General features: G+C 41.1%; 1 protein-coding gene and 1 long non-coding RNA gene across 9 annotated transcripts; one reads left to right on the top strand and one right to left on the bottom strand.

Moving 5' to 3' along the window:
- Positions 1-1,971: 1,971 nt before the first annotated feature.
- On the top strand, positions 1,972-113,105 carry RBM47 (RNA binding motif protein 47). 8 transcript variants are annotated; one of them, XM_037897893.2, is made up of 6 exons: positions 1,972-2,023; positions 2,175-2,327; positions 100,492-101,657; positions 103,747-103,953; positions 107,080-107,288; positions 110,022-113,105. In XM_037897893.2, exons 2-6 carry the CDS (start codon positions 2,314-2,316, stop codon positions 110,274-110,276), a joined length of 1,851 nt encoding a protein of 616 aa, XP_037753821.1. In that variant the 5' UTR covers positions 1,972-2,023; positions 2,175-2,313; the 3' UTR covers positions 110,277-113,105. The 8 variants fall into 8 exon arrangements, with proteins under 8 accessions (XP_037753821.1, XP_037753827.1, XP_037753822.1 ...); XM_043544490.1 differs by lacking the exon at positions 1,972-2,023 and adding an exon at positions 3,181-3,366 and having other exon boundaries at positions 2,192-2,327; XM_037897894.2 differs by lacking the exon at positions 1,972-2,023 and having other exon boundaries at positions 2,180-2,327; positions 103,750-103,953.
- On the bottom strand, positions 11,190-19,402 carry LOC122465359. Its single transcript, XR_006290136.1, has 3 exons — positions 19,389-19,402; positions 13,102-13,103; positions 11,190-11,372 (listed from the first exon to the last, which is right to left on the bottom strand). It is a non-coding gene; the product is annotated as an uncharacterized LOC122465359 (long non-coding RNA).
- Positions 113,106-144,179: the final 31,074 nt, after the last annotated feature.

Genomic DNA, 144,179 nt, shown 5'->3' on the forward strand with positions numbered 1-144,179 from the left:
AAAATGTTCATGTGAAATGGTTATAAATACAGTTCAGTAACATTCACATTTTAATTAAAATAAATGCTTGTGGACAATTATTTTCTCCCATTATTTGCTCAATAATACTTGTGACTTTCAAAAACATTCACCACCTTTGAGGTCAAAATTTCCTATATTTGCTTTCTTCCTCAAGATGCATTTTAGGAAAATTTGAGCTAATCCCTTTATCCATTTTTGAGTTATGGTGCAGTGGAAAAAATACACTTCTCACTTAACAAAAATTCTAACATGAGTCTATTTGAGCAGAGCTACAGTAAGAAACAGCTGAAGTTTCAGCCTAACATTTGGCATAACTATAGACTTCTTTGAGGAATAGTGTATTTGATTGGTTGGGGCGGGGGATGGTTTTGATTACATAAAAATTAGGTTTCAGAGTAGCAGTCGTGTTAGTCTGTATTTGCAAAAAGAGAAGTGAGCTGTAGCTCTCGAAAGCTTATGCTCAAATAAATTGGTTAGTCTCTAAGGTGCCACTTGTACTCCTTTTCTTTTTATAAAAATTAGGAACATTGAAACTATGCACTGAGCAAGAGCATGAGATTCATTCATTAGGCACTCATACCAAGACTTCAAATTTTAGGCCATGTCTACACCTACAAGCTTACAGTGGCACAGCTGTACCAGTATAGCTGCGCTGCTGTAAAAGTGCTCATGTAGCTGTGTTATGCCGACGGGAGAGAACTCTCCCGTTGACATAATAAAAACAGCTCAACGAGCGGTGGTAGCTGTGGCTGCAGGAGAGATTCTCCTACCGACAGTGCTGTGCACACGGGCGCTTATGCCCGCAAAACTTATGTCGCTATGGGGTGTTTTTCTCCACACCCCAGAGTGACAAAAGTTTTGCCAACCTAAGTGCTAGTGTAGGCATAGCCTCAGTATGTGGCTGTACGGTTTTATTATAGTAATATGGGCCCAATCCTGAAGTTCTTATTCAAGCAAAACTCAGTAAGAGTCATTATGCAAGGTAACCTATTTCCCCTTGTTTTTTCCTAACACCCCCCCCCCCCCTCAGACGTTCTTGTTAAACCCTGGATTTGTGCTGGAAATGGCCCACCTTGATTACCATACACATTGTAAGGGGAGTGATCACTTTAGATAAGCTATTACCAGCAGGAGAGTGGGTGGGAGGAGGTATTTTTTCATGCTTTGTGTGTATAAAAAGATCTTCTACACTTTCCACAGTATGCATCCGATGAAGTGAGCTGTAGCTCACGAAAGCTTATGCTCAAATAAATTGGTTAGTCTCTAAGGTGCCACAAGTACTCCTTTTCTTTTTGAGAATACAGACTAACACGGCTGTTACTCTGAAAAATGTAACTTTTGCTTACATAAAAATTTAACAGAGAAACTTAGTCTCAAGGGACAGGATGCTGCAAAACATTGTAGGTTTAGTATCTTCCCAGGTGATAAAGCTGGCAGCATTTTATAAGCATTTACAAATATGGTTGCAGAATATTGTCAACAGTAGCTTTAACCCTCAATACTATGTACCTTAAACATTTTAATTTTTATGACTCTTCATTATTCTCCTGTTTGAGTTCTTATTGTGTGCAAGTATTAAAGGTACCATGTACAACTCTCATAAGTTACAAAAAATAATTTGAAAATAAAACCTAGCTACAGAAACATGCCTTCCCCAAAGCAAGAAAAATAATGAAAAGGTTCCATAATATTCTGTACAAAAAGCAAATATTGTTCTAAGTGTTTGCATGCAAATGATTAAACATCAGAGTATTAAACTTTTCACACAAAAAAGTGAATTGCCATTGAACAAAAGACTCTAAAGAGAAGTAGAAACATTTTTCAGTTGCATGACAATGCAAGCAGGAATTAGTACTTTTTATAAATTCTCATGTGTGCTTCCTGTTCCAGTTTGTTTAGTCACAAGTACTGAATTAGATTTCTGTTGGCTGATTGCATTTACTATAAACAGGTTTTGTGCTTTGTTTAAATACATCAGGCTACTTAACCCTTGCATAGGCAGGTAAGGTAAAGGGGGTGGGAAGGGAAAGTTTACTCTCTGGCATGCTGTTTCTTTTGAGGTTAAAAAACAATTGTCAGAGAGATCACAGAGAGGTTAAAGGAGGGCTTGGCTGTTGTTTCTAAAACTAGTTTCTCTTTTGTTCCTTTTCTAGAAACTAGATGTAACTTCAGGTCAGAAGGGGTTGAAATGCGTCACTTCTTTGACAAGCACAACCCCTGTATTGATGAAACTAGATCAGAAAAGTTTGTGGGTTTCTCCTAGTGCAATACCTTTCTGTGCTAATTCAAGCCATGCTATGCCTCAGGTGAGTACTATTGATTTGTTTTCCTTTAAATCTACATCTATATATTGAAAGCCTACATTGTTTAATAGCAGGGGGAAAGAAACCCATGATTTAACATCTTGTTCCTTAAACACTTTGTGCAGAGATAAAGCAGGTGGCTCAGCAAATAGGTGGTTCCATTTTAGTGTGGAGGATATAGTCTCCCTCTCTGATATTCACATTGGAACTCCACCTTTAAAAAAAAAAATACAAGCATGGGGTGTCAAACAATACTTAAACTGTTTCCAAGTGTCTCTCTCATGCCAGCCTTTACATCTCTTCAGGTTATCTTTCCCCCCTGCTACCCCCGATTTTATTTTTTTTAAAAAGCAAAGGTATCTGCACTCCTAAAACAACAGGAATGCTGCGCTGGCCTTGAGCCAGCAAACGCTCAGTGAACAGGATAAAATTTCAGTTCAGATTTACGGGAAGTTGCTGGTGTTGGGAGTAAAAATCTGGTTTGGTGAGTTTAAGGGCAGGGAGTATACAAGAGACAACCTTGCTACTGTGAGCAGCGAGAACAAGAGAGGGGGAAGAAAAAAAGAACAGAGAGATGAGACACTTAACATTTTCCTCTCACAGTCACAGTGTGTGCTCCTGAGTCCTGAGATATCGCAGGCTTTACCAAGCCAGTAGGCAGAAACTGGGCTCTGGTAGGGCAATATCTTAGCTTAACTTTCATGCTTTATGTCTAGTCAGGAATTTAGTCTAAAAGAGTGCTTTCTGATTAGCACTCCTGTTTAGTACTTTGGAATGTGCAGCTTAGGTTAGTGAGAATCAAGGGTTTTAGCTTAGCTGGTATTACTAATTACAAGTTTCTCTGTATGCATTTCAGTGTTCAGAAGGTCTAAACAGGCAGGGAGTGAAAGGAGGGGGTTAAACAGCATTGGAGGGAGTTGCTCAACACTCCTCATTTAGCAGAACATTAGAAAAAGTAAGAAGATGCATTGCTGCCCAGAAACTCTTTCTTCTCTGTGAATGGTGCTTAAGTGTAGAGACTGTCTTCAGAAACACAATACAGGTAGGTAAATTTTTGTGATCACTGTGCTGTCCCTGTGTCCTTACTGCAGGGTTTATGCTCTTGTGATTGTTTTAAGAACATGGTGGGACGTAAGTTATTTTTGAAAAAGTGTTTTAAATAATTTCTGTAAAAAACAGAAACAAAACCACAAGCTGAACTAAGTTTTGATAAATCCTTTCAAGTGATTGAGCAATGGACTGGATTCTTTCTTTAAAAACTTGTAAGATTAGAGAGGAAACGAGAAATATCAACTAAGAGAAGACTGAAAAGTGATTTCTGGTACATACACTATTTCAGAAGTTAAGTTTAAAAGATTATGTACATCTTCATATCAAACAAATTATAACACACCAGTATCTTCTTATCTGATGTGTTAAATAGTGTTGAAGTAAATATGTTTGTGTTTTTTTTAGTTAAAATTATAGTCTGTGCAGAACATATAGTGGTGATATAATTCTAATGGATGACTAGTTGGGATCTCTGATTAGAGACATTAAAATGAAGAGAACAAGACTTTTCTAATGGATATTTAAAAATAAAATATATTATGGTAGATCTCACCTTTATATGCTTTTAGTTAGATTTTTGTGTGGTTAGACGAGGATTGTTGGGGCATGTCTCTCTCTCTATGCATGTAAAAAGAAACAGTTTGTTTTATAAATTAAAACTATACAGTTCATTTCCCATTGGGGCTTTAAAATAAAGATTGGAGCTAAAGTCACAGAATTTTAAAAGTTGGATATAGCAAAACAAAATATTAAAGTTTGAAATCTGCCTTAAGTTCTACCTATGCCACCCAGCTGAGGTCACAGTGCAGAACTTGGCCCCAGGGGCTAGTTTGAATGTAATAGTGGTGTCTTTATGAGCCTTCCAGATTTATGTAATAATAATTTTGGACAATCTTGCAATATTTCTTAACAAGTCTAATGCTGAGTTCACATGATGGTAAGGGGGAGAAAAGAAAAAAAAACATAATCAGGCTGTTGCAACAACTATTGCCTGAGAGATATGCAACATTATATACTAAACATCTCCAAGTACTGCAGGTGCCAGATCATAAAGGTGAAAGATCACTTGTGGTAATAAGCAGAGTCTGGTATAAAATTGGAAAACTGAAGACAATATGCACTCTTGAGAAAGGAAAATAAGATAACACCAGAAATATACTGCTATTTGGAGTTTATCTAACAGAGATTCCTGTTTAAATTACTAACAAGGCTAAAAATCAAACTATACAGTCAAAATAACATTAGAGTCTGAAAAATAAATTAGGGGAAAACATTTTGCTTGTATTCTCAGTTTCTCTCCCGCTCTTATATTCCGTCACTGGGCCAAGTTCTTCTTTCATTCATGTTTTACCCCAATGAAGTAACTTCATTGACTTCAATGTAGCTATTCCTGATTTACAATCTGTCTGAGATGGGAATTGAGCCCTCTCTCTTCCTCATATATCTTGAGATTTCAGACACACACAACAAGGTAGGCTAGCTTTGGGATGTAAATATGACTCCTAATAATATCTATACTTTAATGTTCCAGTCTAGTCTGAAAAATCAATGTTTGATTAAAAAAATTAAAGGAATGTGTTGTACATCAGCAAAGTATTTAAAAAAAAAAAAGCTAAACACTTTTGGATAAGAGTACTTATTTTAAGCAGCTAAGATGGCAAATGTTTACAGGAATATTGTTTCAAGAGAAATTTTATCTAAGGGCCTGAACCTGCCAGGAGGTCCACACATGGAGCCCTGTTGATTACTGTAAGACTTTTTTCATAGGTGCAGAAGTCCACCCGCATGGAGATTACTGCAGGATCAGGGTTTAAGTCTGTGGCCAATAGCCATCCATATCTCTAATGTTTGGTGTTATAATTTGCTATTCTACACATTGTACAGAAGTTGTATTATACTGATGTAGTCATCACTGTCATATGATAGAAGCCTGTCTGTGAAAGCTGTATAAGTGTCTGATATCAGGGAAATTCATATGACTGCGTTCATTAGGATTTTTTAAATGTCTGCTGTACTTTCTCTGTTAACTAAAAGCAGGTGCTCGGATCTAGTTTGAGCTGGTTGTCCATGTAAATATCTAATAACAAAATTTAGATGGCACACTATTTAGAGTTGAACACTATTAAGGCTATTCTGAACAAACATACGCGTGCTCATATTGGTTTAGAATAATGAGTTAAGTATGTATTTTCCTGGACTCTGGCAATTGTTATATTACGCTCCTCTGAATGTATAATTTCATCTCCCACTTTTCTAAAATTCAAACTGTTTTCTCTGAGTATGCATGACTGAGTTATCAAATTAAGAATGATCCAAATTACTAAGAAGTATACTAAAAGTATCTGTGTTACTACTGACAAACAATAGTAAAGACGTAAGGGCCAAATCCTGTTCCTACTGAACACAGTGGGAGTATTTCTATTGATTTCTATGGGACCGAGGAGAAGGATTTGGCCCTTAGTGAGGAAATACATCTGCCAGGCCTTTAGTAGTTAATTTTGTATACCGATAGTTATGCATGAAGATTGTCTTTCTCTCTTTAAGGACATTTACATCTCAATATTGGAGATGAGTATAAAGCAAAAGACCTAATCTGAACACCCCGCGACCTAAATTATACTCGGGTCACTTGGAACTGTGTTCCCATCTATCATTTTTCAATTTTCATGTTTCTAAAACTGACCAGTGCGTTCTACACACTAGTAAGGACACTGCTCGTTATCTTTCCCAGTAAGAGGCCGAAAAGAATATTTCTTTTTTGTTGTTGTTTTTTTTTAATAACATGGTTCTGGGTACACCTAGCTCCTGCCAAGATCAGGCACATCTTCTCAGTATCCTTGTCAAGACAATGTAGGCTTTGTATAGTTAAGACTTTCAAGGGTTTTGGTGACACAGTAAACTCAATAGAGCACAACAACTTCTTATTAACTGCAAAGTCAACAGACAGCCTCATGTTTGGGGGCTTTTTTGTTTGTTTTCTTTTTACATTTTGTCTGCTGAAAATCATAGAAGAACTCTCTCAGCAGAGAGGACATTTTTTTCGGATATACTTTTCACAAGTTAACATTAAGACTGTAAATTTTTTTTTTTTAACCTAGTTAAGTTGCAGAAGATTTGACTGGGGGTACAGGCAAAGGTGGGATATTTTGGAGAATGAAGGAGCGAAACAAACTACAAATGCATCAGACCTATTTCAAATAGAATATTAGAGCCATTCAGATAGTAGTAATAATTTTCAATCACTAAGGTGCCAACTTTCTAATCGCACAAAACTGAACGCCCCCAGCCCTGCCCCCTGCCCAGCCCCTTCCCCAAGGTCCCACTCCACCCTGCCCCTTCTCTGAGACTTTGCCCCTGTTCGCTCCATCCCCCCTCCCTCTGTCACTCGCTCTCCCCCACCCTCACTCACTTTCACCGGGCTGGGGCATGGGGTTAGGGTGCAGGAGAGGCTGAGGGCTCTTGCTGGAGGTGCGGGCTCTGGGGTGAGGCTGTGGATGAGGAGTTTGAGGTACAGGAGAGGGCTCTGAGAGGGGAAGGAGGTTGGAGTGCGGGGGGTTCTGGGCTGGGGGTGTGGGCTCTGGGTGGGGACAGAAATGAGGGGTTCAGGGTACGGGAGAGGGCTCTGGGCTGGGGCAGGGGATTGGGATGTGGGGCAGTGAGGGCTCTGGCTGGGGGTGTGGACTCTGGGGTGGAGCTGGGGATGAGGGGTTTGGGGTGCAGGAGAGGACTCCGGGCTGGGGCAGGGGTCCCGGTAGCCCTTACCGCGGCTGCCAGGTCCCTTCGGCCCCTAGGTGCAAGGGCAGCCAGCGAGGGTCTGCACAGTGCCCTTGTGCCTGCAGGCACCGCCCCCGAAGCTCCCACTGGTTGCGGTTCCTGACCATTGGGAGCTGCTTAGCCAGCACTTGGGGCACAGGCAGCGATCAGAGCCTTCCTGACCTAGGGATCACAGAGTCCTGGTGGCCACTTCTAGGAGCCGTGTGGAGGCAGGGCTGCGCTGCGGACTGGACTTTAACGGCCCAGCTAGCAGTGCCTACCAGAGCCGCCAGGGTCCCTTTTCACCCAGGCGTTCCAGCTGAAAACTGGACACCTGGCAACCCTATCACTAGCAAACTGGGCTGGATTTAACTAACAACCCAGAGGCAGAAAGCTCTGTATCCTATTTACCAAGCCCTGGAGTCATCTAGTCCCTCAACAGGATTTACTTTGTTGAAGCACCATCCCAATTGTAATGCATCTTACAGAATGAATGAGAAGAACTCCATGTACAGACCATAGAGCTAAACAAGTTAAGGATCAAGTTTAGCTCTTTCCCACCTGATGCAAACAATGTGGGCCTGATCACTCTCTCGTTTACACTGGTGTAAATTAGTAGTAACTCCACTGAAGTCAGTCTACTGTACTGGTGCAAAACCTGTGTAAATGAGGAGGAGTATAAGCACTAAGTAGGAAGCAGAATGACTTGCTTCATCCAAGGCAGGTTTAGGTTTGTCTGTGTGTAAACAGTAACAGCCAGCTTGGATAAGTCACTGTATAAATATCAAATTATCAGGGACAATCACAAAGCACTTCATAGAAATGTACTGAGCTACATAGGGATAATAGAATACAGCTACCTCTGGAGTGGAAAATATCACCCATTTTACACCATCAATTACTTTTTTTTTTTTAAGAGGGCAAATGAAACTGTAGGCAGACTCCAGTTACCCAAGCTCCGACTAGGCCCAGATGCCAGGGTTAATACATCCACTCTTGTGAAAAATGCCAAGGCATCTTTAATGACCACAAGATTTCCCCCCAACTAGCATTTTCTTGAAAAAGCCATTTCCATCTAGACCTGCAGTAAACCTTTATACATGCATGGACGAGTATGTTTAGTTAAAGACTGCAGAGTAGACCAACAATCTTGTGATTACTTATTAGCACTGTGTAAAACACTGAATTTCTAATTCAGAGAGGATTAGACGTATTTTGTTGTTCATGTCCTGTATCACTTTGAGTTCCAGATTCAAAGCAAAACTCAGCCAAAACCCTGGGATTTAAGATCTTTATTAGAGGTGAATCTGCACTGTGTAGAGTACAGTATGATTGCTGGCCGCTCTTGTCCCTTTGTTTGCTCCCCCATCTTTCTGTATGTATCCACCTATTGCCTCTTTTCTTATACTTAGTTTGTAAGCTCCTTGGACGGGAACCATCTTTTTATTCTGTGTTTGGACAGTTCTTAGTACACTGGGGTCTTGGTCTATGACTGGGGGTCCCAGGCATTACCTCAACACAAGTAATAATGGGCTGGGCTTTAATAAATGAGATGGGCTAAAGAGCCATTTTAATTTTTATTTTGATTAGAGGTGGTTCAGATCTGGGTTCTATTTTATCCAAAATGCCAAGATTTGGATGGAAGGGGGAAGTCTGATAAAAGGCTCTGATTTTTGGCCTTTCTCCAGTCCTGTGGGCCTGGGCTTCAGGCCTCCATATGCAATATGCACACATAAAGAATCTGAAAACAGGAACCATTTTTTTGTTCCTTCCAAATACTCTAAACCATCTCTCCGCTTTTAGTGCATATTTCCCTCCCATGTCTTATCCATTTGCCATGTTGTAGTTGCATGTGTAATGAGACAAACTACTTATGATGATGTTACGCTTCCCTATTTCCAGATCAAAGTATGATCTTTTGCAAAAATCTGGAAGCTAATTCTACCAGCACTTCATTTTTAAACCTGTCCTGTGTTATGTACTAACAATACACAAAGAACATTAATTTATTAACATTTATTTAGAATTTATTAACAATTTATATAGAATTAACAATTGTCTAGAAGGTAACTGCCAGCACACAATTGTTGTATTTTCAATCTTGGTATTTTTGAAGTTTTTCCCAACTCCAACCCCAGCTGAAAGGATTCCCTCTGAAGTCACACTCTAACTTTTCTGTATGTTATATATACACAATAGGTTTTAAATCAGTAACTGAATAAAAGAGAAGAGAGGAATGGATGGTCCAGTAGTTGGAGCACAAGCTTTAAACCTGGGAAACCTGGGCTCAAGTCCCTGCTCCACAACAGACTTCCCCTGTGATCTTAGACAAATCACTTGGGTATGTCTACACTGGAATTTAAAGATCTGCAACTTTCTCAGGCTAAGGGGCTTGGGCTAAGGGGCTGTTTAATTGCAATGTAGACTTTCGAGCTTGGGCTGGGTCCCAGAGCTTGGGCTGCAGCCTGAGCCAGAATGTCTACACTGCAATTAAACAGTCCTGCAGCCCGAGCCCCATGAGCCTGAGTCAGGTGGCATGGCCCAGACGTGGGTGTCTACTTGAAGTGTAGACATACCCTTATTGCCTCTGTGCCTCAGTTCCCCATTTGTAAAGTGGGGATCATAGAACTTCCATACTTCACAAGCATGTTGTGATGATAAATACATTAAAGATTGTGAGGTGCTCAGAAATTATGGTAATGAGGGCCATATAAGCATCTAAGATAGATAAAAAGCTCCACATAAACATTTATACCACAGGTGGTGGCGATACCCATGTGATAAACTGCATTTATCTTGTACCTTTCTGTGGCTCTTCAGCACTATATGCCCCCTCATCTCTCTCTGCCAAGACTACTTCTAACAGTCCAAATCTCAGAGCAACTTTCAGACAACTTTAAAAATGTTAATTTTAAAATGTTAATATTTAAAGATGGTTTCCTTCTTTCCCCAAAACATGGGATCCCTCCTTTTCCCCCAAATTACACTGCTCTGAGATTTAGGATGGGCAATGTTAAGTCCTAGACCAGTGACAGATAAAAGGTCCAACGTCTCCTGCACTGTGAAGTGACAAATGCGTGTTTTATACTAGTGGTTCTCAAAGTGTGGTGTTTGGATGACTAGTGGTCACCTGAACATTTGCCACCCAGTCTCCTCCTTGTTCCAATCTTCTCAGTTCCATTAAAAGAGAACTAAAAGACATTAAATAATTTTCCAATATTACTTTTCCATACAAGCACTTGTTGCTATTGCCAAATGCATGTTATGTCATTACAAACGAGGGTAAATGGTATAAACAGTTGAGAATGGGTTGGGTTGTCCTCCAGGAGGCAATGGTCTTGAATCTCCTCTACAGTTACACCTGCCTAAAGTGGGTGTTAAACACTACCACCTGGGGGGAGAGTGGAGAATTCTGATTTGGTAACTTTGAAAAACCTTGCATGGTGACAGGTTTCAGAGTGGTAGCCGTGTTAGTCTGTATCAGCAAAAACAACGAGGAGTCTTGTGGCACCTTAGAGACTAACAAAATGTATTTGGGCATAAGCTTTGGTGGGCTAAAACCCACTTCATCAAATGCAAGGAGTTAAAAATACAGTAAGCATATGCTCAGCGTTTAGCTGATTGCCATATTTGGTGTCGGGAAGGAATTTTCCTCTAGGGCAGATTGGAAGAGGCCCTGGAGATTTTTCGCCTTCCTCTGTAGCATGGGGCATGGGTCACTTGCTGGAGGATTCTCTGCTCCTTGAAGTCTTTAAACTACGATTTGAGGACTTCATTAGCACAGATATAGGTGTGAGGTTTTTTGCAGGAGTGGTGGGTGAAATTCTGTGGCCTGCGTTGTGCAGGAGGTCAGACTAGATGATCATAATGGTCCCTTCTGACCTAAATATCTATGAATCTATATATTACAGCACATGAAAAGATGGGAGTTGCCTTACCAAGTGGGGGCTCAGTGCTAACGAGGCTTGATAGAGATCCTGTCGGTGTTTGTCTCTGTCTGAGGGATTGGAGCAAATGCTCCACCCAAGAGATCCACTTCCTGGACACTACAGTGCAAATAAATGATGGTCACATAAACACCACCCTATACCGGAAACCTACTGACCACTATACTTACCTACATGCCTCCAGCTTTCATCCAGACCACATCACACGATCCATTGTCTACAGCCAAGCTTTAAGATACAACCGTGTTTGCTCCAGTCTCTCAGACAGAGACAAACATCTGCAGGATCTCTATCAAGCCTCGTTAGCACTGACCCCCCACTTGGTAAGGCAACTCCCATCTTTTCACGTTCTGTAATATATGTACTGCTTACTGTATTTTTCACTCCATGCATCTGATGAAGTGGGTTTTAGCCCACGAAAGCTTATGCCCAAATACATTTGTTAGTCTCTAAGGTGCCACAACGACTCCTTGTTGTTTTTGTAAAACCTGATGCCTACCTTTGGAGAGGATCTGGGAATCCCCATGTTACTTTACTTGTTTCTAGACCTGACAAATCATGGGACTTCAAAATTGTGTCATCATGACTTTTAGAAAAGTCGTTTTGAAATATATCACTTCCAGCTTTTTTCTGAGAGCTGTATAGTTTGCCCCTATAACTGAGGGTTGGTCTACACTAAAAACTTAGATCAACCCAGCTACATCCACATCACTGAGTGATGTAGTTCAGCTGATCTAACCCCCAATGTAGAGAGCTCTAGGTTGATGGAAGAATTCTTCCATAGACCTAGCTACTGCCTCTCGGGGAGGTGGATTTACTACAATGACAGGAGAACAACTACCATTGCCATAGTAAGTGTCTACACCAGAGGTGGGCAGACTTTTTGGCTTGAGGGCCACGTTGGGGTTGCAAAAGTGTATGGGTAGGGAAGGCTGTGCCTCCCCAAACAGCCTGGCCCTGCCCCCTATCCGACTCCTCCCACTTCCCACCCCCTGACTACCCCCCTCAGAACCCCCGACCCATCCAACCCCCCTGTTCCTTGTCCCCTGACCGCCCCGTCCCGGGACTCCCACGCCTTTCCAACCCCTCCTGTTCCCAGTCCCCTGACCACTGCCCCCCAGAACCTCTGCCCCCTGCTCCATGTTCCCTGACTACCCCCTGGACCTGGCCCCCTTACCATGCTGCTCAGAGCAACATGTCTGGCAGCCATGCTGCCCGGCCAGAGCTAGACACGCTGCTGTGCTGCCCGGCAGGAGCGTGCAGCCGCGCCACCCAGAACGCTGCCCGTGCGGTGGCGTGGCTATGGGGGAGGGGAGACAGCACGGGAGGGGCCAGGGCTAGCCTCCCTGGCTCGGAGCTCAAGGGCCAGGCAGGATGGTCCCACAGACCAGATGTGGCCTGCAGGCCGTAGTTTGCCCACCTCTGGTCTACACTGAAGCACTACAGCGGAGCAGCTGCAGTTATGCCACTGTAGCATTTTAAGGGTAGACATAGCCTAAGGCATCTGTCTCTAAAGACAGCTGGATATAAAAAATGCAATAAATGCATGAAAATCCACAATCCACTTCTAAAATAACTTGTGTGCAAAATAATTATAGCTGTGAGCAATATAGTCACGCCAAATGCAAAATCAGGTGTATATTTAAAACAGAGGGAGAAAATCTAGATGATATTATAAATGGAGCTGATAGCTTCACCTATTATTAAGGTTGCCTGACACTTCCTATTATAAAACCCTGTTCTCAGTTGCTTAGAACATTGCCAAACTTTTTAACTGCTTGGGATGAAATTTTCCATCCTGAGTGTCTGCCTCAGCCTGAATTTTTAACTTCAGACAAAATGTTTCAGCCACTTCTGAAAACGAGGCTAAAGAAGAATACATTCTTTTGCTCACGTTAAAAAATGTTTTATTTTTTTCCTTTGAAAAGCTCCAGTGCTCCCATGCTTTAGAGCAGGGATTTGAAATAGGGAGGGGGATATGGGGGGTGCTTTTGTGACTTTTGCCATCTCCACCAAAATCTGTCCACATCTGGCCCAGTAATAAGCCTTTAAAAGTCACACAGGCTCAGTAGAGACTTCTTTGACCGTAACAGCTCAAGTCCCTGAAGATTCTAGCCACGAGGAGCATGCTCCAGCCCAAGTCTGAGCAAGACCTTCCCCAACTGTGTTGCAGATCTAGGGTTAGGGTCCAGGCATCTTAACTGAGAGCAAGGAGAACAGTGTAGAGGTAGGAGTTGCCTGATTAAAATGCAGAGGAGAGAAAAGTTGGACATGCAGGGAGACTAGATTGGGACAAGGAACCTTTGGGGAGGGGAAGGCAAAAATTGGGACTTGAGGGTGATAGAGGAGAGAAAGGAACATAGGGACTGGGTTGGGAGAAGACTGGCTGACCGGACAAGGAGACTGGCTAGCACCTGGAGAGTGCAGGGGAGAGGACTACGATTGGTTGGAAAAGGAGACTGGGAGTGGGAGCCAGAAACCAGAAGGTTGGGGGAGGGTGGGGAGGAAGACTGAGATCAGATGAGGAGCAGGGGAACTAGGACGGGCTGGGAAACAGACTGGGACTGGGGAGACAGTTCTGATGAGGAGCTGAGGTACAGTGGAGAACTAAGACTAGCTGGGCAAAGTGAACGGGACCAGGAGCAAGGAGGAGGACACTGATGTGGGTTGAAGAACTTGGCAGGGGTGTGGGGGGTGGTGACTGGGACTGGGAATCAGTGGCAATGAAGGGGTGAATGGAGACTGGGATTGGGTAGGCAGGGAGAATGGGACTAGGAAAAAGAACCAAGGGTGCGGAAATGACAGGACTGGAACAGGCTGGCGGAAACAGGGCAGATAGGGTCACCCTTGTGGGGAATGGGCAGAAGAGTCTGTGTCCCTTAGAAGAAAAAACTCCTTCAGAGCCTGGAATGGAACCCAGGGTTCCTGAGTCTCACCATTCCTCTGCTCTCAACAAATATCTGTTAAACCCTCTGGGAAAGCATACCATCCTCCTCTAGAGCTGGTTCACATAGCAGATGACAACCTATAACTAGTGCTATCAGTTACTTAGCTCAAGTGGCAGAGATCTGTGTGGTGGATCTAATGTTTCAGACCCTTATGAGTGTCAATGTTATGCCACATGAGGGAATTTCTATTTGTTTCAGTTTGCTTTTTTAAAAATCTAGGAAATTATAACCTTACTGTAGTTTTTTTGTATATAAAGTCAAACGCTCAAAAGTTAGGAAATGTCAGAATTAAGGTTCCCTTAATTTAACCCCCATGTGCGTCGGCATTGTGATACAGTCTTCAATTACATGATTACATACTACTTTTCCCACGGGAGCCCTGCCTCATTCAGTGCATAGGCTGGACTTGCTCTTGGGATTAACTGGGGTTGTGTAGTGCAGGAGCAAGTGAAGGACCCCTGTAGTGAGTGAGACAGGGGACTCCGAAAAAGAGAAGGGATGGCCTCATGGTTAAGGCAGTTGAATTCTGCCCATGAGAAGTGGGTTTTATCCCTGCCTCTGCCACACAGTTTGTGTGTGATGCTAGTTAAGTCACTTAAACCAAACTTTTCACAGGTGGTTGCTGTGTTCCTCAGTTTCTGGATGCCCAACTTGATACCCTAAATCTGATTTGCCAAAGACCTGAGCATTCTCAGCTGCAACTGAAGTCACTAGTAGCTGTGCTTTGAACATACATAGTGCTGCATAATGCTGAGTACTCAGAAAAACCAGGTCCTCGACACCTCAAATAGGGCACCCAAAATGAGTGGACAGTTTAGACCTTAATCTCTATGTGCCTCGCTTCCTCAACTGTAAAAAGGGTTAACACCACCCCGCTCATCTCAGAGAAGTCATGTGAAAATAAATTAATTAATATTTGTAAAGCACTCGACACTTTACTGATGAGCACCATAGAAAAAAATCCCTGAGGAAGATGATAATTCTATCTTCAGAGCACGGTTTCAACATTAAATAAGGCCTAGGGTCACACACTGAACAGTGAGAAAACACAATATTGCATAGCTTCTCCTTAAGTGAGCACTGTCCACCCTATGCACTGAATGAGGCAAGGGTCCTGTGGAAAAAATAGTATGTGATCATGCAGTTACAGAGTGTATCATAGTACATACACCTAAGGGGGCTGAATTAAGGTTACGCAGGCAACCTTAATTGTGACATTTCCTAACTTCTAAGTGCTTGACTTTGCAATCTTAATAATGCGCGCTCTCTCTCTCTGTGAGAGAGAAAGATGTTATATAAAATTATTTTTTCCAGTGGAGGGATTCAGATCAGGATTGGGTCCCCACTGTGCTAAGCACTCTGGAGACATAGGTAAATGCCATCTGCACCCCGACAACACTCTGTTGTCAGTATGGTTAAGTTATAATGTTAGGGATATATTTACATTAACTGAGTGTGGGCTAGGGAGATGTCAGTAATTTGAAGGCTGATGCTTTATCCTCTTTTGTTTGAGGAAAATAAAAACGTTATTTTAGCCAGGATTTGTGCTAACCCTTGACTACTTACACTAAAGCACTCTTTTGGAAATCCCAGGGTCACACAAAGGGCCTGATCTTCACCATAAGTGACACCAAGGCTGAGATTCCAGACGTAGTTGCCCTGCTCAGGATTAGGGCCTTAAACACTATATGTGGGATTTTGAAAAGCACCTGAGGGAGTTGGGCAGCCAGCTCCCATTGCAAGTCAGTGGGAGTTGGATGCCAAACTCCTTTAGGTGCTTTTAGAAATTTTGCCCTGTATTAAATGATAATTTTAGACTATGGGTTCTGCATGGGCACAGGGGTCCGTGCACATGGACCATGGTAGGACTGGAAATTTGAACCCTAATCTAGAGAGGTGCTGAGCACCTGCAGAGATGTTGTAAATCCCAATAAAGTCGATAGGAATTGAAGAGTCTCAGCAAGGACACAGCATCTTTCAAGATCAGACTTTCACATTACCGCTCATATTGTATATTGCACACACACACACACACAAACATGACTGCTTTTTTAAACGTAGGAAATAGTAGTGTAGAAATCCACTGTAGAAATAGTAGTGTAGAAATCCACCTTTGTTCCACTGAGGGTTTTTTCTTCCCCCCCATTAGACAATTATTCATAAATTAAGTTGACATACCACACAGTTTACCTGAAATGAACCTGTGTTTTCATATTAGAAGGTAATGAATGGGATTTTGGAAATATGATCTCTACTCATTTATTCTCTAACATGGTATAAATATGGTACAGATTGCTTTGGACCTTAATTTTTTTTAAACATAACCAGCCTTACAGTATTGAGTGCTTTGGCGGCGAAGTGATTAAATCAGAATCAGCCATGTTCAAATTGCTCCTACAGTGAAGGATTTGCATATATGCTTGGCATGAACAAGCCAACTTAACAGAAGGGGGGAAATGTGAGTCTAAACTTGTTTAATTCTGAATAGTGAAGGAAAAGGCTTTTTAAATATTCTTTTACAGACAAGTTAAGAATACTGAGCAGGAATTGGACCTCCATCATTAGCTGTTAGAGATTATGTGATTGCAGGCTCAGATGTGTGTGTGTTGTTTAATACTCTCTCTCTGCTTTGCCGAATGGATATCGCAACTGGCATTTTGTTTATAATCAGACCCACTGATGAGGTACAAAATTTCAGAATGGATGTTTGTTCCTGAAAAAAGTCTGTTCCTGTTGAAGTCAGTGGCAAAACTCTCAATGATTTAAATGGTGCAGGTTCAAGCCCATAGTATGCTAAACATACTGGACAAAATCCTCAGCTATATAAATGGGCATAGCTCCATTGTTATTTGTGTTTTGTTGTAGTAGCATAGCACACCAATCAAAGATCCCCATTGTTCTAAGCACTGTGTGCACAATGAAATGAGTCCCTGCCTCAACTAACTTGAAACCAAGAATCAGAAACAAGTCACCTAGGTAACCATTCAAACATTATTCATACTAAACAGCTGAAGATAGAATCCAAGCAATTACTTCACAAATAAGATGAAATGCCACATACACCCCTAAAGTGTTCATTGAATAATTCTGAATAGTGAACACCATCCTAAAAACTACTGTGTGGATAATCCACAAACAGAAAAATGGGCAAAGTGGCCATGTAAATTATTCACTCGGAACAGTTTACCTAGCTCTAGTTGGGGAACAATTAGTAAATTCTTCTCATGGTAAAGCACTGAGTTAGTGACCTTGGTAGAAAGACAGAGTGATTTTTGTGAACCATAGTATCAGAGGGCCTTTATAACAAATTATCATAATTTTTCCAAGTTTTGAGGCTTGATCCTGCATTCTAGGCATACCCAAATTCCCATTCACTTATGAATGGAAGCTCACAAAGAACATGGGATAGCTCCCTTGGTATCTGAGACTTTGTCTAAATAGAGGGGTTAGCCCTGATTTCAACCAGCAGATTGCAACAATCACCATAGTTGCATGAGCACAACTCTCTAATGTAGACAATGAAAACCACAATCTACACTGGTTTGAAACTTACACACTATACTGATTCCTGGCCTCTGATGGCTGAAATCAGGGCTAAACCCCAGTGTACATGTATTCTGCAAGTCATCTTATATTTTTACAGTTAGGTGATCTCAGTACCTTTATATTATTTCTCTCTTTTTGGAATTTTTTTTATTTTTCGTATTCTAACAACTTTTGTTGTTGTTAGTTTATTTCTTAGTGCCTATAACTTTCCTGTACTTATATTAATTTTTTTATGAAGAATTGTGGGAATATTCAGAGCTATAAATTAGTGCCCTTTGTAGTTTTTTTAACAGAAGGAGTTAAATGAAACTACTTCTAATCTCTTTATCCTTGTCACACCACTCTGCTATGCAGTAATACACCAAAGAATTTCCAGAAAGCCAAGGTTGACGACTTAAAGTAGCTCCCTCCCTGGCTAAAAAAAAATTCATTGTGTAAATTCATGTTCTTTTCTATTCGGTGCTGAAAGTTTGTTATGCTTGTGGGTAAAGGAAACTTAAATGCGAAGGAGCTCGAGGCAGGAGAAAGAATGGAGCAGAAAAATGGAACTCATTCCTTTTTATTAAAAGTGAATCCAAACAAACTGTTCCCCTCTGAAAGTTAGATCAGGTTTTGAAATGCTGAAAATAAGGCATTTTATAGGACTTTATAATGGAAGATATCAATGGCACATTGCTAACCCCTGGTAGAGAGGTAAGCCTGCAAAACAAATAGTAGTATGTCCTTGAGTGCACCAGAGTTATGTGCTAGACAGGTTTTCACTTTTTTACCGTATTGCATACTATCAGCATACCCATAAGGACACATAGCATCTGAACGGCCCTTTTGTTATCGGACAAGATCCTGCTCCCATTCAAATCCAGGGCAGTATTCTCATGGACTTCAACAGGACCTGGCTCTTTTTCCACATTGGATTCTACCATAACCTGCTAAAAGCTGGACAGCAATTTTCTAGAATGTCATCCTTCTTCCACTCTGAGTCCAATTCTTCCCTGCTCGCCCCAGCCTCCTCCCTCCCCATACCCACTCACCCTTCCACACACACCACTACTGAAATCCCATAGCAATTGATGGTATTTGCAACCTGCCTGCCGCCCCCCCGCCCCTTTTTTTTTTTTTTTTTTTAACATAGGGGCCTAGCTATTACTTAACTTTGAGATATTCAAGGCAAAATGCATATTGATTTTCTGGGCACACAGTAGTTATCAATCTTACCAAAGTTGCATGTGTATGTGGTATTCTGATTAAAAACAAACATATAAAACCCTAAAATGTGGGGGGAGGTGCAAATGTGGCTGCTACTATTCAATGCATTTGTATCATCATAAATCTCTCTCTTCTATTATGCAACAAGCTAGAAATCTACAGATTACTTGAATCATCCTTTTGTCAACGGACCAAAAACTGTGTGGGTTAATGCTTATATCATATTAGCAAGATCCTTGAATACTGAATTTATATTTCATACCTAGAGCCAGCACCAGCCCACACTGATGTGATGAAATGTATCAGAGAAATATGTGTTTTTCCTAACACTACATAAAAATCAGTATCTCTCAGCTTCCCTTCTTCTGCTTCACCTCCCTGATGATCCTATTTAAATCCAGAGCAATATCACTGAATATAGTACAACACACTCTTTCAACAAAGTTTCCCTGGGTAACTCTGGCAAATGAAATGTCATAATAAAAGTGTACCTGCATAAATTCTTCAAAAGAATCAGTTTTTCTGAACATACTTTTTACTGGTGACTTGAGTTTCCATGGGACGATAATTTATTTCAGAGCCAGCTATATCGTATATAGGCAGAATTGGCAGACTCCTAAAACTGCAAAATATTAGAAGCAGCAAAATGTTTATGGACAGATTTTTAAATGAAGTCCATATCCAACACTTCCCATTTTAGGCACCAAAAAAAGTGGCCAGATTTTAAAAAATACTCAGCAATTCCAAATGTTCTCATCCTCCCTAAAGCAGTAGAACACTAGCACATATATAACATGCCCAGACCACCCAAAAACGCTAGCTATGGAACTCACACCATGATTCTAGGGCTTAAATATAATCCTGTTTCCATGGGGAGCAGTATTGCTGAATGAAGTAGAATAGAAATTTGTTATAATATTCCCATATATCTGATCATTCTCCTCTAAATTTCCACAGGTGATGGATAGGGTCAGTGAGCCTTGTCCACTAAAATTTTATTTTGGGTGGCGGGAGAAGGGTTTAGTTATCTATTTTTGTTCTCTGTTGTCTCTGTTTATTCCTTACTAGCACTAGAAATGCACTTCACTATTCCTCCTTCAAGGGCGCCAGTGTCAGATATGCATGCTTAATACACCCTGATTCAGATAAGAGTGTGACACATCATTTCAGGAATTATTACATAGGGTGACCAGACAGCAAGTGTGAAAAATCGGGACGGGGGTGTGGTGGTGGGGGGGTAATAGGAGCCCATATAAGAAAAAGACCCAAAAATCGGGACTGTCCCTATAAAATCAGGACACCTGGTCACCCTATTATTACCTAGACAGCAGAAGTAAATCTTTCTAAACTGGGGCTTGGACAGAACAAGAGAGAAACCTTGGGAGTTTTGGGATCTCTGCTCCACAAATCATCTGGAGCCCTGAAGGAGCAAGGCTGAGTAATAAGTGACAGCAGAGGACAATGCTGAGTGTTGCAGGATGCCTGCTGAGCTGGACTGCCTCACTTGGGAATTGGCTCATGAATTTATGAGTGGGAATAAGACACTGGTGTGTTGGGAGACCACGAAGTTCTATTTTTGTTATAGTTTTTTGCCAGGGTGGGAATGCTAAGTGGGTACAATAGGTTGGTGGAATTACATTCCATTTAGCTTGAAGCAATCCACTCGCAATGGAACCAAAAGGTTAGTTTGGTTCTGAGTCCCACACACCCCTAAAATAAACTGTTTTTTTTACAGCAGGGATCTAACTGGAAGTCAAAACACAATGTTGTTAAAAATCACAGACTTCATAGCTGGTAAACATAATATTAATGAGGCTTTATGGTATTTTTCCATCTGTTAACAATAGACGAATATTATGTAAACCATAATCGCCTGATATTTCAGGTATTATATGGGATCACGTACTGAAATGCCTGCTGAGCTTTGTGATGGTTAAATATTCTTTGCTTCAAATGTTACTGGAAAGTGAGGATGCTAAGAAAGGGTTGGAATGACACTGTCCTACCATTTTGATTAGTGCTCCTAGATGCTATGGTAATACATAAATAATAATAGGTTTGATATTAAAGATCAAACAACTTTAATCAAGGTTGCTGAAATATTCAAAACAAAGATCTCAGTATGCAAAATGAGTTATTCACTTCTTAGATGGAAGTGTTAAACTTTTAAAAGATTATCAAAGGTTTATCTGAGGAAGGCATTTTTTCCTAAGAAATATATCAGTTGATTTACTGTCTTCTTCTGGGTTCAATATCAGGATTTTTTTTTATTTGCCAGATTAATGCCATCATCCACCAACTTCACTGAAACCTGCTAAGGGTAACAAATTTTAAAATTAATAGCAACAACATTATTTCCTAGTTATATCTAGTTTAACTAACATGGAAACATCTAATCCTCTTAGTTTTTGTACTTTCACAAACAGGGATTTGTTTGATTAAAAACTTTGAATTAGTCCAATCACATGGAGTAAGTATTTAACAACTCCAAGGCAAACCTATTACAGACATCAGAGGTGCCTCTCACATCCAGTTTCTAGAGCTTAATTCTAGGACTCTTTAACCCTAGGCTGCAGAACTTGCATAGCAGGGAAGGTGAATGCTAACCCAGTTTTACTGGATAAGTGGGTAACATTCCTCAGATGTAGTCCCCCCCCACCCCAGCACCTCCAGAGATAATATTGGCATCTTTTGCTAGCCTCCATTATGTGCTCTTTAACTAAGGTAATATCTCACTTTGTATATTAAAAAACACAACTAAAGAAAGTAATAATCTTGTCACAGATTTTGTGGGATTGTAGAAGAGCTGAATGAGGTTCCTGAGGCAGCTGATCACATTAAAACACTGGGGTGCTGAATTTACTGAATTTTTGAGCACAGCAGGGTACGCCCAGAATCAGGACTCCACAGTGAGTATACAGGTCTTAACACAGAAAGTGTGGGGTCACCCTGACAGAAAAGAAGGCGAGGCTGGAAAAGGAATGCTAATCATCAAATGGCCATCGATTCTGTAGTGAGTGAAACCAGATAAGAAAGGAATGGTTGATATAAAAGGAAAAAAATTAGTTACAGTAAAAAGGCCCTGCGAATGTTTGCTAACTGGGCTAAATGAGTACATTTATTTGTGTCCCAATTAAATTCCAGAGGTGCCAGTCAATCAACAGACTGATTCACTTTTGTATTGCTTTTATAGGATTTTCACTTGCTCTGGAAATCAAAGATGTGAAAATGGGGTATAATTCAAATGCAAGTAAATTGGAAAGTCTGCAAACCTGAATCTGTAGAAATCATACACACAGTGAATACAGATTTGTGTCTAGTACAGTGCAAAGAACATCATTAGCAGTCAGTAATAATAATGGTGCTAAGGTATGACTTCAGCACATGCACTTCAGCCCTCACTCCAGGGATCCATCTCCCAAAAATTTAAAAGGCCTGATTCTCAAAGGGCAAAAACAAGCTGTAAAGCTGCCATGACACAGAGGAGTTCTGGGCTGACATACAGAGGATCTGCATGTATGGGAGGTGGCGGCCAGCCAATGGCTGTACAATAGCAAATATAGCTGTGCAGCCAGTAGTAATTCAGGGGTGATAAATAGCACTGGTATTCCTATGGATTTCTGTGAGAAGTGGCAGCCATGCTCCTTGAATATTCCTCTCTTCTACTAGCCCATCCATCAGCAAGAGTGGATGCAATAGAACATGAAGTATGCAAAGACCATAGCCTGCAGTGTTCCCTCTAATTTTTTACATCCATGTGCAGAATGAATTTTTTACCCCCCCCTCTGGCTGGGGGTACGAGCTCTGGGGTGGGACCTGGGATGAGGGGTTTGGGATGTGGGAGGGGGCTCAGGGCTGGGGCAGAGAGTTGGGGTGTGGAGGGGAGGGCTGCAGCTGGGGGTGTGGGCTCTGGGGTGGGGCCGGGGATGAGGGGGGTTGGGGTGCAGGCTCCCCAGTGCTGTGGTGGGGAGAGAGGACTCTTCCCAGCCCTCTCTCGCCGCAGCAGCCCAGGGCCGTGGGAGAGCGCCTCTCCCTGGTGGTGACAGCTCTGGGGCCGGGGGAGAGGTGCCTGTCCCCGCCTGTGCGGCCCTTGATAGCCTGCTGCGCAGCCACATGGCTTAGAGGGAACTTAGGCCATAGGTCTTCTCAGGTACATTTTCTTAAACATTTTTACAAGGAAAATGGAGAACAGGGACCTAGATATTTTGAAGGCTTGTAATGAAAGCTCCCTCAAGCTTCCCTGAAGGAGACAATCAGGGGAAAGGAGTCACTACAGAGAAGCCCATGTTTCCTAAGTATTTCATGTGCTTATGAACCTGTAAAAGAAAAAATGTGGGCCAGACTCTTGCCTGATGTAAATAGGCAAAATACCACTGACGCCAGTATAGCTGCACCCATTTACACCAGCAGAAAATTTGGTCCTGTATGCTTAGGGTCCAGTGTAACTTAGTGTGCTGTGCCCTGGCAGTGGAAAAATGTATCAGAGGCAGAGGTGCCATGGAGAAATCTGCCTGCAACTCCTCTCTGCCATGGCCTCAGGACCAAGCTAGTGCACCCCACACATTGACAGGTCCAGGTGATGCATTTCTCAGACAGTCTCTATTAGCAGGGACCTTAGGGAGCCCTAGCTAGAATTTAAAACTGCCCCTTCCTCAGGCAGAATCCCAAAGGGAGGGTGGCAATGGTATCAGTTTGTGTCCCTTCCCAGAGTGTATCCTCCTCTGCATAGACAATTAGCAATTGGAAACCCCTGTGCCTACAGGAGTGAATCTGACTGTTTTTGTGTAAGGATGTGACTTCTTATTAGCATGCATTTCTTCTCAACTGGAACTGCCATTAAAAATGGAATCTGACAAATCAACAGAAGGGGCTAGAGACCTTATAATTAAATAAGCCAGATTCTGAACTTATTTACCCTGGCATATATTCACTGATGTCACTCGTATTACTCTGGAGCTGTTTTGGACATACACTGATATAATTCATCTTGCCCAGTGTTTAATGTGCTTTGAGATGCTGAAAAATTAGTGAAAATACTGTATCAGTGGTAACAGTAATAATGAATAATAGCAACTTCCTTTCTGTATTTTTTAACATTTCATAGAGGTGAGAAGTATTAAACTCACTGCAGCCCAGTCCATCAGCAACTTTTACCCATGATTTTGTAACTTGCTAGGGTTGGATTTATACTAGACTTAACTTTGAGTTAATTGATTGCCAGTTAACTTGAGGCATTTGACATGTTTGTAAAGGCTCATGGGGACACTACCCACATATTTGTTCCTAGCTACAAATGCCTGTTCTTTAGGATGCATTCTCTCTGTGCATTCTGGGAAAATCTGGACAAATCTGAAAAACTATAACATACTGCCTCCACAGGTGATAGAGCTTATGGAAGACATGTACATAGAGTAGCAACATTTAGCATGCATTCTGTGATAACCTATCACACAGAGAGCTGGGAGGAATGACTGGCCAAACTGGTTACACAAATATAGTCTGGTATCCTGTCCATAGTGCAAAACAAAAGGCCCATCAGTGTACTGACCCCCTTTACATGGAGACAGCCATATGCCAAAGGCTTTGGGCAGGGATGAAACACTGATAGCGGATCATGGCCAGTAAGACAGTTTTTCAGCCATGTTTTTTATGTGACAAAACCACATTTAGAACCAACCATTCTAATAACTGGTTACGAATTCAGTTAAAAAGTTATAGTGTGGACAGAGCTTGAGAGGTCAGACTTTTAACCTGAATTTCCATTACCGATCACCTACAAGACAAGTAAATGCTGGTAAAATATTACTAAAAAATTGCTGCGTGATATCAGCACAATAGGCATTGGAAAGGTCTTGAGGTAGAGTTACATTCAATTACAGACCACTGCAGTAAGACCTTTCTGTTGTAGTAGCCAGGCAAGGTACTAACAAACTGCAACAGGACTTTATTTTTTAAAGTGGAAACCTCTTTTCCAAGCTGCTGCTGCACCCTCAGTAGCTCTCCCTCAGCCTCTTCAACTCCTCTCCCCTCCTTCCTGTTTCCTGTCCTTTCAGACTCCCAACAGCCAGTGCTCCCAATTGTAATAATTACAAGCAACATCTAAACACCACACTTTCTCATTTGCAGATAATAATATGCACCTGATCACAAACAATAAAGGTGAGCTGCAAAAAATAAATTAGAAGAACTCCACTTTCTGGCTGGCTTTCTTAGTTGAGTTGAAAGTGAACAGGAGTAAAATGAAAATCAGGCAGAATAACTTGACAGGAGAAAGAGAAATTATGATAGGGAGCATAACTGAAAAGCTAAATAATGCATCTAAATAATTTCTTCAATGGAACATTGAAGACATTGTAACTCACCAAGAAAAATGGACTAGAAACTTGCCACTATATAAAGAAGCAAGAAGAGAACAATTATGGGAATTTCATGATGAGGTTATCTATTAAATCAGTGAATACAAAGTCAGTTTAATATGTATCACAGGGAAGACTAAGTTGAACAAATAGGGACAGCGAGGATTCATGATAGTAGGACTGATACCAAAAGCAATCTCAGACCAGAGAGCAAAGCCTTAAAGCCACAATGGAGGTAAATTCAACATCCATTGAGTAGATAATGTATGGACTAGACTTGAATCAGGACCAACACATTTGGGGGAGAAATGTTCCCTCAAATTTTAAAAAGAAATTATTTTCATTCAAGTGACTGCTCTTAGAGTCATAGAATAGAATATCAGGGTTGGAAGGGACCTCAGGAGATCATCTAATCCAACCCCCTGCTCAAAGCAGGACCAATCCCCAATTTTTGCCCCAGATCCCTAAATGGCCCCCTCAAGGATTGAGCTCACAAACCTGGGTTGAGCAGGCTAATGCTCAAACCACTGAGCTATCCCTCTTCCCACATTTGCCCTCTGTGAATATTCATGTAACATAGTTCTGCTTACACTAACTCCCCTGGACAGCAAATGGTAGGCCTTCACACTTAAATAATTGCACCAGAAGCACTATGTTCTGTGTGGGATGAGACACTGCTTGACCCAGGTTCCCTAGAATTCTTTGCCAGGGTCCAGAGAGAAAGGCAGTCAAACGAGCCAAAGAAAGATCTAAACCTTCCCCTATGCAATTAGATCATGCACACACACTCAACTACTTTGTGTGAATGTGACCAAACAGCAGTGGCAATTTTAAAATCAAGATTGGATGTTTTTCTAAAACATATTCTTTAGGAATTATTTTGGGGATACTTTACAGTTTGTGTTATGCAGGAGATCAGACTATATGATCACAATGGTCCCTTCTGGACCTGGAATCTGTGAATCCCTACAGTAACCTAATTTTTATAGCAATGATGCTTTAGATCAGGGGTGGGCAAACTTTTTGGCCCAAGGGCCACATTGGGGTTGTGAAACTGTGTGGAGGGTTGGGTAGGGAAGGCTGTGCCTCCCCAAACAGCCTGGCCCCTGCACCCTATCCGCCCCCTTCCACTTCCCGCCCCCTGAGTGCCCCCCTCAGAACTCCTGACCCATCCAACCCCCCCCCCCAGTCCTTGTCCCCTGACAGCTCCCTCCAGGGACCCCCCGCCCCTGGGATCCCAGCCCCTATTCAACCCCCTCTGCTCCCTGTCCCCTGACTACCCTGACCCCATCCACACCCCGCCCCCCGCTCTCCAGCAGGCCCCCTGGGACTCCCACGCCTATCTGCCCCCCCAGAACCCCTGACCCATCCAACCATCCCCTGTTCCCCATCCCCTGACCATCCCCCAGGACCCCCTGCTCCTTATCCAACGCCCCTGCTCCCTGCCCCGTTACCATGTTGCTCAGAGCAGCAGGAGCTCGCAGCCTCGCCGCCCAGCTGGAGCCAGCCACGTGCTGCCCAGTAGGAGCAGTGGGGCCAGAGCACTGGCGGCGCAGCGCAGCAAACTGGGGCTGCCAGGGAGGGAGGATAGCTGGGGAGGGGCCAAGGGCTAGCCTCCCTGGCTGGGAGCTCAAGGGTCAGGCAGGATGGTCCCATGGGCCATAGTTTGCCCACCTTTGCTTTAGATAGTACAGCCCCAAAAGGACATTTAATATTTTCTAAATGTCCCCTAGTCGTCTTCTGGTGGCTGAAACCCTTCCCTGTGCAGAAGGCCAACACAAAATGTACGCACTAAAATGAGGAATAAGCTTTGTGCTGGCCCTCTGCACAGGGATGAATTTCACTTTGGGACATTTAAAGCCCAAGTGGCTTCATTAAACCCTCCTCCTGATTTAATAGTGATGCTCATCCAATCAGGGCACTGAAATAATACCATGTAACTTATGCAAGCAATCACGCCTAACCAATACACTTCAGATTTCAATAATAAATAGTTGTAGTGAACTGTACATGATCAATCCATACAGTAAAATATGGACCATATTCTTTATAAATCCACATTTAATATCCCTCAGTACACTATAGCATAACTGTAACTATTCTTTAGGCATAAATTTTTTATATGGTACAGCAATCAATTGTGAGCAGAAAAGTACTAACAAATTCAACCATGTAGGGGAGAGGTGGGAACACTTGGTGGATAGAAAATAATTTGACCAGGATAATGCTAAAAGATCATCGTCAGCAGAAATGGATATTTTAAGGGGGAATATTGTCCTAGGACTCAGGGACAAGTTTAAAAAAAAAAGATTTTTCCAAATCTATCACCTGTAGGATTTTTAAAAAAAAATTTAGAAGTAAAGGGAAGGTTTTTAAATGCTAAATAAGGAAGAGAGAGAGAGAGAAAAAGAATGTGACAAGAAAAGGAGGAATCTTTAAAACAAGCAGGTAAAGAAACTGGAAGGGAAAGAAAAAAGATGGAAAATTTTTTTTAAAAACTGATGGGAGAAAGAAGGGAAGGGATAGGGGATTAATCACAGGATAAGAAAGGCAAGATATCTGAAAATGATGGGACAGAAGCGTAGTGAGGAAAGGAAAGCAGTAGGGGACATAGAAAAGTAGTATGTTAAGGAATGGAGAAAGAAACAAGAGGGAAGGAAAGTAAAGAAAGTGAAGACGGATGAAAAACAAACTGAAGCTAAGCTAGAGGATGGATCTGGAGATTTTTAGGGTCGGGAACCCTTCACCTTCAGGCTGCCAGTTCAAAGCCAGCCCACATTAGCTGTTACAATCTGATGACTATTAGATGGCCTTTGTGGATTGATGGTCTGGCTTTACCTCACAAAATCCACCAATTAGCACTGTTTTACAGAATCAAAAAAGGTGGCAAATGCTCTGCCTAGAAGGTAAGCATCTCAGTATTGATGCAACAGAAATAAATCAGTAATAATCTCCATTTGTTTGCAGAAGTTCAGCCATTTCTACTTCTTAGAAAATATATGTAGCACTTCGCATACACACAACCTGCCACAGGTGGCACGTTACCAGGATTCATCACCGAATTTGGTCTGCTAGTTGGATCATTAGCTTCCCTGGCTCAGGCCGGGTACTGACGGGGATTGCGACATAAACACTGATCCATGCCCCTGTATATAGCACTGAGACTTGTGTTCATTCATTCATTCTCCTGCTTATGGAGAATAGAGTGCAAACTTTGGATAACCCGTTTCCAGAGAGCCTGGTCTCCTGCCAGTGTAGTGCTCTATATTAAGGCTGAGTCAGGCAAGGTCAGAAGCCACAACATCCCTCCAGTGTGTGTGAGGCTATCAGCAAAGTCTTTCCTTCCACCTTCTGTTGGTGGGCTGGTACGGACTCCTGCATGCAGATCAGAAAGCTAAGCCACCTGAGCCAGTGTTGAGTCACCTGGGGAAGACATTGGAGGCTGGGGTTAGTCTGATGCCTGACATCCTCGTTCGTAACATGATAAAACCACTATATGTCTTCAATAGGTCATTGCTGTTTCACATAGAAAACGTCCAACAGCCGCATGTGTGCCTCTGTGGTGGCCCAGGTTTCAGAACCATACAAAAGGACAGAAGCCACTGCTGCTTCAAAAGTATGCATCTTAGTTTGAATTATATGTGGTGCTGATTCTACAAAGACTCCCAAAAAGTGTGTGTAATACACATAGCCTTGTGTTGAGATGCTTATGTTGGACCATCAATAAGGCCTCTACAAATCATGCTGGTGAAGATATATAGATGACCTAATGATGACCTCACGCTGGTGTAAATCAGAAATAACTCCACTTAAGCCCGTGGAATTTCACTGGTATAGAACTAGTGAGATTAAAATTGTGTCTGTCTTGCTCACTTTATTATGATGAGACATGAACCTGAACATAAAATGAAATAGTTCATCAGCACAGCTTGCAATGACCTAATTTTATGAAACATTCAGTGTTTCAGGAAAGCTAAGAAAAAATGGAATAGCAGAAGTCTTGTATTACTCTGCTGACTGAATAGAGCTTTCCACTTGGGGATGCAAAACCCAACACCAGGAATGGTTTCAATATTGCCAACCTGCAACATTCAAGAGTCATAAGTCAGACCCCCAAAAAACATGGGGTTATCTTAAAAAGATCAGGAGTTTGGTTGTTTGGTTTTTTTAAAGTAAATTTGGAGTTCTTTTTATTTACCTTCTCGTTTTTGAGCCGTGGGGGTTCACAATTTCAACTTTTCCTCTACAACCAGAAGTGCTAGAAACTTACTTTTTTTAAATAAAAGCTAAGATTCTCATGTAACCACATGATTCCAGGAGATGGGACTTTAAGAGAAACACCAAATATTGTAAGACTGGCAATAAAATCATGAGAGGCGGCAACTCAAGAGTTTAAAACTCTTGCTAGGGTGGTCTACAAGACCCATTGGTTCTCACCACAGACTGCAGGTGTGGCCCTGCTCCACCCTGTCCGCTGCCTGGCCTGGGGTTATGGGGTTTTTATGTGTGTGCACCTGGTGGTCAGGGGGCCCTGTGCAAGTGTACTGAGTACACATTAGTTAATCCAGGTCTGCATCTGAGAATCTGGCCTGTCTAGGCTCAAGAGAATTATCAGGCAATGATTTGACGCATCCCAGTGACTTCTATGAACTTTGCTTAATAAACTCTTTTGTATGCCTCTGCGCATGTCTAGTTTTTTCTTTAGACTGCACAGCATTTGACTTGTATACTGCGCCTAATACTTCTTAGCAAGGAATCAGGTTTGGAGACATTTAGGATTCTTCATAAAATCTATAACTTTATGAAAGAGGAATACATGTTTTGTGAAATATTTTAGAACTGTTTTCACCACTCTTTCAAAGAGATAAAAACAACCTATCTCCCCCTGTCCCTTCCCAACTGGAATAAAATCTTCCAAAGTTTTGGATTCTAGACATGAAAATTTAAAAAGGATATAAGTTTTAGGTTCTCCTGTCTCTAGAAAGGAGGATTCCTGTATGGAAATGCAGCTTTTTACTCACCTTCCCTAGGATTTGTATTATTCTTGGTGTCCTTCCTAGGCTAAACTCTTTCACTTATGGGTGGGATTTTCAAGAGCAATCGGCAACGGCCTAACTGTACTTCAGATGAAGGGAGTTTTAGTGGTTTCATCGGGAGCAGTTAGGTCAACATAGAAAATCCCAACCTTCATCTCCAGTTTATTGTTTAATCGCAGTTGGTACAACAGCCCTGACTTTGGTGACAACTTCTGTGGAGACTTCTCTTTCTACTGAAGTGTGCCTAGTGCTTTCTCTCTGTCCTTTCATCCCCTTATGGCCCATTTCCCTCAAAGGGTTAAACATACACAGTCTGCTAATACTGATGTTTATAGTATCTTAGAATACATTATTATGGACTTCCTTTCCCCTGATAGCCGGCCTAGAGGTAGGTATGGTTTGAGAGAATGAAAACTGAGACAAAGTCAGGGTTGCATCACTTGTTGCCAGCTCCAGGGGAGGCAGTCACTGCTATGTGAAGGCTCTGGCTGCTTTAAAGCTTGTTGGATTTGTTGCTATTGTTGTCTCACCTCATTCATTCAGATACCCCTGATGCTACTTCAGTATGAAATAAATAACTGGACCCTATCATCAGTTAACTGGAAGCAGATCTTACAGTGCAGGATTTAGTTGTTTATCAAAGTCACTTACTTAGATTGTAATCTCTATGGGGCAGAGAACCATCCTTTTATTATAGGCATGTACAGTGTCTAGTACTGATCCCTGACTGGGGCCTCCAAGCAATACTGCAACACAAAATAATAAAAAGGAGTTCCATGCACAAGAGATCCAGGAGAAGTTTATATAATCAGATCCACGAGTCCTGTGCTTAACAGCTCCTTATACTACACCTAGTCTCCTTCCACCATGTTGAGGCCACATAGATCATAGGAGTTTCTGCAGTTCTTGGGCTGTGGTGATTTGCCCACATAGCCTATGTATGGAACAAATCAGGCTGGAGCAGGGATGCTATATATGTGTTCAGCCCTGACATGATAAAGCATGTTGTGCTCTGGCAGGTGAGCTACATCTACTGGTCAGTGCAGTTTGAGGGACTCTCCTTAGTCAGAGGTCTCCTATGCTACCTGATCACCAATTGTGCTGGGAAAAACGAGGAGTCCTTGTGGCGCCTTAGAGGCTAACAAATTTATTTGGGCGTAAGCTTTTGTGGGCTGGAATCTACTAAAGCTTATGCCCAAATAAATTTGTTAAAGCTTTAGTAGATTCCAGCCCACAAAAGCTTAAGCCCAAATAAATTTGTTAGTCTCTAAGGTGCCAAAAGGACTCCTTGTTGTTTCTGCTGATACAGACTAACACGGGTACCACTCAAACCTGTGCTGGGAAAGCAAGTGTTGCATGGTTCCCCTCCATTTACATAGCTGACAGCTCCATTTCAGAAATCCACTAAGAAGAGGTGACAGTACTTTACATTTCTTCTATGGATGAATTACAATCTATTAGTAAAAACCTGGGCAGACTCTGAGGACTCACTGAGCACAAGTCTCCTGTGTCTGCTTATCAGGCCTGAATAATAATACAGGAATAGCAATACAGTGGGGTGGAAAATTATTCCACCCCAGGGAATAAGTCAGTCTAGGATTGGTGTAGAGGCATTCTGCAGCTGTTGGTTAGCAATAAATACCATCAGAATTGGTTGCAACCTCAGAGTGCAGAATCTTGGAAACATGCTGAGTTTGAGGGCCAGCAGCATCAAAATTTGGGGATGGACAGGGTTCCAACCTAATAAGTGCCCATTTTTTGGTACAGTCCTGGAATCTTAAAACTGGCTCTCCCTCATTCTTCACCCTCAATGTAAGAGATGCATAAAAAACCTCCTCACTGACAACTCAGAGGCACAGTATATCACACGTGAAAGATCAGTACATTAAAGCAGTTGTGAGCAAGGAGCCTTAACTTGTTCCTTTTTTCCTTTGCTGATTATATTCTTCTATCATATAATGAGAATCTGAAGACACCCACAACTTTGACTAATAAAGTTTCAACAAGCATTAATCAATGTGCTACTTAAATTTTTTTTTTTTTTTTTTTGGGCAAAAGATCACTACAGACTATGCAAAATGGTCCATAGCAGGGGTAGGCAACCTATGGCATATTTCCAGCCGACCCCTGGTCCATAGGCTGACTCATATCCTGGAATTTCACACTAATGCACCATGTGATTCTACAAGGTTTGTATTCATAAATAAATGACTAGCATGCACATATTTTATCTAAAAGTACACACACAGAATACAAACCCACAAGAAAATTATACTTGGCATCAAAGATTGACAACTGCAAATAAGCAGAGGAATCTATCTAATCTATGTCTGTGAATTTTTAATGCGTCTATCAATTCAGTATCTAAGCACCAATTGCATAAGGAAAAAATAGCAACAAGACTAATGGACCAAATTCTCCACACTTTTTGAGTGTGGTATTCTCACTTGTTCGGATCACCTGAATGATGTTGCACAACACATTCCATTGGCTTCCTGGACGGAAGGCTTGTATGAAGGAGGTCTTATGTTGTGCCCTAACTGTGGGAAGACCAAAGCTCATGCTTATTTCTAGTAGTAGGGATTTCCACAGATGAGTGCCTGCCAGTGGGAATGTCCAGTCACCAGTTCCTGAGATTTTCACCCTGGAGTCTGTCAGACACAATATCCCCAAGATTGCAGTAGGTTACAGAGAGAGTGGTGACCTCTGACATAACTAAGCCCAAGTCTTTGAGGGCTTTAATAATTAATACCAGAACCTTGGGTAAATTTGGAATTGGATAGGGAATCATCCACAAGTTACGCTTTCTGTCATCTCTGGTTCACTACAAGACTCCATCCCATCTTGGCGGATGATGACCGGGCCTCAGTTATCCCTATCTTTGTCACCTCTCCTCTCAGCTTGTCTACAGCAATGCAATATATCTGGGCATGAGGCCTTCCACACTTAGGAAACCCCAACTAGCACAGAACTGTGCAGCGCATCTTCTCAGCAACACAGGCTACCACTTGCACATCAAACCTGTCCTCCACTCTCTACACTGGCTTCTCACAGAATTATGAATCAAGTTCATGGTCTCAGTCCTTATTTTCAAATCCCTCCATGGCCTGGGCCCCACAGAATCTAAAAGCCTAAAGCTCCCGAATGGAGACCATAGCCAATAATTCTGCTCCTCTGGCACAATAAATCTTTCTACTGTAAGGGTAAGTCTAGTATATGGAGGAGACGGAACTTTCTCAGGGGGCTGTCCAAGACTGTGGAATTAACTCCTGAAGAAACTAAGAACCATCAAACGTCACCACCTTCTGCTCCAAGTGCAAGGCATATGTCTTTGACCCTGCCTTCTCTAACATACATATCAACATGTATATTAAAACACCCAACTAAAACAAGGCACTCTATTGCACATGCTTCTCCTGGAGAGAGGCTGAAAGAACAAACACGTGACAGATGCGAGTCACATTGCTTAATGCACTACTGGAAGGCACTTAGTTACTATGCTGGTAAGTGCAGTATAATAATTTATACAAAATAGAACTGCGTAAAATACAGAGCACAGGTGTGATGCGTTCTTGTGCATTGAGCACTATGCTACCTAGCAGGCAGGGCACTGCAGGGTAACTATGTGCAACTGCTCTAGAAAAGATGTTGCAATTCCAGCTCTTTCCTGGGCTAAAACAGGCCCTGAATATGCCAGATAGCTAGCTGGAGAAAATTTACATTTTTAGTTGAAACAAAAAACAGGGAAAATAGGAGTTTAAAAATAGAAACATGCAAGACCCTGCACTGTAGCAGCACTATGAAAAAACACACACAAACTTGATAACAATGTATTCATCCCTGCTGCTTTTGTTGTATTGGGCTTATGAATCTTGAATTAATATTCTTCTCTTAACTTTAGCTAATGTTTCCCCCCCCCACTTATGCACAGTGGTAAATACAGCCAGCAGGACTGGTAAACAGAAATTCCTGAGTTCTAATTCCAGTTCTAGAAAGTGGATCCCCATTTATGGTCTTGGATAAGTCACTTACTCTCTTTGCCTATTGTTTCCACATAACACCACTCCAACTCACAGGGCTGTTGTGCAAATTGTTTGTGATGTACTTTGAGTATGAAAAATACAAATTATTAAGTATTTCTAGGGTTGTGCCTCTCATGGTGCTGGAGTACAGGAGTCGATGGGAGAGCGCTCGGGCGTCGATTTATTCCATATAGACTAGACGCGATAAATTGACCTCCCCCGCTGGATTGATCACTGCCCACTGATCCAGCGGGTAGTATTGACATACCCTGAGTTTGGATACCATGCTTCCAGGAGCGCAGGAAATGATGCTGCAAAAACAGGCAGGACACTATGCCCCCCAAGGGAAGGAAGGGAGAAGTCTTGCATCACTCTTTAGTGCTCCTTTAGGTCACTGCATGGAGTGGTGTTAACCGACTCCAATGACAGACAAATTCAGCCCTTCTCCAGTGGAGAGAAATAGGCTGTATGAAGGATTTTGGAGAGAGGCATAGTAAAAATAGGGGAGGATAAATTTCCTTAAGTGGATCAAAGGGCTCCTTAGGAAAATATATTTGTTTTACTGTTGTCACATCCTTACTGGGAACTGGAGCTGATTTTGGATCTCTTAAATATGTCACTTATGGGTAGAAATAACCTACCCATGACAAATATATAAGTGATCTAGAAAAGTTTTTGTTGTTGTTTTTTTTTTTTTAAGAGTGGCATGGCCTTTTAAGAAAGAAAATGACCTTTTCAAAGTGCTTTAACTAAATTTACAAATCATGCAAACCTTTACTCATATGAGTAGTCCCACTGAAACCAGAAATCACTAGATATATAGGAATAATTTCATACCCTACTGACATAGAGCCATCTCGAGTATCTATTGCTTTGTATTTAAGTACCTGTGCTTAGATCTCTGGAGTAGAATGTCAGTGTACACAAATATTATTCATCAGTTCAGGACTAGGAAGTGATAAAAATAGTATGTCTAATTTAAAGTGCAAGGAAAATTTTAGGTAATCAGAAAAAAAATCTAATTTACTCCATCTGGAATTTTTTAGAATGCACCGTTTTTATTTAAATGTCCAGAAATTAATTTTCAGAGTAATCTTTTTATGATGGTAGTGGAACACTTATCCCAAAGATTTGCCCAAAGATGACAAAACTACAGAGCACATCTCATCTCTGTATAAAGACATTCTGGCTTGCGGAGCCAAAGAGCTATGTTGTATTTTGCTTTTCATTGCTTTATTAAAGGAAAGAGGCAGCCAATTATCACTTCCAAGGGCTCTTAGCAGTAATTATGGCAAATTACTCTTTTTTTTTTTTTTATGGTGTCATTTTCTTTGTGATTATCTGTCAAACTTTTTAGACTTTACCTTAGGAAACAGAGTAACAGCCGTGTTAGTCTGTATTCGCAAAAAGAAAAGGAGTACTTGTGGCACCTTAGAGACTAACCAATTTATTTGAGTATGAGCGATGCTCAAATAAATTGGTTAATCTCTAAGGTGCCACAAGTACTCCTTTTCTTTTTACCTTAGGAAAGTGGTGTGCTCTTTTATAAAGAGTGGTGTGGCCTTATAAGAAGGAAAATTACATTTTAAAACTTATCAGGATGCTCAGCTCTTCAGGCACCAAAGCAATCCCTATGCCACCAGTACTTTTCATCTGAAAATTCGTGTAAAGACTTGTGTCTAATTCAGTAGATACATTCTGCTTACCCAGAAACCCACTGTGATTTCAATGAGATATGGTATTATTAATTTCCAACCTTAAATGTGCAGCACTGTGTTCCTCTCCAGTGATGGCTGCATTTCAAGAGTGGGTGAAGTAATGCATGTATGCTGCAGTTTATCAAGTGTGTTGAGATCCTTCTAGATGAAAGACACTGTGTAAATATAAGTCATCAATATAAATAATACAACAGTGCATAGATATGATATCAAATACTAACCATCACTTCACAATACTTTAAGGTTATTTCAAAACACCAATAAGGTTTATATTTAGAGTCATACAGTAGGTTTCAAAAGATAAAGGCAAGCAGAAATAATTACAGAGCATCCTGTTTTCCACTTTGCAAACTCATCACATATGTTGACATTACTAGTATGATAACATTTTGTTTGGGTTCAGAACTTGATCTTGTATTTAGGATTGAATGACTCAAACAGCTGTCCTGCAATCTGAACTTCCTGCTTTAACATCTTTATGACAATCCAATGTTAAAATGACCCTCCAGGGACCCCCCCAAATTTGATCTACTTCTCCCCTCCTCCAATAGCTATTTGCAGTGCCCATACAATTTTTAAATGTGCTTTATTTCAAAACTTGCTTCAGTGGTCTTCCCCCCACCCCACCCCAAAAAAAATTCAAGTAGCCTGTCACTTCTGATTAATCCTCCAACAATAAAGCAAGGGGGGAGGGATAGCTCAGTGGTTTGAGCATTGGCCTGCTAAACCCAGAGTTGTGAGCTCAGTCCTTGAGGGGGCCATTTAGGGATCTGGGGCAAAAATTGGGGATTGGTCCTGCTTTGAGCAGGGAGTTGGACTAGATGACCTGAGGTCCCTTCCAACCCTGATATTCTATGATTCTATATATGCATAATGGAGACAAAAATTCAGTTCCCCTTAAAGTTTTCTCCTCTTCGCATGGAACAAATGGGTGCATTTAGATCCCCAAATTACCTGATCCATCCATCCATTTTAGGGACTTAGATCATTTAGCTCTTAAGATTCAAAGTGGCCCCTAGAGCTTTGGTTCTTGTTCAGATCCTGCCCAAGTTTAACACAAACAGCTATTTTTCATGAGATTTTGCCCTAAAGTGGCAGAAGTCTTGCAGGAACATGCTACTCTCCTGACATTTCTGCCCTTTAGTGCCAAAAGTTAGTGAGAACAGCTCATGAGATTCCAGTGTCGCTCATGTAAAACAAATCCAAGCCTGAAACCTGAACGCTAGTCTAAACTTAATCGCAACTGAGATCTAAACACCAACAACCTGGCCCATCTCTACTTATACATACAAGCCCAAATCTACCCTCCAGTATCCATACACAGCACCTATCAATTTCAAGGGAAGATGTATTGGTTTACATGGGGGCAGAACTGGGTCCACATGTCAAGTATCTGGCATACGCCAAAATATTACAATTTCTTCCTTCAGATAATCAGAGAAGGAAAAGATTCTAGAAATGTGTATGACAACAAGATGTACCGTATAAAGGGAAGTTTTAATCAACACATTTCCACTAACAACAGCATGATCCTTGGGAGAGCCATAATGAAAAGAAATTCAGTGTGGTTGTTGCAGTTCACAGTTAGATGTTTCAAAATTCATTTCAAAGTGCCCTGCCATAGTATGTATCCCCGTGGTGTGGTGGTTTTTTTTTTTTTTTTTTTTGGTGTGGTTTTTTTTAAATTTTTTTATTTAAACCTCTCTTTGCATGGAAAAATATAGTGAGACAACTTGAGCTGTAATGGGGGATCTAGAAGACAGCAATACCACAAAATTACTGTGAGAAATTTATATACTGGATAAATGCAGCAGTTTTCTGGTACAGAACATTGTGGTGTTCATCCCTTGAGCTCTCATACAATAGAATAGAACACTACAAGCATGAAGTATTACTGGCTATGTGTGCGTAAGAGTAAGTGATATCTAGTTTTAGTTCTTGCATAGAAGAGGAACAAGTTTTGCCACATAGTTGATATGCACATGTGATACAGTTGCTGTAAGAGGGTATTATTGATTCTCCTTGGCTTCTTTTATATGAAGATTCTTAATAAGTAAAAAAAATCCATCTAGCGCTACTTTAATCAAGAACAATGAAAAAGATACATTGTTCTCAGAAAAATCACTACTATCCAAAGCCCCTTCATCTCCCACTCTCTCCATCTCCGGCACTAGCAGAATCCTGGATCCTGTCCCCACCTCCCAACACTGCCTCTGCAGCTGCTCGTTCTCTCAATGCCCCCCCCCCCCCACCCCACTCACTCTCAAACCCCTCATTTCAGATTGTCCCCACACGATTGTCAGGCTTTCCCGCTCCTGCTCCTCTCACTTGCAGCCACTTCCACCCTACATACTCTCCTTCTTCAAACACCTCTCATCTGACTTTACTCTCTTTTCCCACTCCCCAAAGCTACCATCAACCATCCTCAACCAGACTCCTCCTCAGCCACCTTCCACTCTGACTAGAACACCCAGCTCACCCTATTCCTTTCCTCACAATCCACAACCTTCATTCTCAGTGAAATCAACTTCATTTGATGTCCCACCCCACCCACTAGTTTTCCAGCTCCTTACCCTCGTTTCTGTATTTGATCTTCAACTCTGAATCATTTATCCCTCTCATGGAACAATGACCTAGTCTTCACTAAACACTGTCCCTTCTCTGATCTTTGAATATTTGCATTTCCACTCTCACGATCAACTCATCTCCTTCAGCATTCCCCAGCTGCCTGACATCACCCCTCCTCCCAGCCCTTCTGTGACCTCCAATACATCTGTGTTTATGACTTCCCTACCTCTCAGTCTTCTCCCTGCTCTCTCCTCCTCCTCTTCTGGTGACAACTGTCAGATCCCTCTGCTCCACTATGTCCTCAATTCGCTTCCCTGTCTTTCCCAGGGCAAAGTCCATTCTGCCAGCCCTTGAGCCTGGGTCACTTCCAACAGCCAATTAAGTGCTGCTGAATGTCTCTGGTGAAATCCTATGACCGTGCAGATTTTCCCTACTGAAAATTAGTTCTTTCCTTCTTCAGTTCTGCATATTTCTTAGCAAACAGCACTATTTTTCCAACCTCACTGGCTCCCAATACAAGCCACCCCCCATATCACTTATTTACAACTTTTGATTCTCTCCTAAATCCTCCCCTCCCCTCCACTGCATCCTCCTGCTTAGGATCTTGCTAACTTCTTCAAACAGAATATCAATAAGATCAGCCCTGATTTCCCTCCTCTCTCCCTTTTTTCACTCTCATTTCCTTCCTGCCCTTTGCTTTTCCCTCCTCCTCCATCAGACATCAAGGTTTCTAACCTGTTCTCCTCCAAAACACCTCCATCTGTCCCACATTTCCTCCTGCAGCATCTCACTTGCTCTCACTCTCACCATCTTCTGAGTCCTCTCCTCTGGCTCCTTTATCTCACAATAAAAGCATGATCGGATTTCTCCTATCCTCAGAATGCGGACCCTCCACCTGACTGCCCCACAAATATCACCCCACTTGCCTTTTCACCTTCATCAACAAATCTCATCCAAGGGGCAGTTTACAACCACTGCCTCAACTCCCTCTCCTCCAACTTTACCCTGGATCTCCTCCAGATCAGATTTTACTATCTTCACTTCACTGAAAATGCTCATAACCAAGTTTTCTATTGACCTTTTCCCAGCCATATCTCAGGACCTCTACACACCATCCTAATCCTCTGTGATCTCTACCATTGCCGCTGCTGCTGCTCAGTGTCCAGCTTATATTTGGCCCACACTTGGCTGCCACAACACTGTCCTCTCCTGAGGCTGTATTACCTTTTTGAAGCCTCACTCCATACTGGGGTTCCCTCTGAGAGAGGTTCTGGAAGGAGCATGATTCCTCTGGAGTAGGGAGAGAGGGTGTCACGAGGGACACAGAATAAAGGATCCACAGTGTTTGTGGCCAGCTCTGCAGCCCCTCCACCTCAGTGTAATGGTGAACCTTTAACAAACACTTCTCCTTTAACAAAATCAGTGACCATCTGGTCAAACACATGAGAACAGAAAGGATTTCATCCAAATATTTTACAAATAATATGGTCAAAGTTCACCATTTTGCTGGCAAGACTGATTCAGTCTGAGCTTTTCCACTGAGCTGTAAAATCTCCATATACACTATTTTCTTATGCTTTATTCTTTAAAGAGAAATTATGTTCATCTTTTGGGATTCACTTACAGCAGCAAGTGCACTTCCTGAGCCAGAGAAAGAGGCTGTATATAATCAAGTATTTAGGACAGAATATTAAAGTTATATAGCAAATATTTGTCAGTGTTTAACCCTTAGGGTGCTAAGGCGTTTTTGTAGTTTGCTGCTAACATGATCAAATGGCTGCAACCTAATCAGAGTTCATATTCTCCATCCTGGAACAGAAGAATTAATGCATTATAAATAAGTCTTTTTATAATTTCTTAGAAGGGCTTACATTTTACAGCCCTTTATATTCAGTGGTATCTCCCAAAGCACTTTTAAAACCTAACATATCTCCCCTATGTACCTATACATATAACTCAGATTGTAATACAAATACATCATTGTATAGAATAAACAGTTTCTTTACTGTTTCAGAGAACTACAGTAATTTATCAAAATTGTAATCAAAACCTTCTGCACTAAACAGTGGCATATAATTATATAACTCATAGGAATAATACACACATTTTACATTGTAATTGAAAATGTCTAAACTGAAAAAGATGAAATGGAAGATATCTTTCTTCCTAGTATTACTTTTTAAAGAAGAAAAACTATGAAAACCACTATGACATTTTGGGAAAGTAATTTTTTCAAATTTTTAGTTTTCTAAGCAACAGACAGTTATCTATGTATATTAAGCAATTACAAACATCCTTTTGCCTTAGAACACATAAATTAATCAATCCCTTATTTTTGTGGTATTTTCGCTGTCATCTGCATCCACTGATAAGGGAATATGGTTATGAGAGTCTTCATTGCTCAGGACAGTGTATGTGGTACTTACAATAAAAACCTCAGGTCCTGATTTTGAGCTACACCTCATGAGCAATGCTGTTCTGGAGTATTAGCCAACGGATGGGGACAAAGAGGGCTATACACTTTTGTGTTTCTAAAATTTGGGAGATGGCCTGGTTTGAGCCACAGTGTAATATATAGCTGCTGCCCCCAGCCCCCAATGGAGCAATATCAACCCCTAGTTGCTCCTTGAGTACAAAATCACAGGCTTATGGTCCTTCAAGTCCTCCTAATGTGGGCCATCCAGGAGCAGGCATAGAATCTAGTCATATTCTGGTCCTGTATTAGCATCACTCAGATTTTCAGCATTGCTCAGCACTCAGCAACTCCCATTGAGATGCTTATGGCAAAATTTTCCAAAAATTTCAGCATCCAGTGTGCTCGGCTCTTTTGAAAATCTGGTTACTTATTTTGGTGCTGATAATGGGAGCCAAGTTCTTGTGAAAATCTGGCCCAGTATCCTCTTTTATTCCACTATAAGGCTATTTTCTGGTAGAACTGGACTCATCCACAATCTTCTTGTTGGGAAAATTCTTATCTAGTTTATGTTGCTATCATTACCTCTGACATAAAGTGCCCTAAACATTGCTATAGAGATTGCCCATTTTGGTGCAGGCTGCAAAGGAATTGAATGATTATGGATGGATGGATTCTGAACTCTATTACCATAGCTACATGTCACAAGACTCTATCACCATTTCTTCCCATGAATACTTTGTGGTTAGTCCCTCTAAAATCAATGGCACTATTTGTGGAATCTGGCCCTTAATAATTGAGTGTTCCTCCATATTCCATAGTTACTGTATAAAAGTATAAAACTAAAAGCAACTGTGAGAAATTTAGACTAAAATCAATTACATATAAATTCTATGGGCCAGAAGCTGAGCTGGTGTAAATAAGCATAGCTTCATGGAAATCAATGAAGCAACACTGTTGTTTCCCCCCTCCCCCCCACCATGAAAAAGTGCTTGGTCCTATGACTAATTTTATAGTCATAGTATAGAGCACAGATACTGAATTTTAAAGTATGACACCCATCTCAGCATAAAACGGAGGAGGAGTTGGTGGTTATCTTATAACCTTTAGCCCAGTGTTTAGAGCACTCACAGGATGTGGGAGATTCAAATTCCCCCTCTGCCTGATGGGGAGCAGGGATACAAGTGGAACAGCTTCAACAGAAGAGACTGAGAGACACCTACCCCAGAATACCCTATAGCCCAATGGTTAGGACACTCACCTGAGAGGTACTGCTCCATATCAGGCAGAGAGTGGATTTAAACATAGGTGTCCCACATCCTGGGTGAGTGCCTACCTAAGCAGTGGGTTAAACTCTAGAAGGGACCACTGCCAACTCTGATCCAGCAGGAGTGTTCTGATCATACCTCCCGGATCAGACCCTACAGGGAACACTTAGTTTGAAGATCACACTGGGGCATAAGTGTGAGGTAGGTGCCCAGGCATCAGAACTCAGGTGGCTTTGCATATGTCCAGAGGTGCCTACAGTTAGGTAGCAACTGAGTGGTGGTTTTGAGCATCTACATTTTGGACTTAGGTGCCTAGTTTAAACTCCGCATAGATTTGCGAGGTGTGGGTATGTTTGTGGTTTGTTTGTTTTTTAAAGTAGCTTGCTTCCTGGTTGAACTTTTCTAATTCCTTACTGTTATAAATGTGACCCCATGTGGTATGGTGCAATACAGCAACACATGTAGAAGCAAGCTGAACAGCTACAAGGAAGTATTTTGAAATACTGTCTGCAGTCAGAGCTTGCTGAATCACCATCGTAGCACTTTCCCACAAAATGCAGATAAAATCTAGACATTTCAAGAAATCTTTGGATCTTCTAACTGAAATGTGTGTATCTTCTTTCTAAACTTTTTTGTAAAAAGCAACAAGTAAAGAAGTGAGCAGACAAATATTTTATCTGTTTTTTAAAATTCCTTCTTGTGTGGGATGTTCTTTAAGCTGTTATTGCAGGATTTTGTACTTTTACCCATCTTTTGCTAGTCAGCTTTTTAAGACAGAAAATCTTCCTGGAAACAGAATTGCAAATAGCAAGTATTTTCTTCCATCAGCATTCAGTTTTTCTATGGATCGTGGACAATTTTTTTCCAAGTTGCATGCTCTTCCAGCCACAGATGACAGAAACCCTGCCTGGTGAAAACACGAATGATGCCAGCCTGTGGATCGGCCACTAGAGGAGTTATGTGAACAGCTATGCTATTATCTCCTTCTCCAAAAGCACTCGCACTGCTTGTAGGAGCACTCATTCTCTGCTCTGGGGAGGACTAATTTTGCACTAGCTCTGGACCTAGAGTTCTTTGTTCTAAACCCTTAGAGAAAGGCACTGAAGCTATAACCAAAGTAAAGAATAGGCACAGCAGTTGCAGTGGCTGAATTGCTATGGTGGCAGTGTAGGGTATGTCTATACTGTAGCTGGGAGTGAGCCTGCCAGCCTGGATAGACAGACTTTGCCTGCAGGGCTCACACTTAAAATAGCTGCATAGACATTACTTAGACATTGCAGCCCAGGGTCTCAAGCTTAAGGGGTCAGATGGGCCGCAACATCTACACAGCTATTTTTAGTGTGCTAACACGAGCCTCACTAGCACAACTCGGTCTCCCTGAGCTGGGAGACTCACTCCCAGCTGCGGTGTAGATTTGTCTGTAAAATCTCAACAAGCACAAAGTACTATGTTACAAGCAGAATACATGCTACCCTGGTGAGCACCATCTTGCTAAGGAGCAAGTTGCCAATGAATGCTCTTGATGCTTGTTTTTGTTATTATTTCCCCCTGTGGTAGAGATGCTTAGGGTCCCACATGGAGCCTCAAGGATAGATGCCCATTATCCTTTCTCCTTCATACCAGTTCCCTTACAGCTTCGAAGGGTTGCCAGTCCTTCTGCTCAAGAGGGTGGCATGCAGTTCCCTTTGGCATTTGTCAACTCTGCTCTGATATTTATTGGAGGGGCCACTACAGAGAAGAACAAAACACTCTTTTCTCCTGGGAGGGGAGATGAGTCTGAGCACATTATCTCTGCAGGGCTCACTGTTCTAATACGGTAAGCTCTTTATTATGAACATAAAACTTTTAAAGCTTCTACAGCAGCCATAAGGACTTGCTCCTAGTTGCCATGCTAGATTTATCTGCGCTTGGCTGCACTGTTTATCAATCTGAATATTGCCAATAAGGATGAAACACAAACATACCCTGAATGAAGTGAGAACTATTTATCATTTACTAACTAGTGCAGAAACTCATGGCAAATAGAAATGCACCCAATCAGGTATTTTCTCTGAAACACTTTAATTTTGTTGTTGTTGAGGCTATTAATATTTCCTGAGTAACTGACATTTAACTGATAATGCTTCTTCCAAAAGACTATGTATTTTTAGGTGCTTTTTCCATTTCTGAAATGTACACCTATTCTTGCCTCCAAACCAATCTGAAGATATAAATTTTCTGTCCTAAGTTAACATTGACTTTACAGTCAGAATGCTGTATGACACAACATCTCTTCCATTTCCAGTAAGCAAATATTCAAGTGTTATAATTGCCCTTGAAAGCTATGCTCTGTGACAAAGGTTGGACTCCGAGAAGAGAGAGTGAAATGCCAAGTTTCTGTGGGTCACAGTTTCTTCTGTCACTGATATGTTAATCAAAAACTTGCCCTTGGTTATCTGTGTAAGCATGATATGAGGAACTTTGGAATAGATGATGCAGAGATTAGATGAATTTCATGAGAAGTGTTTGGGTCACTCTGAATGTTGCAGAGCTGTGAAAAACTTCTGTTTGGAAACAGAAAAAAGAGGAGAAATGAAACTCAGTCCAGGCTTATCAATCCTTATAAATGGTTTGGAGAGAATGTGATCCTGTTTATAGATTTGTGCCAAAACTGTGAGAAACAACGTTCATCTCAGGCACTGTCTTACCACATCAAATAACTTTACCTCAATGTTTTCATCATCTTCAAAATGAATGTATCTTCTGACAGTGCTTTGCAGTGTTACTTACCTCATAAGTTTATGGTTGTACCAAGCTTTGAAATATTTAAGTGCTAAGTACCCTTACTGTTTCATTCCAAAAGCAGGTGAAACTCAATTGTTTTGGTTGAGTTTTGCTGTGAGGTTTGGCGCTAATTCCTTGGAAATTTGAGAAAAAATTTGCACAAACCCAAATGAATGAAAAACACTGAGTTTCACAAAGCTGTAGCTCCACACAAATAGGAGAGATACTTTATCACTTGTGTATCAACTTAACTTATTAATTAACAATAAGTTATTTAGTTCACACTATATCTCCCCAAATCAAGTGTGAAAAAGTGGTTTGTGTTGTGTGGCATTATAGTGATATGACTAATAAGATGCAGTGTGTCACTTCTACCAATCATGATGACTGAACACAAATTTGGCCACTTGACAGGCTCAACATTATTTCAGAGAGTGTGGATGACCCACTGGGGAACATGAGGTTTTGGCCATTCTTTCTATAACAGCTGCTGAATACTGGCCGGATCTACAGGAGCACACAAACTAATGTCAACCTGGTCCTTTAGCTCAAGCAGCAGAGTCTCATACTTTTTACCTCAAGAGCAATCCCTGATTCTGACCCAGCCAGGGGTGTCTTTACATAAGAGATACTGAGATGGTCTAAAGGAGTAGAAAATTTAGATTTAATTGACGTTAATAAGGAGAACCCTGGTCAGAAATTTAAAAAAAAAAAACTTTTGGGGGGGTCGGGGGGTTGGGAAATGCTGATTCATCAAAACTGAACTATTCACAGAAATATTATCAGTTTTGACACAACTTTTCTTGAGACTGTCTCTCAGGTCCAGAATGGATTTCCTGGTCAAAACAGAAGACAAAGTCCATGCATCTCTCACATCCTAGGTGAATGCCCTAACCATTGGGCTATAAAATCAGTTTCTTTCTCTCTGGCCCAACGAATATTTAATTATTTATAGCAAGTGAAACAGCTCCAACAGGAGAGACTGAGAAACACACTCCAGAATAGCCAACAGCCTCGTGGTTAATCCTACACTTGGCTGTTGGCTAGTGTGGGGTGACTCTCTCTCATAATTTCAAAGAACAAGTTAAAAATTACTTAGACAAGTTATATGTCTTCAAGTCACCAGGGCCTGTTGAAATCCATCCTAGAATACTTAAGGTGCTGACTGAGGAGATATCTGAGCCATTAGTGATTATGTTCGAAAAGTCATGGAAGACGGGTGAGATTCCAGAGGACTGGAAAAGGTCAAATATAGTGCCAATCTATAAAAAGGGGGAAAAGAACAACCCAGGGAATTACAGACCAGTCAGCTTAATTTCAGTACCCGGAAAGATAATGGAGCAAATAATTAAGCAATCAGTTTGAAGAATATAGAATCTAGAATATAATAAGGTGATAAATAACATAGATTTGTCAAGAATAAATCATGTCAAACCAACCTAATAGTTTTTTTTGACCGGGTAACAAGCCTTGTAGATAGGGGGGAAGTGGCAGATGTGGTACATCTTGACTTTAGTAAGGCTTTTGATACTGTCTCACATGACTCTCTTAAACAAACGAGGGAAATACAACCTAGATGGAGCTACTTAAAGGTGGGTGCAAAACTGGTTGGAAAACTGTTCTCAGAGAGTAGTTATCAGTGGTTCACAGTAAAGCTGGAAGGGCATAACGAGTGGGGTCCCGCAGGTATCAGTTCTGGTTCTGTTAAATATCTTCATCAATGATTTAGATAATGGTAGAGACTGTACGCTTACAAAATTTATGGACAATACCAAGCTGGGAGGAAAGATTGAAAAAAATTGGGTTTTGTTTAGTCCGGAGAAGAGAAGACTGCGGGGAGACACGATAATAGTTTTCAAGTACATGAAAGGTTGTTACAAGGTGGAGTGAGAAAAATTATCCTCTTTAGCCTTTGAGGATAGGACAAGAAGCAATGGGCTTAAATTGCAGCAAGGGCAGTTTAGGTTGGACTTTAGGAAAAACTTGCTAACTGTCAGGGTGGTTAAGCACTGGAATAAATTGCTTAGGGAGGTTGTGGAATCTCCGTCATTGGAGATTTTTAAGAGCAGGTTAGACAAACACCTGTCAGAAATGGTCTAATATTTAGTCCTGCCATGAGTGCAGGGGACTGGACTAGATGACCTCTCAAGGTCCCTTCCAGTTCTACAATTCTATGATTCATCCCCATGTGGAATTGCGGGGACGAAGTAGGAAGACATCTTAAAAACTGTTTCCTGCCCAGCTTTATTAATAGGCCACAGACTCCAGAGTCAGTAGCATGTTTTAAAAGGAAAAATGTAGAATTGTGACAAACTCTGGCAAACTTGTGTGTCCTATCTGAACTTGCCACAAGTCCTGTACAGACTCCAAGTGGCTAAGACTACTTTGGTCATTGCCCGTGATCAAATAAGCTTTTCTGTAGAAGAATAATTTGCATGTACATAGCTCCTCCCTTAGGAGAGACCCAGTGCTCTCTATCTGTAATGAATTAAAATTCACAACACCTGTATGAGTTACAGATGGCAAAAATGAGACACAGAGAGGTTAATGCGATTTGTCCACCATTACACAGGAAGCCTGTTGCAGAGCTGGCAATCGACCCCAGGTCTCCTGACTCCCCATCCTATGCTTTAGTCAAAAGACCACGCTTCCTGACAGAAAGGAAAGCAAATGTTTTAAAGCAGCTGTGGAGTGCCTTGCTCTCAGGAGAAAGAAAAGGAGTACTTGTGGCACCTTAGAGACAAACAAATTTATTTGAGCATAAGCTTTCGTGAGCTACAGCTCACTTCATCGGATGCATTCAGTGGAAAATGCATCCAATTAAGTGAGCTGTAGCTCACAAAAGCTTATGCTCAAATAAATTTGTTAGTCTCTAAGGTGCCACAAGTACTCCTTTTCTTTTTGCGAATACAGACTAACACGGCTGTTACTCTGAAAGCTCTCAGGAGAGAATCCAAGATGATTGGGATTTAACAGCACCCACACACTAAGCACTGCACATTTTTGTAGAGTATCCCTTGGCATCACCACAATGACCAGTTGATATGAACTGAATTAAATATGAATTGTCTGCAGATGTCAAGGACCACATTAATACCAGACTCCCATCCTGTATGGACATGGGCTGCTGGAATGACATTCTTAAATACAAAATGCTGAGAGAAGCTCATCAGAATCCTCCCTCTTTCTCCAACTTCCAGGCAAAGGTCAGGTTATGTAATGGGAAGTCTTTTGGGAACATCAGGAGTGAGTGAAACTAATAAAATATAATTTCTACATTGTCCCTAGCAACTGCTACCACAATGACGGTTTCTGAGAACTATCTAGGCTCATTTACATATGGGCAGGGCTGTGCAAATAGTGCAGGGTTCAGTTACAAACCAAGCTCAGTTTGCGTTCAGGGATTGCCAGTGAACCAGCCCCTGTAGGTTCACATGCAGACTTAAGTTCTGTGACCACAAAAGGCAAACGGGAGCCCCAACTCTCATCTATTCCCAGGTCAACCCATGTTCTATCTTTGTGGCACACAGGAATGCCAGCAATAGGGCTGGGCAAATGACTTTTCAGTTCACTGATCATTTTAAAAAAAATTCATTTTGGGTCAGCTAATAAATGAAAATTTTCACCATTTCTGGCAAATCAAGAAGTCAAAAAAAATCATGTTAGGTCAAACAAAATATCTTGTGTTTTGATTTTGAGCATGTTTTTAATGTTTAAAATAAAATTAAAGGACATTTCTAAATGAAAAGTCATTTTGAATAAAAATAGTTACATGTTTCTATTTTTTCAAAATTTGTTATTGTTTGTTTTTTGATTAAAACAATTTGGCAAAATCAACACAAATTTTCTAAATTGTTTTACTGATGCCAAATCTGCATTTTCTCCAAAAAACATTGGTTGAAAAACTTCACCCAGCTCTAGCGAGCAACTGACCAATCCTCTCTCCTCCCAGCTGGCCTCTCAGTCCTTCTCCTTGTCTTCAGGGGCTGCCTAAAATTCTTTTGAGTATAAAACAAAGCATGAGGGTAGACTTTGAAGACTACAACAAAATTCCCTGGATGTTGTATTTTTAAACACATTTGGCCTGGAAACTGAAGAGGATATTCAAATTATAAACTGTCTTTACAAAAGTCTTTGCTTAAAACATGTAAAAATAAAATGTAATTTAACATCGAAATGTCAGTGACCTCCAGGTTTACATGTGTTTTCTGGGGTTGGAGGCAGTTGCATGTGCAAACTTCAGCATCAGCCCAGGTATGTAAACTGTTCACCTGCCCACGGCCCTTTTCTCATTACTCCACCCTGAACTGGGACTGGATTATCCAAAAAATAGCAATTTGCCTTTATATTAGCATAAGAATAGCATCCTGATGAAAAATTATCCGTACTCTATGTGTCAGGAAACCCCTTTGATGTATTGAGAACTAAGGTGTTGCCTGTGATTTACCATCTGCAACACGCTCAGTGAACCTCTTCATTGCTGCTGGTGATATTGCTACCACTTGCACAACTCAGTGTCTTATCTTCATATACGTATATAGAAAGCTTCCTAGGTTGTATATTTGCCCCTCTAATTTACAACTGAGAAGGACCAGGAAACTATTCTCCCTTTCTGTGACACAGCAGGATGAGTCTACTCAAAGTCTGGTTGCCGATTGGAATGCTAACAAATTCATATGCGATCATGTGTGTCAGATACTATTCTGTACATTAGTCATGCTCCTACTGAGCCATTGGCAGAACTTTCCAAATGCCAGTGGATTGAATTAAAGTAACTGTAGGAGGACCTAGTAGACAGAGAAAAATCAAAAGTAGAGTTGGGATTAATTTTTCATTAGAATTAACCTACCAACCTAACCTGATCCTTAGCTGGTCTAAATTAGCATAGCTCCATTGAAGGTAATGGACCTTCTCCAATTCACTCCAGCCGAGTATCTGACTTAGTGCAAAATCCACGCTATACATAAAATCCAGAACATTGGAATACTCATTACCGTCATGTATACATTATGAAAAACAAGCCACCAAACAGATTGTTATAGATAGCTTGGATGTATGTATCAAGTGATTGATTAGATTTAATATACATATATTGTGACAAAGTGCTGTCCTTGACTCCGTGGGTCCCGTGTTTCCTGGAGGATTTCGCTAGCCTCAGAGGCTCACTGTGACCCGCCATGTAACCCTTCTCTCTCTAGAGACAAGGGTCACAGTCTACTGAGCCATTTTCATCATAAGCCAGCGAGGGGTGAGGAGAAGTTATCGTTCCTTGCACAGTCTCTGTTGTCTCCCAGTTTCAGTGATTAATCAGGGGGCAAAGGTGTGGGGGGGAACCCGGGCCCACCCTCTACTCCGGGCTCCAGCCCATGGACCGCAATAGTATCAGCTATGGTAGCTGACCTTTTAGAAACATGACATGTACAATTTCCTGGGCTACTTCCCCCACAGCAGCCCTCACTTCCTCAAGCTCCACTTCACCCTTACCTCAGGGCCTCCTTCCTTTGTGCCTGATATGGTGTGTACTACTCAGTCTCTCCAACAGCGCAACTTCCTCCCACAGCTCCTGACATGCACACCCACCTGACTAACTGGGAGGCTTTTAACTAGTTTCAGCCAGCCCCTGATTGGCTTCAGATGTCCCAATCAACCTAGCGTTCTCCCTGCCTTCTGGAAAGTTGTTAATTGGCCCCAGGTGTCTTAATTGACCTGGAGCAGCTGCCATTTCACTTATCCTGGTACTAGGGATTTGTTTAGCCTGGAGCTAATATATCTGTCTCCCACTACTTTTCCATAGCCATCTGGCCTTGCCCCGTCACAATATATATATATTTGTACAATGTAGGGACCATAAAGAAATCAAATTAGACAAAATAAATCAAACTTACCCAAAACAAGATAGAACACAGCAGACAATGTACTGTCTCAAAAATACAACACTTACTGATGGGGGGGAAAAAAGATTTTTTTTGTTGGCTCGTGTGCATGTGTCTGTGTATCAGGAGTTAGTGAGGGTTCGTCTATGCTATTGCGCTGTTGTGTATGATTCAGTCATCTGTTTAAACCCTCGCTGTCATTTTCAAGTTAGTTCACTGACCTCTCCTCTTTTGTGACCAGTGGTGTTACTTTGTCAACTCAGATAGTTTCACGGTTTTAATGCCAGCTGGTTTCTGCTGTCCTCCATTTGTAATTGTTAACTTGAATGGAATGCAAAAACTCTGGTTTGGGACTAGTAGAATTTTAACTTTGGGTAACTTCAGGGAAGCTGAAAAGCGGGCAGGTTTTCTTATTAGGAAAGCACCTTGTTGAGAAGTTCCTTTTACATTCATTTTACTTGTCACTGTGATTTGGTTCTGTTCACATAATTTTACTGTGCGATTTCAGAGTACAGTAGGGCTGGTTATGGGGTTTTTTTTGGTTTCTTTTAAAGTTGTAACTGTCATTGGGATGACTGTTCCTATACTGAGGATTTATTTAGAAAAGATATGCTCCACTTTATTAACTGTTCATCAGTTTTCCTGTTAGATATGCCTAGGTTTGCTTGCAGATTAGAACAATAAAGAAAAAGGTTATCATGATTTACTCCTTGAAAAATATTTATTAATAGTCCTGCTGATGTAGTTTTCCCCCCAGCACGCTTCTCTCATATCCCCCTTTCATATTAGGGATTTTTTATTTCGGGGAAAGGGGGAGTCAAAACAGGGTTTCTTTGCTGCATTTACAGTGCTCTGTACTGCATATATGTTCCTTTGTGACCATGATACCGTGTTCTCGCAATGGTGTTTGCATGGAGGGTGGGACAGAAGGTTGCTTAGTGTCTCGTAAAACATTTACCAAAAGCAGTCAGCCATGGATTTGAAGGGCATTCCATTGCCAAGCTGCCTGTGGGAGGGGAGAGAGAGAGTGAGAGAGCACAAGAGCACACCAGGTACTTGCCAGGTACTGTTTCATACTTTAATTTTTCTTGAGTTAGAAATTCAAGAAGAGCAATGGTGTTTGACTGTAAAGGTTGCTAAAGGTTTACATGGCAGAACTCGAAAATAAAAACAGTAACTAGCATTTCTCTTTATAGTTTGTTTTTGTCAAATATAATTCAGTTACAAATTGTGATCTAAGCCATCGATTGATCAATGTCTATTTGCTTTTGGGTTTTTTTTTTAAATGCAGAAGTAAAATTCACAAGAATTATATAAGTATTGTTCTTCATATGGTTGAGGTTTTCTAATGAATTAAACCAACTGGACTCAGTTTGTCCTGTAACCAAAGGGTTAGAACAAGAGTCAAGGCTTCTAAAATAAAATGTGTAATCCAGTGATTGAAACAGGGATGTGGTTAGTGACTTGCTCTGTAAAGACATGCTAAATGTTGAATCTAGTTTTGCTAAAAGAGGCAACATGACAAACTTTTTCAGGATTTTTTCCTGTGCTGTCCAAGTTACGAGACATAGACAAATCAGAAATCAGATTTATAACTTTTTTCTAATATAATCCACATATAGAAAAGACAGAAGTGAAGCTGAGTAGTTTCAAAGAACTGCTCTAAGAATATTATAGATAAAAAAATATATCACAATGATACAAGCTGATTCAACCAAATGGTAATAAGTTCTCCTTCTGTAATGTTATAATTTGATAATTCTAACATGCCTTGAGATATAAGCCTTAATAATGACCGAACCACCCTACCCCCATGATTTCCCAGTTTGTTCTCAGGTAATCACAAGAGGTGAATTTTCAATAATAGCTTGATGTGTAATAAATATTAAATGTGTGATAGGTAAAATTCTGTGATTATCTACAATATGTTCTGAATCCAAAGAGGGGAGGTAAAATAGGGAAAATATATCACTAGAAAGGGAAAATCTGTTATTTCTTTAGAGGGGAAAACATGCTACAGCATCTGTTGTTTCAGATTTCCTCCTCCTAAGTCAAACTCAATGCAACATCCTATGCAGTTTTGCTTTAATACCTCTCTGATGTGAGGGAACACTCTCTAGATCTGGGTGTTGCTTACTGTACTCACATGGTAAAGAGTAGCCAGATTTAGTAGATAAACTTTAATAGCATCCAGCACCAATGGCTAACAGCCCTTGCAGTATATTAAAAGTTGCTTAAACCAAATGTGATGTTGATGTATCATGCTGCATGGGGCCACTAAAAAACTAGTACAGAGTGCAGTGGTCACAGCTCCTGCAAAATAGTGAGACAATTACTGGAAAAAAAGATATCTGAAATCCCACAACCCTGAGGTGTAAATAAATGAAACAGGCCTTCAGAAATGTAAAGTCTAGGTAAAACCAGCACCCTAGTCTTTCAGCTATTGCATAGAAAAGCAACCCTTGTATTAACAACAATCCAGGGGGCCACCAGTGACTTTCATTTCTAGATCTCATTGTAAATGTGAGTCTTGTATTTGCATCCAAATAATTTTCTGTCAATGTCAGAGTATAAATTGGGCTGATATAGTTTAAGAACTTTTGGTTACAGTCTTTAAAGATTACAGATTTTATCTCAGCGCTCAGGGACTGGATTAAAAAACGTAAAAATCTGAAACAAAAGAGAGCAACGTTATCTTGCCTATTGTCATGTGATGATAGAGTTCTAGCAGGTCACCATAAGGAAGAATTAATGGATTAAATAGAAGGGATAAGACTGTTGACAAAATTTGTTCAGTCTTTCAGTCCTGTTTACACTTCGAAAGACCTACTTTGGTGGGATTCCAAACACTGTATACCTATGAATCTTCTTTCCAAATGTCTGTGCAGGAATGCAAAGAAACACCACCAAATAGATATAAATTTCAATTGAAAGAGGCCATAATAGTTAAAAGGTCCATGAGCAAAAGCTGCTGTCCATAGTTTGCTGTCATACAGTGGTTGCTCGTAAACCTTTTCCAATTTTGCCTTGGATAAATAGAGAATGTTACTTCAGGATATGCAGTATTCCCTATATAACAATATCAAATTATTTTTAACTTTTCCCTGTACTTTCTTATCCTGTTTTAGGGATTACTGCAAATATGGTTGAGACACTTTTTAACTCAGGCATTTGAAAAAAAATAATTGTGATTTGCTGTATCAGAGGTAACACCAGTCAAATACCACTGCAAGCAGTGGAATTGCACAGGTATTATTGAGATCATAATTGGGCGTGCAAAACCTTTACTATGGGTGATAGTGTATGAATTCGAAACAATCCAGCTTTATTCTCAGAGCTTAGGTTGTTTGCAGGACTGGCAATTAGAAAAAAATTTTTAAACTGAACTCATGTGATACAGAAATCATTGATAGACCAAAAACCTTAAAATTAAATGGAGCCCACAATGCCATTTCTACAGCGTCACTTTTCTGAGCAGCAAGTATTGCACTTTAAGTTTCCATGGAAATTGATATTGAAAGAGGAAGATTTCTACTCATAATTGAATAGGACGTACTTGTAATCAATGGTCACATTCAAACTGGACCCAGTCTCTTGAGTTATTTTGGAAAATGGTGATATTCCCTTAGAACACACTTCTTAGGGACTGGATGATAATGGACAAAGTCCAAATTCTAATCACAGTTGCCAAATCCAAAAAACAGCAGCAATGACAAATCCCGCCCTCTCTCCCTCCTAAAAAAATATACTGGGCATGATCTTGCACCTACTGAAGTGATTACCAGAACTGCTATTGATTTCAACTGGAGCAGAAATGGACCCTTTAGTGTTTGCTATGGAATTAACATGTATTCTTTTCTTTCGTTGGTTTTGCTAATTTACTGTGTGTGTGTGTGTGTTTTACTGGCATAGGGCATTACAGTTTCTTTACAGGGAAAGGGGAAGTTTTCAAAGGTACAAGGAAAGAACAGTATTTATTTGGAAGTGTGTTGAGTTTGAATAAACTAACCACCAAGAAGCTACATTAGTATACAAACGTTTTAATGAATTAGATAAACACTGTATTTTTTAAAATAAAATTTTAATGTGATGCTATCAGCATCAAGACAAAATGGTGCCAATTAAAGATGTGCATGTTCACTTTTGTTCAGTGTTTGTGTGCATTGAAATTGGGACACAAGCATTCATGCATTTTAAAAAAAACCTTGCTTGCATGTGTCAGGGATTTGCATTCCTAAAGTGGCACGTGTATGTAAGTATGTCTTTGAACATTTGGGCCATATTTAAAGTATTAATAGTGGCCAATACAAAAACTAAAAAGAAATGCAAACAACTGAATCTTTACAGTGAATGGCAATTTGATAGGACATCTCACAGAGAAAAAAGAAAAAAATCAGCTATCGCTACTGTAAGAACAATATTGTAAACTGAAGACCCGGGACAAATTCTGCTCTAAGTTACACTAGTTAAAAGCCAAAGTAATTCTACTGAAGTCAATGGAGTTATTCTGGATTTATACTTACGTAAACTGAAATCAGAACCTGATCCACTCTTTGCTAAGCCTCCTAACTTCAGTGCAACTCACTATTGTGATAACATTACAATATAGTTTAATTTTATATAACGTCTTTCATACAAACTGTATCCCAGAGTGAGTTACAAAGTTCCTAATGAGAGAGGTCACAGTATAGTATAAATCATAAACCGCAATGTAGACTCTTGGCTCAGATCCTAAACCCTGTAGCAGCCATTTTGTATCAGTTCCTAGAAAATAATCCAGTCCTGTGTCTCGCACCCCATTTGCAATGTGGCTTGCTCTCCCAGAGGTCTCTGGAAGGTGCATTTTAATGAGTCAGACTGAATATTTGTGCCCCCATGTCCCGCAAATAACCAGACCTCCTAACTGGCTCAGGAACTGCAATTGTCTCTGCCCCTTGCACTTCTGTCAAGCACAATCTTTGTAAATTGTGTGTGTCCTTTGAGATTGTGGCAAATTGTCAATCTGCTCTCTGCTGGGCAAAGATTGCGTCTTCCAACATTCTGTTGCCATTCTACTGTTCATTCCAGTGCCTGTTATTCATTCTAGTATTCTTGCATTGCAATTGCTATGCAATCAAGAAGATAGTTATTATGTAGGATCAGGAAGAATAGACACAAAATGTAATCTACACTAAGATATTTAGTAGTAAATCTATTTGATATGACACAACTGCTCGCTCCCCACCCCTGTGTGTCTGTCTGTCTGTCTCTCCATACGATCTTTTTATTTAAGAACATATTCAGGGACGGTAAAACTTAACACTGCTGTTTTAATATTTATTAATTTTTTCACGTGTCTTGAAAGGGGAACTGCAAACACTTTGAGCCTAGGACTAAAAGAGGAGTTTCACTGCAGCTGTTGAAAGTACTCCTGCATGTTCTATTGAAATGTTGATTTTAGTATCTTCCCACACTTCTTAGTGAATCAAAACAGGTATCTCCATTTATATCACACTGAAAGGTCGGACACCATGCCAGACAATCAGTAGAAAAGGTCCCTGCTCCAAGAAGCTTACAGTCTGGAAGTCAGACAGGACACAAATGAGTATGATGAACATGGGTCTGGGTTGTGCTCAGACAGGGTTATGTGAACAAGGTTATGGGGTCACTCTGTTAATTCATGATGAACAATATAAAGTGTGTCTATATTTGTCAGGGGCCAGCCAGCAGTAGAGCCAGTCTCTGGGCAACCAGTGAGCCCTGATAGAAGTTGTCTGATTGATCACAGGGGTATCCAGGCTGATACATAAGCTCAGTAGCTGTCCAGTGGCTGCTCAATGCATTCTAGCCTGATGCTGTGCTTGGTCCTGTCCTGGCCTCCCCTATCTCCAGCCTTGCTCTTGCTTCAGCCCCAGGGTATACCAGCTCCCACCTCTAGCCCCAGCTCCTTCCTGATCTCTGACTTCTGGCTCAGACTCTCAGCTCCACCTTCTGCCTACAACTCCAGCTAGCCCTTCAGCTTATAGAATCATAGAATATCAGGGTTGGAAGGGACCTCAGGAGGTCATCTAGTCCAACCCCCTGCTCAAAGCAGGACCTAATCCCCAACTAAATCAAAATAGATATTGAACAAATATCAGCTTAGGCTATGGCCTCTCATTCCTGGCTATGACCCTTGGCTTCGCTCCTGGAACCCACCCCATTTGGATTCAGCTCAAACTGGTAGGCCTGATTCTTGCTCCAACTGCTAGGCTAGACTGCCCATGGCTCAATTGTTGACAATATTTTAATTAGTTCACTTCTTTAGACTTAACACAAAAAAACTTTTACTTGGGGGAGGGGAACTGTCTTTTCCTCTTATGGCAACAATACATTACTGAAGGGAATTTTTTCCCTTTCTCCTCTAGAACTGTAAGTATATTTGTGTCACAACAGGCTGTACCACAGTGGGATTTGCTCTCTACATTGAGGCTAATGGAGCTATTAAAGAGCAAACCTAAGAAAGTGATGATTTAAATAAACTACATAATTTAATACCTGCACATTTCCGAATGTGAACAAATACTTACGTCCTCCACCTCCACCTCCAATTTCACTTTTGCTAAAATAATAATCTGAACAAACTAAAGGAACTCTTAAATCACTGCTCAAAATGAAATGCAGTTTCTATTAAATGAAGCACTTTTAATTACCTACAATATTAATTGCCTACAATATTATGTGCAGTTCCCAATTATGTCAATGAGAATTGCTTGCATAGATGGAGGCAAGATATTCCTCTTATTTTTCTTCCTTTGTGTTCTTTGATTAGGAATATTTTCTGTGCACTTTACTATTATATAGATTTGACTGAAAGTCAAATGCTGCAATGAGCAGAGGACACCATATAAGCCGGATGGATATAATTGGCCACCTACTCAAGAAATAAAAATATGATTAAATATTACATTTAAATTACAAATGGACCCAACTGAAAGCCAAGATCTGAATACCTCTGAACTCTGGGGAGTTCTTATCTGAATTTGATGGCTCAGGACCTTCTCCAGCTTAAATGATGCAGAGCCTTGCAAATCCTCACTTTACTCAACCACCACATGTTCTGATTTACACACACATACATAAAATGCCTGGTTTCTCCGCACTTTTCAGCTAATAGACCATAGTGAGGTCTCATATTAATAAGACTTACAAAATAAACACCAGAAATTTGCTCACATACCATAGTATATAATATCAGTCATAATTAAAACTAACCTGAAACTGACCAAGTAAATAAAAACATTTTAGGATAAACCTTCCTGGCTTTTATATTTGTATATAAAATACATATTTGTATATATTTTATATATATTATATATTTGTTTTCTCACTCAATTGTAAAATTCAGTGAGTTGCAATGAGTCTCCCAGTCATTAATTTGTGAGGGGGGTGGGGGGGGGAAGAAGACACTGTTAGAAAGCTTCCATCTATGTTCCATGATTGGAATGAATAAAATCTGATACTTTGTAAGAACAGATATGAGAGAGGTCATCTGAGGAAGGCATGTCTTAGAAATGAAACTACATAACTCAAACCGAAACCTTTTCTGTTGCTTAATAGAGGAAGTCACATTCTGCAGATGCAAAGAATTAAGTGTTTTTTCATCCTTTTCAAAGGGCTTTAGAAAACATTCATTATCCCAGCCCTTCCTTCCCCACCTACAAAGAGTGTGCAAGGCAATGAGACAATAACAGCGGCATCATAGCAGTGAGGTCTTTTTTTTTATTGTCGCTGGTGAAAGCGTGTATCATGCTTGGATCCCCTTCCCTCAAAGTACTTTCTGTGCTCATAAGAAAATGATGAACAGCTCCAGAAGCATTACCTGTACTGGGATCATATTAAGCTTTTCTGAACTGATTAGTTTAAATTATATCCAAATTCTCAGCGTCAAGTTGTCATATAAACATTCTGTGATACATCGAGACTGTATTCTTTTTAACCTGATATTGACATATTTGTAAAAGCTTTCTCCTAGAATCACTCCCTGGCAGCTCCTGTACAGTGTAGCTCTCACCTTCTACAGCCCTCAAACAGTGCTCACACCACCCATATACTTAGCCATATGTACCCCAAAAATGGAAGGTGCTGCCCCAAAGAAATTTAAATACAAGCAGCCAATTTTGCAAGGACTTACACACATATTCATCTTTACATTGACTTCACTGGGACTACTCAAGAGTGTAAAGCATGTGTGCACATTTTTCTGGGCATAGAGCTTATTGCTGCAAGATACTCCTGGTATCATGAGTGCTTACTACAATGAGTTCAGTGGGACTACGCATAGTAATAAGCACCGTGCTTGGTAGTTAGGCATAACACAGCAAAGAAACACAACAAACAGAGTACTGTGGGAAAAACCAGGGTTATAATAGTGAAAGATTATGGAACATGTGTATGGTTCCATACATGTTTTAAAAATTATATCAAAATGTAGGTACAGTGGCTTGGATTGGTGCTCAGGTATTATGGTGATGGAGGCCACACAAGAGGATGGAGAGATGGATAGAAGGAGGGGTGGATAGATGAGTTGGAGGTCAGTGATGGAAGTAAATGACAGAGGCCAATTTTGTACATATAGCATAATATGAGTACACAAGTAGGGAGAGCCTTTGTCAAAGCAATCTTGTACCATTTATCCATAAACATACCTATGAGTGTAAATGTTATATAAAAGCACAATAAAGAAAGAAAAAGGAGATAGAGGGAAACTGGAAAGGAGTAGCTGAAGTACATCAGACTTTATAATACTGGTAGTTGAAAGAGATCTGCCTATGTCAAAGCTTATTCAAACAATGCCATTCAGATATAAAATCAAAGATGGTGACACCAAGGAGGAGTAAGCAGGGAGCAAAGAACAGAGTCTTCTTGAGGCACATTTTATCTCCTCTTAGGGTCTGACCCAAGTTTCAAATTCCAGGTAAGCCTCAAGCCTGTGAATGTTATGATCCTCGGCCAGAAACCGAAATATTAAAATTTGGTACAACCTGCGAGTGAGAGAGACAAGGACAGGAGCAGAGTAAATTCCACTCTCTTCAAAACCTTAGGGACAAGAGTGGGCAGTAAAACCCAGGAGAAAATTAATTTGACAGACTCAGTGGGCCAAACACATCCTTGATAAAAATTTCATTGGTATCACCTGGTTGCCTGAGGTCAGTGGAGTTACACTGGAGATGGATCTGGCCCATTCTGTTCTGGGGTGTCTTCCTCTTGTCTGCGAAAGCTTATCACATCAGTGCCTTACCCCCTTTGAATAAAGGCCCCAGAGAGGGAAAATATACAACAGGAACTGGGAGGTCAACCACAGAAGTCACAGACATCACTCTTTTCTGTTCTGAATATTCGACACGGCATTCAGACATATGACTATGACTGTGAAATTTCAAAACTGAACTAGACATTATTTTAAAGAAGCATAATGTTTTGTTTGATCAAAATGACAGACTTGGGTCCTAATTTAAAGAAAAATAAATTGGTTGCATATCAATGAGAAAAAGCACCAGTTCCACAGTAAGGGGAGCCTGTATTTCACTCCTGAATCGCAGGAGGAGGAAAAAAATCAGTGTACAACTGACTCTCTGCTTGACAGAGTTTAATTAGAGAATAATAAAATAAAAGATATTCCTAAATGAAAAAGTACTCTCCTCCTTTCTAGTATAAGGAATACATGTACAATCCCGTAAGGTTGAATAGAGGGACTCGTCATTTCTGCTCAGATAGGGCTTCAAAACAGCAAGAGATGCATTCTTGTACTAATTACATATTATCCATGCTATAACTATAGTCATTGGTACTGTGTAGAATTCTCATCCCTGTTTGATAAGATCATTAGCCTTAAATAGTAGAATATTTTATGCTGTGAAATGTTTTGACTCAGACAGCTGGTAGTGGATACTTAAAGTACTCTGTTAAATGCAAATAATACTGCGTCTACTAAGTGAAGTAATGTATACAATTTTTTGGACACCTTTCAAAGCAACTATATTCTGTCTAGATGTCAGAGTTTTGCTGGAGTCAGAATTGTTTCTTTTTAGGTTTTTTTGTTTTTTTTTTTTAATCATTTAAGGTAAATAGAATAATTTCTAATGTCAGCAGCTTTCTTACATAAGCAGAAGCAGAGGGATTCATATGCCTAGCGAAACTCTTTTTAAACTAACAAGGACCCAGTTGCACTGTGGAGGTACGAACTGGAGGTGGTGAAATTAGGTTAAGCAAGAAAACATGGAATCATCTTCACAAGTTAGGTTGTGGTGATGAACCGCTGTAGGCTCAAATTCTCTGATATTTGCATTTAATGCAAAGAAATTTTAATAAACAAACCCCTGAATTACCAAGGATGATCTTCAGGGCAGCCAAAGAGACCTAGCTGTGTACACTAGTTGAGCTCTTTCTGATATTTTTAATTGGTGTTGCTTGGAGGTTATTGTGATGTCAGTCTTCTGGGGTGTAATAAGCAGTTAGGCTTTGATCCAGCAAGGTATCGATGCACTTGAGTAACTTTAAACCCATGAGCTGTACCATTGAAGTCAATGTGACTAGTCACATGCTTATCTTGATGTTCATTAGGATCCTGTGTGTTTAAACAGAGACAACATTTAGTGGAAAACTGTAGAATTCTTAGGTTAAAAAAATTACATGTAGAAATTCTATCATAAGAAGTACCAAGGATTACTGCTCTCAAACAAATCTGATGTACAAGCCTAGAATTTTACAAGGACACTATCAAGGCTGGCAAACCCATATTTTATATTCCGGCCCCCAAATCTTGCCTATTTATCTACATTCTTTCTTAATAAAGATAAAATCCTAGTCTCAAAAATAAGGCATGGAGTACTCTAAAAATCCCAGATGATGAGTTGAGTGGACAATGTGATGAATTCCTAATGTAGCATTTATTAGGATTGCATTTTTCCAGGAGGGGTGTGTGTGTGTGCGCGCTTGCAGAGACACTCCAGCAACGCTGCCAAACATAGCATCCTGAGTTTGTTGTTGTTCTGCTTGCCAAATTAATTAATTGGGATTTAAGATGGTAAAAGCTCTAGTTGTTGAGGCCTGATAGATTTGTTCTACAATCTGTTGGCATGCAAAAAGTGTAATTATAAAAGTTTTGGAGGATTCAAATTTTGGTACTGTTCCTTTAAGTAAATGTAAAATTCTACTAACAAGCCAGACTAGAGAAGATAGGATCATTGTCTTCTATACATTGTTTGCCCAGTGGACTTCTGGAAAGTTTGAGACAGTACATTTAGTATTTTGTTAAAATTCATGTTCTTCCAGAATGTAGTTTATGAATTTTAGTTATGTGGCTCAGTTAGTGTTATATTTATTTGAATTTTGTGTCAAATCTAAGTCATGGGTTCCTTCAGCATATAGAGTAACCCAGTGATAAAGCTACAGCCAGTTCATTTTGAGATGAGAAGGAAAATGAAAGATTGTAAAAAGAATAAGATGTGAAAATGTCTATTCTAATCTCCAATTCTGGGGCACATATCTGTGCCTGCTTTAACTTAGAGACACCCAAAGTTTGTTTCACAGAGGGTTTCATTGGTAATTTGACAGGGGTTCAGAAGTATCTTGCATAAAATGGATGAGACTGTAGCCTCCCTTCTCATCTTTTATACAAAGGAACAAAGGTGTGACCCACCAGGGCTATTTAAGGTGGTGGTCTGCATACAGAGAGCTGTGGTCTATGCAGAAGGATCCTTTGTATTAGAGGTGATGGCAGAGGTGAGCCACTTTATAGAACTTCATGAATGTCATTGGCCATCACTGATCTAACATTCATTTTATTTCTGTCAAATTTTACATCACTAAATAATTTAATAGCTAGAACTTTTCTGGATGAATAATGAATAATGTGAACCTTTCTGAGTACATCTTGGGTACATGTATTACACTAGCAGTATATTATTTGTAAACAATTATGTTTTCCGCTTTGCTTATAAACAGTGTTTATACAATGACATTATTTTGTATTTGCAATAGTTTTTCTTGCATCCCTTTTGATCTTAATAGTTTTACCAATACAGGCGCACAACCATTAACGCTCACTGATTCAGTTCTCAGTGGATGGCTTCCCATTGACTTCAATGGGAATTACATAGGGCCAAATATTGCAATATATTAATTTGTGGTAGAATGAGGAAGCTGAAGGCCCTTTCAGAAAAGCTGTCATGGGAAACTGTTTGGGGCTGTACCAGCCTGGATCATGCACTTCAAGTTAGCCTTCAAAAACCTAATTCATTGAGAATATAAAGTCTAAACAGACTTGATATCTTGTTTATTTCTCATAAGCCATTAGCTCCTGGCTGGTCACAAGAAGAAAAGACACACACACACACACACAAAACAAAAAAAACAAAAACCAAATATCCCCAAACTATAGGGAGATATGCCCCCTCCTTGGGAATGAGAAAAGGAAAATGAGAGGAAAATATGAGAGGATGGGGTAAAACAAACAAAACATTTTACCAGCTTCAAGGAGGAAGGTGCAGCCTACAGCAATGAGATGGAAAATGGCCAAAAGAACACTGCAGTTGCTTGTTTTCCCCTGGTATAAAGGATTAACTATCAGAAGGACATTCAGGGAAACACTTCTATGGGAGGGTGAACTCACATCAGTGAGCTGAGTGGTAACTAGTCAATCACAGAGAGAACAGCCAATGGAAGGGTCTGAATTCCCACCTTTCTGAGGGCAACATATCAGGATGGAAAACACCCTGAGGTTTTCAGAGCTGAAGTTTGCTGCTTCCTGTGCTTAAAATTTACCATCAATGCATCACAAATGCAATATAGAGAAAGGTAACATGTTAAAGAACAATCACGAACTGCATTTCATCCCAAAGTGTGTTACAAATTTAAGCCCCAATCCTGCAATGAACTCTCATTCCCTGCACCTGTGTGAAGCCACACAGAAATCAGTGGTGCACAGAAATCTGTCTGCATGGATCCAGTTGCAGAATCAGGGCCTGGTGTTTCTGTACAGCGTTAAACAGTTGTGTTTCATCCCGAAGGTTGCTACATTTTAATAGCAGGTGAAGCAATCCTTGCACATTAATTTAAAATGACATCATTTTTCATTAACTTCCCTGTGCTTTTCCTGTGTACCTGGCTAGTGCATCTGAGTTGAAAGTGCTGTCCAGAATGGTCACAATGAAGCTCTCTGGGATAGCTCCTGGAGGCCAATACCGTCGAATTGTGTCCACACTACCCCAAATTCGACCTGGCGATGTCGATTTCAGCGCTAATCCCCTCGTCGGGGAGGAGTACAGAAATTGGTTTTAAGAGCCCTTTAAGTCGACAAAAATGGCTTCATTGTGTGGACGGGTGCAGGGTTAAATCGATCTAACGTTGCTAAATTCGACCTAAACTCGTAGTGTAGACGAGGGCTAAGAGCGTCTGTAACTCTTCCTCTTCCCTCTCCCTCTCCCAAAAAAGGTCAAGATTAGTTCTTCTATGAAACGAAAGCATCAAATAAAATTGAATTTAGCCACACCTTTAAGGGACACTTCTTCCTCATGTGAGTAATCCCTTCACATCAATGTTATTTCCCTTGTGGGGAAGGAAAATTAGATTTGGCCCTAAGGCCCTGATTTGTCAATGACTTCCATGCGGCTGGATCCCTACACCTGCATTATGCAGCACCACTGAAGCCAATAGGATTACACATATCTTAAACACGTGCTTCAGTGCTGTGCTGGTCCAGAGCCTCAGGTGCGTTGTTTAATTTTTAAAATATCTTTATTGCTAATTTTTAATAAACAATAATCAAGTTTTTTTATTAGTAGTACTGGGCCTGATTGTGCAAACCTTTATATGAGTAAGAATTACCCATGTGAACCAAGATTTGCAAAAATCAAGCACATTGTCTATACACATTTTCACATGTTGCAGAAACATTAAGAAATGTTATCCAAGTACTCCCAAATCATCTTAGCATTGACTGAGGTGCCAATCCTGCCAAACACTTTTGAATATTGGTAATTTTAGGCACTTGAAGTCAAACTTCAATGGGCCCACTCAGTGCTTAAAGTTAAACTCATGTGTAAGAGTTTGCAGGAATAGGGCTTAAATGATTATTTACCATATGTACTAGAGTATATTTGGCTACATGTGAAAAGTGTATATATGCAATCAGATGACAGGACACATTGAATTATTAAATATAGTACTGCCAGAATTCTTTCTTGGTGACGGCCAGTTTCTTTTTTGGGTCAAACTGCTAAATCAGTTCTTTCACTATAAATCTCTGTGTCAAACACACTGTGAAGAGGATCCCATGAACACAGCTGGGATGCCATCCACATCTGAGATGGTGCTCTTCTAGATAGAATACAGCATGCAGCTTACCTTTTAAAGACATATCACGTCAGTTCTACAGCCTTTCGGATGTAAAATATAACTCCCTCATTCAAATATAGCTATGAAATATGATTTTCTAGTTTCCTAGTTAACACCAGAATTTTTGCTATATTAGTTAAATATATCACATCACAATTAACTGACTGAATAACTGATTTTTTGATTGAGGAGCTGAGCCAAAAATAATGAAAAAAAATTCAGTTAAAAACCAAAACTGAATTTTTATATGTTTCTCGCAAAATAGATAGATAGATATAGATATTGTTTTGGAAACATCACTACATGGCAGGGCCATCCTTACCCATACACAAAGTACGCACCAAATTCCCTGGTGCCCTGCGGAGTTGCGTGCTGCTTCAACCCCTGCTCTGGCTCTTCCCGCCCTGCCCCTTCCCCGCCGCAGCTCCACCTCTGCCCTGCCTCCACCCCTGCCCTGCCTCTTCCTGCCCCTTCTCTGCCCCCGCCTCGCCCCCACTCCCCTGAGGAGTGCAGCAGGGCTGGGCCTGCACTTACCAATGGCGGGAAGTGCAGGCCCATCCCTGTTGCACTCCTCAGGGGAGTTCTCCCCTGCCCCCCAAGCCAGCCCCGCCCTGCCGCGGAGGCCTGGGGCCAGCCCCTCTGTTCCCCCCCAGCAGAGGCCTGCCCCCTCCCCCTGTGGGGGGGGGGGGGGCTGCATAGGGCCCCAGAATAGCTAGGGAACACCTATATGGTGTTCTGAAAATAAATTTTCTCACCAGGACTGGCACTTGCTGGAGAGTCAGCCTGTGAGTAATGGACTCAGGAAGCACTAGGGTTCCCAGCAGCCTGCCAGGAATCCAGGGTTCCCTTTAGATTTGCTCAAAGTTTGTTGAACCCAGATGTTTTGGGGAAAACATTTTGAGCTTGATGAATCCACATTTTCCAGTGAAATTTTATTTCATCGGAAAAATATTCTACCACTTCTAATCACAGTATTTCAATGACAGCAACATTAAAGGAGGGGCTGATAGTGCCACTTTTTATTAAGGTTGTCCAACACTTCCCATTGTAAGGCCCTCCTGATCTTGATTGTAAGAGGATGTTAATTTTTCTATAGTTAGAGTTGAAACCAGTTTCTTGCTGTTAGCCTGATTTTCAAATATTTGCTCCTTTGTATTATCAAAATCAAAGTGAAGTTTCTTATGTAAGATTTCAGCTCAGGGTAGATTTTTTCTGGAAAGTTTCAGGCAAATCATATGCATTTTGGAGCTATGGAAACCAAAAATTGTGGTTGTTTACTTTCAGAGATTGTTTGTTTTGCATGGATCACCATAACTTCTAAACTGTTTGAGCTGCAAACTCCTAAGTTGATTTAACCTGCTTGGCTTCACTAGAAGTACCATTGACTATTTTTGAAAGGGCATATAAGGCAAGCAGTTAGACAGTAAGAGTGGCAGCTTCCATTTAAGTACTACAGCACAAATGTTGTATTTGGGCGGGGGCAGGGTGGGAAGCATGTATCCTTAACCTATGATCCACATATATTACACACTGTTTGGCATACTTGCAACCAATTTGGACTTTATGAAGTCTGCAAGTTTATGTGGCTTAGTATGAACGGTATACGGTCCACATGGCTTGACTGAATTCTGCATGATCTGATGCAGACGCTAGAAAATCCATATGACCTGACACAGACTTAATACCTTCCACATAGTCCAGATGTAAATAGCTATGATTGGGGGAAATGGTAGGCACTGGGCTCCTGGGGCCTTGCTGCACAATTTACATGCAACTTGCCATAGAGTACGGCTCCTTCATTAGGGTTCAGGGTGTTCTAAGGCTACCTGAAGTTAAGCACACTGTTGCTGCCATTTCCTAGAGTTCTAATCTGCCTGACTTGTGCTGGCTGCACAAAGAAGTGTGAACAGAAAGAGAGTAGCGTAAATCCTCTCTACCATTTTGCTTACATATGAGAGATTCTTCCTTTGGGGACACAGAATCAGCTGATGCATATCTTATTTTTGAACTAATCAAGATTAGAAGGTAAAGAATATGTTGCCAGTCTAGCTTGTTGATTACCTGACCATCCCTTAGTGCATGACAAGTGCAATAACAATAACGTTAAAGGCACCTTCAGGATTAATCAGCAGCACTTAAATGCATTCGCTCAAGAGGTTTTGGTTTTCAAATCAGCTTCCCAAAATCATTTTGGAACTACCAGCCCAAACCTAGGCACAAAATTTGTTCAACCACCCTTTCGCATGATGATAAGAATGGTAAGGATATTCTTGCTCTCGAGAGAATTCTCATCCCGGGTGAGCAGATGAGTGGACGTTAGCAAGGCTGTTTTTGGTTATCTGAATCGGTGTACACAAGGAATTTTGGAAAATTATCATAGACCATGAAAGTTATCTCCTTCCTTCCATTTCTTTGTAGCATTAACGTTAACAATTTTAAGAAGTTCCCAGTTTTAGGTAAGGTGGTTATCCAGTGTGAAATAAAATCAATTGACATTTTGCTCAAATTAATTGCAGCATAAGGAAACTGGCATTTATAAAAAGGAGTTCACACTCTAAGTTATAAACCAGTCAGTTGAGAGTTCAAAACCTATATTTCCTGATCCATTGTGAAGGGTCTACATTCACATATGTTCTATCTGGAAGCTATTGCACTATTTGAAGTAGTTTCAATTTCTAATGCTGTGCTGGCTACACAAATAAAGTTTGTGAGTTAAAGGAGGAAAAGCTAACTAGTTTGCAGAAAAGTCCTAACAGAAAGGCAAATAAGGCAGCATGGCCCCTGTGCTGGAAAAACAGGATTGTTAAAATCGCCACAATGGATCGTATTATCGCTAGCAATTAATTGAGTTTGTTTAGGGAGAGTAAGCTACTGTTATTTAACATGGGAATAAAGTGCCATACTGTAGGTAAGCATGGTCTAGGTAGTCTATTTACTTACAGAGATAACCATTGTTAAAACAGGGAGCATAAGGAGCCAAAGTGTCTGCTTTTATATCTAGCGTTCATTGGAAACAGAAATCATGAGGGTACTGTATTTTCAATGTTTTTGACACCTTACCCCCACTCTATACTCACAGGGTAAAAAATAACAGGACCTCTCATCATCATTTGTGGAAAGCTTATGATTAAAGATAAGCGCTGAACAAACAGGCAACTTACCAAAGTGTTGAATGAAGAGAATCCTCTCTCTAACTGGTGACAGAGCACAGGACATTCACACACTCATTCTGCAGCCCGTAGTGCAGTCCATGGGCGGTAGAAATGGCTCCACACTCTATATGGTTTACAAACTCCCAATATCTCCCTCCACAGTCCTATAGAAAGAGACAATGGAGCAGTGTTCTAGAGCATGCAGAGGGTCTGGAGTGCCCCTGTGCCACTAGTACCACATAACTGGCTCAGCTGCATTTTGTGCCTTGTACCTTTGGGGATGGGGGACAGCATTTGGCCTGCTGAGAAGAAAAGCAATTTTATTGTATGTTTATTCATGAATGCAACATATCTGTATTCCCACAACAAGGAATGTCAGATCACAATTCTTCTCTTATTTTGATAGGAGAACATATATTGGAGGTTGTAAAACGGTGCATGCTTAACTTGGTAGGACATTTTTAGAAACTCTGGCAGGTACTGATGGGTTCTGTTTGCACTGTTGTAAATTATCCCTGCCTTCATTCAGTTCCCTGATTTCTTTGATAATTCTGGTCTAAACTTACCACAGCCATAGTCATAATTTATTAACAAGCTGAAAACCATTCTGAAATCTACTCCACCTGGACAGATCCACAAGCTATGGCTTCCTTATTCAGATGAGAAACAAGAACATGGTTCAATATTAAACACTAGTTTTTGGTACTTCAGCTTCCTTTGACCATGAAAACACAGGAAACAAAACCTTTAAAAAGATAATAAGCAAACTGATTTCTGCTGTCTGCAGAAAGCTGAAAAGAGGAGGATGCACAAAGCCACTACACAAGCCTTCATGGAAACCCAAACCTTCAAGCCGACATCAGGAGATAAATGTTGCCTTTTGCCATCCTCATTCATGAGTATAGTTGATTCTCTAGGTTGCCACATATCTGCTGATTTTTGTGGTTGCTTCTGGTTTTATTAGAGGGACCGATGAAGTGAGCTGTAGCTCACGAAAGCTTATGCTCAAATAAATTTGTTAGTCTCTAAGGTGCCACAAGTACTCCTTTTTTTTTTTGTCTGAAAATGTTTTCCTTGTTACTATTAAGTTAAAATTAACTGCTGTATATTGTACCGAGGAACACCAGAGATTAATATAAATGAAAGAGATTAGAGAGAAAAATATTTTTCTGGTTTTTCCCCGTTATGTTTACTATGTGCATTTGACAGCAATATAGGCCAGAGTTTCAAAAGAGCTCAGCATATTGGGGTTCAAATGTCACAACAGTCGCAGTTGGGTGCCGAGCATGTGAATACCTGGTGCTATGCGTATACTCAGTTTCGCTATTTCCCCCTAAATAGTCACTTGGTCAGTTTTCCCTGTTTGTGTGGGTCTCTCATATAGCAGAAGGGAGAAAAACACTTTTTAAAATAAGGAAACATTATTGTAATACCAAATAAATTAGCAGGGGAAATCTCAGGACTGGCATAAATATAGCAGCTGAAATTACCGAAATTCTTTTGTTTTTAAATGGACTAAATTTCAAAATGATTATATCCCTTTCTTAGTAGTAATTATACAGTGCCATTGGCATGCATGGCACTTCACAAACCAAATAAAGACCGAGTCCCTGCCCCCGAAATTTATAATACAAGTTAACACTAGAACAACAGGAGATAATAGACACAAAGAGGAAATTGATGGAGGAAAGAGAATGAGAGTGAAGACTGTAAGATCATGTGATTTTTGGGAGAGGAGTCTATTATCTTAAGAGTTACACCGCTGTTGCTTGTTTTGGTGATTGTTGTTAATATGAATATAACACTGTAGTTTATAAATTCGCTTGAAGAAATAGGTTTTGAGAAGGGGCTTAATGGAGGAAGATGAGGCATGACAAGCAAAATTTAAAAGGGGTTTTCAGACAGAGAAGACCACATGAAAGAAGACACTCAGGAAAGTATGGGAGAAGGACACAGAGATTGTAGTCAAGTAGTCAGACATGAAGCCTGGGCTAAGTGCAGAAGGCACTGGGAAGCAAAAATGATAAGAACAGAGATGTAGGAAGGAGATAAATTCAGGAGGCCCAAGAAAGCAAGAAAGAAAGCATAATTTGAGGCACTAGGGAGACAGTGAAGGGATTTTAAGGCATTGGCTACACTACCATGGCTTAAGTTGACCTAAGTTACTCTACTCCAGTTATGTGAATAACATAACTGGAGTCGACATAGCTTAGGTTGACTTACCGCGGTGTCTACACCACGCTGCATTGATGGGAGATGCTCTCCCACCGACATCCTTCATCTTCTTGTTCCAGTGGAGTACCGGAATTGACTGAAGAGCGCTCTGCCATCAATTTAGCAGAACTTCACTAGACCCACTAAATTAACACCCACTGGAACGAGTGCAGCAGCACTGATCTACCAGACATGGCCTTAGAGAGGCTGAATATGGTCAGACTATCAGGGGAGGTAGCTGACTTTTACAGCAGAGCTTTGGACCGACTGAAGGGTACACGGTGAACATTAAAAAGGCCAGAAAGGTGGAGGTTGTAGTAGGGCATAGAGCGGGGTTAAATTTTGGAGACAACACTTTTTTTTTTTTATCTCTCATCTGAAAAATGCAGATTTGGCTTGAACAAAACATTTGACGAATTTGCATGGAATGGTTTTGGTTTAAAACAATTGCAGATATGTCTTGCTGACATGTTCAGTGTCAACCTGATCACCATTTTGGGGGCTGGGAAGGAATTTTCCCCAAAGTTCGATTGGCAGGGACCTTTGGGTGTTTTGCCTTCCCCTGCAGCCTTGGGTGCTGGTTGCTTGCTAGGATCATCTGGGTATTTCTCACAAGATCAATTATTTACTATTGCAGAAATCTCGGGCATTGGTGCACTTTGGTCCCTCCTAGTCTCTGCCTGTGTTACACGATAGTTTAATCTTTTGAGGGCTGATATCTTAATCTAATTCAGGTTATTAGGCTTAATACAGGATAACTTAATGAGATTTAGTGGCCCCTGATGTGGAGGAGGTCAGATTACATGTGCTGGTGGGTCCTTTCTGGCCTTAAATGCTATGAAAAAAACCAAACCAAAAAAAATTCTGAAAAAAAGTCAAAATATTTATTTTTGACATTCTAATTTGAAAAGAGTTTTCATTTAGAATTTTGCTTCCATTTTATTTTTAAAGGTAAAAAACCCTGAAAATAAAACTAAATGTTTTGTTTCATTTGACCCAAAACAAAATATTTTCAGCTTTTTGGGTTTGCTGAAAAATTTGAATAATTTTCCTTTAGGGTGACATGAAACAATTTCCTCTCCAATTTTTCTGGTTGGCCACTGACCCAAAAAATTGTTTATTCCCACAGGTCTAGTAGGGATCACACTAAACCAGAGATTCCCCAAACTGATAAGCTGCCTTTGTTAGGGACCATGGCTATGTTAAAAGAAGAAGAAAGGCAATGGGAGACACTTTTAGGTACTGGAGCCATCAGTGTGGATTAGAGCTGTCAGCCACTAGCAGGAGAAATATGTCTAGAAGAATAGGGGAAGCTAGAACAATGGAGGTGGTCAGTATGTCCAAAGTGACGGGAACAGACGGCTGTGGTTTCTACAGACATGTTATATAATTGTAAATGAGAAGGGAGGGGCCCCACAAGACACCGTCTCTATTAAAATCTAGTTCACACCCCGAAAAGTATGAGAATCCCATCCAAAACAGTTTGCTAAGTAGAAAACATTACTAAGCAACACAAAAAACATTTTGATAAACCAATATCCAGTTTCACATTTCTGATGATGTCAAATCACAGTGAGTAAAACAAAAAAGATTTTTAGAAGCTCTGCAAAATGTCTTGAAAGTATTCTTATCAAATACTGCTCGCTAAATTTTTTTCCAAGAGCTAGTTTTTTAAATAAAATATCCCTGAGATCATATTCCTTCTCTCATCAATGATAATGGCTTCTTTGTATCTTTCCCATCCCATCAAAGAGACGAAAGCAAGCAGCTCCCCCTGGAGTCAACGATAGTGCTGCTTTGTAGTTAAAACACTATAGAATAGGTGCAAGAAATGCAACCAATATTTCCATGCTCCAGAAACTAAAAATCATGATTTTTCTGCATATGTGCTCAGCTTAAGATTCCAGCAGACTGAAAATGTGACTAGTTTGTTTCCTTCTCTCATAACTTTGTGCTCCGACACCAGTTTTCGTAGATGGCCTAATTATCCTGTTCTGTTACAAATTACAGTACCTTTTTATTTGTACCTACAAAAATTTTAATAAGGTCTGAATTAAGTCTGTCTGATGAACGACTTCTTTTTTAGGGCACATGTCAGTTAAAATTTAAGGTAAACTGTTAAGTTAAACTAAAGGCTAGTGTGGTCTAGGAAGTTCAGCTTTTGCCCAGAGTATAATTACATGCATTTTCAGATTTTGACAATTTTCTTGTCACTATTTCTGGAGACAGTGCAATTTACTTTTTAAAGTGAGTGCCTGGGAGAGACAACTTCTTGGGGTTTATTCTTGGTTCTGTCATTGACTTATTATGTGGCCTGTGGCAGTTTACCTAACCCAGAATTTTCAAGTGTGGATATTTAAAATCAGGCACCTAAGTCTATATTTAGGCACTTAAGTAAAAGATCTGATTTTCAGAGGTGCCGAGTACCCACAGCTCCCATTGAAATCAACGTGATTTACGACTGAGTTATTTGACCTCATAGTTACAAAAATATTGAGCATTCATTACCCTTCAGAAATAAGGAGGGTATGTGGGTATGAGGTGTAGTGTCTAGGGGTGAAGTTCACTCCATATAAAGGGCCAGCATGAGGCATATGCACCATTTAAGTCTCATTTAATGGGAGTAGTGGTACATAAGCCTTTGCCATCCTGCTGTTCAGGAATGAAATTTACCCCCAAGTTTAAGTCCTTTTAGTAGTTACAGCTAAGTAAATTTTTACAGTAGCTTTGGTTCCGTGGTGGTTAGGATTAAATTGTTAGTTACTGTTGGACCTTGTTCATTCTGACATGGTGACCTTTGAGCATCAGAGGTAGGAGGGGGAGGTTAGTTACTCTTAGCAGAGCATGATCATAGTGTACTCAGGGAGGAACCTCTTGTAATCTGCGCTTTTGTTACTATATATAAGGAAACCTGGTCTTGAATTACTACAATATCTCTCCCTCTCTCCCTTGAGATTGTAGTAATTCAAGACCAGGTTCCTTTATAATTCAGCCACAACAAAAGCTAAAAGCACAAAGCTGTAGATGATTTTCTGTTGCTTTAAGAAATCTCTACTCCAATTAAAAATGTTCCAAATTTACTGATAGGCTGGGCTGCTCAGCACAGATTAAAAGGCACTTGTACATGCACAAGGAACTAACTTCTTCATTGTTCTCTGCCTCACAGGGGTGAACTCAACCACTGTGCAGAGAGCTTAAGTGGGACATAAACCTTGTACTGGACTTCTGCACAGGGTGAATGGTATGTTAGGAACCCTATCCTGTAAATATTTACTACCGCGCTTAGTGCTTACTACTGTGAATGGGCCCATTGGCTTTCAGAGGGCTACTCAGATAGGTATACTGGAAATGCCGTATGGAATCAGACCCCAATAGTTCATGAAGTCCAGGGGTTTAAGAGAAACATGCAGTCGTCTGTGGTGGAACAACTTGCTCTAAGAAAATCTTTCCTCCTAGACTCAATAGTTAAAGATTGACTTATGCCTTGGAGCTAGAGGGTTTATACACCTTCTGACTGTTTATCTTCTTTAAAAAAATATTTACTGCTATAACTATGAATATTTTTACTATCCACATAAATGTCTGGTCTGTCTTTAAATCCTGCCAAGCTCTTGGTCTTGATGACATCTTGTAGCAATGAGTTCTATAGCCTAATTTTGCATTGGGTGAAAGAGTATTTTCTGTTACTCATTTTAAATTTGCCACCTTTGAGTTTCATTGAATGTCTTATAGCAGTAGGCTCTAGGCCTACCATTACTGAATTCGGGGCAGGGGAGTGATTCACAGCAATAAATGATAAGATCACTGTTTTTTCAGGATGGGTTAGTAAGCATCAGCTGTATGTTAGAATTCTCTTCTACTGTAGACAGCAATACTCTAATACTAGTAGAGTACAGTAGTATTAATAGCATTGCAGTTCAGAACTGATTAATAATTGCTTTTGAAAATTTCATTTCATTTTCCACCATTAGCTAATCAGGCAAAAGTAGCCTTTTCTACTACATAACATGTATAAAATATCCTTTCAAATGTAAATGTAATAATTTTTTCCTCTCTGAACTAGCATATTTGACTGATTACATGGGGGCATGACCTTCTCTATGTCGGCGGCATCTTTGAACTTATTAGAAAGTAACATACAAAACACCTTTCATTTCACATAGATTTCAATCATAATTGCTCCCGAAAGAATTAATAGTTTTTCCATTTTAATGGTACAAAAAAGTGTTGTAGGGACTCAGTTTAACCTTACTACTTCACATTATTTTTGTCTCACACCCTCTCAGATGGCTTCTGGAAGTGGCAAAAACCCACAGCGCAGACTATAACAAAAGCATGGAACCATCGTTGCCTGATTATTTTATTCATGTTTCCTGAACGGATAATTACACACCAATTTAGTGCCTTAAAATGTATATATAATGGGACAAATTCAAGTCTGGAGTAACACTACTGATTCCAGGTTTGGAGTTGTTACACCAAGAATGAACTTGGCTTACTCTATAGTTTTATGGGTATCTGTTCACTCAAAGTCACATTTCCTCCATAGGTTCTTCACATACACACATATAATTATAAACTAAGCGAGCTGTTTCTCCTACTGGGTGGGAAAGAAGAGAGAAAGAGAAAAGTTTTTTCTTTTTTAGTACATTTGGGATACTAGGGTGATGGGGCCATAGAAGTATCTACGTGTATGATTGACTGTACATTACTATGTTAAAATCATCTCAGGAAAAAAGAGTTTAACACAGAGTTATCAAAGAGGAGTATCACTGAAGGTTTAGTTGTGATTTGTCAGATGATTGGTCAGCTGACAAGCTTCAATTCCCTGTATAACTGAGAACATGGTCTTGTAAAAATCTAACATTTCTGACTACGTTCAATAATTGAGGCCAATTCCTGTTTCCCTTGTGTCCTCCTCCACCCTTGCTGGCTGCAGCAGAACTGGTGCTGTTTCACTACACAGTGGGAGGGTGCCCCAGAACTCAGGAGATTTTCTGAAGTAGTGGGTGTATGGCTACATGGATCCATCAGCTAAAAATACCTGTGGAGAAGCATAAGAACTAAAGTTGCACATCTCTGAAGATGCTGAAATTACCTGGAAGTGATTCTGCAATCACTCCACAGCCTCTGGAAATTATTCCTTTCTGCTCAGGCCCTGAGCTCATAGACCAGGGGTTCTCAAACTGGGGGTCAGGACACCTCAGGGGATCATGAGGTTATTACATGGGGGGGCTGCAAGCTATCAGCCTCCACTTCAAACACCACTTTGCCTCCAGCATTTATAATAGTGTTAAATATATTTAAAAAAAGTGGTTTTAATTTATAAGCCGGGGGGAGGGGGTCACACTCAGAGTCTTGCTTTGTGAAAGGGGTCACCAGTACAAAAGTTTGAGAACCACTGTCATAGACTCAGACTTTGCATAGGCTCAAGGATTTGGTTCCTTTGTGATTAGGAAACATCCACTTGAAAATATGACCGCCTAGAAATAGGAAGCTTGGAAACCAGACACATCCTGAATTAGCTCACAGTTTGTTATCCACAAAAAAGCTAGGAATTGAAGAGAATTCTAAATCATAGCCACGTTTTGAGGAGGAGAAAAGGTAGAGAGCAGCTTTATTACTTTCTTTAGAATGTATACCCATTCACACCTTTCTTTCAATTCAGCTACAATGTTCCTAACAGCCATTCACTCTATATCCTCCCACCTTGTCAAAGGCCTATAAAACTTGGTCATGCAAAGAATGGCCTCAAATTTTTCTTTGAGAGAGAGAAATATTTTATGGCAAAAGTGAAGCATAAGACTGAAGAGAGTATCTTACCTTAGGGTTTTGTATTTCTGCCTATCACCATAGTAACTGCACTCCCTCCGCATTAGATTGGCAAGAAAGGATGCCCTCATGGAGTCTCTGGCACTTTTGGGGGGGCCTGGGAGGGGTTATAAAAGCTCTGTTTGGTGTAGGTTTTTAACCTAAAACTTGCCCAAAGATATGCAGGGCTACAAGTGAGGAAAGGGTTTATAGTACAAAGGTTTCAGAGTAACAGCCGTGTTAGTCTGTATTCGCAAAAAGAAAAGGAGTACTTGTGGCACCTTAGAGACTAACCAATTTATTTGAGCATGAGCTTTCGTGAGCTACAGCTCACTTCATCGGATGCAGTACAAAGGTTGACATGCTTGCAGCTCAGCAGGGTGCGGTGAGGTGAGGCTGGGGCATATGGCATCCTCTCATGGCACAATGGCACAATCTGCATTCAGCTGAAGGAACAAGGTGCATACCACAGGCTGAGGGCATGTAGTTACTAGCGAAAGGGGTACAACTGCTTCACAATCTGATGTGAACGTAAGCTACCCTCAGTAGCATGCACTAGCTGGCCTCAGTGGCAAAGCATACTTCTCCTTCTATGAAGAGCTCTAGACACCAGCCCGTAACTCAGTGAGTCAGCCACATTTGAGATATCTTTATCTGTGATGGCAGGATTCTCTTGATCACAGATGCATCTTTTGCTGGGTGAGTATCTTGAGCCACCACCTTTTTGCCATACTTGCTATATAAGTATTGTGCCAGGTGTTGATAACGTAATAATGGTATAAAACATAGTCTGAATAATCCTTATAGCGATCTAATATAAAATTTTGTTATGTATGGAATGAATACTGGCAGTTTATAAACTCCTTAATTTACAAGTAGCTAATCCACCATGTTTTGTAATCTTGATAATGAGTCACTATTCTGTGACATGTCAGTTTGTAATAGAGCATAAGCTAAAAGATTGATGAGAATTAATTGGTCTAGTAAACACACCCTTGCAACACATTCAGCCGTATTTATTGGTAATCGTTTTTCTCATATAATTCAAGTTTATTTACCTTACTTAAGAAAAAGAAGAATTGAAGACAAACAGCCATTTCTTTTAGCTTTAATAGCTGTTGCCCCCTCTTAATATTAAAATAAGGAAATAATGTATATTTTGTACAGTTGTTTATTTTTAATCCAATATAACTAAAACAGAGGATTAAATTTAGCTACCTACCCAGAAATAATTTTAGTAGCTGAAGGGAAGCCTTTTGTCTAAATATTCATGTTCTAGTGTCATCACTTTTAAGGGACGGGGAATAGGTGGAAGAACAAGGCAGTGCAGCAAGTTAAATGTGCTAGTTTTTCACATGTGGAGTCTAGAGACCTAGTTTCAAATTCTGGTGGTGTCATCCTAGACCCTAGTGGACACTTGACTGCATCACAAACACATTTTGTTTCCTGTGCAAAAGTTCAACAGGGGAATAGCATGGATGTGACATGTCAGGATTACATTTAATTAATGGAGCTGTGTAGTGAAACCTTCACAACTGGGTGAAGCTCACCCATGTGCAGAGCACCAGCATAAAACCTGGGCTGCACTTAATCCCACTTCAGTCTGGCCTGAAGTGGGGCTTTAAGTGTTGTGTAGAGCTTGTGCTGGCTCTTTGAACAGGGGTGAATTTCACTGCTCTGCCTGACTCTAACCAGTGCTTTTAGTCTCTGACTTTCTTGAGCACTCACATTTATTAGCTATTTCCAAACTTTTAAAAATTGTTGTTATACCCTTGGGATGGTTCAATGAGCTCATGAGTATCACTGAGAGAGAGAGCCTGTTCTGGCTTCTTTTGAAGTCCCATTGACTTCATTGGGAGCTAGAACCATCTCATAATGCCATTTTTAGCATTATATTTGTTTTGTTTTATTTTACTTGGTCTCACAGGTAAATATGAATTTGCTCAATATTAAAATATTCACTTTTATCAGCCAAAACAGATTAATCAGTTAAACACAGCTTCCCAAAAGGTAGATGATCTACCCAGGGAACTGGAGAGCCTACACTACATGTATTTCAAATGTAGAGCAAAAACTAGTTACTGTACCTATATAGAAGCTACTTTTGGAAGTTTAATGTCTCATTCATTTAATATTTCTTCCAAAAGAGTATAAAATATTAGGCTATATGTGGGTTATTCAATATGTCTCAATTTGCATTTTGGAAACTCAAACCTACTTGCAGGTACAAAAAGCCAAAATGCATTCCCCCAACAAAAATTATATAACTTTTACAGTCCTAATGACAAATATTCAAAAGAAGCTTTCATGTGGTACCAAAAAATGCACCTAACTCCTGCTGAAACCAGTTGGAGTTAGGCATCTAAACTGCTTAGGAACTTTGAAAATCCCATTAGGTGCTTATTTGCATGTTAAGGCACCTAAATACCTTTGAAAATCTGTCTTAGGAATAGGAGTACTTGTGGCACCTTAGAGACTAACAAATTTATTTGAGCATAAGCTTTCGTGAGCTACAGCTCACGTAGCTCACGAAAGCTTATGCTCAAATAAATTTGTTAGTCTCTAAGGTGCCACAAGTACTCCTTTTCTTTTTGCAAATACAGACTAACACGGCTGCTACTCTGAAACTTGTCTCAGGAATGTTAGGCTTCTAAGTTACTTAGGATATTTTGAAATGCCCCTGTACAAGAGAGAAGTTCATATCTACAAGAAACAGCACTTCATAAACAATTGTGGATCCTGAATTTTATGTAATAATTTTTTATTCTTCCCACACACCTAAGTGTCTGCCATTTCAGGAGAGATCAGGTCAAGCAAAGGGTGCATCCTTAACACGACCGTATACATTACATTTGAACACACCGTTAAAAAATTGCATATGCAGCCTTAAGAATCTATGGCTTATAAATTAATTTTTCTAGAAACTTCTAATTTATCCTCCCGTGTAATAAAAATGAGCAGTTATCATAACATCTCTAGCAACACATGATACCTATTTCAGAGTAGCAGCTGTGTTAGTCTGTATTCGCAAAAAGAAAAGGAGTACTTGTGGCACCTTAGAGACTAACCAATTTATTTGAGCATAAGCTTTCGTGAGCTACAGCTCGCTTCATAGGATGCATAAAGTGGAAAATGGAGTGAGGATGTTTTATACACACAGACCATGAAAAAATGGGTGTTTATCACTACAAAAGGTTTTCTCTCCCCCACCCCACTCTCCTGCTGGTAATAGCTTATCTCAAGTGATCACTCTCCTTACAATGTGTATGATAATCAAGGTGGGCCATTTCCAGCACAAATCCAGGGTTTAACAAGAACGTCTGAGGAACCGGGGGGGGGGGGGGGGGGGTGTGGGGGGGGTGGTAGGAAAAAAACAAGGGGAAATAGGTTACCTTGCATAATGACTTAGCCACTCCCAGTCTCTATTCAAGCCTAAGTTAATTGTATCCAATTTGCAAATGAATTCCAATTCAGCAGTCTCTCGCTGGAGTCTGGTTTTGAAGTTTTTCTGTTGTAATATCGCAACTTTCATGTCTGTAATCGCATGACCAGAGAGATTGAAGTGTTCTCTGGCTGGTTTATGAATGTTATAATTCTTGACATCTGATTTGTGTCCATTTATTCTTTTACGTAGAGACTGTCCAGTTTGACCAATGTACATGGCAGAGGGGCAGTGCTTGCACATGATGGCATATATCACATTGGTAGATGTGCAGGTGAACGAGCCTCTGACAGTGTGGCTGATGTTATTAGGCCCTGTGATGGTGTCCCCTGAATAGATATGTGGGCACAGTTGGCAACGGGCTTTGTTGCAAGGATAGTTTCCTGGGTTAGTGGTTCTGTTGTGTGGTATGTAGTTGCTGGTGAGTATTTGCTTCAGGTTGGGGGGCTGTCTGTAGGCAAGGACTGGCCTGTCTCCCAAGATTTGTGAGAGTGATGGGTCGTCCTTCAGGATAGGTTGTAGATCCTTGATAATGCGTTGGAGAGGTTTTAGTTGGGGCTGAAGGTGACGGCTAGTGGCGTTATTTTCTTTGTTAGGCCTGTCCTGTAGTAGGTGACTTCTGGGTACTCTTCTGGCTCTGTCAATCTGTTTCTTCACTTCAGCAGGTGGGTATTGTAGTTGTAAGAATGCTTGATAGAGATCTTGTAGGTGTTTGTCTCTGTCTGAGGGGTTGGAGCAAATGCGGTTGTATCGTAGAGCTTGGCTGTAGACAATGGACCGTGTGGTGTGGTCTGGGTGAAAGCTGGAGGCATGTAGGTAGGAATAGCGGTCAGTAGGTTTCCGGTATAGGGTGGTGTTTATGTGACCATCGCTTATTAGCACTGTTGTGTCCAGGAAGTGGATCTCTTGTGTGGACTGGTCCAGGCTGAGGTTGATGGTGGGATGAAAATTGTTGAAATCATGGAGGAATTCCTCAAGGGCTTCTTTTCCATGGGTCCAGATGATGAAGATGTCATCAATGTAGCGCAAGTAGAGTAGGGGCATTAGGGGACGAGAGCTGAGGAAGCGTTGTTCTAAGTCAGCCATAAAAATGTTGGCATACTGTTGGGCCATGCGGGTACCCATAGCAGTGCCGCTGATTTGAAGGTATACATTGTCCCCAAATGTGAAATAGTTATGGGTGAGGACAAAGTCACAAAGTTCAGCCAAACCCTGGATTTGTGCTGGAAATGGCCCACCTTGATTATCATACACATTGTAAGGAGAGTGATCACTTTAGATAAGCTATTACCAGCAGGAGAGTGGGCTGGGGGGAGAGAAAACCTTTTGAAGTGATAAACATCCATTTTTTCATGGTCTGTGTGTATAAAACATCCTCACTGCATTTTCCACTTTATGCATCCGATGAAGTGAGCTGTAGCTCACGAAAGCTTATGCTCAAATAAATTGGTTAGTCTCTAAGGTGCCACAAGTACTCCTTTTCTTTTTACATGATACCTATGCTACCTCTGAGATACTGTGTGCTCTGCAAAGAGGCTTATTAGTATACGGCAAGTAAAAATTTTTATAAAGCTTTGAAAAAAAAGATTGTGCTATGATCAATTGTATTTCGTAAAAACAAATGAAAGAACATGTTAGGCTTTCAAATAAAGCGATATTGTCTCTTTAAACATGTAAATTGGCAAGAAAATAGTTCTAAGGACATGTAGAAACCTGTTCTGCAGAAACTCAAACTGGCTTTGTTAAAAAAGTTAAGTGGTGGAGCAAAATTATCAGAGAACAGGCTACAGTACTGTTGCTAAGGATTGTTTTAGATGGATGCAAATTGGTGAAATGTAGCCACCTCAGAGACTTGAAGGCTGGGGACTTTGCAGAATAGCTTTAAATCTATGTGTTTTTAAGGTGAATTACTTCAACTGGAAAAGTATTTTCTGCTTGCTCCACTAGAATCTCTCAGTAGACTTCTGAAGATCAGACTCAGCCAATACACTCAGCTTATTCACTTCATTTTTTCCCCTCCCACTCTCATCTTCACACAATCCCCTATGTCTAGAATGACTTCTCTATCCCAGTATGCCAGGCTGCTACTCTATCTTCATTCAGATACCTCTGGAAAACCCACTAACATGACAGCCAAAAGTGCTAACCCACATCAAGATAATGACTCAACTTTATTCTCTTCTTAAAATATCTAGTCACCACCATCTGGATCTCCCAGTGTGGTGTTGTTTGATATTTATAAGTTTCTTGGGACCAGAACCATTTCTGCATCAGTGCCTTTTACAGAGTTGAACATACTATTGGCTATTAGCAAATAAAAAGAACACATGCTGCTTCTTACAGGAGGGGCAACAGCAGATGGGGGAAACATACTGCCCCTCTATAAGGCCTTTTCTATACTGGGCGCACACCACTATCTGGTGTGAACTGTCATAACTCCATGGAAGTCACACTTTTTTCTTTAACATTTCCAACCATCTCTACTACCAGTGCAGCTCCAACAGCAACAGCAATGGAAATAAACTCTTTAGGGGGAAAAAATCTTTAATTCTCCACCAACTGGAGCTGATGAATAGCAACCATGTAAGGGTCCATTGTAATTCTGCTGTGGAAAAGAATGGAGGGAAAGTGGAAGATGCTAATATGAGAGAGTCAGGTCTAGACTGGACAGGACAGATCTTGGGTCTGATCCATTATGGTAATTGCTATGTTCTTATATGTACCTCTCCAGATTTGGCCCTCACATAGCTGGAATTCATCAAGAAAAGAACATTTTTTAAAAAAAGAGGAAATGACAATGTTTACCTGGGTAGTTTAATGGAGTGTGACACTCTGTAACTGCTTCCAAACTGTAGATGCGGGAAAGGATCACAAAATATAAGGAACCAGTTTGTGCTTCACATCTCACTGAATGGGGGACACTTCAAAGCATAGGAATAGAAAGCAAGTGTGAGAAAATTCATGTAGAGAATCTATTTATCATACTTGTATCATCTAGTATCAAAGCTTCTCCACTGTATCTAAGCACCGTTTTTATTGTACTGCTCAGCATGATATTTAAGTGCCATTATAAGGAGAGATTTTAAATGAATGCATTGTCAAGAACCATCCCGTACTGGCAGGGAAATAGACTACGGCTGGGATATCCAGGGAGCCTATGGAGATAAGGTGCCCAATTCTCAATGAAAGTCAATGGGCGCATTAATTCTACAGATGTAGAATTCTACCTAATTCCCTCAGGCTTCTTTAAAAATGCCAGCCTAGATGACCCAATAACTCAGTGGTTCTTGAATGGCTATGATTATGTTACCTCAAAATGCTCCCTAGCAACTCTGTCTCTTCATGTTTATTATTTAAGTAATAGTGATAGAGGATCAGGGCATCTCCTGGAGATTAATGATCAGCTGGAGCTAAAAGGGAAAAGAGAAACAACAAAGGAGTATGGATTTGGTTTGATTTCATCGGCGATACAATTTTCAATTATTATGTAGAGGACATTTCTACAGAATTAATGCACTGCATATTAGACTAATGCACTGCATATTAGATGTCAGATTACTGGTGTAATTGCTTTTCTATTCCATTTCGTTATAATAATCCTCCCTATGCAGTCAGAGGCATATGGGTGTTTGGTTAGTCACTTGGACGTTTAATGTACATTGCTGAAAATTCTGGGCAGTAAAAGTACAGGCCTTTTCTGTAATTTATCATCCCACAGAGAAAATGTAATACTGATTTAATTAAAGAAGAAAGTGAAATACTATTAAAAACATTTGACTTCAATGATGCTATACCATTTACACCGCTAAAGATCTCACTCTTCAGCTCTTACATCAAATACCTGCCAACTCTTAACTCCACTTCTCCATTTAGAGCACTTGGAGAGAAGTATGGTTTGATCACAGACCTCCATCTCCTAAATTCTAATCCTAGTTCTGACACTGGCTCCCTCCGTGGCTTTGGGCAAGTCATTTAATTTCTATTCTTCAGTTCCCCAATCAGCAGAATGGAGCTAATACTTACTCACCTCACAGTGGTGTTATAATGATTAATTAGTTCATGTTGGTAGAGAGGAACTCTGAAGATGAAAAATATTATACAAGTACTATTTGAATGCAACCTCTTTGAGGCAGGGATGATATCTGCCTGTGTGTTTGTATAGTGCCGAGCACAATGGGACCATGATAATGACTGGGGCCTCTGGGCACTACCACTCTACTAACAAGAAATCTAAATGCCCATAACACATTAATTATAATTAAAGTAGCCACCTGTCCTGCCAGTCCTCAAAAACACTGGCAGAAGACATTTTCTTAGCCAAAATCCTTTGCTGTTTTCTCTCCGCTCCTCCTCGCAGTCCGTTCAGCCACCTGATCTCTTCACTTTCCTAACTCCAGTCTCTGCTTTATCTCCTCCATCCCTTTTTTTCTATGGACTATCCAAAGAATCCATATGATAAGCACATGCGATTATCTCTCTAAGGGTTGTGTGCACAGATCAACCCACTCCCTGAAGTGAACATGTTTTTCTATGGCCTCTCCTGTTCCTTATGGAAATATGGCCTACAAGGTGCTGTAGGAAGACATGTTTACTGCCGTGGCCAGTAGGGGACGACTGGTCTATATGCATAAAGCCCAGGGTGTCCCAAGTCCAACATTCTGACCAAACTGACTAAAAACCAAACCCAAACTGGGTGTTACACTTGCTGGTTTGAACTTTAATCTCTGAGGAACAGGAATGGATGTGCCAGTTAAAATACAACCCGATTGCAAACCTATTGCTATAACTAATGAAAGGTGCATGTACTTGAATTTTATGGCTGGGCAGATTTTATTTTTTAGTTTGCTACAACCAAAAAGAATTATATGTCTGGATGCACTATAGCCATGTCCATTTTAAATGGAATATACACACTGCTACAGGGCTGGCCTTACCATGAGGCAAACTGAGGTGGCCGCCTCAGGTGCCAGACTGGCGGGGGGGGGGCACCACTAGGACCTAGAGTTTCAAAGTTTTGGCCCAAGCGTGGGGGTGTGGGGGCATGGGGGCGTCATTTGAGCTCCCTGCCTCAGGTGCCAAAATGTTGTGGGCCGGCTCTGATTGCCAATATATTTCACTGCATGAGATTTAACAAAAAGGGGGAAGTGTGGGTTCAAATCAAGTCCTTACATCTAGATAAAACTTTATCCTCAAGGAGTCTACTGTTGAGACCCTTGAGAAGTCTGTCAATTAATATTCCCTTGAAACCTGTATAGAAACAACTCACTTTGTCCCTTTTAACAGCATTCCTGAATATATTTCAAGTCAGCATTCTGAAAATAGTTTTTAAGCCAAAGTGGCAGCCCAAAACTCTGAATCTAGCTTTAGGAAGGATTGTAACCGGCTATTTGTTTATTTCATGCACTATAGTTTTTGTTTTTAACTTTGCATAGGTGGGCTCCAATCCCAGACAATTAATCATATTCTGGATCACACCTTTCTCCCTTTTTTCCCCACTGGTTGGTTATATTACCTGCTGAACTGACAAATCCAACATCCAAAGAGTGTTTCAGTTTGGTTTCTTCTCTTAACTGCTTAAAAAGGTGTGTTGTTTACTTTGCCTAAGTGCTTCTGGGGCCTAGTGTTCCGTTGTTATGTACAAACCATTTTTACTGTCATGAATCATGTTTTACCACCCCTTTGCTCTTCCTTCTGTACTAGGTTGCAGTTTTGGGTTGTTTTTTTCCCCCTTTCCAAGCAAACACATTCTGAGTTCTGTGTTTTCAAGCCGAAATAGTACACACCAGGTATTCAGCTGTTATAATTCTTTCATTCTTGGGACCTCCGAGATCAGTAAAAGTACCTTTCAGTGTTTGAACTACAGTTGCTTTTTAGTACAACTAAAGGTAATCTAACTAAAAGTAGCCTAAAATAATGTTGCTAAACTAGCATAAAGAAAAAGACTTTACTGAAAACATCACATAGTCAACTAAAATTTGTGCTTTCCTTATCTTATCTGTTTTGATTAACACAAGCTATTTGCACAACGCCTTGTGCTAGGAAGTTGTTTGTACATGATTCACTCCCTTTCTGCAAGTTTCAAAGTTTGAATGAAATCTTTCTGTTTAAATTCCTCCTCCCTGTGAAAATGTCAAAGAGTCTCTCTTCTATTCTCCCCTTAAGGTTCAAACAAGCCCTCCAAAAAATCCATTAGTTACAGATAGGTTTGTATTAATTTTCAAACTGCTGTTGGGAGCTTTCTTTCTAGATCTGGCTGTTTTAACATTGCTTTCCTTTCTGTCCCACCCACTCAAACTCATTCCAGGTGCCCTTAGCAAATGACTTCCAAGGAATTTAAATAGCCAAAGCTCATTGACCAATAAAGAGATGCATGTACTGTATAACAGAGTTACACAGTTCTTGTGATTAGGAGAAAGGTTGCTCAAGCAAAAGGTGCTAGTAGTATTAACCTGTTGCACTTAGATTTCAGGATTGGAGAGGTAAGGGAAGCATTTTTTATGTAGGTTTTTTGGTTTGGTTTGTGTTTGCCAAGTAATTGAGACTAAAAGTATGTAATTCAAAGGGTATTGTAAAATTGTATGAGGAAGAAGCAATTACTTCCAATCTTGAGCTACAACCTGAACAAATGAATGCAAAAAAGGATTGTGTGTCAGATAACAAAACAAATTCTGGAACTGTTAAAACTAAAAGATTAATATGCATAAACAACTGAAATCTATTTGTAATTAATTAAATATTGTTTGTGTAAAAATAGAATCAGATTTCAAGGACTTACTTACTTGCCATTATTTTAAATTAATCAAGTGAAAGGCATTCATTTACCACCTGTTTGCATTTTATTTTTATGGGCCTGATTCTGCTACCCATACTCATGGTCAGTAGTACTGCATTCCTATCTTATTCAATGAATTGAAACCAGAATCTAGCTCTAAAAGTGCACTAGCAGCTTTAATCAGATATCTTTAGGTTTCTAGATTGATGGTGGCTAGGAAATATGAGTAAACAGAATTATATATCATTATTATTAATATAATGAATCTACAGTAGTCCCTCTACATACGGAAGTGTTTGGTATTATTATGTTAAGAGGATGGAATTCTAACACAGTCATTCATATTCTGTTTATGAAATGTGGATGTTTAATGCCTGTATATTGTACAAGATCTAGGAAGAATGATGTTAACAAAAATCCTTTTTGTAAGGTGAACAAATTATCTTCACATGTTGTTTGTACTCTGGGGCTAATATTAACAGAGAAGCAGGGGTGGGAGGGTAGTTTGAACTCAAGTATGGGAAAAAAATCAGTTTAAAGAAAGGAGAACTGACTTTATTACTAAAGTCCAGTCCTGCTCCCATTTAAATTGAAGGCAAAACTATTAATTTAAGTGAGAAGAGGATCAGACCTGTTACTTTCTATATAATGGAGTGTTATTTTAAGTTAAACATGATGGAAGATGTGCTCTGAAATGCACACTTGGGACCCAGTCCTTCACTCTTTGCACACTCAAATCTCCCCCGGAAGTCAACAGGGTGCACAAGGAATGTAGGTGTGGGGGAAACCCCAACAAAGCTATAGTTCTTTGTCGTGCTTCATGCTGAGTTAGGCCTTGTCTTGATCAGCAAAAAGGGTACATTTTTCAATCTTGTTATCTCAATCAAGCATTTAAAGCCCTCTGCACTAGTTAAGACACAGGGTAATGACTGTATGCTAACTGGCTGTGATGTAGCCAAGGTCCCACCTAGTGTTTAAATCTTTAACAGAGCTTTTCAGTCATCTTAAGCTAGCTCAATTGAGCTAACACAATTGAAAAACATATTCTTTTTGCTTGTCAAGACAACGCCTTCAGAATGTCTATCGAAAGCAGACTGACTTTTATAATGCAGTTGATTTAAATTATTTTTCCATGGGTTTCTTATATGGTTTTGCACTTTATAACAGAGATTAGATAAAGTGTTGGATAAAAATATAGAACATTGGCAAAAGGTGGCATAGTTTTGCTAATCTTCTAACACGATCATTTTCAATTCTATATTGCAGTCTGGAAGTAATCTTGTTACATGAATTGTTTTTAATCAATTTTTTTCCTCCTTCAGCTTTTAATAACAAAAATAAGGATCAATGAAAGTGAATTTCAAATGATATCTGCCTCTCATTCCATTTTTTTCTTAGGCCAAAGAAATGTTACTTTCAAAATCATACATGTTTTTGACCAAATTGTACTGACTTAAATTGTTTTGAATTGATTAAAAATAGGGTCCGTGCCTCCTTAGACAGTTCCTGCCCTGGTTAAACATTTTTTCTAATTTATAATATTAAACCTGGACAGAGTAACGATTACTGGCAATCTCATCCTACTACTAGTAAACTGAGTTGCTCAATTTCAATCAGAGGTTCAAAGGTTTGTACAAACTTCACAGATCAGGGGTCAGGCACAAATTGCTGCACTTTGCAGCTGAGTTCTGCCGATATGACAGAATTTCACAGCTACGATGATTGCTTTTCCCCCCCTCTTCTGCACACAGGCAATACCAGGCAGTTAAAGCATGATATGTACAAGTCAGTCATTGGTACCTGAGTTTAATGAGTAACTAGCTGGTGCCTTAGGTTTCCCTGGTGCAAGGTGCATATTATAAAAGGGGTCAAATGTCAATGCACAAAGACAAAAAATGCTGCATTTAGTCACTGACTAAACCAAATACTTTAAGTTTAATGTTGTTTTAACAATAAATGTTCCCATCTTCATAACCGAGTATATTTTATGCTGAATGTTCATTCATTTGACTTGGGGGAAATAAGTTGGACCATATTCACCTTTCACTTACACCATTACCATCAAAGTTGCAGGCTTAGCCCCATCATTGTTACAATGTTCATGTGGTAATATGAAACTCTGAGAAAGATCAAAACTAAATCAGACAAGAAACATGCTGCTGAAGATTAGAGAGAATTTAAAACAATTAATCCATGCTTTTATCTGTTCAAAATTAACTAAGCAAATAAGTTTTGTATTAAGAGTCAGTAGATGTTTTTTAATTCAGGGACCTCCCTTGCAACTAGCTGAAAAGCCAGATCACAAACACTGAAAAAATGAAATTATAGTATATAGATCTGTTTCAGACACTCTCAACCCCGCTTTGATCACTCTGCGGTGTGTAACATTATAAGATGATAATTAGAAAATATTAACAGTGGCCTAAATTCTACTCAGAGTTACATCCACACACCGCTCCCACTGATCTCAGTAGAAGTTACACAGCCATATTCCAGGGCAGAATTTAGGTCAGCGTGTTTATACATGAGAAAAGGCAAGGAGTGGACTGGATTAACTTTTGGCTCTTTCCATCCTAAGCTTTCTTTTCCCTATTATCTGTGTACTGATTTTTTAAAAAGACACAAAAATAGAATAATCCTTTAAATTGCAAATGATGAGCCTTGCTATTTCTTGTAATTTGTTATCAAGATGATACAGGTACATAGTCCAAAGTAAAACACTCCCTCTTTTCCTAGAAAGAAGTGTTTTTCTTTAGCAGAATATTTGTAAAGAGAGCACTCTTATCTGTGCTAGAACTCTGGTTTTTAACTTTCCTGGTAAACATACTCTGTAAAAACATTTCTCATTAAAACCTGGACATCTATCATCACAAATATTTGCAGCATATTGAATTATTGCATTGCACTTTATTCTGAATGTGTCATTCATTTTCATTTCTAATGAAATTGGTAAGACTATTCATGCTTATAAAATAGATCCAAGTACAGGAATTTGGGATTTTTATAGTAGTGTTAGCATTATTACTATTATTGTTATAGGTGTGTGTTACAGAATAAAGATGGGGTGAAATCCAAGCCTCATTGAAATCATTGGGAGTTTTTCCATTTACTTCAGTGGAACCAGGATTTCACCTGTGACACCAGCCCAGAGTAGCTGGCAATCTAGGGGACTCAATCCTGCAAATTTTTGCTACTGAGCATGCTGATCACTGTCACCCATTAGTAAGCAATATACCAGGTAGTATTTTACAAGATCAGGTTCTAAACAGCATATGACCTAACATGATGTGGACAACGAGGAAGGAGGGAAGTTTGCACAGTACAAGGTGACTTGATTTTTGTATGGGAAGCATAATGTTAGTTCCCCTAACATTTATATTTAATCGATTTGTATTAAGCTTGTGTAGTATTAGATGGATTTCAGAGGTATAACTAAGGGCATAATTTGGCCTGCAGAAACTTTATACCCTTAGTTATGGTGATGATGACTGAGGTAGAAAGAACTGATCTTAACCTTTAGATCATGGGTTGAATTTGCAGGGATGCCAATTAGAAAAAAAATTATTTTACTTCATAAACTGAACACATTCCATATTGAAATCCCTAAATATGGAACCCTGTGATTCCATTTGAACAGGCACTTTACAGAACAAAATTGCATTCATTTCAAGTCCAAAGTCATGGCCAGAAACGCCACTATCCCCATACCCAGTCTACACATAGCACTGAATTTCTAATCTGGACAATGCAGCGCCAGGTAGCTTATTACTATAAGGATCAAGAAGTACAAGAAGAATTTAGAAGAATTTTGTTGCTGCTCATTTTAGTCAATGAATTGTTGGCTGACACTAAAGAGCTTTTACTGTGGTATAACGTTTTGGGGGGAAAGTTTGGGGATAAGAAAGGGGACAAAACTAAAAGGACATAGGGAAGACCTTTAGGTTGGGATTTTCAAAAGCACTTATCATTGGCCTAACAGTGCTCCCACTGAAGCCATTGGGGAATTTTACCATGGACTTCAGTGGGAGCAGAGTTAGGCTAACGCTGAGCACTTTTGAAAATCCCACCCCTAATTTAAATTTCTTTGCTTTTTTCCCTTTTCAGAAATGTTATATATTAAACAACAAAAAACCTTGTTACCAACCACATAGAACCAAAAATGAAACTGAAAACACTGAGTGAATTTCTTCTAGTGTGCTTAAAGGACCCAGTGATTTGTTCTCCTTTTAATAATCCTGTGTTAGCAACAATCACCTCACATATGCTCACAACACATGCAGTAAGCAATAAATATTGTAATTTCTAGAAAAAGTGCTTATGTCTGTAATGTAACTTCCACATGTAAATGTGGCTGTATGCATTTGGGGATATTTTTGTCCATGAACTTGAGGGCCTGGATATGGCCCTTAAAATAAAAATTTGGCATCATGACCTATAAGAAGTAACCTTATCTGTGTGGCCTTGCTGACTCTCAGCTGACTCCTCTGCCAACAGGCTCCTACTAAACCACCTGTGATGAATACACTGTCTACACTACAAATACAACTAAATCAGGTAGGCTGGTTATAACAGGTTGTTCCCTAAGCTGGTTACACACACAAGGCCTGATCCTGTATTCTCTTGCAGTAGAAAGTATTGTACCATGTAGTAAGTGTTTACAAGATTGGGCTACAGCATGGTTCGGACCACCATATTGTAACCAGGCTCCCTGCTGTGGTTGTATCTAAATATAGCCGGGGTTACAACTAGGTTTGGAGCCAGAAGCCTCAGCCTTCTGCAGCCATGTACAGCTTAGCAGACGAAAGAAAAATATTTATTAAATCAAATCTAAAGTGAATGTCTGTATTATACCTAAGTGGCTGTCAAAGCAGGTCACATGACAATCTTGCCAAGAGAGGGAACATAAATTATAACAGATACAATAGCTATATGCAAATCAAAGACAATTTTAAATGGTATATTTGAAACACAATTCTAGAGCCAATACACTATTTTCATTAAAGTTTTTAACTTCATTTTTATTTCCTCAGAAGGGATCTTCAAACAGGTATATTGTTTTCAATATTCAAAAGTATTGCCAAAAATATTGCCAAGCATTGAAAAAACTCAACCAATCCTGGTGTTTCTAAAACTGGAGGCTGATTTAATTTATATTTTTATAACATTTTAAATATTATTTTAATCAGGCATTGCAAAAAATTTAACTTTAGCGCTTTTTTAAAAACAACAAGGATGTTTTAAAAGATTATTTTACTTTCTCTACAACTGTAATGGTGCTTGGTAGCCGCAAGTGAACTTCAGAGGCAGGGCTACTGTATACAAGGAATTTTATCTAAATAAAAGGGTCACACCTAAAACTGAAACTAATATTTTACTGTGTCAACATTACGCAGGACCTTTTGTTAAGATGCCCTTTATTGACACTTTGTTTATAGTGTGACTTTACTATAATACCTGATGAAATCAGCTAGCAGGGTTGTATAGTGCAAAATTAAGACGTTTTCTACCAGCATATCTGACTGCATGTCTTCACTAATGAATGTTGCATGATCTTTTTATGAATTTTTATGCAGTCTATCATAGGAAATTTATTTTAGACTTTTATATTAAAGTCACTCAGTAATCTTAAATGACCTTTTGAAAACCAGACTGACTAATAGGATTTGTCCTAGAGCTTAAAATAACTCACTGGTGGTGGTATTTTAGAGAACCTCATCCAATAATCAGGTAATTTTATTTTTAAATTTCCTATTTTAGCAGGCTCCAAAAATCAACCAGAGTTCTACTATATAGGTTTGATCCCAAATTAAATTACCATGTGCTGCTGATGTTTAATGGAAGATCTGCAGACTCCTGGGCTCCACGGCCACGGAACCTACCACAATTTTGAAGGGGGAGATAAAGTACAGATTGGCTGGGTTATAATCCAAGATGCAATGCTGCAAACACAAACCTACAATGAATGCTCCTCCTCTCTAATACAGAGTCCCCCTGCACTGGCCAAGACCACCCCATCACATTCTCTTCCCTAGTACAGAATCTCTTCTCCAAATAGCTTCCCACCAGTACATATTTTCCTAAGAACTTCTAGCATCCATCTCCACAGTGAAAAAAGATAACTTTGTCCTTTTACTCCCCTGAAAGAACAAGAATATACCCACCCCTTGCAACACCATAGTCAACTGCTTGTCACCTAGCACCCCCGCCGTAAGTGCTGATCCTGGGTGGATCAGCGTCTCCTGGAGTTGCTGGCACAGTCTTCTTCAGGTGAGGCCCATCTGTCTCAGTGCTGAGTTTTTATAGGAGCCCATTCACCTCTCTGCTCCTTTTTAAAATGCTCCAGTAGAATCTCCATGAGCTTCTTCCTGCCAGCTTGCTTTGGAATTCTTGGCCACAGAGCTGAGCTATGTGTGGGACTTTCCTTGTGGGCTGACCCTTTGTTGACTAGCTAAGCTGTGGAGTCAGTATCTATGGTCAATGGGCGCTTGCACGGCTCACCAGGGTCTCCGTCTATCTTAGTTTCTGTAAGGCACCTGTTACTACATGATTTGATCACTGAAGTCTGTGGATGTTTCCTGCAGCATTGTGTCTTCTTTCACTCAGTTTCCCAAACATGTTTTTCAGTTATTTGTTTTCAGGTGTGTTCCAATCGCTTCACTTACTTCTGGTGCCATTCACTGACCTTGATACACACGTACATGATGTCACTAACGAAACCTACTGTAGATCAAATCTCAGAACACAGGTACAGGGTTGAATGCAGACATAAGTAAGATTCCTTAATAAAACATGAGCCAGATAGAATGTACATTTGCAGTTCAGCATCATCTCTCAAACATCCACATTATGTTTCCATACTCTGTAATACCATAGCTGAAGGGCTAAGTTCAGCAGTGATGCAAATCGTTTTGTATCCCCACAAATTACTTAGTACCATTGTGGATGGGGGCCTAAGTCCCAATTTTAGGAGCCACTGTAACCCACAAATTGGTTGCCTGCTCCTTGGTTGCCTGCTCCGAAATACACTCAGCACCTACATATTTGCAGTAAATAGCTCCCTAGGCAGCTGTGTTTCTGTCTCTGGGCATGCACACTGCTGCCTCACTTTAGGTGTCAGGATGCCAATCTCCCACCTAAGCCCCAGAGTAATCCACAACCCTGGGGAAGATAGGTGTTCCTCTGCATAACTCACCCATGGTACCTGATCTGGTAAGCAGCCTCTGAGCTTGCCTACCAGATCAGGTCCCATTCAAAATCTGCTCAGAGGAGGAGGCAGCTGGTGATGCCTACTTTATAGCTTTTAGCCCAGGGGTTAGAACACTTGCCTGGGATGGGGGAGACCCAAGTTCAACACCCCTCTCTGCCTGAGGGGAAGAAAGGATTTGAACAGGAGTCTCCCATGTGTCTTAGGAAAGTGCTCTAATGTGGGAATATTCTGATGGGGGATCCCTTAAGTTCTCCTGCTGAAGCTGTTGCATTTTGGGTAACTAATTAAAGTGTGGTTGGAGTTGGGGACTGGACCCATCATCTCTCACCTGCCAGGTGGGTACTCTAACCACCAGGCTAGAGAATCTCTCTCTTTCTCTCTCTGTATATTGGCCCAATGACTCTTTAAGCCCGTGAGGTGCAGGAGACCCCCCTGTTCAAATCCCCTCAGGGGGAGGGTGGAATTGAACCTAGGTCTCCCACATCCCATGTGAGTGTTCTAACCACTTGGCCAAAAGTTATAAGGTGGGCTCCTTCTCCAGTCAGTTTGTTTGGAATGAAACACATGCCTAGTTCATTCTCACAAAAAACAATTTAGGCACCTAAGCCACCTGAATGCAGGAGAGGATTCCTGGTTGTGGATTACAAGCAGAGATGGGTGCCTACATCAGGGCTGCAGGAAAGCACTTATCTCCACGAGAGGAGTAGGGTTTAGGACACACCTCCTCGTGTTGGCATCTCCCACTGGCTAACTTATGTGGCTTCCTGCTTAGCATGCTGGCTTTTATGGATTGCATTCCTAGGTGCCCATCTTTCCCCATTCATTGGATATGGAGCCTTGGTGCCTAACTCAGGCTTTGTGGATTGCAATGTTGTTCCTGTGATTTTCTAGGTGCCTAGTAATTACTGTAATTACATCACCTGTGTGCGTCTACACTTTGCTCCTTGTGTCGACAGTGTGCATCCTCACCAGGAGAGCTCGTATCAACTCTAGTGTCAGCGTGGAGCATTGTGGGAAGGCTCCTGAAAGCCAGTAACAGTCAACGTAAGCAATGCAGCGTCTACACTGACACTGTGTCAAACTAACTACATTATTCTTGACTCTACACCACTTGTAGAGGTGGAGTTATTAAATCGGCAGAGTGGGGCAGTTATGTTGGCAGGAGCGAAATTTAAGTGTAGACATTTCCATAGTGAGGTGGACATAGGCTGCCTTGCATCGACCTAACTCTGAAGTGTAGACCAGACTTAAGTCCCATTGTGAATCTGGGCCTGAGATACTACAGTGATATGTGCCATAGAAGAACATGGAAGGTTGCATGAATAGAAAATTTTTAGGGGCAGAGGGTGCAAGTGACAAAGCCTAAGTTGCAGGAAAATGTCTGAGTTTTTCAGGTTTAAATCTATTTGCCAAACTAATCATTTTTACCTCAATTTTTTTAAAGAAGCTGCTGAAAAGCATTAGAATGGATGATTAAAATCTAGGCCTATTTATTCCAACACAGAAAAAAGACTTGACTCAGACTCACAGGCTGGTTGGTGGCAATACAGAAGGCAGAAAGCTGACATACTCCTTTGTGGGGATTCATCACTTGGACCAACTGAACATTTGAAGCCATTTTGTTATGTTTCCCCAGTAGCAGAAAATAGTGTCAGAAAAGATAATTATCAGTGTGTTGATTCACATACACACGTACTCCAAGATATCTCAGAAGTTTTCCTGTCTTCTAGGCACAATCACTTTCTTTCCCCTCCACTCCATCACATCACTGAGGACCCACTTTACGCAGTTTTATATCCATCCTACCCTTGAGTCAGCCAACTCTGCTTGCACATGTTGCTGGAGGTTTCATCACATGACAGTCTTTAAATAAAGATTCATCTTCAGTTCCTGGAGACTCCTGAAGAATCCTGAAGGGTTGGCAGCCCTACATCCTTTCGTCCAAAGAGGATCACACAAGAATCCTTTCAGAGCCCTACAACAATGCTTCTTACTCTTTAATTGTTGTCTGGAGTGCTGTTGTAGCCATATTGGTCCCAGGATATTTCTTAAGCTTTGTCTACACTGACACTTTCGTCATCAAAACTTTTGTTGCTCAGTGGTGTGAAAAAAAACACACACCCCTGAACGACAAAAATTTTAATGACTAAAAGCACTGGTGTGGACAGCACTTGGTCAGCAGGAGACGCTCTCCTGGTGAGGAAGTTACCACCCCTAATTGGGGGTGGTTTTATTTTGTTGCTGGAAGAGAGCTCTCCTGACAACAAAGAGTGGCTACAGTATACACCTTACAACAGCGCCGTTGTAAGGTGCGCAGTGTAGACATGGCCTTAATCTTTAGACATTCAGAATCCATGGTAATGACTGAGGTACAAATGTCTATGCAGATTAGACAGATAATCAACCAGAGGGGTTGCTGATGAGCAAAGGAAATCTATCTTGTGTCCCAAGGGCCAAGTGAACTGTTTCTCCTGAACCCCCAGTTCCTTCTCACCTGGGCAGTGAGAGGCCAGGATAGGGGATTTAAACTGAGATTCCTGCAAACCCCTGAGGAGCTCAACCAGCAGCCCTTAAAGGTAGCCCAAACTGGGTTTGGTTTTTGGAACATAAATTGTTAAACTTTTAATGGGAAAGAGGATGAGGGGGGAAGGCATAAAAAGAAAAATAGAGTCACACTGTATATCATAAATACCGTGTATGTGCAGATATTAAACAAATGATTTTCAAAGATGGTCTTGAGGTTAAGGCACTGCAGTAAGACTCTTGAGATCTGGCTTCAGCTCCTGACTCTGGCACAGACTTCTTGTGTGGCCTTGGGCAAGTTACACGATATTTCCGTGCTTCAGTTCCCCATCTTCCACAATGGAATAAATACTTCCCTACCACACAGGAATGCTGTGAGGAGAAAGTCATTCATTAATATTTGTGAGGTGCTTATATACTATGATGATGGGAACAATATAAGTAGGTAGATAGATGGATGGATATTATTCCTTAAATATATTCCAATTTTTGATCAGTGCGTGTGCATGCTTTTTATTGTGTTTTTTAAAATTCCTGAGTATTTCAGACATTGTGCATGCACTACAACAGTAACTATAGCAACCACAATTTTAATCCATTCCCAGATAATTAGTCACATAACACTTGTTAACTCCTACAGTCTCATTTTCACAACAGTTTAGATTAGGAATGGTCTTTTCTTCATATGATCCTGTGTCATTGTGAAGCTGGTGCAACCTCCTCTTTGGATATCCTAGATGAGGAATTGAGCTCTTATGTATCATAAGACCATGTGCTTCAAAGTGTAAATATATATTTTCTGGTTTTCCCCATATTAGTCATTCTTAATGGAAATAAGGAAATCATCTTTGACTCAATCAAGCCTACTAAATGTGTACACTATTAGCTCTCACACTGCAGAGATACAGTTTGCATGGTAACAGATTTAAGTTTAAATCGCTAGTTTATTATATATTAACAAAATGCACACATGGTTCTGTACTGTTCAGAAAGACATTTTAAAATTAATATTGTGCATGAGATTGGTTGCTATAAAGTCTTGCCCACTCACCTTTGAAAAAACAATCTAACGTATGAAAAGGCAGTAACAATAAAAATAAGAATGCCCTGAAAACATGCACTGTATGTTTTTTTGTCCAAGAGAAATTTTACCTGAACTTTGTGAAGATTTCTGTTGTGTCATGCAGCAGGCAAAGCTAAAATGTATGTTTAACTAAGTGAGTAAAATAGATTATGTGGGCCAAATTGAGGTCTCTAAACAGTTCTGGTCTCTGCATTCTGTGGCACTGCAGTAAGAACTGGGAGCCCACAAGGAGTCATGTCCTTGCTACAGCACTGGTGGCTAGCTATGGATGAGAAAGAACACATGGAAATGGAAGAAGCAGAGTAGGGAAAGATCTTGGAGGGAAATAGCGGGAGAACATGGAGAAACAAAGGGAGAGATAGACTGGTGAAAGAAGTGGAATGGAACAGACAGGAAGAGAATCTGAAAAAATACTCAGGATAGAGAAAAGAGACATGAAAAAAAAAAAAGGAACAGAGACAGAAAAAGTTAGAACATTGAGGCTTGGTATACACTTAAAGCTTGTACTGGCATTGCTGTATCAATCAGGAGTGTAAAAAAACTGTACTCTGTCTTGACCGACATAGCTATGCCTACAAAACCCCAGTGCAGAAGTAGCTATCCCGTCAGAAGTGTACTTCTGTCAGCATTTCAGATCAAAACACTGCATTTTGATAACATTGAGAGGTTTTATTTTCATTTTTTAAAATTGTTTTTATAAAATAAATTTTGAAACAGTTGTTTTGAAACAAAAAAAAAATCAAAATGTTCCCTTCCTATATTGTCAGAATGGAATGCTCCAACCTTGTTAAAAAAATTTTTTTTTTAAATTTCTACATGAAATTTCATCAAAATTGACACACTCCCAAAGAATGCATCAATTTTGATGAAACAGCATTTTCCAATAGGAAAATATTCCATCTGAAAATTTTCAACCCACTCTAACTTGAACAACTACGTGCACACGTTGGTATATTACATTCCCCATACCCATACATCAGGTGGGTTAGGTACCAACAGTCTAAAGTTTACATTCGGTGTCATGAGCCTTATTTTATTTGTAAGTACTGTTCTAAGAAGTTACTTCTCACAGTGTCTTGAGGTACTCTGACTAAACTGTATGTATTACTAGCAGTTGATAAGTGATTCCAGGAACAGCTATAGAAAGTATGGCCATATCACTGCGACACTAAATTTGTACACATATCCTGAGGCCTTATTGCAAACTTAAGGAAAATTCCCTGTCCAAAGAGTGAAATAACTGATTTTTAGAATTCTTGAGGGGGAAAAAAAAATCAAATTTCTTAATGAGATCTCATGAAAAGAAAGGAACTACCTACAAATTTCCCTCTCTCTAACCCTCTAACACGCACCCACTGCTCTACCTTCCACTTCTTTTTCTTGTGAAGAGTGCTGATGTTTAGATAAGGAATATTTCTGCTTCAAACAAAGACAACAAAAGATATGAAAGGTCACGCAGGCAGGTTTTGAAACTTGTTTTTAAAAGTGACATCAGTTATAGAGCACATAATGGTCTCTGGCTCTAGTGACTAGAGTTGCTCAAAGATTATTTATATGCTACTACTATTGAAAGCTACTGAAGATTCCCCTTTACAGATGAAACTGTTATTGGTCATTAGTTACATCCTTTCCATTGCATCAGACCTGTTCAGAGACAGAACCCTCCCTTGATCCCCCCAGGATACACAGGTCCCCAAGGAGTTGCTCTGTGGCACCTGTGACCCAGACTTCTACTTCACACCCTCTCTCGGCACATCTAAACCCCATTAGTTCCACTGCCTCTTGGGCAGTATGTACCCGTGGAGTGCAACATTTGCCCTACATGCAAGAGAATCTCCACTAGCTTTCAGTGGTAGCAACGCTTACAGCCTCTTTTCAGAACTCCTGTCCTATAAAATGAGATCTTTACATGCTTCCTCCATTTTACAGAAGCACTCAGCTCTGAACACACAAGCATAAAGACCTGGCATACATATTGTCCCAGAAGAACTACATCAGACTGACTAAAATCTACTAACTAGACCAATCTGTCCATGCTTGGACTTCAACCAATTTTACGGAAAATAGATCTTGTCAAACAGTCATCACTGAATGGGGGTGTTTCTAGTGCTGTTCTGCAGGGATCAGTACTACACCTAACGCTACTCGGTATTTTCATCAATGATCTGGAATACAAACTGGCAGATGACAAAGTTTGGCAGAAAGATAAATAATGATGAGGGCAGAGCAGTCATACAGAGCGATCTGGATCACTTCATAAGCTGGTCCAATTCAAACAAAATGTGTTTTAATGGGGCCAGATACAAGGGGTACATCCAAGAGCAAAGGATGCAGGCCATATCTACATAACGGGGGACAATATCCTAGAATGTAGTGACTGAAAAGGATTTAAGGGTCATAGTGGACAAACAGCTCATATGAGCTCCCTGTGAAGTGCTGTGGCAAGAAAAGCTAATGTGATGGTTGGATGTATAAACAGGGAGCTGTGAGGTGTTTTTACCTCTGTAGATGGTATTGGTGAGACAGATACTAGAATACTGCATGCAGTATTAGGGGTGTGGGGAAAAAAACACCTGAGCGATATAAGTTACACCAGCTTCTCCTGCTGACATAGCTACTGCCGCTCATTGGGGGTGATTTAATTATGTTGATGGGAAAGCTCTCTCCCACCAGCATAGAGCAGCTACATGAGAGATCTTAGAGCAGCACAGCTGCATTGGTACAGCTGAGCTGCCGTAAGCTCTCATGTAGACATAGCCCAAGTAACACTACTTGAAGCAGCATTTACCCAGGTTACATGCCTATACTCACCTCAGAGTGGAGTTTTGCACAGACTTAGGGTGCAAGAACAAGAGCTGCATAGTTCATGGGAAGCTGGACCACCACCTTCCTCCATAACCCCATTTAGATTCTCTCATACGAAGGGAAGATTTGAAGGAAACTCATCTCAGGGAGTTTCCTGGGCCAGGTATCCACCGCATGCAGCAGAGTATATTTTGCTATTTAATTTTTATGTTTTGTATTTAATAGTCACCTCGTTCTTGAAAAATGAACTTGAACATAAACTGCAGAAAAAAGTCAGATTCCTGTCATGTTAACAGTAGATAATTAATGTCCTCCTTTCCCCTCTCTTTGTTTAGGTTTCATCACACTTTGAATGATTTTGACATAATGACAGCTGAGGATTCCACTGCTAGGATGAGTAACGACTCCTCCAACATGTCTACAACCAAAGTTCCTGAAGGTGTAGCTGGTGCACCTAATGAGGCTGCCCTGTTGGCACTCATGGAGCGTACTGGATATACCATGATTCAAGAGAACGGGCAGCGCAAGTATGGCGGGCCTCCACCTGGCTGGGAGGGGTTGCACCCTCCTCGTGGCTGTGAAGTCTTTGTTGGTAAAATTCCTCGCGATGTGTACGAAGACGAGCTAGTGCCTGTGTTTGAGTCTGTAGGACGTATCTATGAAATGCGCCTGATGATGGACTTTGATGGGAAAAACCGCGGCTACGCTTTTGTTATGTACACACACAAGCATGAAGCCAAACGTGCTGTCAGAGAACTGAACAACTACGAAATCCGTCCTGGTAGGCTTCTAGGTGTTTGCTGCAGCGTGGATAACTGTAGACTGTTCATTGGAGGTATACCCAAGATGAAGAAGAGAGAGGAAATACTAGAAGAGATCTCCAAGGTGACAGAGGGCGTGCTAGACGTCATTGTGTATGCAAGTGCAGCAGACAAGATGAAAAATAGAGGCTTCGCCTTTGTGGAGTATGAAAGCCATCGAGCGGCCGCCATGGCCAGGAGAAAGCTGATGCCTGGGAGAATCCAACTGTGGGGCCACCAAATTGCTGTTGATTGGGCAGAACCAGAGATAGATGTTGATGAAGATGTAATGGAGACTGTTAAAATCCTGTATGTGAGGAATTTAATGATTGAAACCACGGAGGATACAATTAAAAAGATCTTTGGCCAGTTTAACCCTGGCTGTGTAGAACGGGTTAAAAAAATACGCGATTATGCCTTTGTGCACTTTACAAGCAGGGAAGATGCAGTTCACGCCATGAACAACCTCAATGGCACTGAACTTGAAGGCTCGTGCCTGGAAGTTACCTTGGCCAAACCAGTAGACAAAGAGCAGTACACTCGTTATCAGAAAGCAGCTAAAGGAGGAGCAGCAGCAACAACAACAACAGAAGTAACTCAGCAACCCAACTATGTTTACTCTTGTGATCCGTATACACTAGCATATTATGGATATCCATACAATGCTCTGATCGGTCCCAACCGAGATTACTTTGTGAAAGGTTAGTAAGCACAGTTGAACATAATCTAATTTGAGGGCATTATTGCCAGCTTTGCTTTCAAGGTGGGGGGAGGCATGAATCTGTCTTAAATAGGTAACAGATTACACGTTTTACATTTTTCTTAACTTACCTTTGCAGCACAGTTCGTCATAATTATACTCGGTCTTACTTTATTAATGCTACTATATTGAAGATATTTTTCTTTTGACAGTCCCTTTCTAATATGCAGACAGGTGTAAGGTAGGGGTGCACTAGTGGACAGAACACAGGATTGGGAATCAGGAGATCTAACTTCTATTACTGTTGTATTACCCTGGGCAAGTAACAGAAGTTTCCTATAGTTTGAGTACCAGACTTCCTGAGTCTAATTATCCAAAGTGTTGTACATCTGCACCTCCCTTTGGCTTCAGCTACAGCGCTGGGTACTCTGAAAAAATCAGATCCTAGGTATCTCAAAATAGGCATCCAAAATTACAGGACGCCTTTGCAAAAAGAAAAGGAGTTCTTGTGGCACCTTAGAGACTAACCAATTTATTTGAGCATGAGCTTTCGTGAGCTACAGCTCACTTCCTTAGCCATAAACTCTCTATGCCTCAGTTACTGCATCTGTAAAAAACTGATCATACTGTACCCTCCTTTACGAAAAGCTTTGAGATCTGTTGATGAAAGGTGCTATATAAGTTAGAAGTATTGCTCTTACTGTTGGAATTTAATTGTTGTTGAATTCTATATATTAAAAATTAACCAAAAAATTAATCATTCAGGCTTAAATTGCAACAATTATAACTGACATTTGTAATTGCAAGTGGTTTTGTACTGCCATTACAGAGCATATAATTTACTGAAATTCTGAAAATGTATTTCCCAGCCAAGTTCAGTTTAACAATAAGCATGATCTTATTCTTTTACCACCTATATAAATACAGAAATATTTGTAAACCCTAACTGGTCAAAAGTTCCAGCCTCAACTCAATCTCCCGATTGATATCTGCAACTATTTCTGCAGGAATAGGAATCAGTTAATTGGATGTCTGAATCAGAGGCACCAGAACAGGGGGTGGGCAAGGGGCCATGGCCCTCCCACTTTTGAAAGTGGATGGGCCTGGCCCTCCCACTTTTTGCCATGGACCCAGCCCCCTGCCTCTCCTCTCTTCCCCCCTCACCCCCCAAGGCCTCAGCACTGGCCAGGCTGGAAGCTGGAGCCTGGCCCGGGGAGCCTGGGCAGCTGTAGGGAGCTACAGACCCTCCACCGGCCCAAGGTGGAGGGCCCCGAAAGCAGCCTCCACCCCATGTCCCTGCCCCTCAGGTCCCCTGCCCAGGGCAGATGGAGGGTCTGCAGCTCCCAACAGCTGCCCTGGTGGCTCTTACCATGGCTTGCCTGTGGCTCATCGGCCCCCCAGGCCCTGCCCCCAGGCCAGGCCAGAAGCCAGAGCCAAGTCAGGGTAAGAGTCATGCGTGCAGCTGTAGGGAGCTGTGGACCCTCCATCTGTCCTCAGAGGGAGGCCCAGGAGGCGGGGACATGGGCTGGGGGCTGCTCTAGGGCTCCCCACCCTGGGCAGGTGGAGAGGCCCAGGTTCCCCGGCCTGGCTCTGGTTTCCGGCTTGGCCAGGGGGCAGGGCTTTGGGGGGAAGAGGAGGGGCAGGGTGGGGCCAGAGGCGGGGCCTCATGCCCCCACCCCCTCTCCTTTTAGGAAAATTCCATCACCCCTGGTCTGAATACCCAAACAATCTGCCATAAAATTATCACTACATCACATGACCAAAAGCACCATAGTAACATTTGCAAAATTGTTGATATAAATTCAACATTATTAATAAATTCCAGAGAACACCGAAGTCTGAACTATACCACTATAAGCTAGTCGTGCAAGGAAAAGTACCATGAACACCAGAAAATGCATTGTCTGCTTGTGCATTCCTGATTCAAGCAAGATTCCCTTTGTTTTCAAGAACAGAGTCATTCAAATTCAGCTATTCTAACTTCAGCTAGCTTATTACTATCCGAATGCCTGTATGTGGGGGTGTTAAACATTTCCCCCATTGCTGTTATTGTGTTATTCATCCTTATTTTGTTATGTTGTTATTATAAGCAGGCAGCATAAGAGGCAGAGGGCGAGGTGCAGCTGGCAACAGAGCCCCTGGCCCCAGAGGCTCTTATCTGGGGGGATATTCTGCAGGCCGTGGCATATATAGCAGATACCACGAAGGGAAAGGAAAACAGCAAGAAAAAGGATATGAGCTTGTACCCAATTTGGAGTTGTCTGCTGTCAATCCAGTTGCCATTAAACCTGGTGCAGGTTAGTATAATTACTAGGTTGGGCAAACCTGTTGGGAGGTGGGTGGGGAGAATAAAGAGGCTTGAAATTCAGCCCGTTCTTTGAACTGAGCTTGAACTTTTTAGATTCAGATTGGTTTGGGTAAGTTAACACCCCACCCAACCAGCTTTGGTGATACTTAGGATATTTTTGTGGCTGGGACCAGTAGGTCTGCATTCTTCCTGCTGAGTTTGGCCAATCGTTCTATTCAAATCTGACAATCACTATCCTCTCTACAAATGTGAGGCAGCAAATGCATTCTCTGGCACCACTCACTGAGGGTTACTAGCTGTGATTGCTTGTGTGGGCGCATAGGCCAAAGGAACAAGATAGTCCCACACCTAGGTGTCCTCTCTGGGTCTAACCGTATAGCAACACAGCTGCTGGTTTCAGAGGCTGCGGCTCTGTTTGCTAGAGAATGAAGACTAGGGGTCACATTCCTCCCTGTTTATCTCCTTTGATGTTAAGTGATTACATCGGGGTGACTTGGCCCCAGGAATATAGACATCTAGAAGACAAAGGGGTTGGGAAGCAGGCAGATCTCCCTATGTGAGGATTTCCTTGGCGTGGGAGAGTCCCCAGCTGGCACGGAGCTGGCAGCACTGGTTTCTATGCCACTCTCCTGGAGCCTCCAGTTTAGGATTATGGTAGAGCAGGAACGGGATGGCCAGATCACACAGTGCTCCAGCAATTCCTGGCTAGCAGATAGCCCCTTAGGTGCTATTACTAGCCGACAAACTTTAGGACAGCCTCTAGGCTGTTATAAGTTACACTGGGGCTAGTGGAGAACCAGCCTCAGGATCAGGGAACAGCAACTAGTTCCTTTCCACCACCCCCTTTGCAACATCCTGTGGAAGCTGGGTATAGCTGAGAATCTAGCCCTTGGTGTTTATAGGAGAAAATGGTAGTGGCTAGAATGAAGTTGTGGAAGTCCGCAAGACCCTGTTTGAATAGACTTCTGTTTGGGCTAACTATTATGAGGTAGAATCTACATTCCAGTGACCAGGGTGAGCCACTGAAAAAAGTAATCATGCGCTTTCCCTACAGTGTAATCAGAACTGTAACAGACATACTAATAATAAAACACCACTGATGTTACAGTAAAAATGCACTTGATTGTAGTTGTAACATTATGAAATTCTCTAATAATCAATTACAAATAAGTGGAAATCACTTTTAAGATATGCACTTATCTTAAATAAAATAAAAAAAGATGAACACTCCTAAAGGAAGATGTCATCTTGACAGTTTGATGATGTAGTTTGAGAAAAGAGGCATTCAGCTTAGTATTTGCATGACAAAAGTAGATGATTTTCAAAGATGAGGTCTGTTTTCAAAGAAAGATTTGAGATAATTTAACCTAAATCCTCAGACTCTCTGGGCAAAATGTCAGTTCTCAGAGGGAGCGTTCCCACCCTTCATAATTGTGAATACATCTTAGGAGTTTCAGGTATTTCTAAAGATTACTTGAAAAATAATTTTTGATATACACATATATTCTTGCCTAGTAAATATTTATTGATGGTATCTGTCTAATTTATTAGAACTCCAAAGATAGGCCAAAAGCAGACTCTTGAGTTCACATATTTCCAGATTTTAGGAAGGTTTGGATTCAAATCCCTAGATCCAAATCTGCCCCTGTGGTACTGGTTCCAGATCCAGTTCTCAATGGAAAGGGCTAATTTCTGATCCCTGTTAATGTGTGATCAAAATCTTATAAAAAGAGGTGTTCTTGTGAAGTTGGGCTGTTGTTTTTTAAACCAAAATGGTGGAAAACAGAACAGCTGATCTCTCATGATTTCTGCCAGTTTGGAATAAACTGTTGCAAGATTTCAACACCATTGAAACCAAACCTTGATTTGGCTTCAGACCTGATCTGTTGCCTAAAGCTAATTCAGATCCCAATCCAAACATCACCTCCTCTAGCCATCTGTAATTCTAAGTAGCACTCAGTACTCAGACTGTAAATTTTGCGGAACACACAGAATCACACATGTGATTGCTGGAGATTTTCAGCAGGACAAATTTGCTTCCTAAGCAATGCAGCCAAACTCCATTCAGAAATGGGTACAGACTCACAGCCCTTGCATGTATAACTCTCACTGTTCATAGCTCTTTCCCCTTGTTCTTCTATTTATTGCAAGTTACCTGCTTTTTGACATGAGAAGAAAGGTGTAAGATTTTTTTTTTAAATTAAATAAATAAGCTGAGACCAGAGTCAAGCAGAAAGATGTGATGAAATATGTGCAGCTAAGTTAAGCCAGAAAAATATACTACAGTAAGTAACTATAGTGCAGAGTTGGCCAAAGTGAAGCCTATAGGCCAAGTGCTACCCACAAAGTTACACAATACAGATCACACTCTTCTTTTCATACAGCAATTCTGCCTATGGAAACTTCAGGTCCCAGCATGCAACACTCCCACCTTGATCTCAGAGGCAGTAACTAAGATCAAAATGGAGCACTGCATGCTCAAACTTATCTCCTTAGGCCACTAAATGAGGACAACTGTAATCTGAACAGATTTCGGTAAATTTGATGTAGCCTTCAAGTTTCCTGGCAAGTTTTCACTGTGACCCTCACGCAGGGGGAGGGTCCTGCTTTAAGAGCCCATTGAGATAAAAGTGTTTGAAAACTATGCAGTACATACAAAATTGTAGTACTGAGTCCATGAGCACACCTTGAAATATTTATAGTAATTTACAAATGAATTGAGAATCACCCCTAAGACCTTGTATGTTGTATATCACAGTGATGAGCATGGTGTAAATCAGTGGTTCTCAAAGCTGGACCTCTGCTTGTTCAGGGAAAGCCCCTGGCGCGCCGGACCGGTTTGTTTACCTGCCACATCCGCAGGTGCCGCTTCCCGCAGCCCCCATTGGCCTGGAGCGGCGAACCGTGGCCAGTGGGAGCTGCGATCGGCCGAACCTGTGGACGCGGCAGGTAAACAAGCCGGTCCGGCCCGCCAGGGGCTTTCCCTGAACAAGCGGCGGACCGGCTTTGAGAACCACTGGTGTAAATTACCTAGCGAGAGAGGTTTCCTTTACCTTGGAAAGAAAGCACTGTGGACGCAACTCCAATATGTTTTTGTGTATGTGGTCTGTTCTAGTGGCAATCCCTGCTATTGGGGCCCAGTACTCCATGTTTCAGGCAGCTCCAGCAGCCAAGATGATGGAAGATGGCAAAATCCACACAGTGGAACATATGATCAATCCCATTGCTGTCCAGCAGGATCCAGCCAGCGCGGCGGCAGCGGCAGCAGCAGCAGCGGCAGCAGGAGCTGTTATACCTGCAGTTTCAACCCCTCCACCTTTCCAGGTAAATTCAGCACGTAGACCTTGCTAAGCTTACCTTGGTACGTTGAAACCCTGGCCTCTTGCCATGCCACAGTTTAAAGGGAGATTGTTTAGTTATTAGACTAAAAAAACAGCCCTACCTTGACAGTCGTCTCACCCGGCACTGAATCGCTTAGCCTCACACAGGTAAAGTAGGAGTCACATGAACTATCGCCCAGATCAGCTAAATCTCAAAAGGGGTGTTCTGTGCTACTGCCTCAGCATGTCTCTGCCAGAACTGTGTGCCCTGATGCTATGCTAGGGTCTCCTTGGGCTTGGGGTGGGGGAAGAGTTGAGACACTTGAAACACTGGCTCCCTCTTCAGTTTGGGGTCTTTCTCCATCTCATTTTAATTTATTTTTTCCTTTCCATCTAGCGCAGGGCAGGGAAGCATATTGGCCACGGAGAAAAAGGAAAGTGGTTAAAGCACTACTACTTTAGTAGTCATGCCTTGGCTTTACTACAGAGTTGCTGTGCAACATTAACTACTCTGTACTTCATTTACCCAGTCTGTCAAACGGTGGTAATTACCCTTCCCTATCTCCCCAGAGTATTGCGAGAATAAATTCAGTAATGTTTCTAAAGCACTTTGGGATCTTCTAACGGAAGGTGCTATAGCAGTGCAATGTGTAATTGCAACAATTAAGAAGATCTTTGCAAATAGTAAAAAGCTCTTAAGTCTGACATAGGATGAGAGAATTCATGTTCAACAGAATAAAATACAGTTATGGCACTTTCAGCACTTATTCTGGGGAGTCTTTAGGTCAGCAAGTGGAAACTGGACTTACATAACATTTAAAAAAAAAACCCTGTTTTGCCACTTTTGTGCATGTGGGACTAGACACAACCCCAAATCCCTTCTCAGCTTGAGGTGTTTTGTTTTGTTTTGTTTTTTACTGCTCTAGCCACACCAACCTTCACATGCCATTATCATAGTCACTACTAAGAAGAAATATATAGCTCACGCTTTGAAGCCTGCTAGCATCATTCCTATAACCGACTGGCTATTCTCTATTGACAGTGCTAAAGTGCTTCCCTAAAAGGCAGTTGGTGTTGCCTCTGCAGCAGTGCCAGTCCAGTCAGGGAGCAAGAAACCAGGATGGGAATCCATCCTGAAACCCTCTCCTGGGAAGGCCACCATCAAGCTATGGCATTGGCTGGATCTGTAAGGGTTTATTTTGATACGACATAGGGACTTTTTTTTTTTTTTGTAGTTCCATTTCCATTTATTATGTTAATAGTGGGGAAAAAAAAAGACACTGAGACTACTACAGCTCCAGAGTGACACTGTGTATTTACATTGTGACAGACTCTTTGGGCACAGTAACATTTGCAAAACAAATTCCTTCCTTTTTATTATTCCTTATTTGTCCTGCAGCCCCAGTCCCGGGCCAGGACACCACTGGGCCAGGCGCTGAACAAATACAAACCAAAAAGACTGTCCCTGCCCCCAAAGAGCTTACAATCTAAGTAAACTTCTTGCCATAACACTGATTTGCAAAGCTCTTTGGAAACAAGTCGTGAGACTTCAGAAGGTGAACAGGGGCAAGGGAGGTATTACTAATACTTTGCACTTCAGTAGCACCTTCTATACAAGAATCTCAGACGTTTCATAAGCATGAATGAATTTAGCCCCACAACAAGCAATGAGTTACGAAAAGTATTATTATACCCATCTTACAGAATTGAGGCCCAGTGACTTGTCCTGTGTCACAATGAGGAATAGAGCCCAGGAACTTGATTTGCCCCTATGGGTGCTGAGAGAACTGACACCTCCTGCACCAGCTAGGGCAGTGGTACCAGAGTGGGGAATGTACCCGTAGGTGAAGGCAGGCAGTGGTGTCACTGCTGCCTCCCGCGGAGGAAAGCAGCTTCAAGTTACCTTTGGAACTCCACAGAAGCCCTACTGGCGAAAACCACCTGGGAGATATCTGTTCATACTAGGTACTTTACAGACATTCGAGAAGGGACAGTCCCTGCCCTGAAGTGCTCAAGAAAAGACAGAAATGTAGACAGAGTTTAGGGAGTTCTGTCTTTTTGTATTCAAGTCAGCTAGATTCACTATGGGCCATGTGGCAGAAATGCATCTTTCAGAGGGACGTATATATGGATGCGGAGGTTGAACTATGCATAAGGGCCGTGTGGAAGAAGGCACGAAAGTGACCGTTGGGGCAGCTGAAAATGAGCAGACAAGGCTGGGAACACTGGTGGAGCGGAGGAGGTGAGGGGCAACACAAAGTTTGACAAGAGAGGATAAATGGGAAGGGGCAGTAATACAGGCAGAGACAAGAAGTTAAAGTGTAACGTAATAGTAGCTGAGGAGCCAGACAGAGTCAAAGACAAAAGTGACATCACCCTTGTGCTCTAGCTCCCTCCCTCCACAGTTGGCCCAGCCTACTTTCTGGCTGTGCTTGTTGGTTCCAGGTCCCCTGGAAGAGCAGGTGATGCACATGGCTTCACTGGCCTGCCTTCCCTGCATCACCCATGACATGCAGTCTCTACCCTTACAGGCCCATTCTTGCCAGCAGAATCAAATCTACAATCTCCTAACTCTCAGTCCTCTCCTTCACCACAAGATCATCCTTCCTCAACTTTAAAAAACTTAAGTGAATCCTTTAATGTGTGGAATAATTATACTCAGCCTAGTAGATTAGATTGCTAGTGACTGGATGAAGTCTCTGAGTTGGAAGGTTAAATGCCAATTTTTTGTCCCCAGGGTCGCCCCATAACTCCAGTGTACACCATGGCTCCAAATATTCAGAGAATTCCTGCTGCAGGGATTTATGGTGCAAGTTATGTTCCGTTTGCAGCTCCTGCTGCAACAACAGCAACTATAGCCACACTACAGAAGAACGCCGCAGCAGCAGCTGCAGCTGCAGCAGCGTATGGAGGATATGCCGGCTATATACCTCAGGCATTTCCTACTGCAACAATCCAGGTTCCAATACATGATGTCTACCAGACATACTGAGACTATCAAACAATGGGGGGGGGGGGGGGGGGGTGTCGGGGGGGCGGGGGAGGGACAAACACTGAAGGAACACTTTACTATTTATGAAGAAAGAACCTACTGCAAAAGAATATGTTTGGACTCAGTAAACTGAAAAAAAAACTGAAAGTGAAGAATGTTATCAAATATTATGTTTGAAATATTTTATATATGTGACATTTTCACTAATTTTTTAGGATATTTTTAAAATTTAACATACCTGTATTCATACATTTCTAAGTGACCTATATGCATTAAGCCCATTGCCCATACAAATTTATACACAGTAGTGGGATTGCATAGGGGGATTTTTGGGTGGGTTTTTTTTAAGCAATTATATTTTCAATATATTTGTGGTATGAAGGTTATTTTTTAGTAACTTCTGCACTCCAGAGAATTCTATTTTGTAGTGCCTTTAATAATATATCAACTATATATATATATATTAAAAAAGCACATCTGAGCAGCTAGGAAATGTATAAACAATATATTTTGAAGAATATTTTCAATATTTAAAGAATACATACATTAGATTTTTGTTTGTTTTTGTTTAAAACAACAAGTATCTTATTTAAAAAGTTATACTGGAAAGTGCAATTTGAAAATGAGCGAGACCTCTGCATTTTGTGCTGGCATTAGTACAGTTTGTTTATCGCTATCAAAACTCACAGGCAACAAACATCTATTTAAAAAAAACAACCTCATAAAACAAACCTCTTTAAAGCATGATTAAGTGAATTGTTTTAGCTAAAGAAGAGGCTGCTGTGTTTTCCATAACATCTGGCTTTTATATTTATTGAAGTCACTTCTAGGTCCGTCTCTGAGCACATGCTCAGGGTATCTAATATTTCATGAGAGGTATCTTGACTTAGATCTTCTTCCAGTATAAAACCTAGTTTCTTTTTAAATGCTCTTTATTTTATTCTTTTGACGTGTAAGTTGTAGTGACAGAGAATGTATGATATTTTAGACAGGGCCAAATGTGCTTTTGTCAGCAGGAAGTACTGCATTATTTACCTGTAGCTTCATCATGTTTCATGCAAAATTTCTAAGGTACTAGGGGTGTTAGTGATATTGTACTTAATAAAATGGGGCTAGCCTCCTTCCCATTCTCCCTTTCACACCTAATTCCCATTAGCATTAATTGGAGTTATGCATTCACATCAGGGAAGATAGAGACTAAAGCCCTATGAATTTAAGAAATAGAGTTTGTAAATATCTTCTAATATACATTTTTAAAGTCATTTTATGTTGCTAATTTACATGGTATGTGGTTTGCCACAAAACAAAAAACATTTTATTTCAATGTTATTAAAAAGTTTGTTTTATTAAGAAGTAAATATATTATTGCAGTGTTTTGTGGCCTGTTTAAAGGCTTTTATTTAGTAATGCAGTGAATGTAAAATACAGTAAAATGTCAAAAGAATAGCTCACTCACTTTATGAAGTGCATCAGCTTTGCCAAGACAACTCTAATGAAGTGTGGTATTCAATAGGGTAGTGAATAAACAATTTTGCTTTTTTTTAATTTAAGAACCAACTATCGGTCCATACAATAAAGGCATGTTTTGCCCACGGACAACAATTTCAGATCATATCTAACTAAATTAAGTGACCACCTAATATGTACTTTCTCAACTTAAGTTGGGCAACTGTTTTTCACTCAGCAACACTCTGTTATATTTAATGCTATTTAACTATTATCAAAAGTACGGTGAGGAAGTTAACCATTAAATCAGACTCTGCCCCTAATGCTCCTTCCCCGAAGAGTTTTATCACATGTTCCAACCTTTCCAAAAATGCACCTACACCTTAGGCCCAACCCAACTGGAGTGTTATCCAAGGGCTTGATTGCATGGAATGGGCAGCCTTCAAAACCAATCTCTCACGGGAATCAGTGGGGAATAGAAACCCCAGCCCAGCGGAGGTGGGAAATGGTTCCCACGTCTCCTGCCTTTGGTAAAGTCATCTCATGCTGAGCAGTGGCCATAGATAAGACCCAGCATGAGTAATGCCACTTCATGCAGCTTCAACACCTGACTGGATTGCTGCATAGAAACCCATTGGGTCAGCAGAGGATGATACAATGAAATGTGGGTTGATACCCTGTTTCACCACATCCCAGCCCCTCCACCAAAACCTTGGCAAGCTCCAGCAGTGGAGAGATGGTGGGAGGGACAATGTTGAAGCCATCACTCCCCTGCCCAAATTTCTGTGCCCACCAAGAGGGATCCACCCAGATCCAAGTCTCCTCTGCTTGCAGAAGCAGAGGACATGATCCATTCCAAGGTCTTTAGTTTAAACAGCAACTAGAGTTCTTACTGTATTTTACATATGCCTGTATATTATGTGCAACAAAAATAAAGAGGGAGATGATATCCTAACGTGGCAGACAGCAAGATACTTTAAAAACAAATGGCCTTGATGACTGGGGTTCTTCATGGGCTCCGAGGTCTGTGCTAGCAGTTCCAATGGCAAGATTGGGGCCAAAAGTTGGTAGTACAGTCAGTTAGGTATCTCTGAGCCTCCCACCTGTGGTCTGTCTTTATACCTGTTTCTCCACCATTTCATGTACACTACTGAGGTAAGTTTATGACTTGAAATGTGAACACTGTTAGGTTAAGAACAAACTATACAAAGAAATATATATGTATATAAAAATATATACATATATTAGCGTGCCTCATTTTCAGAAGTGCTAGTATTTTGGGTGTTTTACTATATCTCTGTTCTTTGTATTGTTTAAAACTTCTGAGTTTATTTAGTTCTTGCTCCACTTATGGTACGTTCCTAGGATGTAGTAAATAAAGCATTCTTTAAAAACAGGTATTGTTACTTCATTTTAAAACGCTTGCCAGGTTTAGTCACAGAGAAAAAGCTGTTGCATGTGATCCATTCTCTCCAATTATTTGCAAAAGAAGTGGGGCAAATGTGTGAACTGAGTAGAATTTGTGGCGAAAGTAAACTGAAAGAGGAGGCTCTTGCCACACGGCCAGAGTTGGGGGAGCGCTCCCTATATTTTTAGCAGCACCAGACAAGGAGGAACGGAGCACACACAGTTTTTAGTAGAGAAAGGGGAGATGTGCTGCTCCACTGCTCTCCCTTACTTTAATCCCCGAGCAGAACATACCAACTATGGGCCCCAATCCAACTTCCGCTGAAGGTAATGGGAGTCTTTCCACTGATTTCAGTGGGACTTGGATTAGGCCATATAATTTTTCATCTCTTGGTTAAATTCCTTCTCTGGACACAGACGGAGATGAGTTTGGTGTCTGACCTTAATTTCCATTTATCCACAACACTAAACTACCACACAGTTGGGTGTGCTGACTGGCAGTCTTTGCAATAGCAGCGGTGTTAGGGCAGCATGAAACATAAAAGTGAAACATATTGGCAGACTGGCATAGGGAAACTTACATATTGGCTGAATTTACTACGCCTGTCGCAGGTCAGGGCTATCGGTCCTTCCTTTGTTTTTCTCATTTGCACTAAATTTGTGCGCAGATATTTAAAGAAAAAGAGATACTGATCTTTCATATATTTGTCCCTTCTCTGCATGTCTTCTCAATATATATAGTTTCCTTTTTAAAAGTTAATTTTAATGGCTGTAAAAGGCTGTCTGGCAGCCCTGCAGGCCAAAGCCTTCCTCAAAGCAGGCAGCAGCACTACCATGTTCTCCTCATGGTCTCAGAACCCCCAAATACTTTTAAGTGTCAGGTGATAGTTAAGACTCTGTGCCAATTCAGTCTTTGCCTTACTCCCATGACTGCCTTTGTAACCTAGACACCTGTGTAGGAACTGGGCTGAAGCCAACAACTCATTTCATATAAACTATCAAACCATCATGACAACAACTTTTTGTCAGTACCGACCTGAATCAGATCTACAAATGAATCACTCTATGGCCTCTTTCTGAGGCCCCCGAAACATGCTATAAAAATTCCATGGCCCACCTGTGCCAGAATTGTTTTTCTGCATATCCAGAAGATTAAAAGCCAGGGCCAGCATTAGGGCATAACAAGCAGGGCAATTGCCCAAGGCCCCACACCACAGGGGGCCCTGCAAAGCTAAGTTGCTCGGGCTTTGGCTTTCAGCCCCGGGCAGTGGGGCTCGGGCTTTGGCTTTCAGCCAGCGAGTCTAACGTCAGCTCTGCTCTCTGATTTATTCTGGCAGACCCCCTGAAACCTGCTCGCAGCCTTCCAGGGGGCCCCAGACCCCTGGTTGAGAACTGCTGATCTATCCCTCTGAGTCTTTTACTTGCAGAAGGTCCTGTGAGGCTTTTCTGTCACAGTGAAGCATGCACTACTGAAACCCAGGGTCGTCTTGCTATCCTACAGTGTTTCAGTTCTGCATATATCAGTCTTCAAGCAGGGTCCCCCCCTGAACAGAATGCGCTAATTTTGCCTATATCTGTTTGGGTTTCTGCGTAGACTTTTAGAGAGTCTCTGTCTTCTTCTTCTCTCTCGGTGTGTGTGCATGTGCATGCACATTCATCTGTGGCCAAATTTACTGAAGATACCAAAATTGGAGGAAAAGCAAACACAGGGGGAACAGAATCAAACTGCAGAGTGACCTGGAGTGATTAGAGCAATGAGAGTTGCAGGCACCCAGGGAAGAATCAGTACTAATAAATGAGAAGTCCTACATCCAAGGAGAAGGATATCAACTGCATAAACACATCACATGCAGTTACACCCATCATGTGAAAGCAAATGTTTTTATAACTCACCTGACCCTTAGCATGATGGAATAATGGCTGGGAACCTTTGCTCACATACCCTGGTTATCAGTGCAACGTAAGAACCAAAAATAGTCTTGAATACAAACTGTTAGAGGAACCCTCCAGTAGGGTTCTTTAGCCATATCTGTGGTAGGAATTTTTTCCTAAAAATTCCCACTGCTGTTAACACCAGCACAGCTGCACCTGTACAGGGGCACTAACCATTTCACACCAGCATTAGCAAGCCTGGCAGGTCAAGTCTAGATGGTCCACCTGCTCCAGCAGTCATTTTCTGTAGCAGGTCAATTAAGCCTGCTCACAGCATGACTAATCAATATGATGCTGAAAACAGGTTTCAGAGCCAGAGAGCCATCCACATTGTAGATTAACAAATTATAAAGTCAGTGATCTAGTGTGACCTCCTCCATAATGAAGGCCCTAGGGCTGCCCTGGCTTAATTCTTGTTTGAACTAGAGCATATCTTTTGGAAAAACATCCAATCTTGATTTTAAAATTGCCAGTGATGGAAAATCTACTCCAACCCTTGGGCAATTGTTCCAATAGATAATCAACCTTACTGTTAAAAATTACGTGCTATTTCTGGTCTGAATTCGTCTAGCTTCAACTTCCAGGCATTGGATTTTGTTAAACTTTTTTCTGGTAAATTAAAGAGCCCTCTGTTATTAAATTTCTGTTCCCCATCTAAGTACTTTTAGATTGTGATCAAGTCATCACTTACCCTTCTCTTTGTTAAACCAAACAGATTGCGCTCTTTGAGTCTGTTACTCAAGGAGCTCAATATAGTATGTTTTCCAATCCTTTAATCATTCTCATACCAACTACTGTATGATGTTAAGGGAGCAGGGAGGCACAGGCAGAATTTTGCCCTGGCTGTTCTGAGTGAGATTTGGGAGCTATTGTGACCTTGGAGTGTGCACGTTCCGTAGGTGAGGTTCATTTTTGATTTCTCCAATTAGTGCACTGACTCCACCACAATTAGTCCCCAGTTAGCGTCCCACCTACATTTATGCTGAAGGATATTGAGTTTGCAAAGAAAAGCTGTGCTAATACCTACAACATAGTTTTCTGTTAACTATAAAATCAAGTGCTCTTCTTAGAGAGATGAACAGTTGTTTTACTGTAAAGAGTGACATTGGGGCTCTAATGGAATATTCCCTTAACTTCTTTGCATCAGATCCTTTTTAATTATTAAAATAAAACTACAAGCTATACATTTTATAAGCATTCTGATCTTTTAAAATAGAAACATTTACAAGAGTTTCCTGTTTCTCTAGCTTGCTAGCGTCTTTTCCCAGTTTTGTAAGCTCTTAATTAATGATTAACCTATCATAAGATTCAAATCTGGCTGAGTCATACTGAGGATATTAACATAAAAAGTGCCACTGAAACAGTTGTGTTTGTAAGATGACCTTCCTGAACTAGGCTTGGTTCAAATACAATATTGGGTTCATGGTTGCTGAGCCAATTAAAGCCTCTGCCAAGTTGATTTTATTTCTTTTTGAATACTTCTATCCTGAATAATAAAATTTTTTCAAAGTTTTTCTACTAGTTATAAATTTCAATTGATTTTTAATGTACCTTATTATTTTCCTGACACAAACAGTACACACAAAAATACAGCCATACTACAGTTAGCAAGAATACAGATTCATCAGAAAGTCAAATGGAGTAACACCATTTCTGCATTGCAACACATTATCTATATAGTATCATTACCAGAGCTCAAAAAATACACACCAAATGCATCCAATGAAGTGAGCTGTAGCTCACGAAAGCTTATGGTCAAATAAATTTGTTAGTCTCTAAGGTGCCACAAGTCCTCCTTTTCTTTTTGCGGATACAGACTAACATGGCTGCTACTTTGAAACCTGACAAAATATATGTTAGGCCATATGCAAAAAGGTATAGCAGAGAGTGTGTTCACTGATGTGAATCTAAAAACCAGAAGTCAGGTTTTATGATCTAATGAATGATTTTTCAAGTATATGCTGAATTCCCATGGAGAGGATTTTAGGATAAATCATAACCTGACATGTAAAAAGGGTGACCAAGTGGGGACATGGGAAACTGAAAGTTAGAAAACTCCATGGGTTTGGCGACAGAGGTTCCACTCCCTATAGGCAGGGTGTTCCGCCTCACACATTCCAAATTCTACACAGGAAATCATACAGTTCTTGGGGCATCTGTGGAGGATAGAGGCATCCAGGCTGAGGCCCAGTGTCCCACCTGATTTCCTTGGGCCCCCTGATACCAGCCAGGCCTTGGGGAAGGGAAGAGAGAAGATGACATTATGGAGCAGAAATCCACGTAAATTAAGGTTGACAAGGCCATGTCTTACCCAGAAAAAAAAAACCAGAAAAAACCCCCTATGGTTTTGTAGATGGATGATACCACAGAAAGCTGCTGTTCCTTGGCTCTGTCCCTCCCTGCTCAGCAATTCTCCCCCCCTCAAAACCACAGAGCCCATCAGGTGTTCGTTGTGAAGTTTAGAGTGACCACTAGGGGGCACACAGCAAAGAGGTAAGAGTATGTGTAATTGGGAAATAAAACTGTTGCATTCACCCCAACCACTGTGTGCTTGGTTTCTGTAATCTCTACACCCTGAACATGTGACATTTCCTGGATATCATGCTCTCCCCCCCCATACATAAACATCAACTTCACTCCTCTCCTACGACCCCTCAAGCCACCACATTTCCCCTCCGCAGCATCTCATGGAAGTGTCTCTAGTTAGCTCCCCTAACCTGGCAGTTGATCATGAGAACAACAATGGCAGACAGGTGTCCTGCAGACACTATGGTGACAAGCAGATCCAGATTAACCAATGTGCACTCAGTGTACTTGCACAGGGTCCCCATCTCGGGGGAGTTTGGACCCTTGACCACTGAGAGAAAAATAAAAAGAAATCTGAGAGGCGCTGCAACCCCGTGTGCCAGATTGCAAAGCCACTCACTCAAATTTATCCCAGCCACCCCTCAGTCATGACAGAGAGGTGGCCAGGCCAAACCTGAGCCACATGGGGCCATGTGAGTATGGAGCAGGTTATGGGCACAAACATAGTTGGGTGGCTGGGATCAGGCACGAGAGTTGGTGAGTGGCCAAGAAGGTCCTGGGGGTGGTGGGTGAAGTGCTGGGGTCAAGTGGGGGATGTTGGGAGCCAGTATGTTAGGGGTGAGTGAGAGATGTTGCGGGCTATGACAATGGGGCTGAGGTTTTGGGGGCTGTGGTGAGCAAGATATAGATCAGGGCTACTGGGATGTTTGGGGGTGTCAGGATATGATGGGCAGAAGTAGCATTCGATGGGCTGTGTGTGGATAAGGAGAGGGGCATTCTGGGGTCTGTGTGGGGTGGGATATGTATGGGGCAGGGCCGCTTTAAGGAAGGTGGGGGAGGCCCAATTTCCATAGTGCACAGGGCCCCAAAATTCTTTAATCTGCCAGTGCCAGGGGTGTTGTCCTGAGGCCTCTGGCTGTGGAGTGGCTGCTCAGGTGGAGAGTGGATCGCCTATGGTGGTTGTTGGGATGATGGGTTAGAGAAGAGGTACCTTTTTGTTCCTACTTGGGCAGGACTCCCTCACTATTGGAGCTCTCCTCAGTGGTTCCTGTGGGGAGTAGGTCCCTCAGGCTGTGATGGGGCAAACTGGGTTCTAGGCTTCCTCCCAATACTGGCTCTTCAAACACAGGGCTGGACCTGGAGCTGGGTAGGAACCAATGATGTGAGAGATGAACAACAGCTGTGATGGGAACTCCCATTTAGCACCACACAAGTTTGGTCCTACCTCCTTGTCTCTCCTCTCTTGTGCTCTGCTGCTGGAGCAACCAGTGCGGTGTACTGTGGGGGTATGGCCTAACTGGTGCACCCCCTACATGCTCCTAGCAGGAATGGTGGCAGATACGCAGGTTTGGTGATTTCCTTGTATCATCTGCTATGCCTGTGCCCACTAGTTCCTCAACTTGGAGGCTAGCAGCTGCCTGACTACATCCCAATCAGCTCAGAAACAGCCTCAGAGGGGACTGAAAACATTATCAGGCTGCGCTGGCCTTAGCTGAGCCCATGATATTTCACTAGCTCTCCAAGTGGCTTCATGTCATTATTGAGGAGGAAGGTAGACAGAACTGATTTTTGTGGGATCCTACAAATGAGATCCCTTCAGAAAGAGCTACTATGCATCACCATTCTCTGGATCCTGTGGGCGAGAAATAAACCAAGCTACTTTAGTGCTGTTCTGTCTCCTCAGTCTGGTTAGAAGTCATGTCCTCTTGCTCCAAAATCACAACTGATGTATAAGAGAATTTCTGTTAGCTGTTAGGAATATATTGCATATGACTTACATTACAGAAATTCTGGTTCTTTTCAGTGGGTGGCAGCGATGTAAATACACATATGAAAATGTTTACAATGTAAACAGCCACGTTTTTATTATTACTAAGACAAATATTAAAACAGGATGGAGACTGTTTAAAAAAAATCTGATATTGGGCTTCTGTATGGGTGCTGGGCAGTGGCACTAGTTGCCAAAATGGCTGCTGCTGCCACCACTAATGAGCTCAAAACTACTAATTGTAATTACAAATCGTAATTCTCTAATGAGCTTCGCTGTTTACTCATATGAGGCTTAAATGGAACTTAAGTGAGACATAGGCTTCATGCTGGTATGCAGGGGTGAACTGAATGAATAAATGTTTCCTGTCTTTCAAACTTTTAGAGTTCGGCTGAGCAGGATACGTCCATGCAATGTGTCCTGAAAGCTACCTTTCCCCGCTTCCTCCCCTTTTATTTGGATGTATGTCCACTCCCAAAAAAATAATGAGTAACATATTCACATACTAGCTCAACTATAGACAGGTTCAAAACACAAGCTTCAGCAGCAATAGAATCAGGGTTTTGGCTCAAGTGCAATGGATTTCAGCGTGCTCCCCTTCCTGGGATGTGAGAGAGATTTTGTGCAGCTGCTGCAAGCTATTCTTTTGAAATTGTTTGTGTGAATCGTACTCTTTGGAACTGTCAATAAAGAGAACATTTTTAAATAGTGCAAGTTTTCTCTGAAGAGTTCTTGCGAGAAATAGTAAATTGTTAATAACCTAACAGCAGAGCCCTGTCAGAAAAAAAGTATTTAAACAAATTAATTGATCATTCTGTTCTCCAGAAACTTTAATCTTACTAAACCACCAATTGTCTCAGTAACTGTATACACTCCTAAGCCCTTTCATGCCCAACAGACCCTCAACATTATGCTTCACGTATTATCTGAACAGAGTATGGATCACAGACTGGGAGCCAAATTTCTGAGCTCTAATTCCAGCTCTGCCACTGACTTGCTATGTGACCTTGGGCAAGTAGTTTCACATTTCTGTGCCCGTTTCTCCATCTGTGGTGTGATAATATGTAATAAGGATACCTGCCTATCTCACCCAGGTGTGGTGAGGTGCCTGTAACCACTCGGAGGGCTTGATTCTCTAAAATGCTGAGCACCTGCAGGTCCTGCTAGGTTCACTGGGGGTGTGGGTGCCCATAACCTCTCCATTTGAGTCCTGGAACTATAGAGAACAATATAAAAATTAAGTATGACAGAGACAGCGACACTGTAGGGTCTGATCCTGATCAGGGTCTGATCCCACACATAAATGATCTCACATCAACTTCCCTGGCACCACTACAAGTTTATGCTGTGGTCTGAATATAATCCATGTGATGTATATGGAATGGTGTATATGGAATATCTGCAATATTGCCCACCCAGTGTTCGCAGAGAGGAAAGCGTAGCAAAGCTTATGATGAAATTGCATGATATGCCAAATCTACCATTAATTAAAGACTTGTTTAATCCATCATATGGTCATCCGCCCTCCCATTGCCTGTTGTGGATAAATTTACTGGGTGAGGGATTTGTGGTACAGGATGCCTGGTCCACAGAATAAGTGACAAATAATGATCTTGTCTCAGACCCCACTTGGTGTCAACCCGGGTTTGATTTACCGTGAAGGCAATGGAGCCTTCTGAACCAGTTTTGTACCGGACATGGAATTTGTGCTGCAGCAAAATTTCAGTGATGTTTTAGAGACAGTCCATTATGTCAGTGTGAGCAGCCACAAACCACGACAAACAACTTCCTGGAGGTCTTCGTGCCTTGAACATCATTGATAAGAATGCTGTGGCATGGCTTGACCAGATTGCATATGCCAACTAAATAAATAGTGTATATAGTAGACTGAAACAGCCATCAGACTATTTTACAATTAATCAGGTGCATGAAACTTGTTCTGCATATGCCCCTTCAGCTTTCATCTACATGAGCAATATTTTTTCGCTTATTGTTTATTTGAGGTTGGGCCATGGACAGCAGAGAGATTTTAAAGGGTTATATTTGCCAAGGATAGGAGCTGCTTTCAACTTTATTATTATTAAATCCACCCCATGAGAAAGCAAACTTTCTGGTTACTCTGTTCTGTCCTTACAATTGGTATACACAGGAGAGAGAATACGAAATGTACAGCCATTGGTGCATCGCTCACCTTAAACTAGTTTTTCCACATGTTGCAAGCAATTCTGACCATGTGATCTGTGTGGCAAGATAAACTGAGACATATAATCTGTTTTTACACAAGGAGGTGACTGTTATGTCATTGTGGTGGTGATTAAATTACAGTTTGTCCAAAAGAAAAAAAAGTTTAGGCTAGGAAAACCCACCATTTGATAACCAAATTTTATTTCTCCAGCTCAAAAACTCTGTCTTGGCAATCCTGATAATTTTATTTCAGCCTCGGCATTTAGGATGTCAGTAATGTAAATCTCACTTAGGATGAGGATTATACTATTTGCTTTTGCAAGCAGGATATTATTAACAACTTTCTGGAAGTGGAGCTTGCTGATCCACTGCTTGTGTAAAAGCAACAGTCATTACGTACATGGAACTAATAGGAGGCTATCAGATACCATGATGCTCTTGGAAGCAATGACGCGTTTTTATTGTTGCCTTATCTTAAGAACACCCTAATTTTTCAAAGAAAACGTTGGTGCCAATGGACAGGTAAGTAGTATATTGTATTGTGATGGGTTAGGCACTGCAGCTGAGATGTTGCCACAAGGGAGAGAACAGATCTGATAGTAGCAAAGGCTCGCAGCGTCTGATCACTAGACAAGAAAGTCAAAATGTACCAACAGAAGGGGAAGACTTGCAAGACACTTGGCAATGTCTTCCCACGATCATACAGCTTACCTCACATTAGCCCTTAATGCCCATAAGATTATATTTGTAGATGCTTTGTAAGCATATGCTACCACACATCATTAAAAGGAACAATAGGAATCTGGGAGGATTTTAGTGACAATCAGCAGAAATTTCCTTAAAAGTCTGATGGGGGTTAGCCAACATTCAAGGAATTTCCAGGGAGATTTTCTGCTTTCTATCCTCTTTGGCTGTATTCTTATATTTTAGTACATGCTATCATTGTAAGATGCATTATATTAGTAAGGCTCTGAATGGCCTTTTGCTACAGTCCAGTCAATTGAGGATCAAAGGGTGCTACCACAAAATAACAACTGACAGTGAAAAGCGTGTTTTTAAAGACATTGCAGTCTTGACCCAAAGCCCATTGAAGTCAATAGAAAGCCTCCCATTTACTTCAATAGGCTTTGGATCAAGCCCTAAAACACTGTCAACTTTCTAAACTTGTAGAACCACAGCTTCAGCTCAATACCCTGACAGCCACATTTTACCAACATTTCACCGGCCACATGGCGGATGGCACTTGGCTAATCCACAAAGGGGAGAGAGCGGGCAGAAAACTGGAAATCACGCAGCACCGTCACTAGTGAGCATTCTCCCCAGAAGCCCTGGGTGGCATTGTGTCCCAGAGTCGACCCCAACGTGGACCCATCTGTTAAAAGCACAATCATCATTATGGATGTCAATATTTTTGTAAGAATGAAACTGAAATATGAATGAGGAGAGTGGGAAGCTGGGTGTGGATGAGTGACATCAAACCTAATTGTGGGGGATGGGGAGATTCTTAAGTTTAGAATTTTAAAATGTCACTTATTGCAACAAGCATATCCTTTCTGCACTAGCGCTGCCTCTCTGTCCCAGTTAATAAGGAAGTCCAACAGCTTATGTTATACAGGCAGTCAGACTAGATGATCACAATGGCTCTTTATGGTTTTATAATCTATGAATCAATACATTTGGCCTAAGAACTCCTAACTGGTTTAACTACAGCTTTGTCATGTCAATTCATTCTACTCCTACTAGTTCCTCTCCAAAGACAGTTTCTGGGCAAAGACAGAGCTCACATATGCTGCCAGAACCCCAGGTGCATTCCCTCTGTGCCTGATCCGTCAGCCTTCATTCACTTCTTCTTCTAATTCTTTCCGGGCATTTGCACAATCGCACCACATCATTTTCTAAATTAATAGAAAAAACATTGGTGTCCTATGTAAAGCCTGCTCAACAAAGGTGAGTCACAGTAATGTCATTGCCACCTCTCCCTCATGCAAGGGAAGGATGTGAAAGTTCCAGTAGATTCTTCCTTTTCCAGCGTGAGTTTCCTAGCAGTGTGTGAAAGGTCTGCTTCCTGGCTCCTCATCTGCCTGCTTAATCCACCTGGTGCTGCGAGACCACAGCATGTTTTAGCAGGTACCCAACACCTCACAGGACTGTGTTCTTAATTTTGCTTTTTGAATTATATTTGATGACCTTTGCAGAGGTTTTCATATCATCTATAATCCACATAGACGATTTTCTCTATTAAGGACTATGGCTGAGTAACTTGAAAAAAAATGTTAATCCATATTCAAAAAAGTGATTCTTTGCCTCTCACATCCTTCTGGAGGTGCAGACCAATTAAAAGTCTCTGGGTGAAGATAAAAGGGAAAAATAACTGGGGTAACATTATGATGGGGCTCTACTATAGACCACCAGGTTTAGGAGGAGGCAGTAGATGAAACATTTCTAGAACAAATAACAGAAATAGCCAAACACAAGAACTGGAAGTAATGCAGGACTTTAACTACCCTGACATCTGTTGGAAAAGTAATATGGAAAACACAAAAAATGTCCAGTAAGTTCTTGTAATGTATTGGGAACAACTTCTTTGTTTCAGAAGGTGGAGGAAGTAACCAGGGGACAGCCATTTTAGACTTGATTCTCACGAATTGGTTGAGAATCTGACGGTGGAAGGCAACATGGGTGAAAGTGATCATGAAATTACAGACTTAATGATTCTAAGGAAAGAAAGGAGTGAGAGCAGCAGAATAAGGACAATGGCCTTCATAAAAAAAAAGGAGACTTTACAGACTCAGAGAACTAGTAGGTAAGGTCCCATGGGAAGACAAGCTAAGAGGAAAAGGAGTTCAGGAGAGCTGGCAGTTTCCCAAAGAGACAATATTAAAGGCACAATATCAAATTATCCCAATGCTAGGGAAAGATAGGAAGAATAGTAACAGGTCAATATAGCTGTACCAAGAGTTCTTTAATGACCTGGAAATCAAAAAGGAATCCTACAAAAAGTGGAAGCATGGACAAAAGTTCTAAGAATGAGTACACTAGAATTGCACAAGCACGTAGGGACAATATCAGGAAGGCTAAGACACAAAATGAGTTACACCTAGCAAAGAACATAAACAAAAACAAGAAAAGGTTCTATAAATACATTAGGAATAAGAGAAAAATGAAGACTACTTACCAGGAGACTAATAATGGATGGCAACAATAAGGCTGAGGTGTTTAATGCCTATTTTGCTTCAGTCATCACTAAAAATGTTAATTGTGACCAGATACTTAACACCATTAATATTAACAACACGGGAGAAGAAACACAAGCCAGAACAGGGAAAGAACACATTAAAGAATATTTAGATAAGTTAGATGTATTCAGGTTAGCAAGGCCTGATGAAATTCACTCTCAGGTATTTAAGGAACTAGCTGACACAATCTCAGAACCATTAGCGATTATCTTTAAGAACTCATGGAGGTCAGGTGACGACCCAAAGGACTGGTGAAGGTTAAACATATTACCTAGCTTTAATAAGGGGAACAAAGAGGACTCAGGGAATTACTGAAGTTAGGCTGCCTGAGCTGTACCTGGAAAGTTTCTGGAACAAATTATTAAACAATCAATTGTTAAGCACCTAGAGGATAATAGGGTGATAATAGTAGCTAACGTATTTTTCAAGAACAAATCATGCCAAAGCAACCTAGATTCCTTCTTTGACAGGGCTACTGGCCTAGTGGAGGGGTTGGAAGCAGTAGATGTAATATATCTTGATTTCTGTAAGGCTTATGACAGTTCCACATGACAAACTAGGGAAATGTGGTCTAGATGATGTCATATAAGATGGGTGCACAACTGGGAGGTTGTATCTAGTGGAGTTCCTCAGGGGTGTGTCCTGGGTATGGTACTATTCAATATTTTCATTACAGAATTGGATAATGGATTGAAGCCTATGCTTATAAAATTTGCAGATGACACCAAGCTGAGAGGGGATGCAAGAACTTTGGCAGAGAGGATTAGAATTCAAAATGACCTGATAAATTAGAGAGTTGGTCTGAAATTAAAAAGATGAAATTCAATAAACACAAGTGCAAAGTACTACACTTCTGAAGGAAAAATCAAATGCAAAACTAAAACATGGGGAATAACTGGCTACGCAATAGTACTGCCGAAGAGGATCTGGGCTTACAGTGGATCACAAATGCAATAAGAGTCAACAATGTGATGCAGCTGCAAAAAGAGGCAAATATCATTCTGCGGTGCATTAGCAGAAATGTCATATAAAGACACAGGAGGGAATTGTTCCACTGTATTCAGCACTGGTGAGGCCTCAGCTGGAGTCCTGTGTCCAGTTTTAAATGCCACACTTTAGAAAAGCTGTGGACAAATTGAGAGTCCAGAGGACAAAAATGATAAAATGTTTAGAAAACTTGACCTATGAAGAAAGGTTAAAAAACTGAGTATGTTTTGTCTTGAGAAAAGATGACTGAGCAGGGACCTGATAGTCTTTAAATATGTTATGGGCTGTTATAAGGAGGATGGTGACCAACTGTTCTCCATGTCCGCTGAAGATGGGACAAGAAGTAATCAGCTTAATCTGCAGCAAGAGAGATTTAAGTGAGCTATTAGACAACATTTTTTATAAAAAAAACAACAAGGGGTCCGGTGGCACCTTGAAGACTAACAGATTTATTTGGGCATAAGCTTTTGTGGGTAAAAAACCCACTTCTTCAGATGCATGGAGTGAAAATTACAGATGCAGGCATTATATAATGACACATGAAGGGAAAGGAGTTACCTCACAAGTGGAGAACCAGTGTTGACAGGGTCAATTCAATCAAGGTGGATGTAGTCCACTCCCAATAATAGATGAGGGGGTGTCAATTCCAGGAGAGGCAAAGCTGCTTTTGTAGTGATCCAGCCACTCCCAGTCCCTATTCAAGCCCAAATTAATGGTGTTAAATTTGCAAATGAATTTTAGTTTCTCTTTGAAGTCTGTTTCTGAAGTTTTTTTGTCCAAGTATAGGTACTTTTCAATCTTTTATAGAATGTCCAGGAAGATTGAAGTGTTCTCCTACTGGCTTTTGTATGTTACCATTCCTGATGTCTGATTTATGTCCATATATTCTTTTACGTAGGGACTGTCCGGTTTGGCCAATGTACATGGCAGAGGGGCATTGCTGACACATGATGGCATATATAACATTAGTAGACGTTCAGGTGAATGAGCCTCTGATGGTGTGGCTGATGTGGTTGGGTCCTCTGATGGTGTCGCTAGAGTAGATATGGAGACAGAGTAGGCAATGAGGTTTGCTACAGGGATTGGTTCCTGGGTTAGTGTTTCTGTGGTGTGGTGTGTAGTTGGGGGTGAGTATTTGCTTCACGTTATGAGGCTGTCTGTAAGCGAGGACTGGCCTGCCTCCCACGGTCTGGGAAAGTGAGGGATCGTTTTCCAGGATAGGTTGTAGATCATTGATAATGTGCTGGAGAGGTTTTAGCTGGGGGCTGTACGTGTTGGCAAGTGGTGTTCTGTTATTTTCCTTGTTGGGCCTGTCCTGTAGTAGGTGATTTCTGGGTACCCGTCTCGCTCTGTCAATCTTTTTCCTCACTTCCCCAGGTGGGTATTTTAGTTTTAAAAATGCTTGATAAAGATCTTGTAGGTATTTGTCTCTGTCTGAGGGATTGGAGCAAATTCGGTTGTATCCTAGGTCTTGGCTGTAGACAATGGATCACGTGATGTGTCCTGGATGGAAGCTGGAGGCATGTAAGTAAGTATAGCGAGCGGTCAGTAGGTTTCCGGTGTAGGGTGGTGTTTATGTGACCATCTCTTATTTGCACTGTAGTGTCCAGGAAGTGGATCTTTTGTGTGGACTGGTCCAGGCTGAGGTTGATGGTGGGATGGAAATTGTTGAAATTCAGGTGGAATTCTTCAAGAGCCTCCTTCCCGTTGGTCCATATGATGAAGATGTCATCAACGTAGCGCAAGTGGAGGAGGAGGACTAGGGGATGAGAGCTGAGAAAGCGTTGTTCTAAGTCAGCCATAAAAATGTTGGCATACTGTGGGGCCATGCGGGTACCCATAGCAGTGCCACTGACTTGAAGGTATAAGTTGTCCCCAAATCTGAAATGGTTGTCGGTGAGGACAAAGTCACAAAGCTCAGCCACCAGGTATGCTGTGGCCTCATCAGGGATACTGTTCTTGACAGCTTGCAGTCCATCCTCATGTGGAATATTGGTGTAAAGAGCTTCTACATCCATGGTGGCCAGGATGGTGTTTTCAGGAAGATCACCAATGCATTGTAGTTTCCTCAGGAAGTCGATGGTGTCTCGAAGATAGCTAGGAGTACTGGTAGCATAGGGTCTGAGGAGAGAGTCCAAATAGCCAGATAATCCTGCTGTAAGAGTGCTGATGCCTGAGATGATGGGGCATCCAGGGTTTCCAGGTTTATGAATCTTGGGTAGCAGATAGAATACCCCTGGTCGGGGCTCTGGGGGTGTGTCTGTGTAGATTTGTTCCTGTGCTGTAGCAGGGAGTTTCTTGAGCAGATGGTGTAGTTTCTTTTGGTACTCCTCAGTGGGATCAGAGGATAGTGGCCTGTAGAATGTGGTGTTGGAGAGTTGCGGGGCAGCCTCCTGTTCTAATCTGACCTGTTCTTTATGACTACAGCACCTCCTTTGTCAGCCCCTTTGATTATGATGTCAGAGTTGTTTCTGAGGCTGTGGATGGTGTTGCATTCTGTACGGCTGAGGTTATGGGGGAAGTGATGCTGTTTGTTCACAATTTCAGCCTGTGCACGTCTGCGGAAGCACTCCCTGTAGAAGTCCAGTCTGTCATTTCGACTGTCAGGAGGAGTCCACGCAGAATTCTTCTTCTTGTAGTGTTGGTAGGAGGATTCCTCTGGGTCAGTGCACTGTTCAGTGGTGTGTTGAAAATATTCCTTGAGTAGGAGACGATGAAAGTAGGCTTCCAGTACGTTTTTTTTTTGTTGTTTTTGTGGATACAGACTAATACGGTTTTGTTGTTGTTGTTGTTTTTGTGGATACAGATTAATATGGCTACCCCCTGATACTTAACGTTTTCTATGACAGTTAAATTCTGAAATAGGTTACCAAAGGAGGTTGTGGAATCCCCATCACTGGAGGATTTTCATACCAGCTTAGACAAACACCTGTCAGGGATGGTCTAGGTGTACTTGGGCCTGCCTCAGCGCTGAGGATGGTCTAGAGCCTAGATGACCTCTTAAGGTCACTTCCAGCCCTACATTTCTATGTTTATATGAGCTCTCACTGAGACTGAACTGATAAGGCTATTTTGAACTTCCTGGATTTAATTGCCTTTGATTTACTAGTGACAAAAAAAATTGGGAGAACAATTCTGGAATCATAAAAGACCACAGCCTTTCTGTGCTATTGTTAAATCCTCTACCTGTAACTCAGAAATGGTTTATTTGATTTATTTATAATGTTTATTTCTTTATAACGTGTTCCAGTAGCACAACTGGTTAGGGCACAGTACTTATAGAGCACTTATAGGGTGGAGTGTTGCTGGGGTTGTGAGTTCAAGTCTCACTTGGTGCATCAGTTTTCCTTCCTTGAGTTCATGGGACTAGCAGTCCTCTCAACATCCCTTCCAGTCCTATGAGTCTATGGTTTTGGACATGCCAGAAATATTTTCTTCAGATCTCAATAATTTGGAGAATTTTCTTTCTTTCTTATTCTGATGAAGTTAAAGGGAGGTGTCAAAATCAGGCTTATACTGTGCCTAGGAACATATCTAAGGAATATATGCAATATAATACAAGCCATTTATATATATGCCTTTCATGCACCATAAACATAAACTAAAGGGAGAAGGAAGGTTTCAAGACAAGATTTAAAGTGAGGGACAATATAACATTCTGACACCACAAGCTGTGCTCAGAGCTAGCGAACAGGTGTGGCAGAAAGATATTCAGAAATAACCTAATAATATTACATGACAACGAAAAGGCACAGTTGTAACTAACAAATTACTCTTGGCTGGTTTTCTTGGTGGCCTTCAAAGGTTTTCCATCCTTGATTCTAATCTTTCCAGGACAATCTCTTTTGTAATATTTGTTACTTGTCTATTCATTAATTTTTCTAGCCTGTAACTGTTGATATGTACAAAAAGCCCTAAACATTTGTGGCAAGTCTGAGCCTATGAGGTCTCTCATGGTGGGAATTTCTTGGCCTATTTTCTCTGTAGTCTTCTCTAGCTAACATAGAGCAACTTTTGGGTTTTTTTCCCCAAAATATTTTACTCTCTAGTTCAGAAAGCTGCATTGTTGGGTTTCTTGCTGAAAAATTACGAACATTGTGTCTATGTGATATGGGCAACATTCTGTCCTATAAGTGTGAAATTCATTGTTGTGGGGAAGAACAGTATGTTTGGAGCCAAGCAAAGGGCACCTGAGCCATCCTGTCACTGCAGAGCAGAATGAGTCAGGAAGCTGGGGAGCAATACTCTAAAAAGACACAAGCAGCACCACTGCTCATAAGAATGCCTTTAACGGCAAAGTAGTGTGCGCACAGAATGGAATAAAACACTGCTTTAAAATAGGGATGTGATTAAGTGAGGAAAATCAAGTGTTTGTGGCTTCATGGAAACACAGAATATTTGACAGGTGCATCTTGAATATTTCATTGCTTAGCAAAAGTGAAAGGCCGGTTTCCTCCTCAGGCTCCCACAAAAACAATCAAAATCAGGAATGTATTTCCCTGAGAAAAACGTCTTTCTCTACAGACAAAAAAATCTACAGGCTACAATCTGAACAACCTTGCATAAGCACAGGCTGTAAGAATATGTTGAAAAGGAAAAAAACACTTGGAGTCCTCACTCACCCCCTGCCCAGGCCTCATTATCCATTGACATGTTATAGGCCCTCTCCATGGACAATTAGTGTGAGGGGTGTAATGAGGCAACTGAGAGGCTTCTAGGATAGAGCTGAATACAATGTCTAACAGATACCAGGCCCGTCTTTGGCCTTAACGAACCTGACATTTATTTAAATAAAGTTCATTAGAATCATAGAATCATAGAATATCAGGGTTGGAAGGGACCTCAGGAGGTCATCTAGTCCAACCCCCTGCTCAAAGCAGGACCGATCCCCAATTAAATCATCCCAGCCAGGGCTTTGTCAAGCCTGACCTTAAAAACTTCTAAGGAAGGAGATTCCACCACCTCCCTAGGTAACGCATTCCAGTGTTTCACCACCCTCCTAGTGAAAAAGTTTTTCCTAATATCCAACCTAAATCTCCCCCACTGCAACTACAGACCATTACTCCTTGTCCTGTCATCCACTACCACTGAGAATAGTCTAGATCCATCCTCTTTGGAACCCCCTTTCAGGTAGTTGAAAGCAGCTATCAAATCTCCCCTCATTCTTCTCTTCTGTAGACTAAACAATCCCTGTTCCCTCAGCCTCTCCTCATAAGTCATGTGTTCCAGTCCCCTAATCATTTTTGTTGCCCTCCGCTGGATGTCTTCCAATTTTTCCACATCCTCCTTGTAGTGTGGGGCCCAAAACTGGACACAGTACTCCAGATGAGGCCTCACCAATGTCGAATAGAGGGGAACTATCACATCCCTCGATCTGCTGGCAATGCCCCTACTTATACATCCCAAAATGCCATTGGCCTTCTTGGCTACAAGGGCACACTGTTGACTCATATCCAGCTTCTCGTCCACTGTAACCCCTAGGTCCTTTTCAGTTGCATCTTCTATCCAACTCCATCTAAGAAATACCAACATCCAGGTTGCCCCAGTACACCCTGTTAACCCACCAGATATGGAGCCCTCCAGCAGCTTAGGAGAACCAGAAAGAGGTGGGATTGGAGAACAACGCTCTCAGAGGAGTTGTCAAGCACTAGGTTTAGATTTTCATTAGGCCTTTCATTATGAGGTCAGGTAAGTGTGAAGGAAGAGGGAAGCAGCACCATTTTCTCACAGAGTTGGACCCTGTTGTTAGAGGTGGTCTGCAGGTTTGTTTTAATTCATCAGCTTGACAGTGGGGAGGGGTCATCAAGAGGGGTAATTCTGATAGCCACAGATGTCACAGATCTCGTCCCCAGCAAGCCCTCCCTTTGCATGGTTTTTAATAATGGTTGAAGAGAAAGGAATACAAAGGACACTAAGAAAAAAATCTAAATGAAAGCTTCTGTTTTAATGAAACCAGAAAGAAATAATAAGGTGAAGGCAGAGCGGAAAAAACAGCAAGATGATCATTTTGTAAACAAAAGAAACAAAAGGCATCTCTGTGTAAGCAATTATTTCACTCCAGAAATCCAAGAACCATGGAACACAGTTATAGAACTGCTGCCCAAGTGTTTTTAGAAGAGGAATTTAGTGTAATTGGGATAATTTGAACTTTGCTTAAATCAAGCAGATAATGACTGGGCTCTTAAAAGACAAAGACAGAGTTTACATTAAGATGAGAATTTGAGGACTGGAGTAAAATATAAATCAGTGAGGAGAAGCTATTAGGGGCCAGAATGTGAGAATATCCATGAGTGCACACAAATGTGTAACAGTGTGTGTAAAATATATATCTGCATGTGCAAAATGGGCACCTGGGCATGAAACAGGTAGTACCTGTACAAGTAGCAATTTGCACACACATGTTCCCACTAAGCATAAGAGAGTTTAGGATTTGGAGAGATGCAGGGGGCACTGGTCCTAAGTTACTGTCGTATTTTAGTTATTTGTATGTTCCCACAGCACTGAACAGGCACATTTTAAACCATTAACATAAGATACTTCTTTTGCTTGCACACTTACAGCTCTGGGTTCTAACTGTTTAAAATATAGCCTATGTGCAAATAAGAAACGAAATATATGTACAAAATCTATAGCAATACAGCATAAAGGTTTCCCCTGCATACTTTAATGGTGGGAGCTATGCAGAAGAACTAGATACTGTGAGTAGTGAATGGGATGACAGCAGTACAACCACTGAGAAAAAAACAATGTTGCTTGACATACAAGGCTGTTTCCTTCCTGACTCCGTGGAGTACTAAATAAGATTTGAGGTGATCCACTGCATTTCAATCCTAGATATGGGTGATGTAAGACAAATAAAATAAGAGTTGTTTATTAGCGTTAAGGGATCTACTGATCAGAAGATATAGATTAGAACCAGCTAACAGAATGAGAAGAGGATAAAGAAAGCAGATTGCAATCATCTGTTAAGAAAATGAACCTTGGAAAATTGGCAACTATGAAAAGAGTCACATTTTTTCAATAAAGTGATAGAATCAAAGCAACAGTAACTAGATACTAATACATTAAAACAAACATGTAAGGAACAGTGAAAAGAATGAACAGACCTGAACGCATTTTACAGTAAGCTGTACTTATTGCTAACCAAACTGCTTCTATGTCAGAGGCTACAATAACTGTTCACTCAGACCAGGTCCAAACATTGATTAGCAACAGCATCAACAATCAAGCACAGGTGTGGCAGACATAAGGGTGATAAACAGAGTGATGTTCATAGATCCAATCCATTCTATGCAGCTCAGGTACTCTCTTTTAGATTAATTGAGGTCTTGCTTCAGTTGTGTATCTATTCTGTGCATGGTCACTATACATAAATAGTTATAACAGATATCCAGGGTGAAAAGGCAAAACATTTTATTAAAGCAGGCCACAATCCACAATCCAGAAATCAGATAGATGGAGTTGCTATCTCTCATGTTACTGTTCAAATGCAGATGAATTCTGTTCTGCTCACTCGGGTCACAATCTGCTTTGCTGTGTTTACACTGGTTCCCTTTAAGGCCTGTCACTCTCCACAGAATTACTGCTAGAGGCTTGTTCAGCAGTGAGATTTCTGCCCTAATCAGGGCCAGATTAACCTTTTGTGGGCCTGGCGCCAAACATATTTGTGGGCCCCCATGGAGGCAATGGAGCATGGCGCAGGGAGGTCAGTCCCCAGAGCGAGGGGCCAACCAGAGTCAATGGGGCATGGCATGGCAGGGGCGGCCTGGGTCCACCCAGCCCAGTGTGAGGGCACTATTTACAAACCGGCAGTTAACAAATGCACAGTGGCCCACCTGGCCATGTTCTGCCAGCATGCCTCTTCCCCTTGGGGGCGGGTCCACCCAACAACTCCCCAACTCCCTATGGCCAGACCCTGGACCCACTATGCCCAGTACTCCCCCAGACCTCCGCCACAAATGCACAGCACCCTGCACAAAACCACCCCTGCCCACAGCCCCCCTGCCCATAGCCCCACCACAACTGCCCAGCACCCCACATAGAACCCCCAGTCCCTAGTGCCCCAACACACAGATCTTCCCTGCCTCCTCAGCCCAACACCCAGCCCCAACCCCCTGGAGATCCACTCCGCCACGCCCTGCCTCCCGGCCGCACTCACCAGCCCTGCTGGGAGGCGACTGTGTCTGCCAGGCTGAGCCAGCTGCGTAGCCCAGAGCCAGGAAGCACTCCAACCCCTCGGGAGTGGCATGATCAGCCAGGCCAGGGTCTGCCCCGGCCGGGATCCCTCAAGATGCACTGGCCTGGAGGAGCCCAGCCAAGCCCCCCACACTGTCATCCCCCCTGTCCCCGGCTGAGACTGGACAACCTTCTGCACCAGTCCCAGGCAGCTCAGCTCTGGGAGACAGGCAAGGCCACACAGGTTGTGGGAAGCAGAGACTGCCTGGAGCCAGAGGTGCACTGGTGTCCTGCCAGGGGGCAGAGAGGAGCGGGGCGGAGGGGCCAGGGGGCAGAGAGCAGACCTCGGCCAGCTGGCGGGCGGGCCGAGAGGAGCAAGTGGTGGGCGGAGGGAGCCAGCGGGGTCTCAGAGCGCAGTGCAAGCGGAGCAGGCCGGGGCCCTTTCTGAGCATGGGCCTGGCTCCATGGAGCCCTGGCGCCATTGTAAACCCGCCACGGGTCGTAATCGACTTATCTGCAGAGTTCTGATAGAATACACAACTAAATCTGTTACTGTAAGAAACAATCCCAGTATTTTATCTCATTTGCTTGAGGACCTAAACCAATTATAAGCACTTGGGCCCAAATCCTCAAAAGGCATTTAGGCACCTAGTTCCCAAGGAATTCCCTAAATACCTTTGAGGATCTGGGCCTTGATCTAAACGACAGTGTCCCAAATTGTTGTCCATAGAGCAGGTGCAGCTGGTATTGGCTCCTCCTCATATCCAGCTGCTAAGTTACATTGAATGACAGAAAAACAAAAACCTGAATACATTCCTAATATGACCTTTCAGTGTAAGCACTTGGTGTAGTTGCCTCAGAGATATTGTACAAGTGTGAATGGGAAGGGAGACGGTCTAAATAAGGTTGTTCCCTTCACCCATTCTTTCTGTTAAGATGTGGCCCACATTCTGAAGAAGCTTGAGAATGCCTGATTTCAGATACCAGGAGTAGTTCTAGTTTATCATCATCATCATGAAAGAGAGAGAGAGAGAGAGAGAGAGAGAGAAAGAAAGAAAGAAAGAAAGAAAGAAAGAAAGAAAGAAAGAAAGAAAGAAAGAAAGAAAGAAAGAAAGAAAGAAAGAAAGAAAGAAAGAAAGAAATCCTGCCCAATGCATTTTGCTTTTAAACTGACCAGCAGACTAACACTGTGTTTGCTCCATTAGAAGTGAATGCACAAGGGGGCAGCATAGTCCCCACTGTCAGGAAAGTGAGGAAATTGGCATTCCATTTTTCTATAGCGATGAAGATTTAAAGGGGCAGAATTTGTGAAAGTTTATAAATCTATAACATGATTAAAATAAAGAGGCCTTGAAAATAATTTCTCACCTAATGGGAAATAGAAGGCAAAAGGTTAATCAGGATCCAGACCATATGAACAGCCAGTGAAGTGAGGAGCATCCTTGTGTCCAACAACAAAAGGAAAATAATTAGCATATACTTGTACATGCATTGCAGCTCTTCTCACTGTGATGAATGTACCATATAGCATATTTACAAATAAATTTGACAGTATGATCCTGCCAAGGTGTTTTTGGACTATGGTTGCCTCCCACTGCATGGTGTCTGAGCAGCCTGAGGGTTGCTCTAAATTATTCTTGTTAGTTATGTTCATATTCTGCCCTCCCAAAATAACCCATAATCTAGGGTGACCAAATGAAATGGACAAAATATCGGGACACATGGGGGAAGCAAAAAAAAAAAAAAAAAAAGCAGCCGGATTGGCTAAAGTCGCAATATCAGAACAAATGGCACCCCGACCATGCATCGGTAGGGACGCGGGACAAATAACTAAAAATCAGGACAGTCCTGATTTTATCGGGACGTCTGGTCACCCTACCATAAGCAGGCATCCAAAGATCTGGCCCAAGCAATAACCATTGTATAATCCTGGGTGATGACTGTGACTCTCTGTGGCCTCAAGTAATTCACTTACCATCTCTCAGTCAATTTCTCCATCTGTACAATAATGATAATTACTTACTTCACAGATGTGTTGGAAAGATTCACCATTTAAATGTTTGCAAAGTATGTGAAAATGGAAAACTATCTAAATGCTAAACGTTATTATCCTCAATTAATTATCATATAACTCTCAGACCACTCCCTGTTTAATGTAATGGATTGTGTCTACTTGTCCCTTGAAAGATTTGTATGACCACAGGGATAGTTTTTACCACACTTATAGCTTACAGCATTTGAACTCAAGTACACAGTTATCTAGGTAAGTTATGGTTTCCTTTCACATTTTAATGAAGCATCAGGCAAAGGACACCACTGGAAACGGGATATAATAATGATCTGATCCATTATAACAACTCTTATGTTCCTAGACCTCCCTGAAATAAGTCTCCAACCCAATCATGGTCAGAGGGAACAAGGACCCAGCAGATCCCTGCCAGACAATAAGAGAGGGAATCTCACCTTTGCAGCATGGACACTTATGAAACCCAGTGGACCCCCCTTCGCAAGGATCTGGGACCATAGCTGGAGAGGGGCAGGCCATGTATGAGACTAGAGGACATGTGGTCTCTGCTTGCCATTGGCCACCAGCGTCACAGAGTTCCACTCAAATTAATTCTGACGGAGTTAGTATTAAGTTATGCGTGTACCACTTTTGCACTCTTGACCTCCTGCATAATGTGATTTCCAGGGATAGCAGCCTTGGGGAAGACCCTATGGAACTGCGCTGCCAAGGAGCTGAAGGATGACAATGAGTGGGCAGAAGGGAGCATGGCAGTACAAGACTGCTGTGGGGAAAGTCCAGAAATCCATGGATTTCCCCCAAGATGGATTTGCTGGTTTGTGGCAATAAATCCCTTATTTGTATCATGGAGGAACATAAGGGGCAAACCCCACCCTCACAAACGAAAATCTATAGAAAAATCCACAAGGGGAACCCCAGGGAGTTTTCAGTCCTTTCAGGGTAGGAATAAAGACTCCTGCATAATGAACAATCCTGACCATGACTGATTATTTCCCTTGATTGCTGCACTGAAGCTTCAGATTACTTGTGCAACAGAAGCTTCATTCTCCTATCAGTAAAATTAAAACCTTCTAGCATGATTCCCAGAAGTCACACTAAAAACTAGTTAAGAGTTAACTACAAAACCAAGATATTCTTCCTGATTAAACCTGAAATGAATAATGAATTTAATCAATAGTCTTCTACATCAATTTTCAGGATCTGAGATACTGAGAGTCTTTGTTCGAGGCCAAATTCTCAGTAAACTTTATCAGAAGAAAAATTTAAGAAGAGCAACTAATATTTAGAGGCCAAAATAATTAATCTAGACAGAAAGTAAAAGTAACAATTCTTTAGCATATAAGATTGCAAAATTTAAGTGGAAAATATATTCTTATGCACTTTGTTTACGATAGTCAAGAGATGAAATTTATCACAGTGTCAAATTACACTGGGCTTAGTGTGGTTGAATAAGAGTGAAGATAAAAAGTGTCACTTTTTATCCTCTAACAGAAGAAGTTTCATGAAAAACCAAATAGTTGGTTTGTCTAACTTAATTCACTTAGACTTCTAAACAGGGCCAGAATTCACTGAACAGTATTTAGCGGAGTAACAACAAACTTCATATGACTGTACAGATTGCTGATAAGATTTTCACTCAATTTTATAGCGAACCTTGGAACTTCTAGCCTGATACCAGAATGAGATTCTTTTCTCTTAATAACATACAATTAGGTAAATTGCTTCTTGTAGATAAAATTGCTCTTAGAAAGATATTACTTAGGATGAGATAGCATAATCCATAAAACTAATGAAAGGTGGTAAGACTTCGGTGACTGGTGACTGTAGAAGTCTTACAAGGTGTTTTTTGTTGAGCTCTCTCCCACTCTCTCAGAGGTGTGTGATCATACCTTGGCTGAATATTCTCTTCCTCCCATCTGTAGATTAGTTAACATTTCATTCATTTTAAAAAGAAAGAAGAGATCCATATCTCTGCAACATATATAGGCCCTTATGTCTCTATGTTTATTTCCCTAGTGATAACCCAGAGCTTCAGCTGAAAGGTCAGTATTTTTAAAAAATGAGCAACTGAAATTAAGCTCCTAAATCCATATTTAGACACCGCAGTAAATGGCCTGATTTTCAAAAGTGCTGAGCACCCTGGAACTCCCAGTGACTTTAGTGAGAGATGCCCAGATCTGGATTTGGGGGACTAATGGTAAGCATCCAGTGTCTTACCCAAAGTAGATATTTGACAGAATTAACTCTCCTGTGATATCCCTGTAAATAAGTGAAAGTTAAAATAATTAAACTGTGGAAGGAAGGAAGGAAGGAAGGAAGGAAGGAATAGGACACATACTGTCCCATCCAAGCAGTCCCATGGAACATTGTACATATTAGCTCCTTTCTCTCTCCCAGGCTCCCTTGCCCTTTCCTGATATACTCTCATCTCAGTTACCTGCCTTGTATTCAATTTAGGCTCCCATTCTACCACTATGACTTATACAGGTGCTTCTTCTTTACACATTGTAAGTACAGCACCTGCTTAAGTGTTTGCAGAATTGGGGCATTAGATTGTAAAATCATTGGGACAAGGACTATCTCTACTCTTTCTATAAAGCACCACCATACACCTCTCTAATGCTAAATACAGACATTGAGTACTAATAGTAACCAGTTTCAGTGCAGAATTTGACTAACCATAGAATTGTTGTAATCTCATAAGGAGTCCCTATCTTTTTAGATATTATTTTAGCCTTTTTAATCCCTCAGGTATTACATATGCCCTCCAAAAGAAGTGTTTCACAGACAAATGTATTTTCAGAAGGAGTGCTTGCACCATTTTATAGTTTAATAGAATGGATTTGAAGTATTATTCATACAAATCTGAGTGAGGATAATTACCTAGATTTTTAGTTGTTGTTGTTGTTGTTTTTTTAAATACACCACTACAAAACCAAGAAATGTAACATTAATAGCTGCTGGGTAACGCAGCCAAACAATGATTTATGCTTTGTTGCTGCACAACTATCAAATCCTATTCCCTGAGCTGAGCTACTATCAGTGGCCCCTTATTAGGCCCCCCTCTGTACTAACAGCACTGGTGTTCAACTCCACAAGTGGGCATTGTGTAGGAATCAGTGTAAGCATATTTCTGAGTGCACTAGGGGCAGTATGTTTTAAACCATAGAATGCTCTGTTTTGGCATTTTTTTCTGTGCGGCTCTGATTGTGGGCAAGATTTCCATATCCAAGATTCCAGGAAATATAATTAGCCTGTGACCAATTATGGCTTTCTGCCTTTTGGTTATGGCTACTATAGTACAAGACTCCTACTGCGACTTCACTCCAGGAAGGGATTCACACCAGAGTAAAAATCTAAATTGAATTTTGAAAGGAATGAACAATCTTTGGCTGAAAGCACTGGTTCCACAAGTTGTAGTCAACACGCCTAGTAGGAGAAGGAAATTCTCTATAATAAATACTATCCCCATTTCTCAAATCCTATTCAGGATTGTTATAAACATACCTTTATTTACAAGGCACTGATCCACCAGAGACATCCTAGCACCAACAAAACGGAACATACCAATACACCATTATTAAAACTACAACTGGACAGATCAAAATTGTATAGCCATCAGCATGCCATGGTGAAGGCCCTCTGACATAAAAAGTGTTTTTCAACTCTCTCTCTCCCACCATAGGGCCAAGTCAGTGACCACCCCCACCACCATTGCTTTCTGTTTCTAAAGCAGAGGAGAAGCAACCCCTTAGTCATGGGTGGTGCATATAATAGGCTGGGGAAGGCTGTGCCTCCTGAAACAGCCCAACTTGGCCCCACCCACACTCCACCCCAAAGCCCCTCCTGCTGCTAGTTGGCCCCAGCCCAGGCAGACTGCTCTGCTTCCCAGAAGGGAAGCCTGCTGGGGCTAAGGCAGCTGGGACTTGGGTGGCTGGGGCCACCCAGCATTGGGGGGCCCCCAGAGCTGAGGGGAGAGCACACCGCCCAGTGCTCCGAGGGGGAGGGGGGTTGTGCACACAGCCACCCACCTGGTGCTGGGAGGGGGTGGCCATGCGCTGCCCACCCAGTGCTCCAGGGCATGGGGGGCTGTACACCGCCCATGCACCCACTCAGCGCTCCGGGATTGGGGGCAGGCCGCATTCCACTGGCCCACCCGGCACTCCATTGCTGGGGAGGGGCCTGTGTACCTGGGGCTGGGGGGCAGATGACAGCTGCGGGGGGGCTCTGAGTTTTTGGGGGTGGAAGGGGCGGGGCCTCAGGCAGAAGGGGTGGGTTGGGCTGGGGGCTAGCCTCCCCAAGCCTTTGTTTCACCCACCATCCATGTCCTTAGCACTAGCTACATCGTAGAATCATAGGACTGGAAGGGACGTAGAGTGGTCATCTAGCCCAGTCCTTGCACTCATGGCAGGACTAAGTATTATTTAGACCATCCATGACAGGTGTTTGTCTAACCTGTTCTTAAAAATCTCCAGTGATGGAGATTCCACAGTCTTCCTAGGCAATTTGTTCCAGTGCTTAACCACCCTGACAGTTAGGAAGTTTTTCCTAATGTCCAACCTAAACTGCCCTTGCTGCAATTTAAGTCCATTGCTTATTGTCCTATCATCAGAGGTTAGCGAGAACAATTTTTCTCCCTCCTCCCTGTAACAACCTTTTATGTACTTGAAAACTGTTATCATGTCCCCTCTCAGTCTTCTCTCCTCCAGACTAAACAAATCCAATTTTTTCAATCTTCCTTCATAGGTCATGTTTTCTAGACCTTTAATCTCTGGACGTTCTCCAATTTGTCCACATCTTTCCTGAAATGTTGCGCCCAGAACTGGACACAATACTCCAGTTGAGGCCTAATCAGTGTGGAGTAGAGCGGAATAACTACTTCTTGTGTCTTGCTTACAACATTCCTGCTAATACATCCCAGGATGATGACTGCTTTTTTTTGCAACAGTGTTACATTGTTGACCCATATTTAGATTGTGATCCACTATGAGGGCCACATCTCTTTCTGCAGTACTCCTTCCTAAGCAGTCATTTCCCATTTTGTATGCATGACACTGACTGTTCCTAAATGGAGTATTTTGCATTTGTCCTTATTGAATTTCATCCTATGTACTTCAGACCATTTCTCCAGTTTGTCCAGATCATTTTGAATTTTAAGCCTATCCTCCAAAACACTTGAAACCCCTCCCAGCTTGGTATTGTCTGCAAATTTTATAAGTGTACTCTCTATGCCATTATCTAAATCACTCATAAAGATATTGAACGGAACCAGACCCAGAACTAAGTGGATTTTGCACTCATTTAAAAATAAAACAATTAAAAAAAAAAAAAAAACCAAGCATAAAGTCTGTAGTATTCCTTCATTTCTGAATGCTCAAGAAAATAGAATGGCACACACATGACCCCTAGAGGTCTCATTGTTTAGAACATGGACTGTTCTTGTACATACGTATTTTAAAGCCTGGTCTGCACTACAAAACTGATCAAGTTGAAGCATCATTGTGAGACATGATTATGTCCAAACTGTGCTGTATCAAGGAAGCACAAAAAGTTAAATCAATTCTATTCCTAGTAACTGCGCTTAAACATGGTTATTTTTATAGAGCAGACGGGATCTTTGTATGATACTCAATGTTAAAGCATAGTTAAAAACCTACCTTGAGAACTTCTTCCTCAATTTTGTGACATAAGTGCCAAACCTTTAAGAAAAGTTCCCACCATTTAGTTATAAGGAAATTTTATGAGCACAAAGATTATTTTTATTCCACACCGGCAATACAGTCTCCTATGCTTTTATTGTCAACAATCAAACGATAAATGGTAGATAAAGTTTATTACCTCATGTGTAACTAATCTTTAGGTTGTCATAGGTATTTTATTATCATCCACCTACACCATTCCTATGGCTGGCAGAATGGATACAGCCTAAAGGTTAATGATTCAAATAGGTCAATCTCTCTAAATAGTATTGAGCCAAAATCAGACCTGGTGTAGAGTTGGTGCAATTCCCATGGAAGTGTTGCAGCCAAATGCAAAGATGGCATAAATGGCAGTGTACGTTGAACAGAAAATTTAAATAAGTGTAAGGGATAGAAGCAATTTGAACCAATCTGCTATACTATGTGAAAATGAGTTTAAATTGCATGCCAGTGGGATTGCAGATGGTATACCAGTAAATCAGCTAACTGGAAGATGAAAAATAAATAAGGAGTGGGCAACTTTATATCTCACATCTTATTTTTAATTGTTTTTTTCTTCCTCTTTCTTGGCATGCAAGTTACACTCATTTTGCACACCCATCATGTCAAATTAGTGCAAATTGCTTGCCACATAGATCCACTTACATCCCTCTGCTGACCAACTTCTACCCAAAGTAACTCACTCCACCCTTTTTATCACTACTGAATTTGGACCACAGACTAATAGACTTTCTAATCCCTCCTCGAAGGGACTTGCTAGGATGGACCCAGACAACACTGACACTTATATAACGTCATAGTTTGAATCTATTTTTAATTCTGATGAAATATTTTTTAGAGACAGAACATGAATGGTTAGTGGGTTGAGAAGCACCTGTTTTATTTATTCTAGATTCTTAAATCTGGAAGGAATACTGGAAAAATACTGTTGCTAATATGTACTAATATATGCACATGCAAATTACAATTCACACAAATTGGTTTGATATTTTCCTGTTGGCATATTAGAAATCTCTAATAAATGCATGTAAAAAAAACTGAATGCAAAGTTAAACTACATTTGGAAGTTGTTGTTAATAAGGTCTATGTGCCAATAATCACACATACTGAACAAGAATCCAGTAATTCTCAATGTAATCATTTTTGTTCACTGAAACAGCTTTACTTATGGTTGAGATTAGATTTAAACAAGCTCTGAAAATCATAAAAATGGAGAGCTGGAAGGGACCTCCAGAAGTCATCAATTCCAGCCTGCTGTGCTGTGGCGAGACCAAGTAAACCTAGCCCATCCCTGGCAGGGGTTTGTCTAACTTGTTTTTAAAAGATTCTAATTATGGAGACTCCACGATGTCTTTGGAACTTTATTCCACAGCTTAACTACCCTTATAGTTAGAAAGATTTTCCTAAAATATCTAACCTAGATCTACCTTGCATCATATTAAACCCATTGCTTCTTGTCCTACCTTCAGTGGACATGGAGAACAACTGATCTCTGTCTAGTTTATAACAACCCTTAACATATTGGAAGACACTTATCAGGTTGCCCCTCAGATTAAACATGTCCAGTTTTTTCAAACTTTCTTCATAGTTCGGGTTTTCTAAACCTTTTATCATTTTGTGTTGGTTTCCTCTGGATTCGCTCCCATTTGTTCACATCCTTCCTAAATTGCCCAGAATTGGACACAGAACTCCAGTTGGGACAATTGCCTCCTGTGTCTTACGTACAACATTCCTATTAATACACCCCAAAAACATACTAACCTTTTTTGCAGCTGCATCACACTGACAACTCATATTCAGTTTGTGGACCACTATAAACCCCTGATCCTTTTCAGCAGTACTACCACCCAGACAGTTATCCCCCATTTTGTAGTTGTGCATTTAATTTTTCCTTCAGAAGTGTAGGACTTTGCACTTGTCTTTACTGAATTCATCTTGTTGATATCAGGCCAATTCTTAATTTGGCAAGGTCATTTTGAATTCTAATCCTGTCATCCAAAGTGCGTGCCTCCACACACAGCTTGGTGTCATCTGGAAATTTTATAAGCATTCTTTCCACTCCATTATCCAAATCATTAAAGAAAATATTGAATAGTACCAGATCCAGGACTGACCCCTGTGAAACCCCACTAGATACAGATGCTGTCTCAATTTGACAGCAAACCATTGATCACTACTCTGAGTGTGGTCTGTTAGAGTAATTTCACCTATACCACATTTCCCTAGTTTGCTAATGAGAACATCGGGCAGAACTGTGTCAAAAACCTTAGTAAAATCAAGATATATCACGTCTACTGCTTCCCCCCATCCACTAGGTCAGTAACCCTGTCAAAGGAGGAAATTAAGTTGGTTTGGCATGGATTTGTTCTCGACAAATCTGTGCTGACTATTCCTTATAACCTTATCCTCCAGGTGCTTACAAAATGATGCTGTCTCTCTAGTGACTATACAATTACACAGCACCTGTCACAACTATGCCTATGTGCCAGATATGCCACTGCCTTTACAGCACAATTA

Source organism: Chelonia mydas, chromosome 4 (genome assembly GCF_015237465.2).
Source record: "Chelonia mydas isolate rCheMyd1 chromosome 4, rCheMyd1.pri.v2, whole genome shotgun sequence".
Classification (NCBI taxonomy): Eukaryota; Metazoa; Chordata; order Testudines; family Cheloniidae; genus Chelonia; species Chelonia mydas.

Coding starts and splice junctions, on each gene's coding strand:
- RBM47 (XM_037897893.2), top strand. Junction 103,954..107,079: donor TGCCATTAAACCTGGTGCAG/GTTAGTATAATT, acceptor GGTCTGTTCTAG/TGGCAATCCCTGCTATTGGG. Junction 107,289..110,021: donor CAACCCCTCCACCTTTCCAG/GTAAATTCAGCA, acceptor TTTTGTCCCCAG/GGTCGCCCCATAACTCCAGT.